The following is a 116,166-nucleotide window of genomic DNA, read 5'->3' as shown; positions in this document are numbered from 1 at the left end:
AGCCTGGTCTACAAAGTGAGATCCAGGACAAGCACCAAAACTACACAGAGAAACCTAGTCTCGAAAAAACAAACAAAAAGTAAGGGTACCCCCCAAAAGTGCCCATAAAACAATACAGACTGTTTAAGAATACAAACAAAAGAAGGTACCTCAAACCCAGACTAGGAAGTCGGTGGGATGAGAGGGGGACAGAATGACCATGAGAGACTGAAGTGAACACAGACGGTGTGGTCTGGACTTGTGCAAAACAATGGTGACAACCTGCTATGAGCCGAGTATGACCGCTCCAACTCTAAATGTGTGGCCAAGCACAAAGAAAAACACCAATGATGAAAGAGACGTCTCGGTCCTCACCCATGACAACCGTCTACACAAAGATGGAATACAAACACGTAAGCTCCGCTGGAGGACACAGCCCAGCTCACTCTGGGCACACACCCACACCCTGTGCGCCGCATAGCACACGCATAACCACAGCACAGACAGACGTGGGGCACTCTCATAACAGGTGCCCACCCTGAGGACCTGTGGGTCAAAGTACACACCCAGAGCCAAAGCCAGCTGAGGCCACTGGGCCCAGCCCAAGGCTGAGTGAAACAGAACCCTTGAGGATGTAGGGGGAACGACTGAGTGGGGTAGCTCTAGGTAGGAAGCCCTGTCCAGAACAGGACTCCTCACACACTCTGGCTCAATGCTCAGCCCTCTGTCCAGAGGGGCCAGAGGGGCAGGGCACTCTCCAGAGGATGGATTGAGGTTCCTCCCCCTCCGCCTCCCCTCCTTGCACCCACCTGGCCTCTGGCTCAGTACACGTATCCTCATCCCACTGGACCCTCTTCTGCACATCAGAGCAGCAGTATTGGCTGGAACAGGAGCCGCAGCAAAAATCAGGACAGGACTCTGGGATCAGGCTGTCTTCGCCAACAAGCCTGCACAGCTCACCTTGGGCTGGAGCAGAGAAACAAGCCTGTTCCCCTGTGTCCCATAGGCCAGGTCTCATCCGTACCCCCGCCAATGACAGTGATTTTCCCAGTGCAGCTACCAGGCACAAGCCTGCGGTAGGCCACCTCAGGGGACCACCCCTCCTACCAAGCCTTTGTCCTCTCCTCGAGGCCACAGCAAGGTGCTCTGAAAGACGCTTCCATCCCTTGGCAGTCTGTCGGTTTCCTGGTAGAAGGCTGACTTTTCTACTTGTGAGTCTGAAGGGCTACTAGATGCTCGACCTCAAGGCAGAGTGTCAACTGCAAAGGCGCTAGGCGATTACCCTTTCCACCTCAACATATACCATTCTTGCCTATCCCTCACCTGCGACTCCACTCCTCCTTCAAGGCCTTATTCCAGGCCACCTCCCAAAAGCTGCCAAGCCCAGAGGTGTACAGTTGTGCAGCTGAACAGAAGCACACACCTGAGCACCTGCAGGCACAGGACTGTCTAATATTTAATCCTTATTAACTCCATAGCAGCCTCACCTGCCAGGCACAAATGCAGGGGGGGAGGGGGAGGAAGAGGGGGGAAAGGAAGAGAGGGGGGAGGGGGGAGAAGGGGGAAGGGAGGGGGGAAAGAGGGGAAAAGAGGGGGGAGGAGAGAGGGGGAGAGAGAGGAGGAGAGAGGGAGGGAGGGAGGGAGGCGCCTGAACCTCATAGAGCACCCACTCCCAGCAGGCTGAATCCTCACCAATGCACAATGCCATCCCCTACACAAGTATCCATAAAGCACTCATCCCTAGGCTAGGCATACAGCAGGTATTAGGGAATTTTTGTGCTCTGGTGGCACCAAGAGACACCCAGGAACCATCACAAAGCTCTCGGCCTAAGGGCAAGTGGTACCCTTGCAAATCTCAACAAACAAGGTCAAGTTGAGAGATACAGAGCAGGGCAAAGGGCTTTGGCTACCCACAAGCTTTATTTACGACACCCCGGGAAGATGCCACACACCATGTCCCTGTGTGTCCTTAGGCTACACTAGCACACCTGGAGCCACACAAAGGAGATCCCCGCCCGCCACAGGAAACACCCAGCCCATGAAGGCTCATCAGACCACATCTGCTGACAAACGCTTAAGCGTCAGCCTGGATGCAGTCCTGGTCCAGCACACAAACCCTGGTCGAACCCTGGTGGGAAGGCCCAGCAAGATCAGTAGAACATGCACCCCAGGGCTGTCAGAATGAGGCTCAAGGCCGAGGCACTGTGAGACTCTGAGAAAAGATAACTTGGAGGTAAGGAGGTAATGCGTTTTTGTTGTTTTGTTTTGGTAACACCAAGAAGAACCTTGCTCTGGGCAAAACTATAGAACGGGTATTTCTGACCACTGCAGGCCCAATTCTGCCAACTGGCCCCCTGAAGTGAGTACAGCCACAGCCACAAGCCAGGCTGTGCCTCCCAGTCAGGATCAACAGCCTGCCCCAGGGAGCTCTTCTTTCTTTTTGGGCAGGGTCTCTCTGTGTAGCCCTGGCTGGCCGGGAAACTCACAACCTTGAGCAGACTGGTCTCAATCTCACAGGAATCCTCCTGCCTCTGCCTCTGGAGTGCTGAGACTAAATCCAAGTATCATCTTCTGGTGACCACCCAGTGGGTCTTTCAGGCTGGTTCCCAGGCACAAATGCTACTCTGAACTCCAGACACAGAACAAGGCTCTCTAGACTGGAGACCCGTCCTCCCCGAGGCTCACTGCAGGGGTAGGCTGATTCAGTGTAGGGCTCTCTCTTCGCATCTCCCCACCCCAGGTCCTCCAAAATTCATGTCAGCCTTCAGGAAACACAGCCCCTTTCCTCTAGGAAGCCACCCATCCCAACCGAATCATTAGCTTCCATGGCTGGGCAGGGGGCTGTTCTAATTCCCACCCCAATAGGCCCCCAGCCTACCCTCCGAAGCCTGTGAGTCATTCCTCTAGGATGACAAGAGAAAGGGAATCTCCTCCACACAAGAAGCCAGCCTCAGGGCCCAGCTTCTCCAAGAACACAAGGGCCCTAGTAGAGGCAGCGGATGGAGGGCTGCCAGCCAGGAAGCAGGCTGTGAGGGACAAGGTTCCAGGAGGGGCCGGGCCGCCTTGAGGCCCCACCTGGAACTAACCCCAGGCGGGGAATCCTGCTCCAGCCCCTGGGACAAGTAGGACCTACCCACCATGAAGGACCCAACAACGGTGGCAGTTTTCTGGGGCAGTATAAGTTCAGGAGGGTAGGGGTAACAGGATGGAGTCAGTGGTGGGGTTCGCAGACGCCCCCACGGTTATCACTCCAGGGCTGGTGCTGTCTGGCTCGGTCCACAGACAGCTAGGGGAAGCGTCTGACCCGACCGGGTCCCTGGGCAGCGCACACCGCCCCCTCCTCCCAGGCTCACCACCCGGAGGCGGCGGCAGCAGCAGCAGCAGCAGCAACAGGGTCCGCGGAGAGGGCGCCGGCGCAGCCATGGCGAGACAGACAGACAGACGGGAGAACAGACGGACCAAGCACAGGGCCGCGGTGCCGCCGCAACCTCAGCGACCCGCGCGGCCCGAGCCTCCTTGCCACGCCCCGGCCTGTTCCCGGAACCCCGCCACAGAGGGGAGGAGGTAGGAGGGAGGGGAAGAGGTGGGAGGGAGGGGAGAGGAGGTGGGAGGGAAGGGAAGCGGCCGCCCCTCCCAGCCTGGCTGCTGCTCTCCCGCCCCCGTCGGCGAAAACTTGCGACAGGTTTCCCAGGATTGGAGGGATTGGTACACCCAAGTTGCCTTCTGCTCACGGGATACTTTGGTGGGGAGACCCCCTTGCAGCTGACTTAGGGGCTGGGAGAGGATCTGAGGGCAACGTTGTCCCAACACTTGAGCGCCGGCTGTATGCAGCTGGTACACCCGTCCCAACGTTGCCCTCAGGGAAGCTGCGATTTTTCTTGCTGGTTCAATGGATCCTCACACAGATGCACCTGAGGACCATGAGGAGTGATGCGGGGGGGGGGGGGGGGGGGGGGGGGAGATAGTGCTCAACAAAGTCAAGTCCCTTCTAGTAGATTTCCAGCCCTGAGATGACACCTCCATCCCCCAGTGACCCAGGTCCCCAGCCCAAGCAGCTGTTCACTCTGGCCCAGGGGGCCTATCCTGAGGCTAAGAACTAAAAGCTCCCAGGGCACATACAGGCCACCTCCTGACAAAGTTCTGAGAGGCTGCCTCTTCCCCTCGGTGTGGGGCAAAGTTCCTAGCATGGCCAGAAAAGGGAGGTGTGGTGTTTGTGTACTGCCCAGCACCAGGAAAAGCTAGTATTTCCTACTCAAGACTGAATCCATGAACCGAACCGTCTGCCAGTGGATGGTTCTCTGCTCTGTGCCTTCACACGTTTCTCATCTGAGACTGGGCCACTACAGAGAATCTGGGAGGTCTCCAGCAGTTATCTGGCCTATAGGATTAGAGGGAGCCAGGAAAGGAAGCCACACCACAGCGATACAAGCCCATAAGGAAAAACTAGTTCCTTCTGGTCACAAAGAACTACGAAAAATGTGAGAGTTAATCAGGTCGGCCAGGCCACAGGATTACTCTGTCAGCAAGGCAGGGCCACCCTTAGGATGACAGGCTCACCTTAAGCTGTGCTAAAGGACAGGTGGACTAAATATCCCTTTAATGAGATACTATACTTTTCCTTCCCAGAATTCCTGGCCACCAGGTTCCTACAAGCTGCCGTGAGGTTCTCTTGAGTCTGCCTTTCTCTTTTTCCTTGTTTTGTACTTTTAGATGCATTTCAGAACATAAGCATGCTTTTGCTAATACTTTGGGCTTCCTCTAAAGCTCTACGCTCTACTGTATGGCTGTGTGCATCTGCCCTCAACGCTGGTTTAACTCAAAGGGAACGGTGGTTTTTCCTGCTCTTCATTCCCTTTCTTCAGATGCAGAAGGAGTTTTGTTTTATTTGTTTTCAATGGGTCTCGCTATGTAGACCTGCCTGGCCTCAGTTTCACAGAGGTCCACCTGCTTCTGCCTCCCCAGTGCTGGGGTCAAACGTGTGTGCCACCACACCCAGCCAGGTTTTACTTTTAAACTATAATAAAATTGTCCACTTTGGATAAACTTGGGCTTTGCTTGATTTTCCAACTTTTCCTGCCTTTTAATTCTTAAATTGGCAGGAAATCTAAGAATCACCAACTCAATTAGAAACGCGGTTCCAGGGCTGGAGGTGACTCAGCAGTGAGAAGCTCTGGTTGTTCTTGTGGAGGATATGGCTTGGTTCCCAGCACCAGCACGGTGGCTCACAACCATCTGTAGCTCCAGTGCTAGGGGATCCCATGCCCTCTTCTGACCTCTGTGGTCACCAGGCGCACACATGGTTCACACACATACATGGAGGCAAACACTCCTACATATAAACCTTTAAAAAATGTACTGTTAGTAGCTACAAACTACATGGCCTGTCAAGCCAGAACAACCCCCAGCGATGCTCAAAAGGCCTGACAGTTTAGGGTGGCTGGGTGGTAAATGCTGTACAGCTAGCCCAAGGAGTTGTTCTTCTCACCCAGCACCGGGGGCCCTTTCATCCATTGTGGATGGTGGTCGGTCAAACACTCCTTCCTCGGCATCCATTGCACCCAGAGCAAGGGCTTTTGCTGCAGACCCAGCCAATGAGCTGTACTTTCTCCAGACACATCAGTGTGATAGGAGAACAGGGCTGGATAGCTAGTCAGACATCAACAGGCTTGGAGGTCTTCAAGGCTAGACCCTTCTTCATTCATCTTTGGACCCCACCTCCGGGTCTCAGATAATCTTGACAAAAGAGGACATATCACACTTGCTCCTCCTTAGCATCTGAAGTCCCAGCGGTTAATCAGCAGTGTGCAAAATGGCTCTGTTGATAATACCCTTCCATGAAAACACAAGAAGTTCCCTTGCCCAGGCCTCCCATGATAAGAAGAAAATCCTGTTTTATAATCTCACGGAAACTGGCAGAAGATGGAAAGAAATGTAATATACCTGAAGCCATATTCCAAGGTTCAGTAAAGACCTGGGTAAAGACACCTGCAGCCAGGCCAAGCCTGGCCACCTGCTCAGTCCCCAGGGCCACATGATGGGTCAAGAACCATTTCTCACAGTGGTCCACTTGAATACCATGACACTGCTGCCCCCTGCCACCCTACAAATGTAGAAAGAAAAAACGTTAAAGATGGGAGGAATAACTGTCCGCTTAGTGAGTTACTTCTGTACCCCCAAAGCCCCTTCCTTGACAGTGTTGTTTACAGGCACCCTCTGTGAAGCCCATTTTCTGCTTCTCGGAAAGCTTCTCTTTCCTCCATGTCCCCTTTTCAGATTCCAGCTAATATCCTAAACCTGCTCGCCCAGACATGTGACAATCTTACTCTTTCTCTTTGGGGACACCCCCCCCCCAGCCCCAACCCTAGCTGCTCCAACACTGCTCTTACTCAACCTGCCTGCTTTCTTGACTCAAAAGAGCATAGCCTTCTCTTCTCTTCCCCATCTCCCTCCTGGCAGCTGCTGAGATTCCCAGCTTGCCTTTTCCTCCACACAAATTAAAAAATAACAACAACAAAAAAAACAACTTACCTTCTCCATTCTTTTTTTTTTTTAAATCTAGGAGGCCAAAGGCTGCAAAAAGATCTTTGCGTTCCCCACTGATGGACTGGGGTGTCCTGTTCTCAAGATAAAATGGTTTGTGATCTACTGCCTTCTTAACGTTTCCCTTGGAGACTGGGATATTGCTTAGTAGAGCTGTGTACAAGGCCTGGGTTCAAGTTTTCCAGAAAGAAAGAAGAGGGTGCAGGTAAAGGCATTTGCCTCGAGGCCTGGTAACTCCTACAGGTTGTCCTCTGACTCCCTCCCCCTCAACACACACAAATAAGTTGGTTTTTTTTGTTTGGTTCAGTTGTTTTTTGTTGTTTTTTTTTAGAAAGAGCATGTGACCAGTTTTTAGAGTTAGGCTAAAAGTAATCATTAAAGTCAGAAAAGATTTACTCTATGTGGCCATGTTGGGAATAGGAAAAAGAAAGAAGGCCAGGATCCCCCACCCCCAAATCCACCAAATCCATCTTCAGGGTATCAAAGAGAGGTTTTGGGTTAAATAGAGGGCAAAAGGAGTGGGGTCCAGTTGTCGTCCTACCCAAGTGTGTCTTGCAAGGTGCTACGACAAGTTACCAGAAAGAACTGAGAGAGAGGCATCTCTTCCTCTGCCAGGACCAGGTTTCCTTCAACTCTTCTCCCTGTAGGAGATTCTTGGGGAACTGCAGCTCTTTGGGGTCCACTGTTTCAGTGTTTGATAGCCAGATGGGAGGGACACAGGGGTCACTTTAGAAGAGCGTTCTTCCTGCCAGTCCCCGGAGGGACAGAGGAAGAAAGGGGGAGAAGGAGGGAGGGGGAGAAGGAGGGAGGGGGAGAAGGAGGGAAGGGGAGAAGGAGGGAAGGGGAGAAGGAGGGAGGGGGAGAAGGAGGGAAGGGGAGAAGGAGGGAGGGGGAGAAGGAGGGAAGGGGAGAAGGAGGGAAGGGGAGAAGGAGGGAGGGGGAGAAGGAGGGAAGGGGAGAAGGAGGGAAGGGGAGAAGGAGGGAAGGGGAGAAGGAGGGAAGGGGAGAAGGAGGGAGGGGGAGAAGGAGGGAGGGGGAGAAGGAGGGAAGGGGAGAAGGAGGGAAGGGGAGAAGGAGGGAGGGGGAGAAGGAGGGAAGGGGAGAAGGAGGGAAGGGGAGAAGGAGGGAGGGGGAGAAGGAGGGAAGGGGAGAAGGAGGGAAGGGGAGAAGGAGGGAGGGGGAGAAGGAGGGAGAGAGGGAAGGAAAGAAGAAACGCATAACAAAACCCCAGACTCTCCTGAATCTCACCCTATGGTGATATTTTATTTGTATTAAAATGTTATTTGTATGTTAATAAATAAAGTTGCCCGGGGGTCAGAGCTATTAGCAAGCCATAGGAAAGCAGGGCAGTGGTGGCGTACGCTTGTAATCCCAGCACTTGGTAGGCAGAGCTGGGTAAGTCTCTGTGTGTTCAGGGATACAGCCATTATTGGATACACATGCCTTTAATCTCAATACCAATCATGGAAAACCTGGAGGCCTATACAGACAGGCTGTGACGAGGCGGTCATGTAGTTGGGTTTACAACCAATGAGAAGGCAGAACAGGAACTCTATATAAAGACTTTAACACAGGGGTAGTGAGTTCGGAGAGGTAGGACCACTGCAGGAGGAAGGGTAAGGTTTTAGCTCTTAGCTCTGACCTCTTGGCTTTCTTCTTTGCATTGGTTCTGTGTTTCTTATTTAATAAGAAGGTTGGTTACATCTACATTACCCTTCATGGCCTTCACAATAAGCCGGTAAATGCTAAGTTCCTGGGTCCTGTGAAACACTCTAATGGCTAGAATCTAATGAATCGGCACCCGTGGAGGGGGTTGTGGGTACCCAAGATTCATAGCCAGCCACTCCTGAGGTGACTGACTTTCCCCTTGAAGCCTGAATTAGGCATAGTCTTGGGGGTCTAAGTCTAACCTCTGGGGTCTGAGTAAGGGTTGAATGACCAGGCACCCAGATGGTGTCAGATTCAGGGCACTGGTCACTAAGTCGCCACCCCCTCCTAGCACAATCTTGAGTTAGAAACAGGACATCACATCTTGGGAGGCCAGGCCAGTGATGAACACAGGAAGACGAGACTTTAGACTCAGAGCGTCTGAGAGGTCTGGGTGTGAGGTCAGGTGGTTGCTTCTCAGTGGAACCAAGGCTTAATGAACAAGGTCAGATTCTCAGCCACAGCATCAAGGCACAAAATGAAAACATGCTCCACTCCTCTTGACAGAATCTGATTTCAGTGAGAGCACTTGCTGCTCTTACAGAGAAGCCTGGTTTGCTTCCCAGTACTCAGATCAAGCAGCTCAAAATTGCCTGGAATTCCAGTTCCAGGGGATCCAGTGACCGCTAGCCTTCGAAGGCACCATGCGTTCACACAGTACACATACCTATACACGAAGGCACTCCCACACACACATAGAAATAAATGAATCTTTCAAACATTATCTTATTTTCAGTTATGTACACCGTGTGTGTGCCATCTGTGCATGGGTGAGCTGGATTTACAGGCAGTTGTAAAACATGTGTGTTGGGAATTGAACTCCGGTCCTCTGCAAGAATAGCATGTGCTCTTGATCACTGAGCCATCTCTCCAGCCCCTCAATAATTATTTAAAAATAATGCCTCTGGCTACAACTCACCCGATAACAGACATTAATGAGGTAAAATTAAAATAAAGCCAGGACACTCCTGTGGAACCCGATGCAATCACGCAGGTGAGACTGCCCAGGATGTGGGCAGTTACGGCATTGACTTTGGCATGTTTGTGGTGTTGGGTATCCATCCAAGGCCTCATGCTAGGCAAGTGCTTTACTTTGCATATATTTAGAAGACAAACCCAAGATTGGCTGACATTTTAGAGGAAGGCCTGTGAAAAAGACAGTGAGTGTCGAGGAGTGGCCATCTCCTGTGTTCATGGCGATGCCCGGATGTGGGAGTGGGGGATAAGGAGCCAGCAATTTAGCTGAAGGTAAGTATGAATGAAATTTGAGGTGGGCAGCGTGATGTAAATAAAAACAATGAAGTCCTGGGAAGAGCCCTGAGCACTCCACATTGAGCTTGATTAAGGGACCCTGGGTTGGAGCCGGGTGACGGTGATGCACGTCTTTAATCCCAGCACTCAAGAGGTAGAGGTAGGTGGATCTCTCTGAGTTCAAGGCCAGGCTGTTCAACAGAGCAAGTTCTAGGACAGCCAGGGCTACACAGTGAAACCATCTCAGAAAACAAAAAAACGAGAGAGAGAGAGAGAGAGAGAGAGAGAGAGAGAGAGAGAGAGAGAGAGAGCGACCCTGGGTTGGAGAGATGGCTCAGTGGTTAAGAGTACTGGCTGCTCTTCCAGAGGACCCAGATTCAATTGCCAGTACCCACACAGCAGCTCACAACTGACTGTAACTCTAGTTCCAGAGAATCCAATGACCTCTTCTGACCTCTGTGGACACCAGGCATGCACATGGTTAACAGACATACAGGCAGGCAAGCACCCATACATACATACATACACATAAAATAAAAATAATTAAATTTAAAAATTAAAAGAGACAGAGATTTGATAGATTGTGGTGGTTTGAATAAGAATGGCCCCCGCTGGGCGGTGGTGGCGCACGCCTTTAATCCCAGCACTCGGGAGGCAGAGGCAGGCGGATCTCTGTGAGTTCGAGGCCAGCCTGGTCTCCAAAGCGAGTTCCAGGAAAGGCGCAAAGCTACACAGAGAAACCCTGTCTCGAAAAACCAAAAAAAAAAAAAAAAAGAATGGCCCCATAGGCTCTTATATTTGAATGCTTGGTCATCAGGGAGTGGCACTGTTTGAGAGGGATTAGGAGGTGTGGCCTTGTTGGAGGAAATGTGGAGGTGTCAAAAGCCCAAGCCAGGTCAGTGGCTCTCTCTCTTCCTGCTGCCTGAGGATCCAGATGTAGAACTCACGGCTACCTCTTCAGCATCATGTCTGCCTGCATTCTACCATGCTCCCTGCCATGATGAGTATTAGGGTACAAGAGAAGTCCCCAAGAAAGATCGTCAGTCATGTATGCAATCAACAAGAGCATTTATTATTTCCAACATGTTGGGGTGGCAAATAGCGACCCCCAAGGGAGGTTGAAAGCTCCTTTTAAGCAGAGTTAGGGGAATTCTAGGGAGGAGGGATTAATCTGGTGCTGATTGGTGGAGGAAAGATTAGTCTGGGGGCTGATTGGTGGGAGGATCTAGTGGTTAGGGACCTTCCAGCTGCAGGGTAGGGAAAACTACCTTTAGCTAGCAGAAGGCTGGGGGGCTCCTGCTGAGCCAGCCGAAGACTGTGGGGCACCTGCTGATTGGTTGCCCTTGAGTTGTGGTCTTCCCGAGAACTGCTTGCTCAGCTCCAGCCAGTTCCAGTAAACTGAAACTAAGGCCTGGTCCCTGGCAGGGCTATCAGAAACCTGTCATGTCTCTGGTCTGGCTCCCTGGCCCTCTCAATGAGAGTGGACTAAACCTCTGAAACTGTAAACAAGCCTCAATTAAATGCTTTCTTTTACAAGAGTTGTCATGGCCATAGTGTCTCTTCACAGCAATAAAACGTTGACTAAGACATAGATTCTCCTGCCTCTGCTCCAGAGTGCTGAGATTACAGATGAGTGCTGAGATTACAGATGTGTGCCACCATACCTGGCTGTAATTTTCAAGGGGGAACACCTGGGCAGAAGTAACTGAAGGATTCCAACACAGAAACACTGTCTTAGTTAGGGTTTCTATTGCTGTGAAGGGACACCATGATCACCATGATCACGACAATTCTTTTAAAGGAAAAACATTTAATTTGGGTGGCTTACATTTTCAGAGTTTTAGTTCATTATCATCATGGTGTGACATGGTGGCATGCAGGCAGACATGGTGCTGGAGACAGAGCTGTGAGTCCTACTGACTTGCAGGCAACAGGAAGTGGTCTGAGACACTGGGTGGTATCTTGAGCATATATGAGACCTCAAAGCCTGCCTCCACAGTGACACACTCCCTCCAACAAGGCTACACCTCCTAATAGTGCCATTCCCTTTGGGGGCCATTTTCTTTCAAACCACATTCCACTCCCTGACCCCCCAAAGGCTTGTAGCCATATCATAATGCAAAAATGTATTCGCTCCAACTTCAAAAGTCCCCATAGTCTATAATAGTCTCAAACATATTTAAAAGGCTAAAGTTCAAAGTCTCTTCTGAGATTCATGCAATCTCCTAACTGTAATCACCTGTAAAATCAAAATAAAAAAGCAGATCATATACTTCCAACATATAAAGGCACAGGATATACATTACGATTCCAAAACACAGGAAAGAAAGTGAGGAAATACTGGACCAAATCTAGTCCAAAAATCCCCTGGGCAAACTCCAAACTCTGCATCTCCAACTCCTTTCAGCTCTGTTGACTGCAACACACTTCGTTCTCTTGGGCTGGTCCCACTCTCTTTTAGCATCTTTCCTCAGCAGGTATCCCACAGCTCTGACATCTCCAACATCTTAAGGTCTCCAAGGTAATCCAGGTTTCAATTTCACAGCTTCAGGAAATGGCCTCCTCAACACATGCCAGGCCTCAGGGGCTTTCCTTAGATGTGGAGGCAAATTCCATAGTCCCTTCCTTCTGTCCTTAACTATGTGGTTGAAGCTGCCAAGTTCTGCTGCTTGCTGGGGCTGGATCATGGCCCCCTGGTTCAATTATATCTTCACCAGCTTCCTGTTTTTGACGATTTCCTTCACTGCCTAAGCCTGGTTGTTCTGGAACTGTATCTGTAGACCAGGCTGGCTGGCCTGAAACTCAGAGATCCGCCAGCCTCTGCCTTCTTAGTGCTAGGATTAAAGGCACACACCACACCTGGCTCTAAACTTTTCTGTAATTCTTTTCATAAGTTGGAAATTTAGCTAGGTGGGATCTTGCCCTGAGGTCACCACTTCCTTTATTCTACATCTTAATCTGTTTCTCTCCTTGAAAACAGAAATTAGCTCCATTCCACTTTCTGGTCTTCCTTTTCTCCTCAAAATATTTGTCCTTGCTCAGCTTGTTCCTTTTTATTACATATCTTCATTAGAGTTAACACTAATAACCACATGACAGAGTCTATACGAGGCTGCTTTGAGATTTCCTTTGTCAAGGAAATCAATCTAAAACTCCTCACTATAGCAAACTTACTGGACAAGGGCAAAAAGCAACCACATTCTTCACCAAAATATCCCAAGAATGATCTCTAGGCTGCATATTAATATTCTTCTCCTCTGAAACCTCTTGAGCCAGGCCCCACAGTTCAAATCACCCTCAGCACCACTGTCTTTCATGCTCCTACCAGTATGGCCCATTAAGTAGCACTTAAAGCATTCCACTGCTTTTCTAATCCACAGTCCCAAGGTCCAAAGTCCTTCAAACAAAAGCATGGTTAGGCCTTATCACAGCTTCTGTCCCTGGTACCAACTTCTGCTTAGTTAGGGTTTCTATTGCTGTGAAGAGACACCATGACCATGGCAACTCTTATAAAAGAAAAACATTTAATTTGAGTGGCTTACATTTTCAGAGGTTTAGTCCATTATTGACATGGTGGTGTGCTGGTAGATATGGTGCTGGAGACAGAGCTGAGAGTCCTACATCTTGACTTGCAGGCAACAGGAAGTGGTCTGAGCTATTGGGTGTTATCTTGAGCATATATGAGACCTCAAAGCCTGCCTTCACAGTGACATATTCCCTCCAACAAGGTTAACACCTCCTAATAATGCTATTCCTTTTGGGGGCCATTTTCTTTCAAATCAACACACACACACACACACACACACACACACACACACACACACACACACACAGAGAGAGAGAGAGAGAGAGAGAGAGAGAGAGAGAAAATTAGCTATAAAATACCACCTCAAATTGCTGTTTTTTAAAAAGTATTTATTGCAAAGAATGCTGGACACAGTGCAATGCACAACTGAAATCCAAAACCACACATTCTAGGGAAAACAGGACAATGTCGGCAATTCTGCCCATAAACCATCTCAGCTAAAAGCTGGTGGCCAGCGTGCGTGCAGCTGCCTTGCAGTGGCCACTTCCAAGTGCTTGAGGGAGGGAATGTTCTAGCACATGCCCTGCTCCACTGACACCCTTCTGCCCCAACCCTACCTAGGCTCTTAGACCTCTGAGTCCAGCAATTCCTGTCTTCCCTGGGCACAGAGGAAAAAGGCTTTGGTGGTCTATGCCTCAGGTAGCATCCAGCTATGTATTCACAGCTGCTGACCACAGGATCAGCTGGGGCTAACGAGTGTGTCGAGATAACAGGACCAACATCACTCAAATTCTGAGACGGGAGCAGAAGTTGCAGACCCCACATCCCAAAGGCAGAGGTATGGTCCTCTAGCTCCAAGCTAGGGCTTGGAGGGCTGATGAGATGAGTCCAGGAGAGTCATGCCTCAGTCCTAGCCCCAGAGGGACAGCAGTCTGTCCACAGCTGCTGAGGAGATACTGGCTGGGGATAATGGCACTGACTTCTCGGAGGCAGATGGCATCTTCAAGCTACAGAGCCCAGGGCTGGCCCAGCTGGCAAAGGCAGACTGCTTTGCCAGATTTGGGCCTGGCTTCCCCATGGCTACTCTGTGGACAGCAGAGCACTGATAACTGCTACAGATAGTTTCTTGCCCTGCTTCATAGCCTGCTTGTCACTCTGCTGATCAGCTAAAACATGGAGCCTGACTTTGCTACCACAAGAACTCAGGGCATGAGAGGCACCAGGCTTCATAAGGCTGTTTTCACTAGGCTTTAGTTGTCTATGAACCAAAACTGGAGTGGGCTGGGGACTTCCCCCTTGGCTGGGGCTGCCTCTGTGTTTTGTCCTCTCCTTCCTCAGTCCTACAGGTGGAGGTCAACAGACAAGACAATCTGACAGGACTACCAGTTCTGAGCCATTTATGACAGAGGCATGTCCCGGTCACCAGTGTTCAGTCCTGTGTAGACAATGACAGCATCAGCCAGGTGGGGGGACCAGCTTCCATGAGCACTTTGGTGGATGCGCCCAGAAGGTACTTCATGTAGCTGCCCTGCCATGACATGGTCCCCCGTGGGAGAGTTTAGGACAAGGCAGCCTGAGTTGCAGCGATCCCATATTTCAGTGTACAACTTGGTAGACATTAGGAAGACACCACACGCGCTGCCCTCCTGCTTATTCAGTGTTAAACGCCAAGGAGAACACGCTGTTCTCACGAACACCCACAAATATGGGTGACAGCTCTTCTGTTCCACTCTTCTGTTCCAGGCAGGGAAGGAAAGGCTTCCCCTCACCTGAGGCAGCATAAAGTCCCACAAAGATCTGGCCTCTGGCTTCAAGAGTGGCTACAGAGAGAGGCCCCTTTCAGGCAGCTGGGCCGCAGTGGGGACGTCCTAGTGAGACTTTTTGTCTCAGTGTCACATTTAAGGTCGCAAAGTTCACGAAGCAGCCAGCCTGGTGAGTGGGCTGCTTGAGGGCTGTACAGAGGGGCCGGCAGCAGGGGACTCAGCAGCAGGTCAGCAGCCACACCCACCCGTCACGGGCTGTCAACAAGGAGGCAGGCGGGCTAGGTTGAGGGTTCTGAGTGTTGCTAGCTGCCCGTGGCTTCAGGAGTGGTGATGATGGTGACATCATCAGTACTGTAAACAGCAAGGAGGCCTGGAGTGACCTCCTCTGCAGAAGTCAGGGCCTGCCCAAGGGGCTTGGAGGAGACGTGGTCATTGGTGAGCAGGGACTGTGACAAGGGCTTCCTCTGAAGGCCTGGATATGTCTACATTCTGCATAACAATAAAGACAAAGAATGTTCACCCTGCTCAGGAATAGATGGGACACCTCACTCCTGCTGTGATCACTGGGGCCAGACAGATACCCATCTCACCTCAGTAGTCCCAGCTGGAAGGCCCTAAGGTGCCTAAGCATGGAGCACCTACTTACTAGGTGTTGAGATGACAGGGCAAGCGTGGGGTGAGGGTGCTACCCACGCCATGCACCATGAAAGCAGGTCGGGTGCTGCCCAAAGCAAGGCCACTGCACCTACCACCTGAGGACTGGTCAGCTGGGGAGGGCAGGGCGGGGAGGAGGCTCAGCTCCTGAGTACCCCTCCTTCCTGGCTCTAACAGCCTATGGATATCTAGTGGGTAACATGGTCTATCTCCTCAGGACGGAGCCACAGGGCCCCATGAAGCCCCTGAAGCTCTCACTGTGAATGACCCCCACAAAGCTATCCCAGTTCCATCTTTGGCCAGCTGAGCTTCGAGCATCTCAGGCCTGAGGAATGGGGGGCTTGAGACTTCCCTCAGCTCCACAAGGCTGTCCGGTGAGCCCTCAACAGCTTCTTTTGATTCCAGAAACTGTAGGAATAGGCAGGAGTGGTACCCTGTGAAGCATGGCATAGCCGTTCCTGCAGGGACAGAGACATGCTCCTCTTGGCCGACACCGAGCTCACAAACCAGCCCCAAGTAGGTCCTTACTTTGAGACAGGGTTGGTTTGTTATGGTTTTGTATTTGAGAGAGGGTCTCATGTAGCCCATGTTGCCCTCGAACTCACTATATAGCTGAGGATGACCTTGAACTTTTGATTCTCCTGCCTCTGTATGCTGTGATTATAGACAAGTGTCACTATGCACTGTTGGGGATCAAATCCAGGGCTTTGTGTGTGCTAGGCAAGCATTCTATCAACTCAGCCACAACTCCAGGCCCACGATACTTTTTTGTTGTTGTTTTCAAGACAGGGTTTCTCTGTGTAGCTTTGGAGCCTATTCTGGAACTCACTCTGTAGACCAGGCTGACCAAGAACTTACAGAGATCTGCCTGCCTTTGCCTCCCGAGTACTAGGATTAAAGGCAGGCACCACCGCCCAGCTACTTTTTAAAGTTCAAAGGTGCCCAGTTAAAAGTTCAAAGGTGCCCAGTTAAAAAGGCACTTGTAATGCCGAGACTAGCAAGGAAGGCCAGAATCACCACCTACCAATGGTGGGCATCTAGCCCCTCCCTCACCCCGGACCAGCTCTGGTCCAGATCCATGGCAGGGCTGCTGAGGAGCTTGTGAGGCCTTAAGAACTGGGAGCCAAACACACCCAGCTCCAGGTGCTTCCTGCTGGTGGCCCAGCTCCAGGTCCTTCCTCAGGGCTGGCCCTGGGAAGCACCTAACCAGGCCTCGGCCCCAGCCTGGCCACAGGAGACAGGCCTAAACAGAAAACAGCCTTGGGAAGAGACTCACCCTCACCCTAGCCTGGCCCCGACCCAGCTGGGAGTCAGGCCACCCCTGGGAACACGTCCACCACCCCAGCAGTGAGCCCAGCTACCTGAGGCCTGTCTCGGTGCGTGTTCACAGCTGCCACATTCAGGAATATGGATTCCACTTTACAACCTGCCAAAGGAAGAGGCCAGTGTAATCCCCACACAGATGGCAGCCAGAGCCACGGGGCAAATCTGAGGAAGAGGAGGCTAGAGCGTACAGAGCTCAGCTTTACCCTGGTCCATCCTTCCCCAGGCAGCTCCAGGGACTACCAGGAGGCAAGGGAGCCTTGTTAGACACCTGCTTATCCATGTGTGACTGCCCATGTGCCACATGGGGACCCAAGCGGCCTACACAGGGACTGGAGGTGGTCGGGGCAGCAACAGGTCAATGAGCAACATGGAATCCCTAACTCTTGGTACCCCCAAACCAGTGGCACGCTCCATCCGGCCATAAAAAGTCCAGTCAGCCCAGGAGGAGGGAAGGATAACTCCAGCTCCCCTGGAGCTTCATTCTCCACAAGCGTGACCTGGGAGAGAGGGCTGTGGCCTGAGCATCTGCCAAGGCAGGGCAGGGACACAAATGTCTTGCATCCAGAATATTCTAAGGTTAAGGAAAGATTGAGGATAACTGAGGAGGCTTCCTATGGTCACAGGAACTTTTGTTTGTTTGAGACAGGGTCTTATTTTGTAGCTCAGGCTGGCTTTGAACTCACTATGTAGCCAAGGCTGGCTTAAACTCTTGGCAATCTTCCTACCTCAGCCTCCTGATTACAAGCATAAACTACCATAATTGAATACACAAAGTTTTTTATAAACTAAAAAGCAAACTAGGCACATGATTAGAATTCCAGCACTGGTCGTGGTGGGGATGGGGTGGGGAGGGCTGAGACAGGAAGTGTCTGAACAAAAACCTGCCTCAAAACAATGAAAGAAGAAAACAGAAGAAGGGAATTGGGAAAGGCAGTGTGTGGTGAAGAGTGGGGGGAATGAGTCCCAGTGGGAAGAAGAGATCTGTGGACCAGCATAGCCCTACAGACGGCCAAGGTCAACCTGTGAGAAGCTCTCTTACCGTAAGCCACGGGTGTGAGCTTCAGGACTGTGTGCAAGGGACATTTGAGGTAGGGCAGCTCCTCTGTGGACAAAGAAGGACAGGGCTCACATGCCGTGCATGCCGGGATGTCCCCCTGTCACGCACACAGCCCACCAGCTCGGACAAGGCCCCTCACCAGCTGCCTTGTCAAGGAAATAGGCCAGAAGGCAGCGCATCACAGCCTGGTGGCAAATGACCAGCACGTTCTCCTGTCTCTCCAGTTCCATGATGACAGGCTCCAGTCTCTGCACCAGGTCTTCATAGGACTGCCAAGGCAAGCAACGAAGGTGACCTTCAGGCCCGGCCCCGGGGTGGGAACGGAGTCAGGTGGTGTTCTAGCTAGACTATGTCAACTTCGCACACAAACTACAGCTGTCTGGAAGGAGCGCTGGTGGTCTGAACGGTCCCCACAGGCTCACAGGGAGTGGCACTATTAGGAGTTGTGGCCTTGCTGGAGCAGGTGTGGTCTTGTAGGAAGAAGTGTGTCACTGGGGGTGGGCTTTGAGGTTTCAAATGCTCAAGCCAGACCCAGTGACTCTCTCTCTTCCTGCTGCCTGTGGGTCCAGGTGTAGAACTCTCAACTACCTCTCTAGGAACATGTCCGCCTGCATGCCGCCATCCTTCCCGCCATACTGATAATGCACTAAACCTCTGAACTGTAAGCCAGCCTCAGTTAAATGTTTTCCTTTATAAGAGTTGCCGTGGTCATGGTGTCTCTTCACAGTATTAGAAACTCAAACTAAGACAAGAGGTTACCCCAATTGAGAAAATCCCTCCATAAAATCCTGCTGTAGGGTATTTTCTTAACTAGTGATTGATGGGATCGCCGGAACCCAGCACACTGTGGGTGGTGCTGGGCTGGTGGTCCTGGGTTCTATAAAAAAGCAGGCTGAGCAAGCCATGAGAAGCAAGCCAGTAAGCAGCACTCCCCCATGGCCACTGCATCAGCTCCTGCCTCCAGGTTCTTGCCCTGTTTGAGTTCCTGTCCTGATTTCCTTTGATGAAAAACTTTAATGTGGAAGTGTGAGTCAAATAAAGCCTTTCCTCCCCAACTTTCTTTTGGTCATGGTGTTTCGTCCCAGCAATAGAAACCCTAACCAAGACAGGTGTGCTGGGCAGTGGGCCACCTGCCGACTCCTGGAGCTGATCACCACACCTGAGGTTGTGTTTAAGCTCCCTCCAGCCTAGTTCCTGAGGGAGTGGGCAGCTGCTCTTGGAAGGCTGCTTTAGTGAGATATATCCGACTTGGGCAGGAGTTGGGGACAACCTGGGAAGGGGGCCACCTTCTCCTTCCAGGGCTATATCCTGGTAGGACCCAGAGAGCTAGGCCTCAGACACATCCCAGGAGGTCACTATCAGGTCCCAAAGAAACCCAGGGTAAATGGCTCTCTGTGGTGCTATTAGCACACCGAAGTGATGCTGGCCTTCAGGCTCCCTCAGTATCAAACACACCCGTGGCTCTTCTCGCCACACCCCACCCTAAACTTCTCCAGCTCATGGGCTTCTCTCCCCCAGTTTCTCATTCCCTTGTAACCCCACTATTTTGGCTATGTGCTCTCTTGGTCCCCTCTCTCTTGCCTGTCTCTCTTGGTGGTCTCTCTCTCCTCTCTCTCCCTCCCTCCCCCAACTCCCTCCCCCACTCTCTTCTCGTGGCCAGGTCCAGGCTGCTGAACGTGTTAGGTCTACGACTTTCTCTCTCTGCTCTGAACTCTTCCAGATGTCTCTGGCTGTACTCTCCCTCATATCTGCAATAAGAACTTTCCTCTCACCCATACCTTGGAGCAGTCGGAGAGGCCAGTGCGAGGGTGTAGTGGGTCAAAGGCCCTAGAACTTCCTGGACTGTGACAACTGTCAGGAACTTGAGGTCCCCAGGAACAACCACCTAGGGGTTGTCTGCCTGCCTGCTCCCTCCCCCAGATGTGGTAATGAAGACCTTGTATCCCTGCTGGCCCCTGGGGCAGCACCTAGCTCCATTTTAACTGGAGAATTAGGCATGCGGGGGTGGGGTGGGGTGGGGGCAGTTCCGTCTTTCTACAGTTATCCATCTTTCAAAATAAATCCCCCGGCAGAGCCTGCCCCACACTGTGACTGGGCAACGGCACTGACCTGGGCTGACCTCTGGCAGCTCTGGGGTGATCCTTTTTTTGTTTCTCTTTTTTATTTTATTATTTTTATGTGTGTGTGGAAGGGTATATGTTCAGTGTTTGTAACTATGCGTGCACATGCATGTGGAGGCTTTGGGGTCAACCACGGGTGTCATTTATCAGGTGCTGCCCACCTTATTTTTTGAGACAGGGTCTCTCATTGGTCTGGAACCTGTTAGGCGAGGCTGACTGGCCAGCAAGCCCCAAGGATCCGCCTGCCTCCACCCCCTCGGGACTGGGATTACAGGCACGCACGCGACACGGGTGTTTCTGATTTGTTTTTAACCTGGGTTCTGTGGATCAAACTTAGGTCCTCCAGTTTACCAGACAGACAACAGACTGCACTGTCTCCTCAACCCTGCACTGTCTCTCCTTACCACTACCTGGGTTGGCCCTGAACTCTGCCTCATAGCACAATGTGAGAATTGTTCATGTCACTCAGAGCTACATGATTCCACACCACACGTGTCTCAGGGCTTATTTAGTCACCATCCTGGGGCACCTCCTTGAAGCAGGAGCTTCCTCAGCCAAAGTGATGCTCCCTTTCTGACCTGGGGCCTGGAATGAACAGGGTCTCTCTGAGGGAAGGTGACAGTGTAGTCACTTTGCCAATCTCTCTAGAGAAGATCTCCATGGATCTGGAAACGGAGTGGGGGCTGGCACATGGAGCTCTGGGGAGGACAGGATCACCTTGTGACAAGGGAAAGCATCCAAAGAAAGGCAAAAAATCCACGGCAGAGGGAAGGGTGGAGAGCACCCTGGAGTGAGGTTTGGCCACTTCGAGCACTCTGGGAAAAGGCTGGTGGTTCCCTGAGAGAGGAGCTCGCCTGGGCATCCCAGGAGACCATGGCTAAGCTACAGAAGTCCCAGAAAAGCCAAACCCAACAGAGCCAGGGGCACACGGCAACAGAGCCAGGAGCACACGGCATAGGCTCTGCTCCTGCCAGGTCTGCACCTTGGGAAGGGGGAACAAAGACAGAGAGGGACCCACCACGGCTAATCCCTGCCCTCTGTAGCACTGTCCCCCACCACCCAAGGAAGAACAAAAGTCCGGGAGACAGAGCTGGGAACTGATGGGGAAGAAACCCACACCCAGGCTGCCAGCCTCAGGGCCAAGCCTCCGAGCCCTGGCCACAAACAGCACCGCCAGGCAGGCACCAGGCACTGTGACTAAGACCCTAGAGCCACCTACCTCGCCCTTCGGGTACCGGTAGCGGTACTTGTCCTGATCTCTCAGGGCAAACTCCAGTGGGTAGTGGTCCTGGATTTCTTCGTAGGTCATTTCCTCACAGACACCCTAGGAAGACAGAGCAGTCGTCACACACCATGGCAGACTGAAAAGACCAGCCTTAGGTTGGAGGAGCACACAGAGGAGACCAGCATTTCCTGGGCCAAGGGGACAGTCCCAGCACAAAGATTATACTCCGTAGAAAAGTAGACCCTCTCTGGACACTGAGTATGCTGGTAGCCACATCTGTAGGAAGCTATCAAAATAGTCCTTACCTATCCATCACGTATCTATCCAGTGGATGATATAGGACTTAGCACTAATGTGTGTCTTTTCCTAAGTTTTTAATTTTTGGTTTATTTTATTTTATTTTATTTTATTTTTTGAGACAGGGTTTCTCTGTGTAGCCCTGACTGCCCTAAATCTCGCTCTGGAGACCAGGCTGGCCTCAAACTCACAGAGATCCGCCTGCCTCTGCCTCCCAAGTGCTGGGATTAAAGGCATGTGCCATGACACCCAGCTTAAAATTTTTTATTACATTTATTTATTTGTTTATCTGTTGGTTTACTGTATGTGTGCCCATGTGCTCATGACATGGCGTGGTTGTGGAGGTCAGAGGACAACTTGCAGGAGTCAGTTCCCACCCCAGGAACAGAACCCAGTTGTCAAGCTTGCCAGCAAATACCCTTACCCACTGAGCCATCTTGCCAGCCCTTCAGTCTTGTCTAGTATGGAAGTGCTAACATGAGTAGAGACTGCTATGTAAACTGTAATTACAAAAACTCGTTTGTGTCCTGGAGGGAGAGAGCAGGCCACAGTGAGCGAGAGAGAGAGAGAGAGAGAGAGAGAGAGAGAGAGAGAGAGAGAGAGAGAGAGAGAGAGAGGACACAAACACACACTATCTCATACAAATGTCAAAACAAGTCATGCTGAGCACACTACGAGGTGAATCATGAGCACAAGGAGCTGAAGGTCAAGGTTGAGGTCAGCCTAATCTTCATGAGACCCTGTCTTAAAACACAATGTGGGGCCAGAGAGATGGCTCAGCAGTTAAGAGAGCATCCTGCTCTTGCAGAGGACCTGGGTTCAATTCCCAGCACCCTCTCCAGGCATTTCCCCACTGTCTGTAACTCAAGCTCTAGGAGATCTGATACCCCAGATCTTCACAGGCACCTGGACTCACTGCCCACACTCACACACCGACACACACTCATAATTAACACCAGAGGAGCTACAGAGACTTGCTCAATGTAAGAATGCTTGCTGCTTTTCCACAGGACCCGAGTTCCTTCCCAGAAACCACGCTGGGTGGGTCACAGTCACCTGTAACTTAAGCTCCAGATCCAGTGCCCTCTCCTGTCTCTGTGGGCACCACACACTCACACAAATAAAATACAGTCAGCCACCAGCGGAGAAGGAAGGTGACGGGAAGTACGGAAGAGTCACTGAAGGCCCAGAGAGGCACTGCAGGGACTCACCCATGAACTACTTCCACCGAGTGAGCTCCCACCACGGGAGCCCTAAGGAACTAACACACGCTTTGAGATCAGGAAGTGAAACAGTGTTGTAGTAAGCCCTAAGAATGTGGAAGTGGTTACAGAGGCAGGAAGCAGGTTTTAGCAGGCCTTGAAGAGCCCGTTGGTAACAATGTAGACATTAAAGGGCATTGTGGGAAGGCTTAGAGGGAAGCAGGGACGGCAAAGAAAGCCCTGGCCCGGCTTCGAAGATGACTCAGTCAGTAAGTGCTCACTGACTCATGAGAACCTGAGTTTGGATCCCACCACACGTAAAAAGCTGATATGGCAGCACACATTTGTCAAGCTAGCACTGTGGAGGCAGAGGCAGGAGGAGAATCCTTGGAGCACCAGGGCCAGCGAGAGACCCTGTCTCAAAAAAGTCAGACGGAGAATGACTGAAGAGCACTGTAGCTGTGTGGGTTCACGCGGTCCGTGGAATGAAGACACAGAGGCATCTTAAGAATGAATCTAGCCTTTCATGGCTGCAGGCGGGGTCCAGCCTTGAAGGACTGAAGCATCTTCCCTTTGCCTAGGGCAGTTTTATTACTCTCCAATACAGTTTAGCCAGTTAATTTCCATATGCCCAAAACAATCTGAAAGGGGCCCCCAACAATACAATGCCAAGTGCACATTTCTCGATTTGTCAGGTACCACAGTTTTCCGGGTTTCCTGAATCAAGTTGTGCATAGGCCTTTGTATCCTTGGGAAACTCCCACACAGGATTCACATAGAGGGCAAGAAGGGAAACAAAAGGTGTCTGCTAACCAAAAGATGGATTAGGGCTAGGTGCTGCTCTCTGGAGCCAGGCCAGGTGCCGCTCAGCAGGAATGCCGCCACAGAACACTTGGCATTAGTGTTGACCTCTGGGTTCATTCACACTCATATGCACAAGTACACAACACCTAGGAACATGGACACAACATGCGCGCGCGCACACACACACACACACACACACACACACACACACACACTTGTTATTAACATCACCATTACCAGGATGTTGATATAACTGTGAGTTTAGCCCATTGTGGCAGCAAACACTTACAATCTCAGTATTCAGGAGGCTGAGGAAGGAGGATCATGAGATCCCAGGCCAGCCAGAGCGACAGAGCAAGATCCTGCTTCAACAGGAAAAAAAAAAAGAAGAAATATGGACGTTGGGGTGCTTCTGTGAAGCCTCAGAAGAAATCAAGCCGGTCATGAAAAACTAGAGAAATCATGATCACTGTTCTGAAGTGGCAGAGAACTTGGCTGAACTAATCGACGCCCTCTTCTGGCCTCTGCGGGCACCTACACCTGAACATGGTACACATACAGACCAGCAGGTGCACACATACACATGTAAAGAAAAATACATAAAATGATGGCTCAGTGAGAAAAGCACTCACGGGACAGGGGTGAGGACTGGAGTTGAGATCCCAGATCCCACTTAATGTCAGGTGGGCATGGAGGCCTGCCTATAATCCCAGCACAGGGAGGCGAACACAGGACGCCCGGAACAAACTGGTTGTTTAGACTCGCAAATTGGCAAGCTTTGGATTCAGTGAGAGACTCTGCTTCAAAATATAAAGTGGAGAGTAGCTAAGAAAACACTCAGTGTCGACCTCTGGCCTCCCCAGGCACATGCAAACAAGCAAACACACATGAATGCGTACTACACATACAATAGAGTACAAGGCATGTAGAAAAGCATTTCAAATATACTTAAAAAAAAGAACGACCAACAGCTGCAACCGTGAGAGGAAGTGGGTGAGCCTGGGACCGTGCTAGCTCACCACTCAGAGGCACTGCCCGAACTGCAGAGCATAAGAGTGAAGAGAAAGAAAACAGAAAAGAGAGAAAAGTTCAAATCCCTGGAGCTTCAAAGGGCACCCTCTGAAATAAAGGGCTCACTGCCGCCGCCTCCTGCCTGCCTTGCAGTCTGGAGAGGCCATCCTATCCGCATTTCTGCAATGGATGGAGACCCCAGCGACTTTCCTGATCAAGGGGACAAACTGCCCCAGACCACTGAGCCCAGTGACTTGAAGGTTGCAGCACCCCCACCCCAAGGAGATTCACAGGACTATGGCCTGAGGCTGGGCAAAGGAGTCACCAGAAGCCTGGGGTAACGAAGGGAAAAACACCAGTCTGAGGGCTCCAGCCACAAAGCAATAGTCAGTTGGACTTTCCAAACCAGAAAGAAAAAGCGGAAGTACAAGTGAACTTAAAAACACAAACGGCAATAGAAACTATCCCCACAAAAGCTCAGTAAAAACAAAGCAGAAACCTCACCACACCCTAAAACCAACCAGCCAGGGGCAGGCACAGGGAGATGGTCAGTGGGTAAGAGGAGGAAGGCCTGAGTTCGAATCCTCAGCACCCGTGTACAAAGCTAGGCAAGGCCACACACATCTGCAATCTCAGTGCTGTGCTGTGGGGCAGAGACTGGAGGATCACTGGGCTTGCTGACTGCCAGCTTAGTGAATACTGTCTCAAGGGAAGAAGGCGGAGAGTGATGGAGGAGGATACCCAAATTCCGCCTCTAGCCTCTGGGTGCACCCATGTACACACAAATATACATATGCCCCACACAAACACATTTACGCACATATACACAACCCATACATCTCATAGACACACACACACACATATACACACATCATACACACACACAACACATAAACACATGCACACACATATATATACCCCATACATCTCACAGACACACACACATATACACACACCATACACACACACACTCCACACCTCAAACACAAAACACACACCCTACAAGAACATATACACACACCACTACACACACACACACACACACACACACACACACACCTCACAGACACCCACACTGAACTCATGTACAGACGAAAGATTAAAAAAAAAAAAAACAAATGCCAGGTGTAGTGGTGCACATCTTAATTCCTGCACTTGGGAGGCAGAGGCAGGTGGATTGCTGTAAACTCCAGACCAGCCTGGTCTATATAGAGAGCTCCAAGCCAGCTAAGGCTATATAGAGAGAACCTGCCTCAAAAAACAAAACAACAACAGCAAAAAAAAAAAAAAAAAAAAAAAAAACCCTTGAAGTTAGGTGAGCTGTGGGATAATATCAAGTCTAACATATTATTGGATTCCAAGATGGGAAAAAGTGTAGCAGAAAATATATTAGAAGAAACAGAAAACAATAGGGAAAACTTTTTTTTTTTTTTTTTTTGGTTTTTCGAGACAGGGTTTCTCTGTGTAGCTTTGCGCCTTTCCTGGAACTCACTTGGTAGTCCAGGCTGGCCTCGAACTCACAGAGATCCGCCTGGCTCTGCCTCCCGAGTGCTGGGATTAAAGGCGTGCGCCACCACCGCCCGGCTAGGGAAAACATTTTTAAGAGCCAGGTACATGCCTATAATGCCAGCTTACAAGTTCTAGACCAGCCAGGGCTACATAGCAAGAAAGCACTTATTAAAACAAAAGTTTTTGCCAGGTAGTGGTGGCAGTGCACACCTTTAATCCCAGCACTCGGGAGGCAGAGGCAGGCGGAACTCTGTGAGTTAGAGGCCAGCCTGGTCTACAGAGTGAGTTCCAGGACAGGCACCAAAACTACACAGAGAAACCCTGTCTCAAAAAAACAAAAAAGTTTTCAAATTTTCTATTTAGAAACCCTTAAGTAAAAAAAAAAAATCTCACTTTTCCACTTTGGAAAGCCTCTATGACACTCTGAGCCTACTCAGATAATGAAATATACTGTCTCTGAGGGGACCGGCACACGGCGGAGTGCCCACACCCAAACACTCGTTTTCACAGAGATCCTTTATTAAGCGGGGAAGAAAAGTAAACTGGCTGACTTCTGACTGAAGCAGAAAAACAGCAGCAAATGACCTGACGTGTGACTTTCAGGAGGAGAAGGGGAGGTCTGTGTTAGAATGGGCGAGGATGAGGTGGGATGTTTCCCTTGGGCATGTCACTTAGGGTAGCCAAAAGGGGGCTTTTGATTGCTGGACTTCAATACTTTGACAGATGGACTTTGGTGATCGGTCTTAGGAATGAATCTGACATAAGAAAGTGTCCAAATAAAGAAATACACCTTGGTGGCTAGCTTTAGGGATATAACCTATGGTTTACCAGGGAGAGGGAACGGGGGAAGGGCAAAGCCTGCCAGCGCCATGTTCGCCCTGCTCAGGCCTGCTGGAGCCTTCAATCTCTGCTATGGTCAGTTGATTAACCACTTGAATTCTACCTGTAAACTGAGTTCTCTTTGTCCACGGAATCTAACGTGTGTGTGTGTGTGTGTGTGTGTGTGTGTGTGAGAGAGAGAGAGAGAGAGAGAGAGAGAGAGAGAGAGAGACAGAGGCAGAGGCAGAGGCAGAGAGACAAAGACATTATCCTGTCTACTACTTCTGCCCTAAGGCCTCACTTGAGAGTTTGCAATAGGTGGTAGGGTGTGTGACAAGTGGAGGGAAGGCTCTTTGAAATTATAAAAATTCAGGCTGAAGAGATGATTCAGCTGTTAAGAGCACTGGCTGTTTTTCCAGAGATCCTGAGTTCAATTCCCAGCAACCACATGGTGGCTCACAACCATCTATAATGGGGTCTGATGCCTTCTTCTGGCCTGCAGATGTACATACAGACGAGTGCTGTGGGATGTATGGCAAATGTGTTGGTAATTAATCAATAAAACACTGATTGGCCGTTGGCTAGGCAGGAAGTATAGGCGGGGCAAGGAGGAGAATAAAGCTGGGAAGTGGAAGGCTGAGTCAGAGAGACACTGCCAGCCGCCACAATGACAAACAGCATGGGAAGATACCGGTAAGCCACGAGCCATGTGGCAAGGTATAGATTAAAGGAAATGGATTAATTTAAGCTATAAGAACAGTTAGCAAAAAGCCTGCCACGGCCATACAGTTTGAAAGCAACATAAGTCTCTGTGTTTACTTGGTCGGGTCTGAGAGGCTGTGGGACTGGCAGGTGAAAGAGATTTGTCCTGACTGTGGGCCAGGCAGGAAAACTCAAGCAACAGACGAGCACTCACATACATAAAATACATAAATTTACAACAAAAAGAATAATAAAAATTTCCTGCTCACCCCTAAGCAGGATAGCAGTAAGTCCTGGGCCAGCCTGGGCTACATAGTGATTTCAGTGCTGTTTTGGGTTTCAGAGGAGAAAAGAGATCGCCTTAAACAACAACAGGAAAAAACAACAAAAATATCAATGACTGTTGTGTAATTGTTTAAAACAAGATTGAAGCATTTCATCCTACAGGGAACAGGAAGGTAAACAACCCAAAATAGCTTCAGGAAGTCCCTGAAACTGACCAGAATTACTAGGCCACTCTCCTTGCCAAAGAAAGCAATAAAAGCTGCAAAAGAAGCCGCTCAGCAAGCCAAGATGCAAAGAAGACTAAGACCAGACCAAAGCAGAAACCACCTGAGCTGCCTGAAGAGGTTTAGCCCAGTTACTTGGAAAGGAGACTTGGAATATTAAAGATGTGTTACATTCTTTTACACTGTGGAATATTTGTTTCATGATGCAAAATGTGCCTTCTTTTATGTTGCATTTAACTCTGTAAAGCTGTGTTACTTTGCCTGTCTAAAATATCTGATTGGTTTAAGAAAGAGCTGAACAGCCAATAGCTAGGCAGGAGAGAGAAATAGGCGGGGCTGGCGGGCAGAGAGAATAAAAGGAAAAAAAAAAGAGAAGAGCTAGGAGCAAGAAAGGAGAAGGAGAGGAGGACGCCAGGGGCCAGCCACCCAGCCACCCAGCCACACAGCCAGCCGTGGAGTAAGAAGGAAAGAAAGGAATAGAGAATAGAGAAAGGTAAAAGCCCAGAGACAAAAGGAAGGTGGAACAATTTAAGTTAAGAAAATCTGGCTAGGAGTAAGCCAAGCTAAAGCCAGGCATTTATAAGTAAGAATAAGTCTCTGTGTGTTTATTTGGGAACTTGGTGGCGTGCCCCCCTTCCCCCCAAAGAGCAAAGAGTTAAAAAAAAATCAAAAACAAAAAACCAACAACAGACACTCTTCAGCCTGCTGAGTGGCCTGCGGGCTGTGCAGGGGGCTCCAGGTTCCCAGCTTTTGTAGATGTCACCCATGCTGGGGTGGGCCTTGGTGATGCCGCTGTCTGTGAGTCTTTTCTGCTCCTGTAAGTGACCCTCACCCACATTCCTATAGGTAACCTCAATAAAACTCATGGTTCACCAAGTTGGGCTTTGGTCTGTTGAGGGCTCCATACCTCAGTGAGTAGGGGTGTGTGTGTGTGTGTGTGTGTGTGTGTGTGTGTGTGTGTGCGCAGCATCTTCCCAGGAAAAGTTTCGTTACACAGTGACTTACAAGCAAGTTAAGTCATAAACAAGGCAGATCATAATCAAATGCTGAAAACCGTGATCAATGAGAATTCTGACAGCAGAGAAGGGAGACGCTGTGCACAGAGGGACCAGTGCATGACCACGGGCTGCTTCTCAAGCAAACGTAACCAGGGCAGTAAAAGAGCAACAAAACAACCATTTATTACTTTTATTTTGTGTGTGTGTGTGTGTGTGTGTGTGTGTGTGTGTATATATATATATATATATATATTTTTTTTTTTTTTTTTTTTTAAGACAGAGTTTATCTGGTAGCCCTGGTTGTCCTGGAACTCACTACGCAGACCAGGCTGGTCTCGAACTCAGAGACCCTTGCTTCTGCCTCCCAAGTAATAGGATTAAAGGCATGTGCCAGCACACTCAGCTGAAACAACAACTTTAAAGAGGTGCTGGAGGCTGACAAGATGACTCAGTAGATAAAGACACTTGCCTTCAAGTCTGGGGACATGAGTTCGATCCCCAGGACCCACAAGGTGGAGAGAACCAACTCTAGCAAGTTGTCTCTGACCTCTGCACACACTGTGTCACGTGTCACAGATACCCAATAAAAAACATAAATAAATAAATGTCACTTAAAAACAGACAAACAAAAGCGTTAAAGGAGATGCTGGGCAGTGTGGGGGTACACGTCTTTAATCCCAGCACTCGGGAGACTGAGGCAGGTGAACCTCTTTGAGGACAGCCTGGTTTATATAGAGAATTCCAGGACAGCCAGGGTGGGGGTAGGGTGCTGATCTCATGTGCACCTCCAGATCCCTCTCCCCTTTCCACTGCTCTAACTGCACGGAGCTGACCATTATGAACTGTACCTATCAGGCCACAGGAAGGGAAGTGAGCTGGTCACTCCCAGGCTGGGTCTTCATGCGGGCCATCCCACCTCACAAGCTGACCTTTCTTTCTGCTCTCCTCTGAACAGTGACAGCAATCGTCCTGACTGTTAGGAGGTCGGCTCAACACAATGTGCTTCACGACTTCCATATCCATTTCTTTGTGAACAGTCCCTTTCTTTTTTTTTTTTTTTTTGGTTTTTTCGAGACAGGGTTTCTCTGTGTAGCTTTGCGCCTTTCCTGGAATTCACTTGGTAGCCCAGGCTGGCCTCGAACTCACATAGATCCGCCTGGCTCTGCCTCCCGAGTGCTGGGATTAAAGGCGTGCGCCACCACCGCCTGGCCCTTTCTAAGCCCTCGGGTTCCGTCACCGTGAAGACAGGACCAGCTGTCAGCCTAACTACCTGTATCTTGTCCCTCTCTGGTCCTATTTTGCTTCCTTGATATTTTCCCCCCTCTCCTCTGCCCCTCTCCTCTGCCCCTCTCCTCTGCCCCTCTCCTCTGCCCCTCTCCTCTGCCCCTCTGCTCTGCCCCTCTCCTCTGCCCCTCTCCTCTGCCCCTCTCCTCTGAAAGTTATTTTGGTTTCCGGAGACAACAAGACTGACTCTGAACATCCTTATGATAAGGAATTAACAACTCCCTAGGCTTTGCATACAGATCATCCCACAGCGAGCTCACTCATGCAGGTGAGGCTGCACCCCAGACTGTCCCCCTCCAGTGGTGACAGGGTAACTGCTTCTCCTGAACCCCTTTCAGAGCTAGAGAGGAACCAGTGACCAGACCACTAGCCTGACCAACGAAGACTTCCTGTTCCGGCAGCTGTGCAAACCCCAAACCCTTCTTTCCTTTGTTCCCCTTTAAAAGAAATCTCAGAGTTCCCCTCAGTCTCTTGGGGATGGAGGGGGGTGTGTGTGGGGTGTGGGGTGTGGGGTGTGTGTGTGGGTCACTGAACTCTGTATCTACCTGCCCTTCTGAGTGCATCTCCTTTCTCTGTCTATGGCCTTGTCTCTGTCCTACTGCAGTGGAGAAACCCAATCTGCCGAGGCTCCTAGAGCCAGGGCTTTTGCCCTAAAACTCCAGGGACAAGTAGAAACAATCTGTTTCTTTTTGTGGACCACAAATTCATATCACTAAGTTTTGTTTTGTTGTTTTTTTTTTGTTTTGTTTTGTTTTTGTTTTTTGTTTTTTTTTTTTTTTTTTTGGTTTTTCGAGACAGGGTTTCTCTGTGTAGCTTTGCGCCTTTCCTGGAACTCACTTGGTAGCCCAGGCTGGCCTCGAACTCACAGAGATCCGCCTGGCTCTGCCTCCCGAGTGCTGGGATTAAAGGCGTGCGCCACCACCGCCCGGCCAGTTTTGTTTTTTTTTAAGTACATGTCATGTAGCCCAAGATGGCCTCAAACTGTAGCCAAGGTTGACCTTGAACTTCTGTCCCTTCAGCCTCTACCTTCCAAGTGCAGAAATTCCAGGTGCATGCCCCCAAGACCAGTTGATGCACTGCTATGGATTCCACCCAGGGTCTTCTGCATGCTAGCAAGCACTCTACTAACCCACAAGTTATGACTTAAATTATTTTATATTAAAATCAAAATAGGCACAGCAAACAGTAAAATATATAGAGCAAAAAAGAAATGTGAAAAAAACAAACAGAATTGTAATTATAGTCTAACAACACTCAACTATTACTTTATGATGACCAAGTTCACAAAAAAAACCAAAAACCAAAACAAAACAAAAAACAAAAAAAAACCCCAAGGGTGCAGAGAATTTGAAGGATCTAATTACAGATGCTGAAATGGATGCATCATACATACAAACTTTCCTTATGGGAACTTCAGCCACACAGGAAATCCCAGACAACAGTAAACAGCGCCTTGCCTGTACCTCTTAGCCACACTAGTAACAACACAGTGTGTTTCAGCCAAGTTGTAACTGCTTCCTTCCCCACTGCCCAGCCAACTGGACGACTGTGGTCTGACTCCAGGGAGGCAGAAAAGTGGACACTTAGTAAAGGCGTGGTGGCAGGACCCTGCAGCGACCCCTGTGAGTGAGTCAGGCCTTCTCTCAGATCCTTGTGAGCAGGGTCCAGACCTGCTTCTAAGCCAACAGATTATGGCAAAGGCAACGAGCTGTCAACCGCATGGTCACACTGTACTGTAAGACTCCATTTTATCAACCGGAGAGACAGGCTCTTTCTTACTGACTGGAGAAATAAGTTGTCAGATTCTAAGAGGTCCATATGGCAAGGAACTATGGCTGCCCTGTAGCTTAGATACTGGTAAGTAGCAGCCAGGAAGACAGCGGGCCCTCACTCTATAGCCTTGAAGAGATGAATCCTGGTAACACTCGTGGGGGCTTGAAGGAGACCTCAAGCCTCAGCAGAGACACATTTCCCACTGACGCTGTAATTGCAGAGAAGCCAGCCACACCTGCCAGGCTGTGAACCACAGCAGCAGTGAGGTCATAAGTCTGTGCTTGAAATGACTTGTGTGAGATTCCTCTAGAAGCCTCTCTTCTGGCCTCCATGGACAACCACACACACATGAATAAAAATAAAAATTCTTAAAAATGCACAAAAGAACACAGAGCCCCTAGCCTAAGCTCAGAAAACATGGGAAATCCATCACACACTCCTACTCTAGTGTCAGATAACTGAGGTTTCTTCACTCTGCTGTCAGATTCAGGAAACTGCCCCTCCCCATCTCCGGGGCCCTCCACTCCTCTTTCCTTTGTTTGTTTTGTTTCGTTTTGCTTTATCAAGACAGGGTTTCTCTGTGTAGCTCTGGTTGTCCTGGAACTTGCTCTGTAGACCATTCTGGCCTCAAAGTCACAGAGATCCGCCTGCCTCTGTCTCCTGAGTTCTAGGATTAAAGACGTGGCCACCATGCTTATTTCTTTTTTCGTTGTTGTTTGTTGTTTGAAATTGGTTTTGTGGTTTGAAACAGTTCTCACTCTATAGCCCAGGTGGGTCTTAAACACATTACACCCTCCTGCTCGGCTTCAGTGTGGAGAGTTCACCAGCATAAATTATCATGCCTGGTGCTAATGACTATTTTTTTAAAGTTTCTTAACGAAGACATGGTTCTATTAGTGAGAACAAGGAGTCATTAGTTTATTTCAGCAATACAGAGAGAAATGAAATATGATGGCTGAATTTGCTTTAAATAACCCAGTAGAAAGGGGATGGTGGAGTTCAAACACGACCTATGCAAGCTGAGTGTGCCGAGCTGACTCGTGGGTGCTCTGAGCATCCGATGTGATGATGGTGAGCACTGAGACTCAATCTGTCTGCCCCTACAGCTTACCCTTTGACTTCTGCCTTGCTACACATTTAAGAAGCTCATTCGTTTAAAACTGGAAGTAGGGCCCGTGAGGTGGCTCAGCAGGCAAAGGTGCCTGCCACCAAGGCCCCACATAGGTGAGAAAATAACCAGTTCCCCTAGGTGGTCCTCTGACCTCCGGAACAGCAACTGGCATCAACGTGTGCAGACGCACACAAACACAAAATAAATCAACGACTATTTTAAACACCAGAAGTATGACTATCATGGATTACTCTCCAGACCATACTGAGCACAAATTCAGGAAGGAGGTTTTCCCTGAGCCAGAGGACAGTGGCCAAGAGGCAGGCAGGGGCGGAGGGACAGTAATTACCGCGTCGATCTCATTGAGCACCTTCCACTGCTCATAAGGTACACTCAGCGCCTCTGCCGTCTGGATCGTCCTCTTCATCTGGCTCGTCCAGACCTTCAGGTCCTTGATGTTCTGGTCACTGATGAACTCAGCCAGATGTTTGGCAAACTGAAACACATCACAGCATAGTCAGCCCCACAGGTCCTGGGCTGCCTCAAAGGACACCAAAGCATGGGGTCAGTGGGGTTCTGTGAACCTCAGGAAAAAGTAGGTTTAGTCAAAAATCACCTAACCTCCCAGTGGTCCCCACACCCAAGTGCTGCTCTGTGTGTTCTCCCCAGGCCCCAAGAGCAATCCCATATTTGTCAGGTTTCCCCATCTTGATCCACTGCCCCAAGGCCATGTGACCTCTTCTGTGAGTCCTCAGTGCCTCCCCGAACTGTGTCAAGGCCTTTAGGGGCACAGCTGGGACTCAGGCCTCTCTAACAGTAGTATAACCCTGCCAGGAAAGGGCTCAGCTGGTATCTGCTCAAGTGCATTTGATTAGTGCCACATCACCGTCCCTCCATCCTAGACCAAGTAAAGACTGTCTACCTCAAGTGTACACTGGCTACAGAAGCCCCCCTACATATTCATGTATCCATCCTACCACCCAGTGCACAAAGTACCAATGCACATATGAGCATCACACACACACACACACACACACACACACACACACACACACACTGACCTCTCTGCCCCGCGGAGACAGTCCAGGATCCCCACCAATCCGACCCTTGAGGTTGAGTTCGCTCTCCCCATGCCGGCAGAGGTAGATGGAACGGGGTGTCACATGGATGTTCATGAGGTAATAAACGATGCGGCTCTGGATGTGGTCAGCTACACGGTTCACCACGTAGCTCTGGCCCACGTCCATGATCTTGATGTAGGACAGATCCCTTGCCAGAGAGAAGGTAGAGAGACGCTGTGAGGGTGGCCGGGCCCTTGGAAGCACATCGGCAGCCACAGGAACCAGTTATAAAGCCTGCAACTCTCACACTGGATTTGAGACCACAACACACAGTCCTGTGAGCTGGTGTGCAAGTGACGGGGTGAGGCAGCAGTGGCACACCACAGTGACACACGGACAAGCACTGTGAGGGGTTCGACACTCGTGCTTCCAAGGTGACATCTAGAGAAGCGGTCAGTTAAGTCACGTGATGACTTACTGCCGCCGCCGGTGTGATCCCAGGCCCCTTCCTGCCTCCCTCCGAGCTCTGTAAGCTGAACCGAGACAGCTTTCCCTAGGGTTGACCTGGGAGCTGGTGAACACTCCACTCCCCAAGGTTCCTGGTCGGCTTTCCTTCTCCAGTCAAGGTCATCTATGTGCCAGGGAGCTGCCCCTCCACACCAGGTAACAACGGGTTGAGCAGCACAGAAGGACGGTGCTGGCGACAGCCGCTGACAAACCCACCTTGGCCACTTTCCCCACCTGGCACGTTTATGACGCTTCTGCTTGGAGAGCGCACTCGTGTTGGCAGTGGTGGGGATGAGCTGTGACTTAGCCAACAGCCCCCTGGATATTCTCACTGTCTCCATGTGTTTGCTGCCTTGATACTACCAATAAAAGCAGGGGCAGCCGTTGCTGTCAGGCCTAACTGGGGCTCTGGAGAAGCCCACTGCACAGTGGTACTGCGGAATGACAAGAAGCATCACTGGGAAGACCCGGGGAAACAGCACAGCCATACACGGAGAGAGCCAAGTGCCATTCGCTCCAGCCCGGCTGCAGAGCCCAGCAGAGGAAGAAGGATGTGTCACCATGGCCGACACAGGCACCTGTTCTCTAAGCAGCCCAGAAGCCATCCATCTAGCAGCTGCTTGTGTTCCTTGGCTCACACGCATTACATATTCGTATGTAATTATAAACACTCAAACGTATGTTTACGCTCCAGCCTTTCACTGAATGCAGTGCAATCTACACTCCCACATCTTTCCATAATTATGATTTATGGTGACGGTAAGATTTCACCAAGGTTCCACTGCTATTTATTTAACTACTGCTGATTACACTTATGCCAAGAGTCCAGAGCGGGCAAACCACTGCCAACAACTCAAATGATGCCCACAAGCTGTTTTCTATAAAGTTTAGTGGAACACACCCATCATTTATTTACACAGCTTCTCTTGCAGTACAATGGCACAGACAGTTCACTGCAGCAGAGACAGAAGCCTCCAAAGCCTGAATAAACTCACTGTCTGGCCTTTGGCTGAAGAGGGTGCTGATCCAGCTGCAGGACCCCCAGCTGGGCACCCGCTACGGCCCCTGGCCACTCAACACTTCCGCTTGCTCTTCTATCCCAGAGGGAGGCAGATGGACCTGACAAGCACTGGCCACTGACTGCTGTTCGTAGGCAAGATCGGGCTTGGCCCCCTCCCCCTCCCCAACTGCACATCGAAAGCAGCACACGAGATGTTTGCCAATGCCTTTTGGAAAGACCCTCTGCATAGAAATTAGGCTTTATGGAGGGACAGGAGAAAGTCCTGACTTGTAGAGCTCCAGATGAGGCAACAGCTGTTCTGTAAATCACCTCTGGCCCAGATTTCTGCCCCAAGGAAAGAAACAAGAAATCAGACCACTTCCGCCTTTTGGTGTACTTCCCCCAGCCGCCACCAGAGGGAGCCACAATGAGCTGGCCAAGTAGACCCCCACCACCCACTCACTGCAGCCGCAGGCTGCGCGCTTTCTCGCCCACCTGTCCAGGTCTTCATCCAGCGACTCATATGAGTTCTCATAGCATTCAATGCGTCTCATGAAGTCCTCAGTGGCCTCATCGCTGTCCCGGTTGACATAGTCAGGACTGCCCAGCTTCACTTGCTGCCAGGGCCAGGCACAGAGCAAGGACACATCAGGGCTGGAGTCCCGGCAGAGCCGGAAGCAAGGATACAGCTAGGCGGGATCAGGGAGGTGGGGCCGGGCCAGGCTGGGGACTGCTCCCATCAGGAATGGTTCTGAAGCTCCCGGGTCTCACCCGCCGCCCAGTGGGAAGCCCGAGGCTCTTCCTCTACCCTGAACTATCTTTCAAACCAATGTGGCTTTTGTGTAGCTCTGGTTGTCCTGGAACTCACTCTGTAGACCAGGCTGGCCTGGAACTCAGAGATCCGCCTGCCTCTGCCTCCTGGGTGCTGGGATTGCAGGCGTGAGCCGCCCCCCCCCCCCCCCAGCTGACATAGCCATTCTTTAGATAACCAAGGAGCACAGAATAAGAGCGGGAAACCAGTCCGAGTCTTAAATAGAAACACCCAGCCACCCCTGGCTGAAGCTCCTCTCCTGCTGTCCAGGGATTACGGGAGAGGATGCAAAAGGAGCAAGAATGGAGGCCCACGCAGCACACGATCCTCCCACAACTGGTCCTCAGGACTCCAGGCTCACCTGCCTCGACCTCACTGCCACTGTCACTCGGCACCTGTCTCAATGCCATCCCAAGGAGATCAGGTGCACCACTCACCACGATGTTGGCCGCTATGACCTCAGGATCCACACAGATAGATTCAACAAAGAAGGTCTACAGCAAGGGCAGAGGACCAGGGAGAGGAGGCAGAACCAGAGACATGGTTAGTGACCTGTGTTCCTTCCAGGGTCTCTCCCTTCCACCTACAGCCTTGCTGACCAGGCCTGAGCATCCTCTAGCTAAGGGGTGTGTCACTGCATCCTGGATTCCCCACTACTGCCTTGGAAAGCAAGCTCCAGGAGGAGAGGAAACCACACCTCCATCTCAAATTACACTTGGCCACCCTAATGCCCAGCTCCTAATGCCCAGCTCCTAATGCCCAGCACCAGGAGGTTGTGAAAGGAGCCGCTGAGGGCCCAGATAGGCAACAGCTCTGCTCTGAAGGGCGCCCAGGAGACCTCACCTTGTAGCCATTCTGTTCCCCAAAGTTAAGGACCATCGCTCTCCGTTCTCGGGTGGTATTGGTTGCATCAAAAACCTAGGACCAAATGGGGGTGAGTCAGGACTCTGGTCCTGGGGAAGCAGAAGGCCACCCAAGGCTGCAGTACAGGCATCTCTGTGGACGGGGGCTTCCTGCCAGGGTACCTGCTGCCCAGGCCAGCAGCCTGGCTTATCTCTGGTGATGCACACTGCAGTGCTCTGGACACAGCGGGTGCTCAGCTCATGTGTGGCCAGCTGGGTTCTAGCAAAACCGGTAAGCCTGGTACTATGGTTTGGTTGTGGTTTGTCTCCTAAGGTTCATGTTCAGGTTCTCCCAAGAAAGAAGCAAGTCTGGCCTACCCAGCCCTGTGGTGTCCTACCTCCAGATGTGATCTTTTCTTCCCTCAGGGACTCCTGTCATGATGCTATTAGATCCTTAACAAGGGCTTGGGAGTGGGGGGTGGGGGGGGGATGCCCAATTTGGAACTCTCAGCCTCGAAACTGAGCTAAATCTGTTTTTTTGAGGGGCTGAGACAAGGTCTCACTATGTAGTCAGCCTGGCTTCAAACTTGCTGTGTAGAACACACGAGCCTCAAACTTGCAGCAATCCTCCTGCCCATGTTTCTCAAGTGCTGGGATTACAAGTGTGTGCTACCATGCCTAGCAACAAACCTCTTTTTTCTTTTCCTTTTTATTTTATTTTTATTTTTTATTACAGTTGGGGAGAGAGAGAGAGAGAGAGAGAGAGAGAGAGAGAGAGAGAGAGAGAGAGTGTGTGTGTGTGTGTGTGTGTGTGTGTGTGTAGCCAGGCCAGGTGACCTGAGACAGACATGGTAGAAGGAAGACCAGCTCCTGTGAGTTGCCCTCTGACCCCGATACTTGCGCTGTAGCACACTCCCACACACATGCACAGAAAAAAGAAATGTTCAAAAAATATATTTAAAAACATTGAGAATGTTTCCCTCAAGTTAAAAAAAAAAAAAATGGAGCCACAGGGGCTGGAGAGGTGGTTCAGTGGTTAAGAGCACTGGCTGCTCTCCCAGAGGTCCTGAGTTCAATTCCCAGCAACCACATGGTGGCTCACAACTATCTGTAGTGGGATCTGGTGTCCTCTTCTGGCATGCGGGCATACATGCAGAACACTCACATATATATAAAATAAACAAGTAAATCTTAAAAAGAAAAAAAAATGGAGCCACATTAAAGGCATGGTGGCCTATATCGGGAAGCAGAGGCAGGTGGGTCTCTGAGTTTGAGGCCAGCCTGGTCTACAGAGTGAGTTCCAGGGCTACACAGAGAAACCTGGGGGGTGGGGGATTGGTGCCACTAAGATTTCTAGGAAAGGCAGCTAGAAAAATGGGAAGAAGAGGGAAGGAGGTTGAGTTGCCAGAAAGTGGTAGAGGCAGTTTATTAAAGAAATAAGTTTTGAAGCTGGATGGTGGTGGTGCACACTTTTAATCCCAGCACTCAGAAGACAGAGGCAGGCAGATCTCTGTGAGTTAGAGGTCAGCCTGATCTACATAGAGTTCCAGGACAGCTGGAGCTACATCATGAGACCATGTTTTTTTTAAAAACAAAAAAACAAGAAACAAAAACACAAACAAACAAAAAAAGATACTTCTGCCAGGCAAGGCCTCATTCCAAGTATTTCCCAAGCACTTTTTTGTTGTTGTTTGGAAATGGGGTCTCAGGCATTCCAGGCTGGGCTATAACTCCCTAGACAGCCAAGGGTGTTCTGATCCTCCTGTCTCTACCACCGTAGCTTTGGAACTACAGGCTCGCACCACCACACCCCATAGTGTTGGAAGTACAGGTTCACACCACCACACCCCATAGTGTTGGAAGTACAGGTTCACACCACCACACCCCATAGTGTTGGAACTACAGGTTCACACCACCACACTCAGTTTATCCCACACTGGAGGCCCAATCCTAGGCTTCACGCCTGCTAGGCCAGCACACCACTCACTGAGCTACATCCCCAGCCACTTTACCACAGAAAACATATCTGTGGGGTTCACGTCAATAAAACAGGTCGGCAAAGCAAAGTGAAGGGGTGTGGGTTACGGGACCAGAACAGGTGCTCCTCCCAGGAGCGGGGAGTCCTCGGAGTGCTGGCAGTGCCAGAGCCATGAGGACAGGCTAGAGCTGGCGTCAGAGAGCTCCAGGAGGCACGACTCCAAGAGGAACGTGGTAGGGAGGACGTGTGCTTGCGTGTGCAGGGCTGGGCCCTTCCTCACAGATTCTCCGGTTCTGCCTGGCCACACACTTCCTATGACTGCAGGGGTCCCCACTCTGGTAGAACTTCCTCACCTGGCCTCAGCTGCTTTCTGGAATAGTAAACTATGGCCAGGGCAGGGCTCCTTGCGCCAGGAGGTCAGTCATATGTGTGAAAGACTGAGGTAAGCTGCTGGTCCTAACTTCTAGAAGGAAGAACTGTGGCATTAAATGTAAATACACGTCCGGGAAAGGGCTGGCCCACACACTTCCTTCTGCACAGCTTCTGCATGCTTCTCCCTCTGGCTGGCACCCTCGGGCGTCCAGGGGCACACCCACCCCACCCTGCTTCCTTCCAGGTGCCTGAGGAGAAAATGGCAGACAGGGTGGAGGCGAGGAATCCTGTGTCTCACTCGCAGCTGTTTCTAGGGTATCACACTCACCGCCACATGTCCCCCCTCCTCACTGAGGAACTTCCGGACGTCAGAGAGAGCTGCCAGGGCACACTGCCTTCGGGAGAGAAGACACAGAGTCAGCCTGGCACGCAGCCTCTAACCCACCGGTCAGGATGGGGCAGCCCTCGGGTCTCCTCCTTGTTCAAGGTCTCCCTCCTGCTTTCGGCTAACCGTCAGCATCTGGCTCTCTGTGTTCCTGGGTATCAGGTCTTCTGAACGCTACTTTCTGCTTTTCCCTCATCGTCTCATCTTGGCCCCGCTGTCCCTTTGCCGTGTTCATGACTCTAAATGTCAGGCGTGTTCTGTGATTAACAAGATAAGTGCTTTTCTTTAATTAATTAATTTATTTTTGGTTTATTTCTTTTATTTTGTGTATATGTTGTAGAATATTATTTTAAGATGTGTTACACATGTTTATGCTGTGGAACATTTGTTTAATGATGCAAAGATGTGTTGCATTCTTTTATGCTGTATTTGTTTAACTCGGTGAAGCTCTGTTACTTTGCCTGTCTAAACACCTGACTGGTCTAATAAAGAGCTGAACAGCCAATAGCTAGGCAGGAGGAAGGATAGGCGGGGCTGGCAGTTAGAGAGTATATACAGAAGGAGAAAGGAGAGATCAAGCAGGGAGAGGAGGAGAGGACTCCAGGACTATATTGTAGGGATGTCACTGTGGAGCCAAGTGACACAGCTAAGCAGCTGTGCCCCGCACCTCACAGTGATCCTCTGTGCCCTCTAGGTCTTCCAATGAAAGCTTCAAAGAACTGTCTTCTGGGAGTTGGAGAGACGGCTCAGTGGTTAAAAGCAATTACTGTGCTTTTAGAGGACCCGAGTTCAGTTCCCAGCGCCCATCAGATAATGCAAAACTACCTGCAACTCCAACTCCAGGGGATCTGATGCCTCTTCTAGCCTCTGTGGGCAGTGTATGTACACGGCATACACACACACACACACACACACACACACACACACACACACACAAATACGCGCTGCCACACAGACATATAGATACATTTAAAATTAAAACAAATCTTTAGGGAATGGCTCATCGATTAAGAACACTGGCTTCTCTTCCAGAGGACCAAGTTCATCCCAGCACCCACATCCAGTTCTAGGGAATCTTTCGCCCTCTTCTGGTTTCTGTGGGTATTGCATGCACACACATACATGCAGGCAAAACACTCAGACACATAGAAAAAAAATAAAATTTTCTTTTTTTATTTTTTATTTGAGACAGGTTTCTCTGTGTAGCCCTTGCTGTCTTGGAACTCACTCTGTAGACCAGGCTGACCTCAAATTCATAGAGATCTGCCTGCCTTTGCCTCCTGAGTGCTGGGATTAAAGGTGGGTACCACTAAGTTGAGTATGGTGAAACTCTGTCTCAAATCACCCCCCCTCAAAATAATGTTTTTTTAAGAGGCTAGAGAGATGGTTCAGTGGTTAAGACCACTTGCCGCTCTTGCAGAAGAATAAAGTTCAATTCCAGCACCCACATGGCAGCTCACAATCATCCAGAACTCCAGTTCCAGGGGATCCAACACCCTCTTCTGACCTCAGAGGACACCAGGCATGCATGTAGTGCACAGACATACATGTGATCAAAATACTCATAAGTTGTTTTTTAAAAGTGTTTTTAGAGCCAGGCGGTGGTGGCGCCTTTAATCCCAGCACTCGGGAGGCAGAGGCAGGCGGGTCTCTGTGAGTTCTAGGCCAGCCTGGGCTACCAAGTGAGTCCCAGGAAAGGCGCAAAGCTACACAGAGAAACCCTGTCTCGAAAAACCAAAAAAAAAAAGTGTTTTTAAAGTGTTCCTTTTGCCAAAAACTCTGAATTCTGAGTCTAGAAAACTAGTATTATTGGGTCATTTCTTTCTACCCGCCTGTAGATCAGCGTGTTTGGGGCTAAGATCTTTTGTGGGCAGTTCTGATTATGAATCTACTGTGTAGGAGGAATCTCAGGGCCCCAAAGGAAACAGGAGAACATCCTGGGAGCCTGTGTGCACACTCATACATGAGTGTGCAAATACACTTGTGCTTGCGGGTCTGTGTGTGAGTAGGTCTGTATGACTGCACTTACCCATGTATGGGCATGTGAATCTCTCAGTGTGTGTGTGAGAATCCTCTGGACCCATGCTGGAGGAACTGAGGACATCCGGTGGGACTCCAAGGAGCTGGCTCAGATGTTGGTTCCTACTGTCCTCAGGACTTCATGTCACATGCCTTTCCCTTGCTTTCTATCACTCTGTTGTAATAAACTTTAGCCATGAGTCCTGGGAGTCACCCTCCCAATCACCAAACCGGAAGGCAGCCTTAGAGACCCAAGTGCACTTGGTATTGTAGATGTATACAAAGGGTGAGTGTGTGTGTGTGTGTGTGTGTGTGTGTGTGTGTGTGACTGAGTAATGCACACGAAAGAATGAGCCCAAGTGAAGATGCCACATGTGCACACATACTCTCACAGACAGTGTGACTATATGTGTCCAGGGATTGTGTATGTATGTGAACACACCCATGAATACTTATGGTATGTAGGTTTATGTGTATGTAGGTGTGTGCATATAAGGTATACATGTGAGGTTATGTGTCCATGGTAGACATAGAGAGCTCATGTATGGTAAGAAAACAATGCGAATGTGCCTGATGGGATGTGTCCATATGCATATCTGACTGTCACATGCTTGTTCATGCCTTCCTCTCATGTCGTCTGGTTTCATGTATATGAATACTGTACAGCTTTTGAGACCTCAACGATGTGTGTGTGTAGCTAGGCCTCTCGGAAGTGCAGGCCTTGCTTCCCAGGCTTCTCATTTTTAAGATCTGGTCCCATCACACATCGTGGCCCATATGTAATCCCAGCATGGAAGTTCAAGTCATTCTTGGCTAGGCAGCAAGTTCATGGCCAGCCTGAGCTATATCATGCTATCTATCTCGAAACGAAACAGACAAACAAAAATTCCTTCTGCTCCTGGGCCGGGGGTGCAGCCCAGTTTATCATGAACAAGGCCCTGGGTCAATCCCAGTACTACAAACAGTAACAGTAACAAACAAAAACAACAAAACTGAACTAAATAGACACGACTTCTGGTCCTTTAATTTTTCAATTACTTCAAAAAAATCTGAGATGGTCAATGGAAAATGGCCCTGTGGCCCAGTAACAACAGGAATGTCCCATCTTCCACCACAGGTTCCTCTGTTCCAGTGGGGTGGTGACCTTGGGCTAGTTCCTCCAATCTCTCTGTGTCTGGGTTTCTCCATTTAAATTGTTCCCCAGATTCTGACCTTTCGGGGTAGCCTGAGGGAAATGGCTGGCAGATTGGGAATGCCAGTGCCCCACAACTACATCCACACACGCCTGCCTCCAATTCAGACTGAATGGCTCAAACAATGATCACTTTCTAAGCTCAGACTCCAGGACTGTGAAAGCAAGGCACTACCACTGATCAACGGGGGCGTCCACCAGTGCCCACACCTTGGCATGGCTCTAGATTTTGCACCTGAGACGTTCTTTGACTTGCTAGCCACGAGATGTTTGAGTGAGTGAATGACGGACACTTTGTTGTTGTTTTGTTTGTTTAATTGATTGGTTTTTGGTCTTCTGAGGCATGGGCTCGTGCTGCCCAGGCTGGCTTTGCACTGTGATGGCTGATGACCTTGAACTGTTCCTCCTGCCTTCACCTCCTAAGCACTGGGGCTGTAGGCCTGGACTGCCAGACTCAGCTGTGATGGGCAGTCTTTAGTGGTAAAAAGACTTAGGTTCAAAATTACTCAGCTACTTCAAATGTGAAGTAACCTGCACAGAAGTGTATGAGACTCCTGGACTTTTGAGCCTCAGTTTCTTTACCTATAAAATGGGGACAATGGATATCAGACACCAAACGCCCAGTAGATTCAAGTATCAGTACATCTCCTAGCTGCTAGTTTTACCTAAATGCCAGACTCACTTTCCGGGTGCCTCAGCCTGGTCCCACCCCTATGATGACGCAGTTTAAGCACACAGTTGGGTTGCTCCTGTCCCCTCGTGGCCATACAGGGAAGAGGCAGCCTAGAGCCTCTGGTGGTAGCTCCAGATCAGTACTGTGGCCTCTACCCCAGGCTGGCTTAGTTTGAGGAAGTCAGGAAAGCTAGAGCAGCCTCTGGTGCTGTCCTCCCAAGATGGCTGAGGCCAGAGCAAGTCTGTGCCACCAAGAGGCATGTGGCAGTTAGTTTTAATTGTCAACTTGACACAGTCTTAGAATCACCTGGAAAGAGGCTTAGTGACAGACAGCCCAAGGGGTCAGGTGGCCTGTGGGCATGCGTGTAAAGGATTTTTTTTTAAAAAAAGAGTTATTTATTTTCATGTGTTTCGTGCATTTGTGTGTGTTAAGGTACCAAGTCTCCTAGAACTGGAGTTACAGACAGTTGTGAGCTGCCATGTGGGTGCCAGGAAGAGCATCCAGTGCCCTTAACCAGTAAGCCATCGCTTCAGCCTCTGGGGTTTTTGTTGTTGTTTGTTTGTTTGTTTGTTTGTTTGTTTTTTCGAGACAGGGTTTCACTGTGTAGCTTTGCGCCTGTCCTGAAACTCGCTTTGGAGACCAGGCTGGCCTCGAACTCACAGAGATCCGCCTGCCTCTGCCTCCCAAGTGCTGGGATTAAAGGCATGCGCCTCCACCGCCCGGCTTTTTTTTTTTTTTAAATTAGGTTAATTGAAGTGGTGAGGCCCACCTTGAACACACGGGTGACACACTTTCATGGCCTGGTCCCCGAACTGCATACTAGAGTGGAAAGGCAAGCTGGGCAGGTTGGCATGCACATACTTAATTTCTCTCTGTTCTGCACTGTGGATGTGACTACGCTTCAAGTTCCTGCCTTGACCTCCCTCGATGGACTATAATCTGGCCCAACAAACTAAGCTTTGTCGGGTGTTGGTGTCTGGTGTTTTATCACAGCGAGAACAGGAGAAGGCTTATTTTTGTCATTGCTGTGAGACAGGGTCTCACACGTAACCCTGGCTGTCCTGGAACTCACTATGCAGACCAGGCTGGCCTTGGACTCACAGAGGCCTGTCTGCTTCTCAGTTGATGAGATTAAAGATGTTCACCACCAGGCCTGACAGGACAGGGCTTCTTGACCACCCCACCAACCCTTTCTCAAAAAGTTCAAGTCTGAATTGGGAGGGGGACTGAGGTCATATGAAAATTTCTACCTCATGAGTGTCAACTACTCACGCCACAGCATCCAAGCCATGTTAAACTAAAACTAAGTAAGGTACATGCCAAGAACATGCCAAGCACATAGCAAACATATTCCAATACTCATGAGAGTGCCTATCCTGGGGCAGAAGAGGAAATAACATGCATCCTCTATAGTAGCCCGGAGTAGACAAAAGCAAGGCCTCCAAGTCATACAATGGCCCTGGCATGCCCTGGCTAAACCTCTCTCCCTGAAGCTCCACCTCCCTTCCTCATCAAAGGTCCTTAATACTAGGGCAGGGATAAGACAGCCATCAAGAGGCTACACACAACTTCTCCCTAAACTCATCATATGCCAACCTTTTCACAACCTGAGAGGGTATGAAGCCAGACCTAGAGCTGGATGTGGTGGCACAGGCCTTTAATCCCAGCACTCCAGAGACAGAGGCAAGCTGATCTCTGTGAGTTCGAGGACAGCCTAGGCAACATGGTGAGATCCTGTCTCAAAAAACCAAAGAAAAGAAAAAGAAGAAACAAAGATGGCAGCCCCCTCAGTCACACAGCATGGAGCCAGCCCTGTCAGTCACACAGCATGGAGCCAGCCCTGTCAGTCACACAGCATGGAGCCAGCCCCCTCAGTCACACAGCATGGAGCCAGCCCTGTCAGTCAGTCACACAGCATGGAGCCAGCCCTGTCAGTCACACAGCATGGAGCCAGCCCTGTCAGTCACACAGCATGGAGCCAGCCCCCTCAGTCAGTCACACAGCATGGAGCCAGCCCCCTCAGTCAGTCACACAGCATGGAGCCAGCCCCCTCAGTCAGTCACACAGCATGGAGCCAGCCCCCTCAGTCACACAGCATGGAACCAGCCCCATCAGTCAGTCAGTCACACAGCATGGAGCCAGCCCCCTCAGTCACACAGCATGGAGCCAGCCCCCTCAGTCAGTCACACAGCATGGAGCCAGCCCTGTCAGTCACACAGCATGGAGCCAGCCCCATCAGTCAGTCACACAGCATGGAGCCAGCCCCCTCAGTCAGTCACACAGCATGGAGCCAGCCCCATCAGTCAGTCACACAGCATGGAGCCAGCCCCCTCAGTCACACAGCATGGAGCCAGCCCCCTCAGTCACACAGCATCAGGTGTGCTGCTGGAGTTCAGCAGCAGCTCAAGCATTCACAAGTAACTAGGCTCCAGGAGTTGGGAGAAGGGGTGTTTCCTAGCAAACAGGTAGTAACCTCTCAAGCTCTCTCTACCGCAATGCTCCACCCCAACCCTAGCCACACTTACTTCCTGATTTTCAGACCTTCTTCATTGTCTGGGAGGAAAAACTCGAAAGATTTGTACGTCTTGACCATGTCCCGGCGATACTGGCCAACGTTGAATTCTAGAGGGAGAAGAGGCTTAGCTTTCACAGGACAGCAGCTACCATCCCTGCCCAGGACCCCTCCCCCGGCCCTGCCTCCACCCAGCCTTCTCTCTTCCCCTCCCCTAACAGTCCTCCCACGATCCTTGTAGCCTCACCCCGAGTCGGCACACCAATCCAGTTGAGGTACCGGGTCAGCTTCTTAGAAATGTAGGTCTTGCCCCTGGCTGGCAGGCCCACCATGACGATGAGTGTCGGGCAGTTGGTCATGCACACTGGAAGGCAAGCGGCGCCGGGATGGTTAATCTGGATTGTCACCTTGATGGGTCTAGAATCACCATGGAAACAAATCTCCGTCTATGAGGGGGTTCCCAATTGGTTAACTGAGGCAGGAAGACAATCTTAAATGTGAGTGGCACTGTTCCCTGGGCTAGGGTCCTGGACTGAAGGAAAAAAAGGGAGAAGGGGCAAGCGGAGCATCAGCGTCCATTCATCTCTGTTTCCTCACCATGGATGTGAGGTCACCAGCTACCTCAGGCTCCTGCCAACACAACTTCCTTGCCGTGATGGACTGTCCCTTTAAACCATGAGCCAAGAAAAGCATTTCCCTCCTTTGGTGTTCCACCAGGTACTTGTCATAGCAACACGGAGAGTAACTAATTCCAGCACACTGTCCCACGATGCTGGAGCTCTAAGTCTCCCTCTCTCCCAGTGTTTTATCAGCCCGAGGGCACAGGATTGGCCCCAGCTGTGATTCCTGGCATCAGCCAGATCTCTAGTACCCCCAGATCCGGTCTTAGGCTGCCATGTGTCCTGTTCCAGGTCTGTCCGGGCTCTGAAACTTTACCAGCCCTTCTCATTACCAAGCACACAGGTATACAAAGGCAACCAGCCAGGCCAGCAGCTAAACGCTCCATGGAACTGCCCACTGCTGGAGGACAGTGGAGCCAATGCCTGCCTCTCTGACCCAGGAATCCATACCCTAATCTCCACCTATCTCCAATGATGTGCCAGCTCCGCCGTGGTCTCCGGTGAATTTCTTTTTCTCTTCAAAGCTCTGCCTTAAAGTTTTCCCTTCAACAAGGACCCCCTTTCCCAAGGGCACCTCCCTGTGTCCCTGGGGCATTTTCGTCCCCTACTTGGTCACCTCACTAACGACTGTTATCTTTGGACTGATTATTTGGAGTAGCTAATATGCATGACTGTCCTCCAAGCCAAGCAGCCACCGACTGCATGCACACCTTTACAAAAGCGTTATCCTGGATAGGTCCGTTGAATGTTTACAGCCCCTCATGGAGGGGTGAGCAGGGTCTCGAGACCCTCACCTGAGATCCAGCTGCTTTCTACCACCTGTTGTATGCACCCACAGCCATGTAAGGAACCCCTCCCCAATGCTCAATAAGGAGGTCCAGTACACTCAGTGGCTCTTCAGAGCGAACTTCTGTGGAATTGTGCCTCAGTTCATCCTGAGGACCCTGGGAAGAAGGGTAGACTTTGTTTACATCTCCCCAGGGAAGGAATTCAGCCCAGGATCCCTGTAGTGCCTGTGCCGCTCACGGTCCTGTCCTGCACTGATGCTCAGTGATATGAGCACGGAGGTAACCAGAAGCAAGCACATCGGGGTTCAGGGCCACAAGGGACTGAGACCAGATGCCCCAAATTGACAATTTTCTTGATCATCTGCTCATCACCATCTCACATGCTATCAAGTCAGGGTGTCAACCAGAGAATCTGCCAAGGCTGGAGGCAGGAAAAGACCTGTCCACAGCTGCCCTGAGCGTCAGCTGCCTAGGACTGACAGCAAAGCAGCAGGACTGCCTGTGACTCGGCTTCCAATGTGGCCAGATGTGGCCCTACCCTGGAAGTCACCCATAAGATCAGGGCCAGTAACACAGGGGACAGACTGCTGGACGGATGTGGGGAACTGCCCCTCTCCTCTCCTCTGCCCATTAGCTGCCCTCCTTTGCCAGACCATCAGGAGCCCCTCTCCGCTGTCTCTCTTAGGACACAGAGACCTCGGGGACAGCTAGTTCCGCCCGTCAGCAATCAGGCAGGTCTCAGTTCCTATTTTGATTGTGACACCTTCCGGCAACTCAGATCTCGGTGTCCTCACCAACATGATCTTTCACTTTCCCCATGGAAAAGCTGGAGCCCTTCTGGAAAGCTGTGCCCTCTGCCTTGCCCGGGCAGCATCCTGGACTATGGGCACAGGTGTACTTAGCCCCGACTGCACTTAGGACTTGAGATGCAGGCTGCATCATCCTGTGCATGACCCAAACTGTGAACCCGGGGGAGGGGACACTGGCTGAAGGAAGAGTGAGGACGCTTGCAGAATAACCTCAGCATTGGCTAAGGCGAGAGGAAACCGAGTGAAGCAAGGCCCTGCCTCCTCAGGGCCAGCGGACCGCACAATTCCTGCCCAGGCTGACCAGGAGCTCTGAAGAAATTTAAAGAGAGTTCATCAACCATTTACCATGGCAATCCATCTGTCCACCCCTGCCCCTCCTGACGAGCCCCTACACACACACACACATGGACACACACGGACACACGGACACACGGACACACACACACACCATTGTTCCTTCAGTGTTCATGATTTCAAGATCAAGGTACTATACCTACTCTTCACACCATGACTAAAAGCAACTCAGGGAGAAAAGGGTGTACTAGGCTTACACTTGCACATCACTGTTCATCACTGAAGGAAGTCAGGACAGGAACTCAGTGCAGGAACTGCACCTGGAGGCAGAAGTTGGAGCAGAGGCCATGGAGGGGTGCTACTTATTGTCTTGGACATCATAGCTTGTTCAGTCTGCTTTCTTATTCAACCCAGGACCACCAGCCCAGGGGTGGCACCCCCACAATGGACTGGACCCTCCCCCATCAATCACTAATTAAGAAAATGCCAGCTGGGCGCACACCTTTAATCCCAGCACTCGGGAGGCAGAGCCAGGCGGATCTCTGTGAGTTCAAGGCTAGCCTGGTCTACAAAGTGAGTTCCAGGACAGGCTCCAAAGCTACACAGAGAAATCCTGTCTCTAGAAACCAAAAAAAAAAAAAAAAAAGAAAGAAAGAAAGAAAGAAAGAAAGAAAGAAAGAAAGAAAGAAAGAAAGAGAGGAGAAAAAGAAAAGAAAATGCCCTACAGGCTTCTGGAAGCATTTTCTCAATTGAGGATCCGTCTTCTCAGATGACTCTTAGCTTGTGTCAAATTGACCTAAAACTAGTCAGCCAGCACAACATCTATTTTCCCAGAGCAGACCTGGGCCCCCTCTCATAGCCACACCCTCCTCCCACAGTCTTTGGTGACAGCACCCCTCTCCCCCACTGCCATCAATATGCAAGGTGGGCAGTCAGGGGAGCAGACTGGATCTAGGCACAAAACAAGGCAATAAATTAGTGCTCACCTCTGCTCCCCAAGATAAGCTCCCCAGAAATAACCCAAAGCAAACCAAAGTTCAAGAACATTCGTGGCAGCTCTGCTTACCACAGCACGATGTGGAGATAATCCCTAGAGTGGAGAAATTATAAACAGAAGCAGAACAAAGAGGGGTACACTACAGACCTTGAGAGACACGAAACAGAGATGGGGTATGCAGCCAGAACCCCAGCCCTGAGCCCACAAGGACCCCGACATCAGCAGCCAGGACAGCAGAACACCCTGTCCATAACACCGTACACACAGAGAGAAGGAAGTCTGAAGACATGTCAACTAAGTGCTCTCTGGTTCCCTTTTCCATGAATTTGCTGAAGGCCGCAGAGCCCTAGGAGCCCCAAGGCCTGAGACATGTGTACCCGTGGAGACTGCCTGCCAGCCTACCTACCAAGCACTCCCACCAAAGGCACAGCCCAAGTTCCTGGAGTGGACTCCAGGTAGACTCCTGGACTGATTGTACCTGCTCCCTCCATCTTGCCAGACTGAGGAAGGAAGAGGTCTTAAGAATAAAGCAACATGGCATGACGGTCCCACTCGGGGACAGAAGTTGTCTCTCCTGTTGACTTGTGCACACACACAAGTCCTGTCACCCAGGAGGAATCATGCCATCTTGTCACCTTTTGACCAAAAAAAGCCATCAGAAGTCGGATGTAGTGGCACACGCCTTTAATCCTAGCACCTGGGAGGCAGAGGCAGGAGGATCTCTGTGAGTTCAAGGCCAGCCTGGGCTATAAATAGTGAGTTCCAGGACAGTCAGGGCTACACAGAGAAACACTGTCTCATAACAAAACAAAACAAAATACCTAAAAACCCAACAACAAAAAAGCACTTGCTCTTGCAGAGGACCAGGGTTTGGATCCCAGCACCCATACAGAGGCTCACAAGGATCCGTAACTCCAGTTCCGGACTATCTGACACACTCTTCTCACCTCTAAGGACATCAGACACATACAAAAAGCACAGACACACACATGAAAGAAAAATATTCATACACATAAAATGAGTAAATAAATACAAAAAACTTTAAAAAAAGAAAGAAAAATGATATCCTGTCACTCAGGAGGTAGAGGCAGGAGGGCCACCACAAGGTCAACAGTACGCCGACATAGTGGCTTCTCGGCCATCCAGAGCCTGTTCCCAGAGACTACATTCTCAAAAACAAACAAACAAAGGTAAAACAATGTCCTACCTGCCATGGTCCTGGGGCCTCGTCCTTATGCCCTGGACCATCTCCCCAGAGCTCCTAAAGGTTGAATCGGGGATTCTAATGGTAAGGAAGGTTAATAGCTTCCAGACACATAGGTGTGGCTCTGGATTTTATAAATTATCAAATTTTATCAATTGCTTATGGTGTTGGAGGGAGGAGAGCGTGGCTCTGTCATTCAGCCCCAGGACCCTGAGGAGCTGGGGACTAGACACCAGAGGAAACCTACCGCCAGCCCAGACTAGCAGTGGGTACTGCTGCTTCCTTCCCATAAGGCCCTGTGGTCAGGCCCCCCTTCCCCACCCTAGGGTCTTTCCTGTCCTCACAGTCCTGCACCCTGGCCGGAGTCGCTGTGCAAAGGTGGACTGCTGCACACGTGCACACTCCATGTGTGTGCTGTGACCTCTGCCTGGGGCCCAGACTCCCAGGCACACATCTGCAAGCCTCGTCTTTGGCCATGTCACCTCCGACTCCAGGAAAGTATGAATCTGCAACTCAGACTGTTCCAACATTCTCACACTGACAAGCCCCTCCACTTACACAGAGGCACCTTTTTTTTCTTTTTTCTTTCTTTCTTTTTTTAGTTTTTTGAGCCAGGGTTTCCCTGTGTAGCCCTGGCTATCCTGGAACTCCCTCTGTAGACCAGGCTGGGCTTGAACTCACAGAGCCACCTGCCTCTGCCTCCCTAGGATTAAAAGCATGTGCCATGACTGCCTGGCACAAGAGTCACATTTTCATCTATACTTAGAGCTTAGAGAAAGACATACAGGCCCTGACTCAGGAGCAGATAACTGAGCAGGTCCCTCCTCTGTGGGCCTCAGCTACTTTCTGCCTATAATGAGGGGATGGCTCAGGCTGACACCTCAGTCCCCCACTCTGAATAGTGAGGCAAAGAAGGTTGGTGGTGATGAGATCTGCTTCTATTTTTCTTTCTTTCTTCTTCTTTGTTTTGTTTTTGTTTGTTTGTTTTGTAGCCCTGACTGTCCTGGTACTCACTATGTAGACCAGGCTGCCTCAGACTCACAGAGATCCTCCTGCCTCTGCCTCCCGAGTGCTGGGATCAAAAGTTTGCACCACCACGCCCAGCTTGCCTCCACTTTTCAAGTATCAACTCACGAGAGGCGAAGACAACAACCGTCTCTTCCTAGGGCTGGGATCTAAGGGTTAGCTCCCGGCCTAAGGTCACAGAGCTGGTCCAGGGTGTGGCCTGAGTGCTCCTGCCCCCAAAGTCCAGGTTCCTACTCCTCCTGTGACAGGTGCAGACACCCCTGGTCAGGACCACAGTACTAATAAAGGCTGGCAAGGAACTGCCTTAATGCTTCCAAATGATGGCCGGCCAGGCTAACACCGCAGTCCCTGGGGACTCAGAATCTGTCTGGACAGCTACGGCTCCACCAGTACCCACACTGTGGTCAGAGCCACCACCCACAGGAACACAGTCTGCTTATGAACCACAGCCATCCTACCAGGACCCAAGTGTGATCACATACGCCTTCCCACCCCCACTCTACTAAGACTCTCATTATGGTAATGGTCAAAGCCATGGCCTCAGGCCGGCCTTGGCAACAGAAGCCCAAAGGACCCTCCCCTCCCTTATCACACACAGCAGCCTTCAGGAATGCATGGAGACCCTGGCACATCACGCAACAGCCTGATCTCCATTTCCATATCTGTGCCACCAGTTGGACTAGATGTTCTGAGGTCTTTGCCAAGCTGCAAATTCATTACAATATTTGAATTACTCCTAAAACATTTTTTTTCTTTTCCCTGTTAATAAAAAGAAAGTGCAGACTCATTTAAGAGCAAACAGAAGAACCAAGGAAGGAGATGAAAACACCCAGGATCCCAGAAGAGGTGAGTCACTTAGCAGTTCCACAGATTTCAGCACATCTCGCTGTCCCACCCTCCTGTGCAGTCATTTACCTATGAACTCATGTGGGTGCTTCCATGTCCAGGGGCACAGCTAGGTCCACATGGTGTGCTGTTCCCATTGACTCAATCCTGACAACTGTACTCCCCTGAAGTTCCTCCCAAAACTTTGGTTTTAAGACCAAGGAGTACCTGTCTTGCTGAGAACTACTAGCCCATGACTAGGCTTTCAAACGTTCTCGGCTCAGAGACTCCAAGTACCTTGTCTAGAGCTACACAGCTCAGTTTCCACTCTGTGGCCAGGAGAGAGGAACGAGCAGTACCATGACCACGAAGTCCTCTCCTATGTCCAGGCAGTGGAAAGAGCTTGGGTCAGTGCCCTGCCAAGGTAATGGTGACCAGACCCAGTCTCCAACAAACTGAGAGGTTTCCTCACACCTGTCTCCACTCCTGCTCCACCACACTTAGCTTCCGCGGGCCACTGTCACCCTGTCTCCACCGCCTCACCCTGTTCCCAGCCTCTCACCTGTCTCCGACTCCGCCCATCAGTCACAATAGCTCACCTTGCCTGTTTCTCTACTGCCTTTCCCCTGGAGACCCTCGCCAAGGCCGTCTACCCACCCATCCAGGTTCATCTCCCTCCTCCTCTCCCTGCGGACCCCGTCTTACCACCCCGCTGGCTGGCGTGCAGAGCGGGCCGCCCATTGCTGTATGGCATCCAGATCTTCTTCAGGGGATTCTGGGTTAATTCCCGTGGGGACGCCATCCCCGGGCCGGGATGAATCGGACTGCGCTGCTTCGCACCCAGCAACCGGGCCACCTCGGGCCACCCGAGGTCCCGCCCCTCGGGCCCCGCCCCTCCTCTAGCGGCTCCAACTCTTGTCCATCTTCCCGCAGGCCCGCCCCAGTACCATTAGGCTCCACCCAAACTGAAGAGGCACTGGTCTACAACTACGCATGCCCAATTTTTCTACCGCCTCTTTTTGGACTAAGCGCGCCCCGTCCTTCAAACCAATGCTAATAAGGCGCATGCTCCATTCCCAAGGAGTTTGCCATCCAGATTATGCAGGCCCCACCCCGGATGTGAAGTTTACAGCCCTCAAGCAGCTTGTTCTTATTTGCATAGTCCCCTCCCAGGGTCCCCGCTTAGGGCTCTGCAGCCCCGCCTCCAAAGCGTGTGCCGCCTCTGCTCCCTGAGGAACGTGACCTCAGAGTCGCCTGTGGGAAGGGTATGAGGCTGGGCGGGGCCTGCGTGGCCGTCAGAGCCAGGGTAGTCTACACCAGCTTGGCTGGTGTCCCTGAGCGGCTCTAATGACTGGCCTGCTGTCCTGGCAGTCCACCTCCTGGACCTTCCTGGGGCTTTCTCAGCTGCTCCTACCCTGGAAACTTCCCCGATCCACAAGAACAACTTGTTCAACCACGCAGAAAAAGTTCCCTTATCTTAGGGACAGGAACACAGGATACATCTCAAAATCGACCATGTTTTGGCATGGCTCCTGGGAACTTGGGCTAAACCTCTGCCCACCTGGAGCAACTGTTGTTTTTTCTTTCTTTTGGAGGAGGAAGGTCAGGGTCGCTTGTAGCCCAGGCTGGCCTGGAACTCAATTTGTACCTGAGGACAACCTTGAACTTTTTTTTTTTTTTTTGGGGGGGGGGGTTTGAGACAGGGTTTCTCTGTGTAGCTTTGGTGCCTGTCCTGGATCTCACTTAGTAGACCAGGCTGGCCTCAAACTCACAGAGATCCGCCTGTCTCTGCCTCCTGCATGCTGAGATTAAAGGTGAGCGCCACCGCCCGGCCAACCTTGAACTTCTGATCATCCTGCTTTCACCTCCCAAGTTCTGCTGTTGTGCACAGTGTTTAACAGGGCTTGAATCTCCGTCTGGCTGCCCTCTGGTGATGGCCTCCACCACACCCCTGGCAGGTTTTCTGACTCACAGATGCCCAGCCAGAAGCCAGGGACACGAAAAACAAGGTGACCTCATTCACAGTCAGTGCTGTCACATCTCTGCTTTGGGTCAGTCCACCAGGTCCCAACCCAACTCTTGAGAGTCTGGCAAAGACCCTTAGGATGACCGTGTAAACAATATCTTCGCCGGGTGGTGGTGGCGCACGCCTTTAATCCCAGCACTCGGGAGGCAGAGCCAGGCGGATCTCTGTGAGTTCGAGGCCAGCCTGGGCTACCAAGTGAGTTCCAGGAAAGGCGCAAAGCTACACAGAGAAACCCTGTCTTGAAAAACCAAAAAAAAAAAAAAAAAAAAAAAAACAAAAACAATATCTTCACCACTACACAAGGAAATCAAAGTCCAGAAGCCCACCTGGAGCCTCCCCAGGACCAGCTCTAGCTGGCTACACAGGGAAATACCCTGTTCCAGGCAGGTGGTTTATTTCCTTTTCCTTATTCTCCCCTTGCTGTATCCTCCCTGCATCCCCAGAGGGAGGGGGCAGCTTGGAGTACACCCACAGATGGCTCATGAGGAGCAGAGTTCCTCTGTGAACATCAGCAGCACCCACTTCTCCAAAGCCACTCATCCTGTTCCTGTCTATGTCCCAGTCACTGCCAAGGTCACCTTGGGGCCACATTTGGCCTCCGAAACCTCATGGCCGCTCCCTCACACCCAGCACAGTTACCTCTAACATCATGGGTACCCAGTGCCTCTTCAGGCCCATCCATTCTCTTCCCCAGAACTGGATGTTACTCAAGAGCTGGTGGCAGAGAAGGGCAGGGCAAGGGGCCAGAGCCATCTCCACACCCAGTCTGAGCCTGGTTTCAGGAAATGTGGCTCTATACCGCCCACTCTTCTCAGCTCACCCTGGGCTGACCCAGACACACCCTCTCAAGTCCATATCTCCAGCTAGGAAGCCATAGGTCACCATCATGAGCCTAGGCAACCTTCCCAATGCCAGGGTCTCCATCTGTTCTGAGGACTCCTCCCCATCTGCCCTTCCATGGCCTCATTTCTTAGGTCAGAAGCTGAGGATGCAGACGGAGGAGACAAGATCACAGAACCAGCCCACAGTGTGAGGACTCAGCTCATGGCCAGCCTTCAGAGCTTCTCCTCCTACAGCTTTCTTTATCACCTCACTCCTCCCACCTAGGCTCTTTGCTGTTTCCTCCACTGAAATGCCCCCCACGCTTTGTGCTCCCCCAACACCAACACCGGCAGATGTTCACTAGACTAACGAGCCCTCTTCGTGGCTTTTCCCTCTCCACGGCATCTCAAAGTGCACCAATTACCCTGTCCCATGCACAAGAAGTGTTGGGATGCCGTTGTGCACTCATGCATGAACATGGCTAGCTCGGCCCTTCTCTACCATGAATCTTACCAGCCTGACCCTGGTTGGCACCCTGGCACCTCATGTACTGACCAACGGACCTCTTATCCCAGTTATAGAAACCATTTATTCAAAGTCTTCAACCCTCGGTTCTCAAGGCTCACACTCTTCCCACTATGTATCTTCTGCCTAGCCCTGGCTGTACCAACCAGTCACCATTTACAACATAAAGACCCAGGGGCCTGAGCCCTGCCACCCAAACGCACACAAACATGCTCATTGCATACACCCAGAAGCACATTTATTAATTAGCCCTGCTGCCCCGCTCCTCTCTTCCTCTTTATTCCCTGACCAGATGCTGCTTTCCTGGGTGCAGGGAGTTCCCAGGAGTCCTAGCTTCCTCTGGCTATTTCCAAGAACTGTCCCCAGCATCCTTCTGGGCCCAGAGTTCACAGTGTGAGGTTCCAATTTGGGGGTATCCAGCCATGTGAGTGAGCCCTGATCTGTACTTCCTGATTCTAGCCTGGCACAGGGCACACAGTAGGTGCTGCCATTGACTCAGAGCTAGCCAAGGTGCAAAAACAGCTCAGAGAGGCTTAGGGAAAAGACAGAGTACACAGTAGGTGTGTAGAGAAACTCAGGACCAGCACAGAGCGCACAGTGGGTGCCCTAGAGACACAAGCTTAAAGGCTAAGATGGCACTATATGAAAATCTTCCCACTGGGTGACCCTGGTGAACAAGACCCCTTGGAGGCCAGCAAGGGGCATGTTGGAGAGTGCCTCCCACAGCTCCAGCTGGCTGGCCCTCCCCCTTGGCTAAAGGAAGACACTATTTATAGTCATCCCACCTTGGTCCAGGCCCCTCTTCCCAACAAGGCCCCAGTTTTTCTTCCCTTCAGGCCACTGACAGATTGATGCCCTCTCAGAGCGTTCTGAGAGACCCCCAACACCCTCAACTCTCCCTCCAACACCCTCTTCACTACACCCAGGTCTTTTCCCAATCCCCACGGTCCCCATGCTACCCAATGCCTACCCTGTCTGTTGCTCCCCTGCCCAGGGTCGGTGGGAAAGGTGCCTCCTAATGTACCTCTGTCCATCCTGCCACCGAACTGGCCAGGGCTGCCGCCCCCCCACCCCTCCCCACCCACCGCGGCTCGGCAAGGGTGAGGAAACCCCGCCCCCCCACAGAGGAAAATGGCCCCGCCTCTCTAACCATTCTAGACCCGCCCCCCAGGGCTGCCTTGCTCTGCGAGGTTGCCAGGCCCGGGTCCAGGCAGGCAGCTGCACTCTGCGCGCTCAGACCAGTAGCGCTTCTTTCCAGTCAGAGCTGCCGGGTACCGCTCAGGGTCCAGTCTTCCCTCCTACACCACTGGGAGCTCCTGCCTCACCCACAGGCAAATAGGATCACACGCCCCAGAAAGTCCATCTCTCCAGCCCAGCAATGGAATGGGGGATGTAAAGCAGGTGAACCCTACTCTTTTCACAGCAGGTCAGAGGGTAGGGAGGAAAGGTGAATGGAAGGGCAGAGGAGCCAGGTGTGACTCAGCCCTCATGTGTCACGGCCTGGGTGCACATGACTGGGTGACTCGGGTGCATCCTGTCCTTCAATCATCCATTGAGCGCCTCCTGCCACCACAACTTTCATGTACACCATGCCACTCTGCGCCACGAGACGAGAAGCTTGGTGGCATCCTTCTGCTTTACAGTTGAGGAAGTTGAGGCTCAGAAAATGTGAACAGCTTTGCTTAGGATAATTCATCAAGGAAAGCAGAGTTGGCTTGGACCTCCAGCAGTATTCACTCCCTCCCATGAGCCACGTGTGTCCCTCCGCTGGCAGGGCTGCTGGGTGTAGCTAGGACAATGCTTGTGGGTATTGTGTGTAGATTTGGGAGTCAAACACCCTCTTCTTCTAGTCCTTCTCACATGCCTCCAACTCCTGCTCACACACAGCTGCCAGAGATTTATAGCAGGCAGAGACTCAGCATGTACACACACACACACACACACACACACACACACACACACACACACACAGAGCACTGCCAAGGTCAGCTTTCCCACATGTGGTCATCTATGCCTCTGCCCGGAGATATCTCTGATAACCACATCCAACTAAGCAGGTGCTGCCTAACAGAGTACAAAACAAGCATGTCATCAGATGTAGTGGCACATGCTTGGAATCCTAACACTCAGGAGGCAGAGGCAGAAGGATTGCTACAAGTTTGAGAACAGCCTGGTCACATAGCCAGTTCTAGGACATGCAAGGGTCCACTGTGAGACTGTCTTTAAAAATAGAAACACGGGGCTGGAGAGATGGCTCAGAGGTTAAGAGCACTGGCTGTTCTTCCAGAGGTCCTGAGTTCAATTCCCAGCAACCACATAGTGGCTCACAACCATCTGTAGTGAGATCTGGCTCCCTCTTCTGGCCAGAAGGGATATATGCAAGCAGAACACTGTATACATAATATTTAAAAAACAAAAAACAAAAAACAGAAACACAAAACAATCATATGGCCCTCACCAGCACCCTGCTGCAGCGGCGTCAGGTGGGGACCTGGGCCTGTGGGCCTTAGATGGATGTCGGATGTAGCACTGGGGTCCTCTCCTTAACATTTAATGATGGCGCTCACATGGCGGTATCTTGATGCTCTGTGGCTGCCAGGCACAGCCAGGCATGACAAGATTCCATCTAGCAAACATGCATGCCAGTGTTCAAGATACCCAAACATATGGAAGTATGAAGGGTACAGAAGCATGGCAGCACACTACATGGTCAGGCTGTCTAAACATACTGTGGACACTCAGAGGCCATGGCAGCGGCCCGCTGTGGTAAAGCCTGGGCATGTGCTCTGCCTAGATGTAGTACTGTCCAGCTTCGTTGCTGTCCTCCAGAACTTTCCATCCAGGGTCACCCCATCTTTATGACCTCCTCCCTCAGTCTCAGCGGCGGCCAACACGAGCTAGTATTTGGGCGTTAGTGGCAGCCTGATCCCTGGCAGCCTTGGTCCGGGCTTGCTCCAGTAAGATCCGTAAGAGGCCGATGGGGATGTCCAAGGAGAGTGTGACGCGCGTGTCCGGATGAGGGTTAGCTTTGGAGTAGCTCCAGGGAGCCGAGGGCCCTGGGGTGGTAGCTGAGCGGCTCTCCGAGGCCACAGAGTAGGAAACAGTCTCTGGATAGTTCTGAGAGAGGAGCCGGAAGGTGGGGATAGGGGTCCCTGGAACGAGTAGGACCCTACCCAATGTCAGGACCATGAGCAGCACCAGTGCCCACCTGGCCATCGTGCTGTAAGGCTGTAAGGAGAAAACAGGCTGAGTCTGGATCTGCAGCTGCAGCTCACTGGAAGGAGACAGACTACAAGACACAAGAGCCAAAGAGGCTGGAGTGATTACAGAGGCCAGGCCTGGGACAGAGACACAGAGACAAAGAAGAGAAAAACCAGACAGGACTGGACCGAGGAAGAGCCAGACAGAAAGAATGAGAATGTGTCCTGAGGCATGGGGGCATATGTCTATAATCCCAGGCCCTAGGAGGCAGAGGCACGATCCAAATTTGAAGCCAGACTGGGTCACATAATGAGACCCTATCTAAAAATTCCAAAGTGGGGACTAAGGACAGTGCTATCCAGAGGCAGAGAAAGGCAGGCGGAGGGGCAAAGGAGGAAGAGAGGAAGATGAATGGGGTAGAGACAAGGCAAGATGGGGAAGTCAAGAAAGAAGACAAGGCAGAAAGAGACAGAAACCATCCGAGTCGTCTAGATGGGAAGAAAGACTCAGAAACAGAGAGAGCGCCACAGGGACCAGATGGAGACAGGTTCTGAGCAGCATGACTGGTGAGGGAGACCAGTGTTGGGGGCAGAGTAGGGCTAGTGAAGCAGAGAAACCAGAGACCCCAGAGCCTCCCACGTCCAGACATCTCCACTCACCCAAACCCCAGGCCCACTCAACCCCAGACCCTTCTCATCCCAAGCCAGTGCTGGTCGTACCGCTGCCAGCTTCCTCCGGGGAAGGCTGGGGATGCTGCAGCTGCTGGGGCTGGGGCCAGGCAATGCTCTCCTGCGACCTGACACTTTACTCCACTTCAGGACCCATTTATCTCCCCCAGCCTCCTGGGGTAGGAGCTAGGGCATGTTTCCTGGCATGAGGCAGTCCCCCACCCGATGACTCATCCCCTTCTAGGGAACAGTAAGGACACCTCCTTAGCCCCCACCTTATTTCTTTTAGGGGGGACAAGTTAGGGAAAATAACCAGGGCCAGGTATGAGGACTCTATACCATGCAATACAATGCCAACTGCCCCTCCCCCCATCAAGGGAAGTTTGCCTCCTGAGACCCCCACATCTCACCAAACAGTCAACAACAAGGGCCTTTTAAAACAGCAGCTTTAATGCCACCCCCCCCATCAGCACCAACCATGGCATCACATCCTTGGGTCAAGGGGCAGGTTGGACACCAGTCACATCCATTCACTGCCCACAACCACCCCCAACAAGTGAGTCATCTGCCAGGAAAGCAGGCACCACAATGGGCATTTGTCCACAAGGGGGAAGGCTAGACCCACAGGACCGAGTCACTGAAATAGTGGACACGCATACACGCTCATGTGTACACAGAACTCTAGCACCAAATGGAGATCAGCAGGACCCTGCTGAGCCCTGCCACCTCCAGGGACTGCTGACCCTCAAGCACATCATCCAGGCCTCAGTCCTAGGCAGCACCTGTGTGGAACACATCAGAAAACATTCAGCCCTCTGACCTTCTTTCCCAACATGAAATCTGCACAGAAGTATGGCAAAGCATCCATGAGGAATTGAATGTGGGCTCTGACTCAGAGAGGAGACCCTTAGCAAAAGGGAACATAGAGAGGTACCATGCAGGCTCCACAGCTGGGGATATGTAGTCAGTCCTTTGATCTGGGATCTGCCCCAGGTCCCCTAGTCTCAGGGAACCTCCCACTCAGGCACTGATACATGTAGGTGCAGCCTTCACTGAGAGAATCTAGGCCCCTACCTGTTTTCTGGCTGTGGACCACTTGGGGTGGGCAGCGGCGCTCACATGCCTCACGGGTTCCAAAACGGTTGGCATTCCCTCCGCAGCCACCGTAGACAAAGGGGTGACAGGCTGTGCCACCAGGCACAGCCCGATGGTACCAGCGCAGGGTGTAGGCAGTACAGGAGCCCTCATCCAGTGGTAGGGAGCAGGGGTCTATGGTCATTGGTGGTTAGGTTACTGGGGATAGTGGGGATCAGGGGAATCTGAAATCAGCAAAAGATCAACAATAGGATGGGCTCCTTCTGCCGCTACCTGAACCTCTCTGGTCCCAGCCCTTGACATCACCATCGCCATCCCAAGGAACTTCTGGGTCCTGGTAGTCCTCCACAGAATACACCGAGTACTCAGAGAAGTCGTCATCATCTTCAGGGGGTACCCGGCCTGCAGGTAGGGTGGTATGCTGTGAAGAGGCCCCTGCTGGCTCTGGGACAGAGTAGATAGCAATGGTCTCCCCCATATGCAGAAATGTGTGTGTGTGTGTGTGTGTGTGTGTCCTGTGTGTAGACTTTATATCCCTGATACGTGAGTACACACATGCATATCTGCACCCCATCTGTACACGCCCCATGAATTGTCAGCCTCACCTTCCTCCTCTACATGAGAGACCCGGAGCACAGGCACATGGTGGAGCTGGGGGCCAGCTGTATCCGCAGCATAGCTGGGGAGGGGTCCTGGAACAGGGCAGGTGATGACACAGTCGGCCACCCTAGCCACACCCCTGCTGAGAGGACCCAAATGATAGGAAGGGAGTCAGTGCATTAGATGAAGAACATTCTAGATACAGAAAGCTACTCACGTGATCCAGACGCAATAAACTGGCCCTGGCAGGCTGGAAGGGACAGAAAAAGGAAGAATGAGGAATGGAGAACAAGAGACAAAGAAAAAGATGGGAAGGTGGAGAAAGAGAAAGAGACAAAAGCCACATGCAGGGGTGAGATACACAGAGCTGCAGCAGGACAGCCAGTGAGACAGGAAGGAGTGAGAAGAGAAAACAGGAGAGCGGGGAAGGAAGGAGAGAGACAGGAAGAAATGTAGAGATGAACCCGCAGAGAAACCGGGAGTACCAGGGACGCAAGGGACAAAGGAAGTCATGGGCAGGAGGCCCAGAGAGGATAGCAGTCACAACAGGAAGGAACAAGGCCCAGAATCATCACTCCCCAATCTGTGTCACAGCTTCTGGGACAGCTCTGCTCCCCACTCTACCCCTCCAAATACCGCTAGTCACCAGAACTCTACACAGCCACCCACATCCATCTCCCTTCCTCCATTAAGGGAGTCCTGCTGGCCTGTAGCCATCCATCTCCACCTGCCCTCTGTAAGTTCTGGGGACTCACCAGCCCCTACCTAGGTGTCCTAGGATGGGGTAGGGGCAGGAGACTCCACATTAGACCCACTCACCACAATGCTGACTCATCTCCTGACGCACAAAGCCCCGGATGTCATCCTCCTGGGAACACAAGACCACAAGGCCCCTGAAGAACCCATGAATCATGGATCGCATAATGCAGGAATCAAAGACTAGTCATATAAGTCAAGAGCCCTGGGACCAGGAGGTCAGGGTGCTGGGTGACCCCCCCCCCCAAGCCAAACTCACGGTTAGCGCAGCTTCTCCCTTCTCCCCACGAGGGCCAGCAGGTCCTGGGCGCCCCTATGAGCAACAAATGTGACCAAGTTGTGGCAGATCTCACAGAGACCCGAGACCATGCTCATCTCTGACTCCAAGCCCAGGAATCCACACTCACCTGCTCCCCTCTCTCACCGGGGGTGCCAGGAGCACCAGGAGCCCCCACCACACTCTCTCCAGGGGGACCTCGTTCACCCTGTTTACACAAGGACCAAGTAGCAGGGTCAGTGTCAGTGACAGAATCCGGGCAAGTGGAGGACCCGGGTTCAGAGATTGGAATATGGAGATCAGCCCGTGGGTTGTAGGTTCATGGTTTAGAGAGACAAGGATGGTTGGGGGTGCTGGGGGTGTAGCTCAGGAATACAGCCCTTGCTTAGCACGTGTAAGGTCCTGGGTTTAGTCCTCAGTACTGTCAGAAATGAGAAAGCCAGGCTGGAGAGATGGCACAGCAGTTACAGTACTTGAGGTTCTTATAAAAGACCCAGGCCTGGTTCCCAGCACCCATCTGGTGGCTCACAACCATCTGAACTCCAGTTCCAGGGCATCTAATGCCTTCTTCTGGCCTTCTCAGGCACTAGGGACACACATGGTACACAGACATATGTTCAGGCAAAACATTCATACACACAGAATAAAAAATAAAGAATTAAAGACAAAACAGCCAGCATGGTGTACATGTCTTTAATCCTAGCACCTGAGAGGCAGAGGCAAGCAGAGTTCTGAATTTGAGGCTAGCCTGGTCTACATATAGGGTTCCAAGCCACCCAGGGCTCCGTAGTGAGCTCCTGTCTAAAATGAGCAACCAAGCAAACAACAACACAAGCAGGAAGGGTAGGGTCAAGGGTCAAGGGTCAGGGGTCACAGCTGGGGAACCCTACCTTCTGACCCTGAAGTCCTTCAGGGCCTTTGGGACCAACACCACCAGGTGGCCCTGGGGGACCACTAGAGCCATCATTCCCCCTGGGACCTGGGAAGCCCCCAACTCCTGGGGACCCCTGTGGATAGAAAAGGGCTCGTGACTAAAACCCCTTTGGGATGAAACTACTACTGAAGGTCACAAACCCTGACCTCGGCTTACCCGTTCCCCTTTCTCGCCTTGGTCACCTTTGGGACCTGGCTGCCCATCAAAGCCTCTGTCACCCTGGAAACAGAAGAAGCGAGAAACACACTCAGCCCTGACATCCCTCCGCTCTTGTATTTCCTTGAGCTTCGTGCGTGCCTGCCCTGAACCAATGCCCTCTATGTGTAGGATCCAAACATCTGTCATCATCCCAGCTGTGATCCCATGACACCAGCCCCACTCAAGCCCTGGCCTGGTAAAACATGGCCCCTTCCCTCACCTTCTACCCTTTCATCCTAACTCTCTACTGTGACCACAACCTCTCCTGAAATCTCAAAAACAGCCACACATGATCGCCCAAAGCCACAGTCTTCCTTGAGTCTATCATGACTTCCTTTGTCCTCTCTGGCTCCACCCCCATCATGTCCATTATCAAGAGCCCCTGTACCTTGGGACCGATCAGGCCCTCTTTGCCAGGAGCCCCAGACTGACCCGGCATGCCAGGCTCCCCCTAGAGGAAAGAGAATGTGGGATTGGAGCTCTAGCTCATTGCCCCTCTTCATTTAGGGTGGACCCTACCCTGACACTCACTGTGTCTCCTTTCCGTCCCGCCAACCCAGGGCGGCCAGGAAAACCAGCTTCTCCCTGGAGACATCAGATAGAGGAGTAAGCCTTGGGCCACAGCCCCACAGCCCCCACACCAGCCCCCACAGCCCCCACACCAGCCCCTGCATCAGCCCCCACACCCCCCGCATCAGCCCCCACACCAGCCCCCACACCCCCCACATCAGCCCCCACACCAGCCCCCACACCCCCCACACCAGCCCCCACACCCCCCACACCAGCCCCCACATCAGCCCCCACACCAGCCCCCACACCAGCCCCCACACCAGCCCCCACATCCCCCACACCAGCCCCCACATCAGCCCCCACAGCCCCCACACCAGCCCCCACACCAGCCCCCACACCAGCCCCCACACCAGCCCCCACACCAGCCCCCACACCAGCCCCCACATCACCCCCCACACCAGCCCCCACACCAGCCCCCACAACAGCCCCCACATCACCCCCCACACCAGCCCCCACACCAGCCCCCACACCAGCCCCCACATCAGCCCCCACACCAGCCCCCACAGCCCCCACACCAGCCCCCACACCAGCCCCCACACCAGCCCCCACACCAGCCCCCACACCAGCCCCCACACCCCCCACACCAGCCCCCACACAGCCCCCACACCCCCCACACCAGCCCCCACACCCCCCACACCAGCCCCCACATCAGCCCCCACACCAGCCCCCACACCAGCCCCCACACCAGCCCCCACATCAGCCCCCACACCAGCCCCCACACCAGCCCCCACATCCCCCACACCAGCCCCCACATCAGCCCCCACACCCCCCACATCAGCCCCCACACCCCCCGCATCAGCTCCCACAGCCCCCGCATCTCCGAGTAGATCTAAACCTTGTCTCCTTTGTCTCCATCAAAGCCACAGGCTCCCTTCATCCCTCTTTCACCCTAAGGTAGGAAAGCGAATGAGAAAGTAACTTCTCAGCCAGCTGTGAGGGCACACACCTGTAATCCCAGCACTCGGGAGGTAGAGGCAGGAGAGTCAGGAGTTCAAGTCCAGGCTTGGCTACATAGCAAGTTCAAAGCTAGCCTGGGCTACATGAGAAGCTAGTTCCATAATTTTATAAAAAGAGCCACTTCTACCTTACCCTGACTCTTTGATTCAACTCTTACTACTGGCTTCAGGTATTCCAACCCAGAGCTAACACTATGTAACCTGAGCCCCCAAATCTGACCCTAGGTCCCTTACTCTCCAATACCAGGCCATCTTGGCCAGAAAAGCAAAAGATTCTTTCTCACCTTGAGGCCCCGGGGACCCGTAAAGCCAATATCTCCTTTGTCTCCTCGGAAACCAGGGGCTCCATCCTTTCCTGGGGCTCCCTGGGGACATGGATCAAGAAAGGAAAGTGAGGTATCAAAAGGAATCACCTTAGATTGCAGGCAGGTGACTCCAGTCACCACCCATTGCCATGGGGACAGGGTCAGCATGGGCTAGGGTCACCATCATAGAGTTCACAGCAGAGGTAGGAGCTTCTGGGAAAAGGAAGGCCATAAAAAATTAGGCCCCTAAAAGGTCAAAGGCTACATGGGCAGGGCCATCATGGAAATAGGGTCCTTGTGAAGACAAGGGGTCTCCATGAGATTGGGGGCATCTTACCGGCTCACCAGGGATCCCTGCAGCACCTGGTTCACCCTGTGGGAAACAGATTGGGGCCTTCATCTAACCATGCCTCATTGGCTTCTCTATGCACATGCGGTCCCTTGGCAGCCCAGTTAGTGAGGACGTGGGCCGCACATAGATCCAGTGTGAACACACACGTGACCAAGGAAACCAGGCTCCCTCTAACGTAAGAAACCCCCAAGGTAGGTGTGAGTGATACATGATTAAACCTGGGGTGGAACTTGCCTTGGGTCCTGTGAGTCCTCGAACCCCAATTGATCCAGCTGAACCTTTGTCCCCTGGCTCCCCTTTGGAGCCCTTTAGGAGTCACCAGAAGAAAGGACAGAGTCAGGACACCATCTGTAGTACCCCTAACATCCAAAGAGCTCCCTGGCTGTTTCTAGACTCTCATAGTCACAGCCCAGAGCTCCTCATCTATTCCCACCTTGAGGTCCTGGAGTCCTCCCTAGGGTCCCCATACTTCCTAGGGTCCCCATCCTCTCTGCCACCCTTAGAGTCACTTCTGTCTCGCCCACAACAAGCTCCCCCCTCCCTGACTCTGTGGAGCACACACAACGCCCACAGGACCCCCCAGGAGAACCCATCCTCTTCCTTGTACCTTGTCACCAGGATTCCCACTGTCTCCCCGAGGTCCTTTGTCACCGTCTATGCCTCGAGGCCCTCGTTCGCCCTAGGTCAGAGGTCAGAAATCAGGGTCAGGAGCTGGAGGCCCCTCATGTTCTGGAAAGCTAAGCTTTTGGATCACCTGGGCCAGCCCCACAGAACTCTTTATTACAGCCAAGAGAAACCCGGTTCACATCAGAACCAGACCCACTCACCATGTCCCCTTTGGCACCTCGTGGCCCTGGAGGCCCCTCAATCACAGCTGAGTCACCCTGAGGGGCAGGGAGGAATCAGAAGAGTTGGGAGCACCCCAGTCTCCCTCTCCAGCCCTCCCTGATAACCACACTTACCTTGTCACCCTTTGGTCCTGCGGTCCCAGCGTCACCCTGTTGCGGAGAAGAATGACTGTCACCCAAGCCGGGGAGGCCCCAGACCTCAATATCCATCTTCACCCCCACTCACTGAGGGACCTTTCTCCCACATTCTTACCTTCTCCCCTCGATCTCCCCGGCTGCCAGGAGGCCCCTACGTGAAGAAAAACATCTGATTATGAGCTGTGGGCGTGTGGGAGGAGTGGTGAGGAGACAAGACAGAGGACTAGAGAGGGACTAAGAGAAACGATGAGGACCAGAGCCAACAATGAAAACCTGAGGGCTGGGACAGACTGCAGTGTCCCAAGGGCACAGATGGGTCAGGCACGAGGAACTGGAGTCACACCAGCAGGACCTACCATGAGTCCTCGAGGTCCTTCCTGGCCAGGGTGGCCGTCTTCACCCTGAATGGTGACATTAGGTTCACTGACTCAGAGGTTGGGGATCTGAGGCAAGAACCGTGATGGAAGGGTGGTGAGCCCCAGCTGTGGTGAGGACATACGTACCCGGACACCTGGCTCACCACGCTCGCCTCGGGGCCCAGGCAGCCCTGCTCCTGGGTCTCCCTAGAGATCAACAGGACACCAGGAATGAGGAAGGGGACTCAGTGGAGGACAGAGGACTCTAGGCACTCGGTGGAAGTTGGGGAGCGACAGTAGCAGAGGAGAGAGCCAGCAGCCTCCACCTACCTTGTCTCCTTTGAGTCCAGAGGTGCCGGGTACTCCCTGTGGGTCAGAGTGAGGTGAGGGACCTGTAGGCTCCAAGTCCCCACATACCCAACCTCGTGGCCTAGTCCCCAACCATACCCCTCACAAGGGCAGACTTGGGTCACTCAGGTAGTTCTACTCACCACTGACCCCGGGGGTCCAGGTGGCCCCAAGGGACCTGGGACACCTTCTCTCCCTGGAGGGCCTGCCAGACCCTATAGGAAATGGGACAAGGAAGATAGGGAATGGTTTGGGGACTCCCTTCTCTTCCTCTTAAGAGAAAGGAACCAAGGAAGGACCTGGGTTCCTTCCTCACCTGCTACCAGAAGGTCTGGGGGTCACCAAGTCCCCACATGCTGTTCCCAGCCCTCTTACCCGTTCCCCGACAGGCCCTGGCTGGCCTATCTCTCCTCGAGGTCCTGGCTGACCAGGGAACCCAACAACACCAGGAACACCAGGGGCACCAGGGGAGCCCGAGTCTCCCTGAAACAGATAAGGGGGGAGTGGTCACAGAAGGACACCTTCCCAGGTCATCCCCAGAATGATCTCCTTCCTCCCACCACTCAGAGCTGTGATGAGACACTGACTTACCTTCATACCTGGAGGACCAGTTGGCCCAGGGGGGCCCTGAACCCCAATTCCTGGCTCACCCTTTAAGGGAAAGAGGGGTCTTATCAGGCTTAAGGAGTCCTAAGGCCATGGCTCCAATAAAGACTCTTCCACACATACCTTGAGACCTTTGAGTCCCGGAGCCCCTTTTTGACCCTAAAAGATCAAAATAAAGAATTCAAACTAGCTGGGCGGTGGTGGCGCACGCCTTTAATCCCAGCACTCGGGAGGCAGAGCCAGGCAGATCTCTGTGAGTTCGAGGCCAGCCTGGTCTACAGAGCAAGATCCAGGAAAGGTGCAAAGCTACACAGAGAAACCCTGTCTCGAAAAACCAAAAAAAAAAAAAAAAAAAAAAAAAAAAAAAAAAAAAAAAAGAGTTCAAGCTAGAGCAATGACTCCATGGTTAAGAGCACTGGCTGCTCTTCCAGAGGTGCTGTGGAATATTATTTTAACTAGGCAAAGATGTGTTATATTTGGTTTGTTTGTTTGTTTGTTTTTGTTTGGTGTTTTTGGTTGTTTGTTTTGTTTTGAGCTGAGGACCGAACCCAGGGCCTTGTGCTTGCTAGGTAAGCACTCTACCACTGAGCTAAATCCCCAACCGTGTTACATTTTTTTTCTGCCGCAGAATATTACTTTAACTGAGTAAAAGAGTGTTACTTTTGTTTATGCTGCATTTGTCTAATTATGTAAAGATGTGTTATATTAGTTTCACTTTGCCTGCATGAGGCACCTGATTGGTCTAATAAAGAGCTGAATGACCAATAGCTGGGCATAAAGAGGGATAGGCGGCCCAAGAGAAAAAGCCTGGTACACAGATGACCCAGGGTCAATTTCCAGGACTCACATGACAGCTCACGACAATCTATAACTCCAGTCCCAAGGGATCCTATGCCCTCTCTGGCCTCCAAGGGCAACAGACAGGTGATGTACAGATAAACATCCAAGCAAAACACTCATACACATTAAAAAAAAAGTGCAGGAACGTGAACACTAAGCTTCTATACAGACCAAAAATATTCCCAGGAGAACTCAGATGATTATGAACCTATGGGAGCTCAGATAGGACCATAGGCTTGTGAGGGCACAGGCCAAGGGAAGCCCAGATGTGGCCACAGACACGTGGGAGTTCAGGCATGACCACAGGCACATAGAGCTCACACATGAGCGTGCAAACACAAGGAACCACAGATGTGGCACTCAATGGAAACTCCCATGAGGAAACTTAGATGTGACCACAGATGTGTACTCAGACAGACGGGGGCGGGAGACAAGATTATAAACACATGACCAAGCAGAGGCCTGCAGGAATTCAGCTGTGTCCCAAGACCTGGGAGATGACGTGGTAATGGACATGCATGGGCTCAGCCATGGTAAGGAACAGGAGATCAAGCATGGACACACAGAAGCCAAGCTTGGGTCCACAAGTATGGAAGCCAAAAGCCTGTAACTGTGTCTTCCAAACAGAAACCTCCTGAGAACACAAGCATGGAGGTTCAGAGACATGAACAAGCCCAACGGTCTTTGTTTTCATGGTCAAGCCCAGACTCCAGACTTACATCTTCCCCAGGGTCTCCAGGCTCTCCTGCACGGCCAGCTTCGCCCTGCACATAGAGGATGGTAAGGGTCCCTGGCCTCCCAGCCTCACCCCTACTCTGCCCAACACTTACACTGGAAGCCCAGAGCCACTCACTTTCTCACCCCGCGGTCCTGGCAATCCTCTGTCGCCTTTGGCTCCCTAGGGACATAAGGGCCATGTGACAACACAGGTGTCATTGTCAGTCACAAACAGATGAATCTGAAGGAGGTAGGCCTGCGGCCAGGGTCCAGTGTGGGGAATATTGTGAAAGCTAAGAGTCATGAGGATGGAGGAACTATAGGTCAAAGGACCCCGACTGTGGGGTGCTACACTCACCGGCTCACCCAGCAGGGCTCCAGCAAGGTCTCCTGGGGCTCCCTGATAAGAGAGGGGGTAGTGGGTTCCTTCACTCGCATCCCTTGGCCCTTCCTTTCAGTACTTCTGCCGACTCACCTTCTCTCCTTTTGCTCCAGGGGGCCCGACCACCGCCTGTGGGGAACGCCTTGTGAGGAGCCTAGTCACCTTTCCCTCCCAGCCCCACCCTGCCATCCCAGATGACAGGTGAAAGCTGAGGCTTAGGGGTGAGCAGAGGGTGGGAAGCAGAGCCAAAGGTCACCTGTCCAGGGGCCCCCACAGGCCCAGGTTCTCCTTTAGGTCCAACAGGGCCAGGCAGACCTGGTAACCCCTGTGAGAGAACAGTGTGAGGAATTTAGTCTCTTCATCACCCTGTCCCCACCACCCCAGCCTCTACCCAGCCAGCTGGGCACGGGACCCCACAACAGGCCCACTACCGGCTTTCCTAAAATACATACTGGCACACCAGGACCTCCCCTGTCTCCATCCTTTCCACTGGTACCATCACGACCTGGGGGTCCTGGCTTCCCCGTCTCCCCCTGAAAAGATGGAGCTCAGTCAAGATCCTACATAATGACTCCTAACCCCTGGAGCCCAACCCAAGACTGGCAGGACTTACCACTTGTCCAGGCAGACCTGGTGACCCTTGTGGCCCCTGGTGGGGAGAGCAGATATGAGGGTCATACTGGAGAATGTGGTACCTGAGGATCTAGACTATGGTTTCTCTATAGCAACTCACTCACCACAAGGCCTGAAGGGCCAGGAGGGCCAGGAAGTCCCACAGCTCCAGTAGGTCCGGGCAGACCCTGGAAGAGGAAGTTCAGAATAACACCAACCCCACAAGTGTCCTAGTTACCCTACCCCGAGAGATACACTACTCACCCGTCCTGGGGGTCCTGTCTCTCCAGGTTCCCCCTGGAAAAGACCCAGAAACCATGTGCTCAACTCCATAATGGGAAAAGACATGCCTGGAATCCCCCGTCTTCACATGTATAGCCCATTCCCCTTCTATGCCTAGACTCACCTTCAGGCCTGAAGGTCCCTGGGGTCCTGCAGGGCCAGCAAGACCCTAGAGGAAAATGTGAAGGCAGGGGACAGGGGTCAGTGTTGTCTACCTGGGCTCCAGGATTCTCATGAATAAAGCCTGCATGTCAACAATGACAGATTCCATCCCCTCCCTCTCCTACCCTCACTAGGCAGTGTTTCTCCATCACTCACCGGGGCACCTGGTGGTCCAGGGTCTCCATGGCCACCCTGTTGGAGACAGTTTGATGAAAGGCCAACCCAGGGAAGTTGGCAATGTTTTTCACTGGGGTTTGACACAGGATGGGAACAGAAGGGAGGGCTCTAACGTACTCACCGCTGGGCCAGGGGTCCCCCTCGGGCCCTGCAGACCCTGCAGAAGAAAGGGGCTCATGAACCTTGGTCCAGGCCTCACTTTGGCCTGTTCCCATCTTTGGAGGGCCTTTGCCTGGTGAACTCCTTACTTCTCAGACACAGATGACCATATATACCTGTGGACTGCCCCTTCACAGACAGACACACAGACATACACAACAGTAAACCTGTTACTCTCCCTACTTCTCAGGCACAGATGACCATATATACCTGTGGACTGCCCCTTTACAGACAGACACACAGACATACACAACAGTAAGCCTGTCAGACATCATGCACCTGAGTTTACAATTTGTACATGGGCATATCCTTGTTCCTCTTGAGTAATAAACACACAGTGAGGATCTCAAATCCTAGGCCAGCTATCCCTGTGGTCACTCACCGGCTTCCCTTCAGGCCCAGCCACACCACGCTCTCCCGGAAGACCCTGTAAAAGAATAGATCTAAGGCCACCTTGCCTTTACGCCCAACACCAGCTTCTTCACTGCCCACCCTGCCCCTAATGGCCAAGGACAGGACTTAGCTCCCAAACAGTGCCGATTCCAGCCCTGCATATGAGACAACACACGTAAGAGCCATATTCTTGCACCTGTGTGACTTCTGGGACAAGAACTCACCGGGCTGCCATCATGACCCCTCTTCCCAGGCTCTCCCTGGTCTCCTTTGATTCCTGGCACACCCTGAAAACAAAATGTCATGCCCTGAGCCCCATTCTCTGCCATGTGTGTACATATATGTGTATACTATTACGGTATGCCCCATAGAGAGGGCACAGTGGGGCAGGAAGCCTCACCTTGTCTCCTTTGGGTCCACGGTCACCATCACTGCCTGGCTCCCCCTGTACAGATGAGATGTCAGATCAGATCAGGCTCTAGTGTTACGGGAAGGCATGGGTCACAAACTGACCCCACACTGACCTTAGCACCCTTGAGTCCAGGGGGTCCTTGTTCTCTAGAGGGTCCAGGACCTGCCTCATCAATGGCCACCTAAAAGTACAAAATAATGGAGGGAAGATGAGCCTGTCACACAGGTGTGAAGGGATCAGTACAGGTCCCAGGATAGCATAAACTACGGGGTTGAAGATACTACATGGAGTTTCTGGGGCCCAGTCTCAGGGTAGCATCATCACCATCGTGCGGCTGGGTGATCACCTTGGGGCCAGGGGGGCCAGGTGGTCCAGGGAGGCCAGGAAGGCCATCTCTGCCCTGCAGAAGAAAAGAAAATGGGAGGTTGTGCAGGCCAGCTCAGGTTCCAGAAAGGCCTGCTTCAGGGTGCCCCCAGCGAGCACCTGTTCTCCACGGTCTCCTTTCTCTCCGCGTTCACCCTGGATACAAAGAGCGGGGTGAGGCCAACATCAGTGGAGAGGCCAGTTTCTCTAACCTTCCCCTGGCCCTCCTGGTCAGCCCCAGGCTCACCCTCTCTCCTGGCCTTCCTGCCTCCCCAGCACCACCAGCCCGGCCCGGGAGTCCAGGAATGCCAGGCTTTCCAGGTTCCCCAGCAAGGCCAGGTGGTCCAGGTGGGCCCCTCTCCCCGAGGGCCAAACCAGGAGGCCCCTGCGGGCCAGGGTCTCCACGATCTCCCTTCAGCCCACGTTCTCCAGGAAAGCCAATGGAGCCCTGTGGGAGGAGACGGTGAATGCTGTGGCTGTAAGAACATGCCCTCCGCAAAGCATACCCTCCGAGCAGCCACCAGCCACTTACCTCCTTGCCCGGAGGGCCTCGCTCACCAGGGTCCCCCTTGGGGCCAGGTCTCCGCTCAGGCACAGGCAGGAAGCCGCCAGAACTCTCACCCCAGGTCTCCACAATGTCCCGCAAGGCCGACACCTGAGGAACAGTGAGGGCACAGGGGAGCAGGGCCTGTGGCTGCCACAGCTCCTCCACAGGGCCCTGGGCCTCTGCTTGTCTCACAGGGCCCCACTTGACCCCACCTCCGTCCCTAAACAACCTACCTTGATGCCAACAGTTTCCAGCAACCTCTCTGCATTCTGAGGACACAAAGACGGTGAACAGCTCTCCATGCAAGAGAAGGCCCCGCCTCCTGCCCTACATTGTCACCTAAGAAAGTCTCTACCCCTCTTGCCCTCTGTGGAGGTCAGGTGTGAGGCCACCGGAAGCCTATCTTTGGCATTTCTCTACCATCGATGCTTCCTTGAATGGAAGCTACAGGAGCCCCAGTGGCCAAGGGACGGAACACAGAGGGCAGAACACAGAGTCCTTCAGCAATGCGAAAGTGAGAGACAAGTGGCCGCTAAGGTATGCGGACAAGGGTCAAGGGCCAGCTCTGGCTCACCGGCAAGCTCCCAGGTTCTCCGCGGAGGCCACGTTCTCCAGGAAGGCCCTAGAGACAAGAAATTGGCGACTGGAACCCAGCCTGTGGGGTGTGTGTACATTTAGGGGAGGGCAGAGCTACATGTGCAGATGAAAAAAGTCAGAGCCTCACCTGTTCCCCTTTGGATCCGGTCTCTCCACGGTCACCCTGGAACAAAGAATGATCAAGGGGGGACATGGCTCCTAACCCTGCATGCCCCTTATCACAGTCTTTACTCAACATAGGTACACATGCTCACCTTGGGACCCACACTTCCTGGGACACCAGGGAAACCCTGAAATATGATTGAACATAAAGGAGTCACATTGGAACCCAGGAAACATAATGGGCTATTGATCCCAAGTCCTAAAATAACCCTAGACACTCACCTGGCCAGGAGGACCGACCTGTCCTGGGAGACCTGGAGGACCCTGGAGTCCAGGATTACCAGGAGCTCCACGTTCACCCTTGGGACCATCAGGACCCTGTGGAGCATACGGTCAGCATCAAGGGCCCCAGGGAAGAGTGGAACCATATCTCTTACAGGGTCATGATCGGGGATCACAGAATATAAAAACTCAAGCACTCACTTCTCTTCCAGGGGCACCAGAATCTCCCTTTTCCCCCTAAGGAAGACAGGGGTTTTTAGACATGATCCAATTTGAGGCCACAGCATTCTCCAAAGGAGGGGCTTACCTTCCTTCCATCTTCTCCAGGGTCTCCAGGCTCTCCCTGTGGGAAGAATATTCCATAAGCCTAAATGGTCTGTCTTTGAGACTGTCTGTATAGATTTCAGATGATTGTAATGGAATCTTCATGGCTATGTGTCTTTGTTTTGTTTTGTTTTTTGTTTTGTTTTTCAAGCCAGGGTTTCTGTGTGTAGCCCTGGCTGTGCTAGATCTCACTCTATAGACCAGGCTGGCCTCAAACTCACAGAGATCCACCTGCCTCTGCCTCCCCAGTGCTGGAATTAAAGGTGTGTACCACCACTACCCGGCGGCTCTGTGTATCTTAAAGTGACTGTGTCCATCCCAGCAAACTGCTGCGTGTCCATGGGTACGCCGAAGTGTGCCTGCATCCATGTACACATGTCCATGGGTACGCCGATGTGTGCCTGCATCCATGTACACATGTCCATGGGTACGCCGATGTGTGCCTGCATCCATGTACACATGTCCATTGGTACGCCGATGTGTGCCTGCATCCATGTACACATGTCCATGGGTACGCCGATGTGTGCCTGCATCCATGTACACATGTCCATGGGTACGCCGGTGTGTGCCTGCATCCATGTACACACTCTTCCTTTAGCTCTCTGTATGTAACTCCACATCCATGCAAACATAGTAAGTGCTCTTGTTTTATGAGTGCACATATCCACATGTGTCCTAGCAGGTATATAGAGGGCTTTGAATGTCCTAGAAGGTGACTGTCTGTCTGCGTATCATGGCCTGCATCTGAGCATGAGTTTATAGACGTACGCTCAGCTCCCCAGTTCCTTAGAAACTGTATGTTTTGGCATGTGTCTGCAAGTCTTACATGTATTTCAATATAAATGGTCAGATGTATGTTGATGACCGTTGCTATAAACCCGTCACCAGCACGTCCTCAGACATGTCACGGCATAGCTGCGGGACCTCATCTCACTGCACCTTTGTCGAAGTGGAGTGTCAAATGTGAACATGTCTCCACACGTCTGTTGCTCTCAACCTGTTTTTGTGACTCTTTGACTGGACAAGTGGCTGTGCCTTATCTTGTCATGAAAAGGCCCTTCTGAGCTGACACACACACACACACACCTAACTCACTGTGTCTGCAAGGCTGCCCACATGTGCTCGAGGACACACTTCAGATGCATGGTCACTTTGGGGTTGTATTTGGTGCTGGTGCATGTCTACACATGTCAGTACATGTTTCATGTATTGTCCGTGTTTCTGGGCTACGTGAACACGCTGGCCTCTCTCGGCAGGTTTGGTAACATTGTCTTAGACACACTCACGTTTTTCCCATTTAGGCCCGGTTTGCCATCCTCGCCTGCCTTTCCCTGTGGGAACAGAGTGTTGGTCAGGTATCAGCGCTCAGGTGACAGCAGGAAAAAGCTGGCGTGAAGCCTGGACTCACCGGTACTCCAGGAGCGCCAGGGGGACCAGGGGGGCCATGTTCTCCTCGAAGGCCTGGAAGCCCCTGGAAAAAAATCATTGCTAGGATTGAGAGGGTCTCTGAGATATCACTTGGGACACCCCATGGTGGTGGACCCCCACACAGAGATTCAGAGGTCTTATGGAAATCCCTTGAGGCCTAGATCCCGTAAGTTAAGGGGATTCCAGCTTGATTCCTAATGAAGAACCCGGAACCTTCAGGTCCTGTTAAAATGTGTAAGGCAGAGGATTCTAGTGACCTGCTGTCTAGGGACTGAGACCTCCTAACAAAGACCCAGTAGGACCCACTGGCCCTCTTCTCATTCATGTGAGGCATGGATGGAGTTTCTGCTGGACCTCCAGCCACCCTCCATCCTGACATCTCCCCGAACTTACATCTCTCCCAGGGTCCCCAGCTTTGCCTGAAGCACCCTAAGAAGAGATTCAAAATTAGGCACATGGATGAGAGTCCCCGGCCACTGGCAGGACAATAGTTCCCATGAACCCAAGGCCTCATAATGGTGATCTGCCCCACACTGGAAAGCTCTGAGAGGAAATACAGAAAACATCTGTGCCAGAGCTCAAGGCCAAGACCAACCAAATGAAGTGAGGGTACAGGAATGGGACAGCCGGTACTCACATGTGGCCCTGGGGGGCCAGCGGCACCTGGTTTCCCATCCACCCCACTCCGGCCATCCAGCCCTGGAGGCCCCCGATCACCCTGAAGGAAACAGAGCGGCAGGAGGCCTTGAAGACCAGGATGGGTCTGTGAGGCAGCTATACCTCCAGAAACTGGTTATATAGTCTTACCTTGTCCCCTGCAGGGCCTCGAACACCTGGGTCTCCCTGGAGGGAACAAGGTCGGGTAAGAGGTGATGCCAAGATGGTGATGCAGGTTAAGGGGCAAAGCACATACTCACCTGTGGGCCGGGGGGTCCCCGAAGCCCATCAATGCCCTGAGGACAAAGGAAAGAACAATCAGAGTGGGCTTTTCTAGGACTGCAGCCCCCACAAGATCCGTCACACTTACCCGCTCTCCAGAGGCTCCAGGGGGGCCAGGATCACCCTTGGGTCCTCGAGGACCTTCCTGCCCGGGCTCTCCCTGTGGCAGAGAGAGGCTTACACTAAGCGCACTTGAGCCAGGCCCTGTTCCCAAGGGCCAGCGGACCATTCCCAGAATTGCAGCCTCACTTTACCCACAGACTCCAGTACCTTGTCTCGGGGTCCAATTCCTGCATCCACCTGTAGGGGAATGGTCGGTTAGAACACCTCAAGAGGAGATCTGAGGCTGGAGGGGGAAATGGGGACAGCGAGGGGCCATGGAGATCAACAGAGGTGTCAGGGACTGTGAGGGGAGTGGATGAGGTGAGAGGCTATGAGAGTCAGCAGAGGCAGGCAGAGGACGGGGCCACGGCCTAGCTCAACACCTACCAGCCGTCCAGGCGGACCCGGGGGGCCCTGGGAAAAGAGATTACAAGTGTCAATAGGAATAATGAGGTTACCCGGATGTCAAAGTTCATAGCTGCCCCAGGTTCAACACTGACCCCCAATTCACTAAAGCACCCCAATGCCCTAGAGGGCAGCTAGGTCTGGAAGTAGCTGTCACTGCTTCCCCCAATAACTTCCAGTCCCCTTGCATGGACAATGGCCACATGGCAGCCCACACGAGCCCAGGACTAGTACCACTCACCGGCTCCCCACGGTCACCCTTGGGTCCAGATGGTCCAGGGCTGCCCTGCAGAAGGCCAGGGAGTCAGTCACTCAGGACAGACAGCAATTGGGGGGACATTTAGAAGTACCCTGAGGGCTCCTGGGGTTCTGCTGGCCTTTGGGAAGTTCTCCCAAGAGACAAAGGAGGTGAGGACTGGAGGTGAGCATGGGAAGGTTGGGGCGAGAACTGGATGGATGGGTTGAGACTGAGGTCAAGGATAAGGGGTCAGAGGCTGTGACTCACATTCCGTCCATCTTCTCCAGGGTCCCCCTGATCGCCTTTCTCACCCACAGGCCCCCGGACCCCGGGTGCCCCCTGAGAAGAGCAGCTGTTTGAGGTGCACTCCTCTGGGGTTTGCAGGTTTCCCCACAAGCTGCACTGCCTATGATCCCCATCACCGCAAAGTCCCTGACAGAGTTTCCCATCACCCCACACCTCCCTGTGGATTCTCCTCTCTCATCTCATCCCTCCCAGAACCTCCTGCCACCTCCATGTCTAAGTTTCTTCCTCCCTCTGGCTTTGACCCCACATTTCTCCGACACTCACCCGAAGGCCACGCTCGCCTGCTTTCCCAGGCAAACCTGGGTCACCCTGGTGATGGAGAGAAATGTCACTCTGTGCGGGTGGGTGAGGATCTAACTGACTTAGTAAGCACGGACAGAGATGGCTTGGACACTGACTGGACAGGAACCATGGGATGGACAAAATGATCTGCTAGGGACCCAAGGTCCTTGTTCACAGTTCAAGGGTCATAGTTCAAGGGTAAAGGATCAGAAGCCACAGAAGGGAGGAGTCTCACCGGGGGACCTTCCTCGCCTTTCTCTCCAACTTCTCCCTGTGAGAGTGAGAGTCAGTCTTGGTACCAAGACCCCAGTGACACATGCCAACACCCATACGCCCTTTTCCCTACAACTCCCGAAACTCCAGCCTCTCACATCTCTTCCTCGGGGGCCAGTAGGTCCTGGGGGGCCAGGTCGCCCAGGATCTCCCTTCTCTCCAGGAGGCCCCGAGTCACCCTGTCAGGAAGACAAGAAAGAAAGGTGATGAAGAACTCAGACAACAGGCAGCCTTTGAGGAGGGAACTCCAGAAACCCTGGGGTCATCCAAGGTTACAGACACTTACTGCAGGTCCTGCTCTGCCAGTGAGGCCTACGGGACCCTGAGAGAGCAGGAAGGGTAACAGGGCTTAGCCAGAGTTCGAGGTACCGTTCCCTCCACCCTCTCTTACACGCCCCCATCCCCACATTTATTCACCCGGTCTCCAGGGTCTCCTTTGGGGCCAGGGTCTCCAGGAAGACCCAACCCGGGTGGGCCCTGTAGATGGAATGATCAGAACTCAGATGTGCATAACCTCCAGCGGTGCCTGCCCCCAAACACTCCCTCACTCACTTGTTCCCCTCTGATTCCAGTTGCTCCTCTGGGCCCAGGGAGCCCAGCATCTCCCTAAAGGTGACAAAGAGGATCAGTGTTAGTACCAGGCTCCAGGTATTCTCACAACCCAGCACTCATGCTGCAAGCCTTGTGATCTCCAGGTGGGACCCAAGACAGACCCTGTGACCTTGACCTCACCCTTTAACAACCTCCAGATGTACCTTTTCTCCTTTGGCTCCAGCACCACCAGGACCCTGAAAAAGGAACAGGACAGGCACAGCTCAGCCTTGTCTAGGGATCTTAGGGTCTGTCTGCATGGGGATGGAGATCTATGGAACTAATGTCACAGAGCTCAGTCACAGGCCCACTGACAAGAACAAGGTAAGGGCTACACGGTGGACTGACACCATGTTCATGACTGCAGAGTGGTCACAGGGTCATAGGGGCACAGCGCGAGGGCTGAAGGCAGATCACAGCATAAGGGGATCACACAGCTGAGTCTTCCCAGGGTTGAGGCTGTGAGTCACAGCCCTGAGCAGCAGCCACCGTGTTACGGCTCCAGGACTGTGCTGGCCTCAGGACCCCATATGTCCCTCACTCACCACTGCAGGATCCCCAGGGCGACCAGGCTCTCCCTGTGGAGAGAGGACAGGGACAGAGACAGGTCAAAGGGTCACCTAGGATCCCAAAGTCCAAGTGTCCCACCTGCCACATCCCTGCTGCCAGGAAGTGTGACATCCAGCCCACAACCTACCTTTTCTCCTCTGCGGCCAGCGGGTCCTGGTGGCCCCTGAACATGGAGAAATTGTAAATCCAAACAGGGAGAGGGACACAGGAAAGCCCCGTTCCTGATCCCCCACCACGGTCACAGACTCACCTCAGGACCTTCCACTCCCGGATGTCCAGCAACTCCGGGGAGCCCCTGGGGAAGAGGAACAGAGGTGCTGCTCCAGGTGTGGTTGGGGCAGGTTAGAAAGAGGTCACAGGGGACTAGGATTGGGATGGGCAAGAGTCGAACTAGGCAAAAGACAGAGATCAGTGCAGCGAAAGTCAAGGGCAGTTTACCCAAGTCAGAAAATTCAAAGCTGGCTGCATCCCTGAGGATTAGGTGTCATGGGCTGATGGATAGAGGGGATCAAGAGCAAGAAATCAGAACTAGAGTCTACAAGTCAGCTGGCACTGACGGAGTCATGGGCTTACCTGGGATCCCACTGGACCAGGTGGTCCCCGTTCACCCTGGCAGAACAGAAGAGGTCAGGACTGAGCATGGACCCAGATCCTCCCAAGCCCCCCAGGTTGCTCATACCTTTTCTCCAGGCTCACCCGGGGTCCCTGTCTGTCCCCGGTCACCCTATGGAGAGAAGAGAGGGACTCTCAGACAATACCAAATAAATTATATTGATCTCCAACTACTAAAACCACAGCCTTTGAGCTCTCCAGACCCATATCTCCTAAGCCTCCCTCCTGCCTCTGTAACACTGTGGGAGGGTCCCAGACTATAACACATTACATCTGAACCCACTTCCTGCCACGGTTGGTACTTACTTTGGGCCCAGTAATTCCAGGAGCTCCCCGTAGGCCCTGAAAAGGACGATGGGGGAGTTCCAGACTTGGGTTAGAGCACAAGGATGAAATGGGAGTTGATGGTTGAGGGCAGAGACCGGCGCTAACTCACCGGTTCACCTGGGGCCCCAGGTTGTCCTGGAAGGCCTGGGGCTCCATCCTCACAGTCACCCTGAAGGAGAAACAAATGACAGGAAGACCCAGGAGAGGCCCTGTCTATGGACCACCAAGAGGTCAGGCTCCTACCTTCTCTCCCTTCTCTCCAGTGCGGCCAGCTGGGCCTTGGGGTCCAGGGCTTCCAGGAAGACCCTACAGGGAAGTAAACAAACACATAAGCCCAAAACTAGGAAGCCCAGCATTCAACCACTACCCCAGCAGAACCCCAAGGCCTCCTCACTGGAAGTCCAGGCTCGCCTTGTCCAGCGCCACCAATACCTGGTCCTGGGGGACCCTGAGGAAGGACAGTAGGTCAAGGGATGGCCATGAGACTCAGACTCCAAGCCATCCCCAGGATACCTGGCCCCTCACTTACCCGTTCCCCACGATCACCTTTGTCACCCTGGAAGACAAACATGACCCCATGATGATAGACCACACCATTCTTCCCCAAGATACAAGGAGAGTTACTGGGTCAAATTTGATTATAAAAATAATGGGGGCCGGGTGTGGTGGCGCATGCCTTTAATCCCAGCACTTGGGAGGCAGGAGGATCTCTGTGCTTTCGAGATCCTGGCACCATGTGCCAGCCTCGTCTACATAGTGAGTTCCAGGCCAGCCAAGGCTACATAGAGAGACCTGTCTCAAAACCTCCCACTCCCCCCAAAAAAGAATAATGGGGAACTGAGGAGTGAGAGTTCAAGGCCAGAAGTGCTAAGGGTGATCTGGGCTCCAGTGGGGTCCCCAAGTCTCTGGATCACATGGCATTCATAAGACTATTTGGGGATCATGCTGTCACCTTCACTGATGTTCCAGGAATCCCTGGGGCACCACGAGGTCCTGGTTCCCCTAAAGGGCCACGAGGTCCAGCGGGGCCCTGATAGAGGAGACAATACATAATACCTCACTGTCACCTCCCATCTGGTTTCCCATTCCCATATCTCTTGCAGTCACATCTCTTGGGACTTACCGAAGGTCCAGGGTCTCCTTTCTTTCCAGGAAGCCCTGGCTCTTTACCTCCAATGATTTTCCCAGGTTCCCCCTGTGTGGAGGGGAGGTGGAAGAACCCCCAGAGGTGACCCAGATCTTCCTTAGCCTGCTTCAGGCCTCGTACGGGGCCCAGCCTGGGGCACCCCTGCTCCTGCATGGAACACCCTGGCCCCTCTCCCTTCCACTTACCGGCTCCCCCTTTGGGCCTCGGGGCCCTCGCTCTCCCTGAGGACAAAGCAGAGGAGAATTTAGATCAGATGAGTCTCAGGGTGGTCCTCACGAGCCTCGGCTGATGGCAGCCTCAGGCTCTCCACCCTTTAGAAAGAACCCTACAAGGCACTAGAAAAGCGGAGAACTTACCGGTTCCCCACGAGGGCCGGGCCACCCCGGGGAGCCCTGGAAATGGAAGTCAAAGACAGACAGTCAAAACCATAGCCCCCATTCAAGGAATCCCCCTGTGGCCAGCCAAGGCCAGACCGGCTTACCTTAGTGCCAGGAGACCCAGGAACACCAGCAAGGCCAGGACTGCCTGGAGGCCCTTCTGGGCCAGGAAAGCCCTAGAAAGGCCAAGAGGTCAGAGCAGGGAAAGGTCCTCCCCAGTGTCCTGGTTTACATCAAGAGCCCTATTCTATCAACCATGGCTCCAACCCTCAGGCTCCCAAGTGTTACCAGAGGTGAGCAGAGGGGCGGAGAAGTGGTGTTACCAAACTGAGTGGAGCCTAATCCTGGGCAGTCAAGAGGCAGAGGCCCAGCCTCCGAGGGGATCTCAAAGCCCCTTTTCCTCTCTCCACTCCAGAACCTCCGCCTGATCTGGCGGTTATAATCTCACTCAGGCTTCGAAGAATATTCTGTGGGTATTTCTTTATTTACTTGCTGTACAGTCTAGATTAGCCTCAGCGTTGTGGCTCCTCTTGCCTCTGCTTCTTGGGTGCTAAGTGCGCATGCCCAGCGCATCCTGTGGCTCTAACTCCGCTTCTTCCTCCTTCTCTGCCCCCTCTGAGAACACTAGCAGGAGCACCCTGGAGACAGTCAATGACCTCCACACTCACCCTCTCGCCTTTTGCCTGGGTACTTCCAGGGGGCCCCTGTGGGCCAGGAGCACCGGTCCTGCCCTGAGTGAGGAGAGCAGGTTAGGAGGCCGTAATCCAGTCAGGGTAGGGGCAGGTGTGGAGAGACACTCACCGGGAGACCAGGGGGACCAGGAGGTCCAGCTTGTCCTTGCAGTCCCTAAAAGGGGCGGCCAGTGAGTCCTGTGCGGTCAGCCAACGCTGCCCCACTGACCCCCGGTCTGCTTGCCTCCACAGGGTTGCTTACCGTCACTCCGGGCTCCCCCTTCTGACCCTGGCAAAGACATGTCAGGGGAGGGTAAGAATACCCAGCCTTAGATGTGGCCTTTGCCCACTCATTCAGCCCTGGCCACTTACCTTCGGACAATGCACAGCGCAGGGCTCCGGTTGTGGCTGTGGACAAAGAGGCTCTTTGAGATCAGGAAGCTCTCCTAGGAGAACCCCTAGGCCCCCTGTCCACCATCAGTCCTCAGAGGCCTTGTCCAAACCTGTGTGGTCACAGCTGCCTGACACAGGGCTATTGCCAGATCACTGATTGCTCGGTCCAAGCTTGGGCCATTATCCATGGCAAAGAAGTTCTGGACGGGGTCCATGCCTGGTGCCAAGCGTCGCAGCTGCTCGGGGTCAGCTCCCGCCAAGCCCAATATCATCACCTTGATCCCTAAGAAGAGATCCAGCAACCGACATGACAATCTCACTGGGGCCACCCCTACTCCCGAGGCCCCATTCCATCAGCCCTACAGCTCACCAGAAGCCTGGACCTCACGAATGGGGCTAAATATGTCCCCTCTGAGTGGCTCATCCACTAATAGGACCATTATCCCTGGCACTTGATGACGGCGACCAGGAGCGCTGGGTGCCAAGAGGTGGCTGTGAGCTGTGATCACAGCTGTGCCTGGGAAGAAGGGTGTGTCCGAACCCTGAGATGCTGAGCTCCTGATGGGGAAGCCCCAGGAGTCCATGCCATTTGCAGCCCTTACCTAGGTTGTTTCCACTTGGGTCTACATATGGGATGTCCCGGATCTTTTGCAAGATGATGCCAAGATCGTGGGAACTATTCAGTGGGAACAATGGGGAGGGCCGGTGACTGTAGGTCAGCAGGCCAACCTGGGTGGGAGCAGACATAGAAAGAACATGGAGGGAATGATGGAGCAGGACAGGGGTACTCAGAGTCTGGAGAAAAAGACATGGGGGTATAACCAATCCAGAATCGCTAATGAGGGGGTCCATAATGATGGTAGGATAGGGAGTCATCCAGCGGGTGAGGTGATCTGGAGCCTGGGGGAAGAGCCTGAACCCCCAGGGGGATGGAGAATTGTTGACTGGTGAGGAACCTGCAAAGGGGAGGGAAGAGGGACAGGGATGGGTGGAGTCTGGCTGTCTTTAGAGTCAAACCTGAGCAGCGTGTGGACCAAGAGGCCCGAGTGCAGACACCAGCCTCTCCAGGACCCTCCTTACAGCCTCTGCATTGTGAGCATTGTCTCGAGTGGTATGCAACAGGAACACCACATCCATCTGGCCGTGGGGACACACTGAACAAAAGAACTGAGGGACTTGCATCATTAGCCATGACATGATCCCCTCAGGCTTCTCCCACTGTTCCTTCCATACCTGGCTTTTGTGTGACAGAGACCTCAGGACCTCGTACACCCCTCTGGATAGGTGCCAGAGAGAAGACATAGGAAATACCAGGTTCTAGCCCTGTCACCCTGTGGGAGCTTGAGATCCCTGGCAGTGTCCGTGGAGCCCCAGGCACTTCTGCAGAGGTAAATTTGGTTGAACAGGGGCTTCTCTCTGTGGCCCGATCACCACCCACCAACGCTGGCCTTCCCTCACCCTGGCCAGTTCCTCCCAGTGGCCTCCAGGACAAGATGTAGCTGGATGCCTCAGGCACTGGGGTCCAGGCCAAAGTCACTGAATCAATAGAGGTGTCCACCACACGTAGTTCAGTGCTCAGGACACGAGAGGGCTCTGAAAGGGGCATCAGAGACAAAAGGATCAGAGGCTGGATGAAAAGGGCAAGAGAGAGAGATGAGATCCTGGAGCCAGCTCACTCTAGTGAAGCATTATGGGAGATCATGCTGGAATCTCCCCCAGGGCCTTGGGGGAGGGGCTACAGGAGTCTAGAGTGCAGGAAATTAGGATAAATCATCAATGAGGGTGTAAGAGGCCAGCTCCCACCTTTTAAAGGGTTTCTATGAGGAGGAGAGAGGACTAAGAAACTTTTAGATAGAAAGATAGCGGAGAGGAGACAGACAGAAACACTGGATAGCTTCGGGAGGACCTGGATCAAAATCCACCGTCCCCTTCTGTTTCTTCAAGGGGCTTTTTATAACAAGGCCAAGGCCAAGGAGTGGGGCAAAAGACCTCCCCCTTGCTAGATCAAAGCACACTGCACAGTCAAGTGCAGACCCTTCCAAACACCTGGTAACCACACTGGTGATCCAATCATCCCCTTCTGCAGCCCCGCTGGGTAAAGCAAGTTCAGATCTCACTAGGAAACCTCTGTGGGTCTCCACATGAGGGGAAGTGCACACCAGAGGCCAGTGAGAGCTCTGGGAAGGCTCACCAGTGTGTGCAGACACCTTCCTAGGGGGTCCTTCTCCAGTCTGCCCCAGGACACTCAGCCATACATGGTACAGTGTTGCTGGTGCCAGTCCATCCAGGTTGTAGCTGTCAGACTCAGGTCTCAAGATTAGGGACTGCTCCTGGCCACCTGAGACAAGTACGAGAGTAAAGACCAGGAATATGAGGAGGATGGAGGCCAACAGTGGTAGATGCATCCACCTCACTGACTCCCACCAACCACACCGACCATTGCTAATCAGCTTCACCCTCCTGGTGGACCTTCCTCACTCATCTTTATCCTGTCCTCTTCATTGACCCTACCAGATGCATGCCCTCAAGACTGATTAGTCCCACCCACCTTGTGGACTAAGCCCCTTGCTGTTTTTGGTCCTGCAGACCTGGCCCCTGCTCCTGCCACCAACGTTGATGACTCCGCCAATTGGCCTCTCCCTTTTTTTTTTTTTTTTTTTTTTTCGAGACAGAGTTTCTCTGTGTAGCTTTGCGCCTTTTCCTGGAACTCACTTGGTAGCCCAGGCTGGCCTCGAACTCACAGAGATCCGCCTGCCTCTGCCTCCCGAGTGCTGGGATTAAAGGCGTGCGCCACCACCGCCCAGCTGGCCTCTCCCTTTATTGGTCCCAATCTATTGGTCCCACTAGGGCACCTCTCACCCTCAGGTTGCCAATGCAGATGGTAGCCCAGTGCTCCCGGTACCCGCTCCCAGTGCAGCCTCAAGGAGTGTTCTCCACGCTGCACTACTTGAAGGGTCTCCAGAGATGTTGGAGCCTCAGGTGCTTAAGGAAAAGCACAGCGGTCAGGGAAGCTTTGCCCCATAGGCCGCACCAATCCCAAGTACTACATTTTTTTCCCCAAGACTTTACCCACCCAGGTTCACTATAAATCCTTGATCCCTTCTCCAATCCCGGCACAAGTCCAGCCTCATAAGCCCCATCCCTTGGACATGAGCCCCAGTCCGAGACTCCAGCCCCAAGTCCTCCTACGTGTGGTGACGACAATGGAAACCGGTGCGCCCTCTCGGTCCCCAACCAGCGCTGTCACTCTCACTGAGTAGCTGACTCCACCTTCCAGACCTCGTATCTCTGCAGAGTCCTTGTTTCCTGGGAGTATCTGGTGTCTCGTAGGGCCACCTGGCCGGCCAGTGAAGAGTAAGGGTTAGGGGAGATAACCAGAGAGGGCAGTTAGAGCCAGGAAGGACAAGGATGGGGCCATGGAGCCATACCTTCACTCCGTCCCCACGCCAGTCTATAGGCTGTGGCTCCAGGGACTCCTACCCAAGTGACCCGTAGAACATCACTGGAAGCATTGAGGATTTGCAGTTTTGACACACTGCCCACAGGCTCGGGGGCTAGGGACAAAGGCAAGGTAAAAGTCAGGGGCCACAGGGACAGGAGTGGTAAGGCAGACGTGGGTAATGGAGGCTAGGCGAGGGTAGTTAGTGTAGCCGGGTCAGTGTTTCAAAGCGGGAAGCGTGGTGTGGCCGAGGTCACCGCCATGGGTAGACACTCAGTCGCTGTGAGTGATTCAGCACAGACAGGAAAGTCAGTGAGCAGCAATGGAATGGGCAGTTAGAGCAGTCAGAAATGCATATCGGGGTGGGTCAGCCAATGAGGCGTGAGAACAGCTGGCCAGGGTCCACTTACCAGTCCTCACAACCACAGAGGCAGGGGCCCCATCCACACCAGCTACATGGGTTCTCACACGCACGGTATACTCCGTGTCTGGCTCCAGCCCATCGATTTCAGCCACTGTGGCTTCCCCAGAAACCAACTGAGATTTCTCTGGGCCTGGGATCAGGGATAGAGGCAACACTAGGACTTGCCAGGCTACCAGTGCTCCACTTGGACCCCAAAAGAATCTCCATCCTCCCTTCTACTCAGAACTGCCTCCCAGGCCCCCCTTAAATCCCTGCGTCCTACCATGGCCTGAGTGCCAGGAAACCCTGTATCCTGTGGCGCCAGGAACCCCGGTCCAGGCAATGCTGATAGACGAGCTGCCGGCCTGAGTCAGGTGGACCCTCCTCACCAGGCCCAGGGGGTCTGGAGAGGGAGACAGTGGGGGGTTTGGTAAAACAGGCGGGAGGTCTGATGGGAGAAGAGGGAGAGCTATCTGGTAAGGGAAGGCTGTGAGTGTTTAAACAGGCAGGAATCTCACAAAAGAGGCAGTGGAGGTTTTGACAAAAAGCACCCTAGGAAGGACGAGCAGGCAGTCTGAGGCCATCTGAAAGACACGGTCTGACAGAGAGGAGTCTGTGGAAGTATTCGGAGTGAAGTCTAAGGAGAGTTGGGTCCAGGAAAAGAGGAGGAGGAGGAAGAGGAGGAGAAATAGGAAGAGGAGGAGGAAGAAGAGGAGGAAGAGGAGGGAGAGAAGGAGGAGAAGGAGAGAGAGAGAGAGAAGGAAGTGGTGGGTTCTGAGGGATGAGCAGCGGGAATAGGAACAAAGACAGTGGGAGCTGGGGTGAGATACAGATGAACATAAAGGAGAAGGCTTGAGGAGGAACAGGGATGGAATGGCACTCTCAGGGCAGAAGCGGTGGAAATGTGAACCGTAAAAGGTCTATAGAAGTCTGAAGAGACACTAGAGGTAAAGAACCAAGGGACTGGGTCAGGCTCTGACCAGTTCGAGCCACGATGACCACAGGGGGGCCCTCTTCTCTCCCTCGAAGTGCTGACACAGCCACATGATAAGAAGTTCCAGGCTGCAGCCCCAGGATGTCTGTGGCAGTGGAGTCTGAGGTCACTGTCTGGCTGGACTCTGGACCTAGGAGCAGACAGAAATGATGACCTGGTTTCTGGCTGTTCTTAGTCCTCCACACGCTGATCACTTCTCTCAGCAATCCACACACTGCACACTGACCACTGCCCGTCCTCCAGCTAATCCGAAATCCACTGGCTCCAGGTACGGGTCCCCAGGCCACTCTGATTCTCGTGGCATCTGATGCCACAACCCGCAGTCCTGGAACAGTAAGTTGGGTTTCTGGATCTGGGGATTAAAGACAAGGGTGAAGAGTCAAGATGGGGATAGGAGCAAGTCAATCACCATTCCCTATAAGTCTCCCAAAGTGCTCACCTCTGCGGATGGTGATGATGCTGGCATCACCCTCACGAGTGCCCACTCGAGCAGACACCCGCACTGTGTAGCTAATCCCGGCTCGAACATCATCTAAGTCAAAGGCTGTCTGACTCCCAGGAAGCAACAGGGTCCGCTCAACCCCTGAGAGAAGGCAGATCGGGCAGGCAGGGGTCAGTACCACACAGGAATATAGAACAGCAGTCAGTGATGGGCAAGGATGCAAGACCAAGAGTCTCATGGGAGATGGATAATTGGATGGTGAGGGCCAGTGAGAGATGAAAACAGAAAGATAAAATGATGTGAGTTAAAGGGACCAGTCGTGGAGGCAACACAGGATAACTGGAGTCACCAATGTGTGGGGACACTGGATGTTGGGGTCAGTGGACAGAGACATGGGATATAGTATGAGGAGAGTCTGAGACAGTGGGACAAGTTGACAAGCCACTGATAGACACTGACATGGGATGACGAGGTGAGTGTTGGATGAAGTCATGGCATGAGAGATTAGTCTTAGAGGACTCTTAGTGGGGAGGCAGTGGGAATGTCAGGGATTTGGGGGGACATGGAAGTCTGAGACACACTAGGCAAAGAATCAAGAGACTGCGACAGAGCCTGTCCAGTTTGAGCCACAACTGGCTCGACCACAGGGGGGCCTCTTCTCCCACTTGAGAAGGACCGCAGAAGGGAGGGTCACAGAGCTTGTGGCAGAGAAGGATGAGCCATGGCAGGGGTATGGGTGGAGTGGAGATAGACAGCTGAAGAGACGGGCTGGGGTAGAAGAGAGGAGAGGCAGACCCTGAGGCAGTTGTGGGGTTGACAGTTCTCAGGATGTAGATGGGCGAAGAGACGGAGGGTCTGTAGGAACCCAGCAGCAGGAGTGCCAGGGTGCTGCAGCCTGGGACTTTGGTGTGAGGGGACTTTTCCGGCTGCTTCGGCCTTACCCTGGGTGCTACGCACAGTGACACGGTATTCAGTGGCACTGGGGACGGGGTTCCAAGACACTCGCACGCGCTGCCCAGGCAGCTGTACGGCTTGTAAATTCATCACCTCACTGGCCGGCCGCTCTGGCCCTGTGCGAGAGGGGACTGTAAGGCTGACTGGAGTTACCAGACTGTCCCACGCACTTAGACCTGCAGAGTCCTTACCAGTAGGAACCACAGTTGCAGGAGTGGCCACCTCCCGGCCCTCCAACAGAGTGTAGAGCGTGAGGCGATACTCAGTGCCTGGCTGCAACCCATCCAGCTGGTGGCGGGTCACATCAGAGGGCAGCAGCACTTTCTGTGGTGGTTCCAAGCCTGCAAGATGGCAGGGTCGGGTTAGCTGAAGCCAAGCCCCAAACCCTGCCTGGCCAGCTCTCCACTTGCACTGACCGCTCTCACGAAGCCACTCCAACCGGTAGCCGCGGGCCTCAGGCACGAAGTTCCAGGAAAGGAGGATGGATGTGGGGCTCAAGATGACAGGGTGCAGGGTCTGCTCAACTGAGGAATCTGCTCAGGGCACATGGGTGTCAATGGCCTCTGCACCCTGCCCTGCCTGCCCAGCCCAGCCTGAAGAAAGGACCCAGACTTCTCACCAGTGCGGGCAGTCAAAGAAGTGGGAGACCCCACGCTGTGGCCAAATAGGGCGCTCACGGTCACCTCATAGTCTGTGCCAGGCTCCAAGTGATATAAAAACACTGACCCCTGTCCAGGGCTCATGTCCTGCTGCTGTGTCACCCCACCTGTATTGGGGCCACAGAGGGTTCAGTGGGCATTACAGATGTAGGACTCTATAATTTTTTCAGACCACACCCCTCACTTACCACGGAGGTCCCGCCATGCTACACGGTAACCAGTGGCACCTGGCACTCTCCTCCAGGCCACCAGGAGGCTGTGCGATGTGATGTTCTGGATGCTCAGCTCCAGCCCTTCCTCGGCAGCTGGGGAAGGCCCCACCAGGGATTAGTAAAGCCAAAAGTAGGAAGGGGTTTGGGGGCCTGGGTGCTTAGGAGAACGGGGTCAGAGGTTGACAGAATTGCTTACTGGTCCGAGCTGTCCCACTCACGGCCTCCCCGATGCTGTTGGCGTAGAGGGCAACCACAGTCACTTGGTACTCAGTTTGTGGCCGGAGACCTTGCAGTCGCATGCTGGTCTCACCAGCTGGGACGTTCACCTGCCCAGGGCCAGAGATCATCTCATATTGTCTGGTCAAGTCCCTAGCAGCCACCAGTCACTGCCGACAATCCTTACCTCCTGTCGCTCACTCGGCAGTGGCTGTCCCAGCCCTGTCAGAGGGGTGTACTGAATCTTGTAGCCAGTCACAGGGCCACTAGCTGCTGTCCACTGTACTCGCAAGGACTGACTACTTGGCTCAGACAGCACCAGGTCCCGGGGCCCAGATGAAGTGTCATCAGCTGTGAATGGGGTTGGGGGCAGTATCAGGTCATCAGGAAAGAGGGTCGGGGGTGAGGAGTACGTAAGTCAGCACTCCTAGGCTGGGGTTAGGATAGGGACCCTGGGCCAGGGTACCCAGAGTGGGCAGGAACTTACGAGGCAGAGTCACAGGCACGCCACCAGCAGTTGTACACACCCTCCGGGAAATGAGGGGCAATAGTGTCCTCAAGATGCTGAAGTCATTGACGAAGAAGAAGAAGTCATTGGTTGGCTGTGACGCAACCCGCTTCAGCTCCTCGGGGTCAGCATTCTTGATTCCTAAAGAGATGCCCAAACAGGGCTCAGTTACTTACACGTTCTCTGACTGGTCCCCACTCCAACTGACCTCTCGCCTCAGCTTGGTTCTCACCCACAGCAAACAGCTTGACTCCCTGTCCCTTCAGTTTCTGGGCAGCTGTGTCCACTAAGTCTTGGGACTTCCCATCTGTGATCAGGATGCAGACCTGGGATAGATGCCGAGACCAGTCAGGGATGCTTTGGACATTTATTTGGGGGTCACACTTGGAGGCATGGTAAGTTTAGGGAACACCTTGGGGATGCCAGGTCGTGTTAGATGGGGCAAGAAGATGTGGTCAGAAACATGGTGGAGAGCGGCCCCTGTACGGGTGTTACCACCCTTGTAGCTGAGTTCACGGATGGCACGGATGGTGTCACCTCCAGAGCCCAATGTATCCAGACCAAATTCTGTTCTGAGGGGAAAAAACGGAAGGATCATGATTTCTTCCAGCCCTGGCCTCTGGGATGAGACTTCTTGAAAGTGCTCTTGGTTCTGAGATCCCAGCCCTCTACCATGGAAGCTTCTACATTAGCAGATCCCTCAGGTGCTGCTCAGTATAGCAATGTTGCTGAACCTCAGCAGACCTTCAACTCTTGAGGTTCCCAGCCTAGAGGGGACAGGATATCTGGTTAGATAATCACAAGAGAAAGGTCCCAGTTGTAGGACAGCAGACACTAGCCAGACAGAAAGCCTTTCTGGTGAGCACGGAGCTGAAGGGGTCAGAGAGGCCCAACATGGAGACTCTGACCTGGATTCCCCATCTCTATCCAGATCAGAAAACAAAGTCATCCTGTCCACCCCCACCCCTGCCCCTCCAGGAAACTGCTTGGAAGTGTTTTAGGGCAGGAACACTCTTCCAAGTTATCCCTACCTCTCTCCAGGGGAGGTCTTGGCTAGGGCATTTCTGGGCTCCCTGAAGCCTGTTTCTAGACTCTCTCCTATCTGAGGAAGGGGTCTTGGAACCCACGGTCCTGGCCCCAAGCCGGCTACTCACTGTGGGTCATCACTGTACTGCACTGTGGCAAATCGGACACCCTGCGCACTGGCTGCCCCTGAGAAAGGCAGTACCAGTCCCTCCAGGAATCCTCGCACTTCGCGGAAGTTGCTGCGGCCAATGGATGAAGAGCCATCGAGTAAGAACACGATGTCAGCGGCGTAAAGGCGTGTGCAGGTCACTGAAGCAGGGAGGAGAGATCATGACCTTTCCTAGGACTCCAGCCGCCCTCCTCTAGGCACTGAAGTCCCCTGGGACTCGGGGACTGCATGGACAACAGGCCTCATCTGCCTATGCAAACAGCCCAGGTAGGCGGGTGCCTGCTAGCCTTGGAGGAAGCCGCAGCGGGGCTCAGAGTAGAGCTTCTCAGGGAGGGCTGAAGCACCGTGGAGAAGGATAAGCTGCAAGCAGGGGTGTAGCTCTGGGGCTGAAGTCAGCTTCGGAGGGACTGTTGCCGGGTGGAAAAGGCCAGGGGATTCAGCATGCATCTAGGGAGCTAGAATTTGGGTGCCAATGGGCTAGGAGGCAATTTGGGGAGCCCAGAGTGGAATTCGGGGAGCCTGGGAAGAGTTAGAGGCATCCATGAAGAGTTTGGAGGAATCCTCGAAGGGAAAGTGTCAGGGATAAAGTTTGAGTGGATGCATGGGTGACAGGGTACAGAGCCCCGGAAGGTGCCCACCTCTGTCTCTGGGCTGGGCCCACACTCCGGGCGCCCCCACCAGGATCTCGGCAGCGCAGAGCGCAGCGACCAGGAGCCGCAGCCTCATCCTGGGTGACAGAAACCGTCAGGCAGGAACCTCACCTCTGTTCCTTGTCTCCTGAGCCTTTGGCGGGTGAAACCCAGTCCCCCTCGCCCCCCGAGACCTAATCTTGCCTGCCCGTCAGCCTGCTCCCGCCGCAGCCGCAGCCAGTCCCAATGCCGCCGGCAAAGAGGAGAAAAGTCCCCGATCCCAGGAGGCGGAGCAGCAGGCGGGAACGGGGCGGCCCGCCCTCACTCCCCTCCCCAGAGGTCGCTTCCCCCACCCCACTTCTACCGGATTTAAGATATGACGCACTTTAGTGCAAGGCCCTCTCCCGTGGCTTCTGGGAATCATCCAGGTTTTTTGACAGACGCTGTGAGAGCACCCCAATCTCACTTAGGGTTATAGGTCTTGGCTGCTTTTTAGTCAGAGTGACCAATGAAGTCATTGCTGCTCTCTGAAATGTGGACAGGTCCCTGCAGACCATAGTGGTAGGAGCCCCATAGTCGGGCATATTGCAGCTGGAGCTGACTCACCTCCAATCCGTGGGGGTGCCCAGACAAAGCCTCAGGCTATAGGTCCTGACAAACGCAGATCACGTGAATCAGCCATGCTTCTGTCTAGCAGACCTCCTGTGCCCCATCCTAACCTCTACGACAGGCAGAGCAGCCCCCAGCAAAGGAGAGACTCTGGGACTATCTTAGGGACCCCAAATCGCTTTGGGCTGAATCTAAGCAATCCATCCCTGCTTTAGAAGAGAGAACCTGTGTCATGTTTATGCATATCTGTCCATCCCAATGCCCTTCACTCCCTACTATGTCATGATCCAGTTCTAGACAGATGCCATCCAGCTGTGTTTGCAGGGAGGGAGGGTTGTCCATATGTGGAGGGATGGACCACCCATGGTGACAGCTCAGCTCTCAGGAATCCACCTAATGCCCATGTTCCCACTAGCAGGGCCTGTCCGTGATTCAGGCCAGGTTCCCCCATTTACTTGCCTTCATTCTGGCTTATAGGAACCCCCTCCTTCAATATACTCTCGTGGACCCTTTTTACTCAATCCCCTGACCAGACCTGGGGCCACCCTATGACCATTTCCTTTCCTCATTGCCTCTAAAGTATCTAACTTTCCCCTTCCTAATTGAGGCCCTCTTAATCCTTCCCTGTAGACAGTCATTCCCAATCCTAGGTCAAGCCCAACTTAAGAAGGTCTTTGGTTATACATGTATGTTTACTAGGTGGGTAGCATCAAGACAGAGAGACATGCCTAAGAAAACTAGCCCCCATTTCTTTGTTTAGCCAGTCCTGAATGGTTGGTTCAGCACAACCCAGCAAGTGTATCTTCATTCACCATTGCTGCTGGACAGCTTCCAGGATGCTTGGCCCCGCAACCATGCCCCCTTCAGATCCTCAGGTTAAATGGGGAGATGGGGATGGATGGAAGTTCTGTTGTTTCTCCTGGGTCTGGCCAGGACTGAGTTTTCTAGCATGGGCAAACCTCAGGGTACAGAGGACCATCCACTCCTATTTCCATTGTCAGGAAAGCTGGAGCTTCTGTTATCACTGAAGACCCCCACTCCCCGAACTATCCCAGGACAGTCTTTACAGGTCCCAGAAATGGTTTCCAACGTCAGGGTCTCTCCTGAGCAGTGTCCCAGGGCCTCCCAACCCTAAAAGGTATGCTCCAGATGAGGGCAGTAGAGAACCAGGCCTGTTCTCATAGAGTCAATCCCCGCCCTTAAGACCATTGCCTCCTCTGGCACAGCCAAGGGTGGGTGAGAACAGGATAGAGATGACATGTACAGTATGGACACACATGTATGTGGGCCTGACCTTTATGGAAAACAGGAGGCCCAACTTAAGAGTATTAGCATCAAGGCAAACCTCACTAGATCTGAAGTGCCCCTCTATTAAAGGCTCAGTGTGGGGTCAAAGGAGGCTACTGAGCAGGCAGAAGGCTAGGGACGACTAGGTCTACAGCAAGAATAGGGCTGTGGCCCTCCAAGGCCTCTGGCTGAGCATCTTGGCAGGCTTGCAGCTTTAGGACAGCACTGGAGACCTGTACCTACCTGCAGCTCTTCCATCAGGGCAGTGGAGCCCCAGTGTGTGAACTTTCCTCTCATGCTTCCCTGGACACTCTCTTTGGCTTGTCAGGTTTTGCAAGATGGCACCATGTCTCCAACCAGGGCCCACATCCCACTGTATCCCCAATACCTCAACATTCCTCCCAAAGTTGGGCAGGTGTCGTCTCCCAGGACTACTGGGAACACCGCCCTGCTTGTACCTCCATCTCACTTTACCTCTCCCTATGGCCCTGATCATAACCAGGCTCACCTGGATGGCCACAGAAACGTGGCCCAAATCCCCTAACTCACAGCTCTTACCAAGTTACTTTTCTTCACAATCACCTGTAGATACCTGCCTGACATGTTTCTAGAGGAAAGATGAAACGCCCTGGCTCAGAATGCAAGGTGTCCAGAAACTCCCAGCAGCTCCCTCTCATGTCCAGCATGTCTGTAGCCTTTCAGGTCAGACATTAGCTTAAGAGACATCAAATCTCATTTCATGAGCACAACAGACACGGCCCTCGTTCCTGGCCCTGGGTGCTCTGTATCCATACACAGCCAGGGCTGGGCCCATCTAAGTTGTGTGCTACCCAACGGTTTCCTTCCAGACGGTCACACAGGATGACCTGTGCCCTGACACCTGAGGGAAAGGCACTGGACAGCCTAAGAGTCAGAGCTTGTCTGGCTACATTCAGAAGAGGGTGCTGGGGAGACTTGGAATGGCCCCTCTCGACAAACTGCCCCAGAACCCTGCTCACACTCACAGCAGCCAAGTTCAGAGGCTCGGGCCGCCTTACGGATCTTACAGAAGCCTGGGGAGGGCAGGAAGAGAGCTCAAAGGGGTAGCAGAGAGATAAAGCATTTGAGCTTTATTAGGTGAGGGTTAGGTCCTGGCTGCCTCTAGAAAATGGGGAGGGGGCCTCTAGGCCAACAGCTCAGGACTTGCCTAGGACAGACCTAGAAGAGGGAGGGGGCTTGGGCCCCACTGAGCTCAGGGCTATTCTTGGAGCCTGAGTCAGCGGCAAATAGAGGCAAAGGATTCCTGCCTTGCCTGTCCAGACAGCAGTTAGAAACCAAGTCAGAACACTGTGCCCCGGGCTATCCTCTCTATAACCCACAGTACACACTCTGAAGCGGCTTCTTCTGGGACACTAGTGGCCCCTCCTAGTCCATCCCAGCAAAGAACAGAGGCCACCAGAGGATGACTCTGTACAGTGTCTTCAGTGAGGAGTTTCTCACATAAGCTCCCAGTTTCCACACTGGGACCTCAATAGGGTACAGGCTGGGCTGTAGTTTCCACAACTCCCACATCCCACTCCTGGGACAAGCTGGCTAAGGAATGTCCCCCATGTAGCTGAGTGGAAACATCTGGGCGAACTCCCTGCAAGCATCAAAGGCTTCCGGCCTCTGCACTGCAGCCTCCACATTTGCCCCTGGCTAAGGACACATCAGACAAGGGGAAGACAGGCAGGACTCAGAGGATGTAGAACACGAGGAAGTCTTTGCTCCCCAGTGGACTCCATGCCAATACTAAAGAAAGGACGACACAGTTCTCAATAGGACTTTATTGGTGGTAATTGGCTGCATACGTCTGAGCAGCAGGAGTGGTATGTTTGTGGCAGAGGACCCCGAGTCCCTGGCCCCACCCTCTTGCCTGCCGGCACAGACTTCCTGCCTAGAAGCGCAGCCAGAACATGCCGCTACGGATCCGGTTGTAGTCTGGGAGCTGCTCAATGGGGCCTGTGGGGATAGGGTGGGGAGTCAGGGTGGAGTGCCTGGCCTGCACAGGGACACCTGGCCCTGTGCCACACCCAGCTCAGAGTGGCTGCCCAGAGCAGCACAAGACAGGCTTTGAGTGGAAGAGGGAAGAGCGCATTCCCCAGGGTGCCGGGCCTGTCCTCTCACGCTCTGGCCTGGCAGCCCCACCCCACATGCAGGGTACCTGTTACCTGGTGGGCCGGGGGGTGGGTGGGGTATTAATGGAAGCAGCTTGGCAAGGAGTCAGGGAACTGTTGGGACAGGCTTTCTGAAAAAGAACTCCCTGGCACTAGGTTACTGGAGAGAACCTCAACTTCCTTCTCAGAGAAAAGTGTAAGCTGGGAATGGGGGACCGGAGCAGGAGGGGAGACAAGACAACAGCCCGAGGAAACAGCAAGAGCGACCTTCTAGACTACTCACCAAATCCAGCCACTGCTGGACACTGGTCATAAAAGTACTTGGAGCAAACCTCACGCAGCATACCGGCATCCACCTTCTGTAGGGGGAAGCAGAGAGAACACTGAATGACAGACCCTGGGCACCCCTTAGCCAGGATTTTCTTGAGTCAACCCACACTTCCTACTTGTCCTTTGGAGCTGTTCCTCTGCCCAAAGGGTGAAGGTACAGGGTTCTCCCTGCCTAGTCCACAGCCATTAGTACCCTCTGATTACGCCCACCCCTGCAAGTAGCAGCTGCCTTGATAACAGAGATGTTCCCAACGCCGCAGAGGTCCATCAGCCTAAGGCTCCAGATCCTCTTCCAGGGGTCCAATTACCGCAATCCGGCTCTCCCACTCGGTCAGAGGGATGCGGCGGCCATAAGTCAGGAGGCTGCGACCAATGTCTTCACACACAGGGGTGGTGCCTTCAAGGAAAGGGAAAAAGCTTAGAGGTCTGCCCAGTCCACTTTTGGACCCACGAATGCCTCTAGGACCGTGCTCTGACCCCACTTCCGTAACAACCTGCGACAACAGTAGTGGGTTACCTCCACTGCACCTGAAGCTCCAATCTCTGCATCGGGGTGACAGGGGAGGTGTGGCTTTAAAGTCGTCTTTCCCCACCTCACTCCTTTTCTTCTGTTTTCTTTTGAGACAAGGTCTTGCTATGGCCCTTTGCTGGGAGGCCAGGCCAGCTTCTAACTCAAAAGATCTGCCTGCCTCTGCCTCCAGAGTGCAGATAAAGGCATGGGCAGCCTTGCCCAGCACGGTTTTTCTTTTTTAAAGAATTATTTATATATTTAATGTATGAGTGCTCTATCTGCATGTACAACTTTATGCCAGAAGAGGGCATCAGATCCCACTATAGATGATTTTGAGACACCATGTAGTTGCTGGGAATTGAACTCAGGTCCCCTGGAATAACAGCCAGTGCTCTTAACCGCTGAACCATCTCTCCAGCTCTGTATTTTTTGTTTTTAAAGATAGAGTCTCATGTACTACAGTCTGGCCCTGAACTCACTGTGTAGCTAAGGGTAACCATGAACTCTTGTTCTTCCTGGTTTATCTCCTAAATGCTGGGATTATAAGTGTGAAACCCCACACACGGCCACACTACAGCCCGAGTCACTGATCACTGCTGGGATACACTGTACCCGTCTCTCACTACGGGTGAGGACTCACCGTCCAGATGAGACACCAAGGCGTTCCTGAGGATATTTTTGCCCCGAGTCACCTCACTCTCTGTAGCACTGGTACACAGGCGCATCCTAAGCCGGGTGGGGGTGGGGAGTGGGTTTGAAGCGATGGTCATTCTGGGAGACCAGGTGTTGTCTCCAGCCTCCCACTATTCCGGCCAAACACCCCTCGCTCACATAGCAACACTGAGCTGACACTCACCACTGGCCTTGCAGGAAGAACACCATATCATCAATGCTCATGCCATCACAGACAAAGTGTGCGCCCAGCAGCCCAGTCTCAGAGTAGGAGATGTTGAAGGTCTGGAAACTCTGGCAAAGCTTGTTAGCCACAGCAGCAGAAGCCAGTGGGCTGGACAGGTGCTGCCAAAGGCAAGGATCATAAGCACCCTTTTTTCTGTGGCCCACGGCCTACGCTCCACAACCCAGCCTCCTCTCCTCCCTGAAGGCAAGGTGCCATGCCTGTTCCTAGTACTCACCATTCCACCACCGTACGTGCAGTCATAGTGGCCAATGATGGCATTGGCCACCTGGAGGGCCACATTGTCCGGGTTGGCCCAGCCAGGTCCCTCTACTGCAATGGCCACGTGGGCTAAAGGCAGGGCGTCATCACGATGGCGGATCTGAAACAACACACGTCAAGGCTGACAGGAAACCAGACCTCCTGAGTAAACAGAAAGGATGGGAGATGCTGGACCCTTGCCAATTCCTGAAGAATCTGACATCATGAAGACAACCATGTACCCAAGGATCCTTCCAGAGGTCCCCAGTTCAGAGCACCAACCCCGCCACCAGGCAGCACACCTCACTGCCAGTGAAGCGACACGAAGTTGCACCAGGTATGGCATCCTCTTCATACACTCGAGAGACGCTGCTGAAGTGCTTCTGGGCGAGGTCTAGCAGCTGCTGGTGCTCCACTCCTGTGGGAACAGAGTGGTGCTAGCGGTTGTCCAGAGTCCAAACACAGGTAAAGAGGAATCAGACCAGAGCAGGACCTCTGTGTCCTGAATCGGTGAAAACATCATCAGAACACGATGAGGGAAGAGGATGATCCCTAGGCAGACCCTGTCTCAAAGGCAAGATAGGAATGCAGGACTAAACAGCCCGTGGCCCTAGCCACACTGAACTTAAAAACAGACTTGGAAGGTGGGGACTCTGGAGATGGCTCAGCAGTTAAGAGCTCTTGTTCTTGCAGATCAGGGATTGTTCCTAATACCTACAATTGTGGTTTATAACCATTTAAAACTAGTTCCAGATCTGATGCCCTCTTCTGACCTCTGTAAACACCAGGCACTTGTGGTATGTAGACATACAGGAAAACAAAACACTCATACACATTAAATCTTTTTAATTTATTTATTTTTATTTTATGTGTATTGGTGCTTTGCCTGTATGTATGTCTGTGTGAAGATGTCACATCTTGGAGTTATAGACAGTTGTGAGCTGCCATGCGGGTGCTGGGAATTGAACCCAGGTCCTCTGGAAAAACAGCCAGTGATCTTAACCACTGAGCCATCTCTCCACCCCCCACATTAAATCTTTGAAAAAGTATTATTAAAAAATGGCAGATGGAGCCGGGCAGTGGTGGCGCATGCCTTTAATCCCAGCACTCGGGAGGCAGAGCCAGGCGGATCTCCGTGAGTTCGAGGCCAGCCTGGGCTACAGAGTGAGTTCCAGGAAAGGCGCAAAGCTACACAGAGAAACCCTGTCTCGAAAAACCAAAAGGCAGATGGGAGGATATTGAGTACTCAGAGCTCTTGCCTAGGGTGCACAATGCCTTAGGTTCAATCCCAGTACTATAAATAAAAGTGGGGGCTGGAGAGATGGCTCAGCGGTTAAGAGTACTTCCTGCTCTAGCAGAGGATCTGGGTTCAGTTCCCAGCACCAATGTCAGACAGTTCACAACTGCCTGTAACTCGCTCCAGGGGATCTAACATCCTCTTCTGGCCTCCATGAACACCCACATGCTTGTGGCATACTTACAGTCACAAAAAAAAAAAAAAAAAAAAAAAAAAAAGTAAATAAATAAATCTCTGAAGTAGCTCAGCAAGTAAAAGGGACCTATTTACCAAGTCTGATGACTGGGTTTGGTCCTTGAGATCTACACTGGTAAAAGAGAATCAACTCCCACAAGATGGCCTTGGATGTGTACACATGTATGTACACACGTGTACACACACATACACACCCCAAACACATAAACGCAATTAAAAAAAAAAGTCAGAACAACGGACACAAGGGGCAATGGTCTGTCATGACAGAGGCTCTCCCCCAGAGGCATCGTTACCTTGCCTGCATTGAGGGAACTGCTACACTCCAGCTACAAGACTGTCTCTCAAGCTCCATCTATCACAGACCTGACTGATGGCCCTGAAGGAGGTGGTAAAAAGAGGTGCTCCTGCAGGGCCACGATTTACCGTGGGGTCCTGGGGAGCTGAGGCCAAGTATAAGGAACATCACACACCCAAGCTAGATAGTGACAGGCGCCTTGTCTCCTCAGTTCACAAGACGCCCCGGGGCACCATCACGGGACTACCTGCCCTAAGCCTGCTAAGACTCAAGAAAGTCTGATGGGTTAGTAACTGATGCTGCTCTTGGTCCCCACGTTCCCTGTCATGTTCTTCCTGGGTCTTTTTCTCCCACCTTGGCGGCAAGTTTTAAGCAAGCCTGCATCCCTAGCCACAGCTAGACCTACAGAGGCCCGCATCAAAAGACTGTACGGAGTCCACCCACTTCTCCCCTTGCTTCTGCCATACCCCACAGGGTACCTGTCACACTGTCCCTAGTTAGTCTGCCTTACTCGGACCCCATTCGGCAGCAGAGTAAGTGTTAAAGTAATACCAGGTCAGGGCGGGCACTACCTTTCCCCTTTCTCAGGTCCCCTAACTGACAACTACCACCCTTCCGAAATTTGTTCGAATGACATGTGCTCCCCACCAACCTCTAACTCTAAGCTCCCATTACAACCTCTGCTGTGATTCTGTGCCTCCCTTTTAAGGGGGCCCCAGTCACCATCCAATCTACACGATCACAGTGCCACTGTCAGTGGTTCTCAATGGCAAGGCTGTAAGGAATAAGCCCGCATGGCTTCCACTGGCCCGCAAACGGTATTTTAGGACTGGGTGAGGCTAAGAGAGGTCTGAGGCACGGGCAGACGCTGGCAGCCAAACTGGGGCACGTACTAGGAGTGCCCCTGTACGGCCAGCTCCAGTGGTAGCAGCAACGGGATCCGAGCCCATCTCAAAGCACAGAAGGGTCACGTACTTCAGTGACAGGACAGGAACAGAGCTCCCTGGCGTCCTCTGTGGTCAGAACCAGAGACCCAGGCACTGGTGAGCCAGGTCTGGGCCACCTGTCCAGGGCGTCAGCAAACCATCACTCACCCCCAGCTGCGGCCAGCACCATTCGAGGAGCTTTGTAGTGCCTGCTGAGGTAATCAGTCAAGTCTGCTCGAGACAGCCTCCTGTAAGACATGCAGCCGAGTCAAGCCCTCTCAATCCCCAGCAAGCTGAGTCACACAAAATGGAGCAGAGGAGGAATGGTGTCCCTCAAGAGCGGGCTTTAACACGCCTCTCAGTCTACGCTGTCACCAGCCCCCTCAGGACCCACAGGCAGCATGTTGAGGAAGGTGTGGCTAACCCTGGGCTCTGAAGGGGCACCAGTTTCTTGGTGCTGTACACTCCCCGTGGCACACTCCCAACACAGGACAAAGCGGTACACAGAAGGGACACCTAGGTGTTCCCTCCCCCAGACTGTCAGAGTCCAAGACTCAAGTGAAGACTCCAGAGTCAACAGGGTCACAGGACCAGACGGGACACAAAAACCGACCATACAGGCAGCTAGACAACCTAACGGGCAGGTGGCTGATGGGGACATGCACTATTCAATCTCAGGCAGCTCGCTCTCACCTGACATTCTCACTGGGGCCCTCCACAGCCTGGCCCAGAGGTGTGCCCTGGAATGCTGTGGCATGCAGGTAATCAAAGATCACATTCTGCATAGACGCATCATTTTCCTGCATCTCCTGCAGGATCACATCTCGTTCCTTCTCGATCTGGGAGTCTTCCAGACTGCAGTTCTGCACAATATCTGCCAGGAGCTCCACAACTGGACACAGAAAGAAAGGATATGTTAACCGGGCATGGTGGTGCACACTCTAATTTCAGCATTTGAGAGACCATAAGAGGATTACCAAGCGTTCAAGGACACCCAGGCTACACAGTTCAAAGCCAACTTGGACTACCTAATGGGAAGTTATATCAAAGAACTTAGAGCCGACTCAGCAAGTAAGGGCATTGGCACCAAACGTGATGACCTGAGTGTGGGTACCAGAACCCACATGATGGAAAGAGAACTGACTCCTGTTAAGCTACCTCTGACCAAGCATACACCAACACACACATATAATTTTAAAAAAAAAGTTTAAAGAATTATATTTCCCACTACTGTACACTCGTCTTAGTTGCTTTTCAACAAGGAGACAGTCCCATGGGTAAGTCCGATTCTGGGGACAGCCTGGGAGCTCTTGGGAGCCTGACTTCTGCAGCCCGGAGACCCACCCTTCTGTGCTCACGCCTTCCTCCAGGTGTTACCTTTCGGCAGGTCCTTGGACAGCGCCTTGATGAGGTAAGCAGTGTGCTCCCGAGTGCTGTAGGCATTAAGATGAGCTCCCATACTCTCTACCTCCTTCTCTAAGGCATTGCCAGGCCGATTCTTTGTTCCCTGGAATCCGACACCAAGAGGACCAATCAGGGGGCTGAAGCAATGGCTCAGAAGTTGAGAGCATTTGCTGCTCTTGCAGAGGATGCAGATTCGATTCGCAGCACCCATATATACACTCACAACCATCCATAACCCCAGTTTCAAGAGATGCTATAGGCAAATACATGGTTATACATTAAAAAAAAAAATCCAAACCAGGAGCCAGAGTACAGGAACCTGCCTTCAGAGGTTGAAATCCCAGCACATCCCTCCCTCAACAGTCTGTATTCATTGTATTAGGTAGGCCCTCAGCTGAGCAGACAGCATCATGGGCCAAAGGACGGAGACAGTCAGGGACACAACAGCATGGCTGCAGCAAGTGTTATCTAATAATCAGAGTTCCCATAACAGCCTAACCTCTCTGCTCTTGACTGTGGATATAATGTGATTAGCTGTTCCAAGTTCCAGCCACTATACTTCCCTGTTATGATGGACTGCAATCTGGAAGGGGGACCTCAGGCAGGGACTCATCTGATAAACACTCACTCAGAAAAAAACTAAGCCCATACGGCTCCTTCCAGAAAGCATAAGCAGCGATTATGCCCCAAAGTTCCCCAATCAGGAGACTCATTTTTTGGATTATGGTCTTTTGAGACAGGCAGCCCTAACTGAGGGGACATGGACTTCATTAGACTTACCTTGAAAGCCAGATGCTCCAAAAAGTAACCTGCCCCATTGTTCTTCTCAGTCTCATGGCGGCTGCCAACATCAATCCACACTCCCACCTGGACAAGAAACCACCAACAAAAGGAACCAACAAATCAGTCTAGTTCCCAGTCACAGATGCCAGAGTAACTAACTGGGCACAGGTTCACAAAGTCCTCAGGGCAGCAATGTGGAGAGATGCTCCACTGGGACCCCTAGAGTCAGAGAGAGGCAGGCAAGCACACAGCACAGGGAAAGGTCCAAATGACTAAGCACACTGTCTCATCTCTGCTACCTGAAACAGGTTTCCTCATGGGTTACCAAAGACACCCGGGAGCATTTTCGGTGTTTATTTTTGGTGTTTGAGGCACTGTCATGCTTTGAAGCCTAATCTGGCCTTGAACTCACAGAAACTCCTCCCACCCACCCACCCCCCATTCTCTCAACTGTGCCCATTTACCTGGCCCCACAACTACAATTTTTAGTTAATTCTGTTTTCTTCTATGCATGAAGCCCATCATTTGCAGACAATAGTCTATTTTCTATATTCTAAGAATCATATGCAAGTTAGGTATGGTGTCACACACCTGTAATCCCAGCACTCTGGAAGGCAGAAGCAGGATTATGAGTTCAAGGCTGGCCTGTGCAACACAGCAAGACCCTGTCTCAAAAAAGAACAAAATAGTATCCCTTGCCTTTGTTCTGATGGTTTTATTCTTTCATCAGGGAAGAAGCTATTAACTTAGATACTTGGCATTTCGTCATTTTAAAATGGTACCGAAACGGTGGCACACACTTTCAATCCTAGCAGAGATAGGTTTGAGGCCAGCCTGGTCTACACAGTGAGACCCTGTATCAAAAACAAAGAGAAGATAACTTTCTTAGTGAGACCCTCCACTGGCTCAGTGACTTCTCAGCATGGAGTTTCACCATGTTGCTATGCTGGTCCTGAACTCCTGGGTTAAAACAATCCTCATCTTTCAACCTCTCAATATCTGGGACTATAAGCACATGCCATTGTGTCTGGCCTCATTAAGACTTCATCCTATTTCAGTAGTGGGGATCAAACACAAAGCCTCATGAATGCTTAGCAATTACTTTACCACTGACATCTTCAGACCTCAAAGAAGTTGTGTAGGTTTTTTTAATGATTTTATTTTTATTTTCTGTGAATCGGTGTTTGCCTGCATGTATGTCTGTGTGAAGTGTTGGATCCCCCTGGAGCTAGAGTTACAGACAGTTGTAAGCCACCTGAAGCAGGTGCTGGGAATAGAACTTGAGTCTTCTGCAGGAACAGTACAAGCTTTTTACCACTGGGCTGTCTCTCCAGCCACCCTCCCACCCTGAATCTTAATATTCCTTTCAATTTTTTTTTTTTTTTTTTTTTTTTTTGAGACAGGGTTTCTCTGTGTAGTTTTGGTGCCTGTCCTGGATCTCGCTCTGCAGACCAGGCTGACCTCGAACTCAGAGAGATCCGCCTGGCTCTGCCTCCCGAGTGCTAGGATCAAAGGCTTCTTTCGATTCTTAAGACAATGGTTTTCGCAGAGCGTGGTGGCGCACATCTTTAATCCCAGCACTCAGGAGGCAGAGGCAGGTGGATCTCTGTGAGTTTGGGGCCAGCCTGGTCTACAGAGTGAGTTCCAGGATAGGCTCCAAAGCTACACAGAAAAAACCTATGGGGGGGGGGGGGGGGATTTTCACTACGTACCCATGGCTGGATTTGAACTCAGAGATCCGCCTGCTTCTACCTACTGAGTGTGCATCTTATATTCTTTTCATGTTTTTGTTTTTTTGAGAGAGGGTGTCATATAGATCAGACTGGCCTTGAATTTCTTCTGTAGTTAAGACAGCCTTGAACTCCCAATCCTCCTGTCCCCACCTCCCAAGTATTGGGATTACTGGTATGCAAGAATCATCAACAGTCTCCCAGTGTGCTATGAAACATACTACTTACCCACATGATCGAGTTTTTTTTTATTATTTGTTCATTGCTGCCTGAAGTTTTGCATATGTTTTGCAAACATATGTTGATACTCAGACTACCGTGTAGTATAATTTTAGATAAACAGGCATTTAACTTTTCGTGTGAACGTATGTGCTCCTGTGTGTAGGTGCAGGGGCCTGTGTGTACATGGGGGCAGAAGGTAGATACCATATCTGTCAAAACTGGAGCTGCAGGCATTCAAAGGACTCCCAGCTTGTTATCTGGGTGGTGGGACATGCACTCCTGTTCTCGTGGTCGCACAGCCAACACCTTTAACCACGGAGCATTCTCTCTAGCCCCAAACATTCACCTTAAGTCTATCATCTTAGAATACAATCCACAGCATCCTTTCATTTTTAACTGGCACCATTCTTTCTTTGGAACTCCTCACAATCACAGTATCTTAGAGTCTGTGGAGTACAGCATGACTTACTAAGCTTTCTTGGAGTCTGTTTATATAGGTTCCTTGTAGCAAGGAGGTTGCCTACCACCGTGACCTGTGTTTGGTAACAATTCATATCACAGACATTATTTTTGTCCCTGGAAAACTGAATCAGCCAACAAAAACGTATAGCCCAAGCCAGGTAGTTGGCAGAGGTAGATGGATCTCCAAGTTCGAGGCCAGCCTGGTCTACAGAGTGAGTTCCAGGACAGCCAGGGCTACACAGAAAAGCCAGACAGGAAAAAAAACTATTTTTAAATATGTGAATATGTGTATGTGGCATGGTGAGATGGTGTAGAGGTTAAGAGCACTGGCTGCTCTTCCACAGGACCCAGGTTCAATTCCCAGCACCCACATGATAACTCTCAACCACCTGTTAACTCCAGTACCGGGGGACCTGAAGTCTCTTTGGGCCTCCCTGGGCATCATGCACACATGGTACACATACATACATGTGGGTAAACCACCAAACACATGAAAGAAAAATAAGCCCACACACACTAGTCTCCCCCCAAACTCAGTACTGGTGTTAGACACAAATCGCTACCTTGGGGATCCAAATTCAGGTCCTCACTTTACCCACTGGGCCATCTTCCCAACCCTTCAGAGGCACTTCTGGAAGTTCTTTCCTGGTCTAGCCTACAGATTATATAGCCTAGCTCACCTAAAGTCTCTGAAACCTCATTTTTCTCTTCATTGTAAGACAATCATCACTTCTCTCTTGCCAATGGGACAAAAAGCTGGAAAAGAATTGGGCCCCGTCCTTGGCAAGCATCGTGATGCTGGCTGGAGGGTTGCCGCTAGGGCAGGGCAGGGCTGAAGTCAGGTACAGGGACAAACCCGGCAGGAAGCCAGTCTCCACCCAAAACACAGACACAAGGAGCCCAAGGTCATATCCCACCACAGAAGCACGGCGGGCCCCATCGGAGCGGGCCCGTCGGAGCGCGGGCGACCACTCACCGTGCAGGTGGGATGGGAGGACTGCTCCGAGGCCACACGCAGCCCGTTGTCCAACACGCTGACCTGGGTCTCCGGCACGCTCTGCAGGGCCTGGGCGAAGGTGGCGGCACCCCGCAAGGCGGGAGACCTCAGCAGGGCCGGCTACAGGAAGAAGACGACCCCTGTAAGAACTGCTCTCCCAGCCTCTGACAGTGGGACCCCGGCTCTCACGCCCAAGCCAGCCAAGCTTCCCATCCCCGCCCTCCGCCGTGACCTTCCCACGGCCCTGACCCCGTGACCTCCCCACTCCGACCCGCCACTGCTGACAGCCTGCTCCCCATCGGCGTGCGGAAGCCCTGAGCCCCTGAGCAGGCCACCGTTCTCGCCGACACCTCACCGTGCGGCGGGTGCGAAGCAGCACTTGCGTCCCGGAGCAGGCAGCCCGGCAGACCGCGGACGCCGCCATCTTCTAGTTCCCGTCAGCGTCAAGTCGCGCCACGCATGCGCAGAACCGAGAAGGCGGAGTCCGAGGCGGCGACGCAGGCGCTGTAGGGAATGCTTGGGCCTCTGCCGCCCCCTGGCGGGCACCAGGTCCACTCGCACGAATTAATGCTTGTTTTTCCTTAGGTCCATAAGCCGCTCAGAGTCCCACCTGACTGTCCATCAACCTGCCGCGGGCCCTCCGGCGGGCCCGGTCATCGCCCTCTTCCCCCTGATGGGGGCGCTGTGCACTGTTTCTCTTCAAATGCGGGTGCCTGGGATGCACTGCATGCCAGCAGCAGCAGCACCAGCAGCACCAGCAGCAGCAGCACCAGCAGCAGCAGCACCGAGGCCTGGAGGGCAGGGGGCGCAATACACGGGAATCAGCCCAAGGTCTGAAGCACCAGCCTGGCCCTGATTCCCAGGCAACAAGGTAGCCGCTGAAGTTAGTTTAAAAGAATAAAATATGTCTAAATGGTTGACCTGAAAGACGTTTAATAATATATTGCCCAAGTAGTATTGAATGTCAGCACTTGGGAAATGGAGGCACAGAAGTATCAGGAGTTCAAGGACATCCTCCCCCGTGAAAGGAGGTCGAAATTACCCTGGGTTGTGTAAGACAGTGTCTCCAAAGTGTAAAAAAAAAAGTGTATGAAAAACCGAACAGTGTAGGGATGAATTTGTGAAATAGGATTCTTTGTTTGAAAAAAAAAAAAAAAAACCTAGTTTTTTTTTAATGAAAATGGTTTTTATGTATTTGTGATATTATCAAAACTTTTTTTTAAAAAAACCTATGTGAAATCAGAGAAAAGATAATGTGTATTGACTGAGATTTTATGTACCAAAATTATGAATTAGAAAGGAAAATAAAGTGAAACAGTCTTCTAAGTGGTAAATGCCTTTAATCCCAGTACTCACGAGACAGGGGCAAATAGAGCTTCTGAGTTCCAGGCTAGCCTGGTATACACAGTGAGCCAGGGCTGTACAGTGAGACCCTATCTCAGCAAACAAACAAAACAAACCCGTTACCTGCTTTCTTTGAGAGACAGGGTCTCATGTAGCCCAGCCTGGACTCAAATTTACTTTGTAACCAAGGATGATCTTGAACTTCTGATCCTCCTACTTCCCCCTCCCAAGTACTAAGATTTCTGCGGTGCTAAGAAGTAAAGCCAGTGTTTCATTAACGCTAGGTAGACACTACCAAACATCCTCAGTCCTCTATCAGCTTTTTGTTAATGTTAATTTTTAACTGAAAATTATTTTATTATCTATTATTTGTATATGTGCACATGATGTGTGAGTGGGGGGGCGTGTCCTCACGTGTTCAAAGGTCAGAGGACAACTTTGGGGCCTCAGTTCTCTCCTTCCACCTTCACATAGATTTCCTGGATCAAATTCAGGTCACCAGGCTTGTACAGAAAGCACCTACCTTTACCTGCTGAGCCGTTTTTAGAACAGCTTTATATTTACAGAACTGTTGATGGGTGGTATAGAAGATCCCCATGCAGTCCCACAAGCCCAAGAGAGCAGTTTCCCCTTATTGACATCTTACATTGTATAGCTCATCTATTACTATTAACGGGCCATTATTGGTTCATTATTAACTAAAGTCCATAGTTTGCACAGATTTCCTTAAGTTTTTTTTTTTGTAACCTAATGTCCTTTTTCTGATTCAGGACAGTACCCTTACATTTGTCTATCTTAGGGTTCTCTTGTTTATGACTCCCATGTTTTGTTTTTAACCATCCCAGACTTTAATATGATCTTTTATAAGACTTTCAATTTAATGCTGTAATGAAAAAGGAGTGTACTGTTTGGAAGCCTGCGCAGTGTAACCAAAAACAATGACCAACTTGACCTTCCTCCCCAGGTCTCCGTGAGATCTTAAGCCCTGAAGAGTAAACCAGTTGCCTCCTTCTGCTTAGTTCCGCATGCCTCACAGTACTTCACCCACTCATTTCACAATCATGCCTTACAACCTATTAGAAGTTGCATCATCCAAATGAGAGGTACATCTTAGGTATTTTAATACAAATAGAAAGACATTTAAAAGATCATTTCCCACCAAAATATCTCTTCGTAGTGGTTTAAAATCTAAATATTTGACAATTATTGGATCATTATGACTCATGGGTGTTGTTTTCTTAGAGGTTTGTTTTTTTGTTTTTAATGTATATGAGGGTTTGTCTGCATGTTCAGAGGCCAGCAGATGACTTTGAATCCCCTGGAACTGGAGTTATAGACAATTGTGAACTACCATGTGGGTGCTGGGAACTGAACCTGGGTCCTCTACCAGAGCTGCAAATGCTCTTAACCACTGAGCCATCTCTCCGGCCTCTTGTGGGGTTTTGTTTTTGTTCTTAAAAAGATTTACATTTACTTTATGGGTATTGAGTGTTTTGTCTGCCTGTATGTACATGTACCATGTGTGTGGCTGGTAGTCTCAGAGGCCAGAAGAGGAAATCGGATCCTCTGAGCTGTCAAGTGGGTGCTGGGAATTGGACCCAAGTCTTCTGCAAGAGCAGCAAGAGTTCTTAACTGCTGATCCATCTCTCCAGCCCCAGTTTTATTTATTTTTTAAATAAATTACTGAGCCAATGAGATGGGTAAGGATGCTTCCTGCTGAGCCTGATCACTCAAATTCAGTCCCTGGAATCCACATTGGTGGAAGGAGCAAACGATTCCCCAAAGTTGTCCTCTGACCTCCACATGCACACAGATTCTTAAGTGCACACACAAATAAATAAATAGATAAAAAAACATAATTATTTGCCAGTCTCAGACATGGTTTAATGATAGTTTATACAAGGTCCTATGTTCATTCCCCAGCATCACATAAGAAAACTGGTTTTTGTTTGTTTGTTTGTTTGAGACAGGGTCTCAGCTGGGCATAGTGCTGTATAAATTTAATCCCAGCACTCAGGAGACAGAGGCAGGTGGATCTCTGTGGGTTCAAGGCCAGCCTAGTCTACAGAGTGAGTTCCAGGACACCTAGAACTACATAGTGAGACCCTGTCTCAGAGAGAAGGGATGGGAGGGAGATAGATAGAATATCACTACGTATCTCTAGCCGGCTTGGGACTTGCTATATAGACCAGGCTTATCTCAAACTCTTGAGTGCTGGGATTAAAGGTCTGGGCCACCATGCCTGGCTGAGAAAACTATTTTTTTTTTTATTTTGAGACAGGGTTTCTCTGTGTAGCTTTGGAGCCTGTCCTGGAACTCACTCTGTAGACCAAGCTAGCCTTAAACTCACAGAGATCTGCCTGCCTCTGCCTCCCAAGTGCTGGGATTAAAGGCATGCACCACCATCACCCGGCAGAAAATTATTTTTTTCAATAATTTAACTTTATTTTATGTGTATTGGTATGAAGGTGTCAGATTCTCTGGAACTGGAGTTACAGACAGTTGTGAGCTGCCATTCGAATGCTGGGAATTGAACCCAGGTCCTCTAGAGGAACAGCCAGTGCTCTTAACCGCTGAGCCATCTCTCCAGCCCCAGAAAACTATTTTTAAAGTAAGCAACAATGATAAGTATTTGTCATTATATAAAAACAAACATTCCTTTGTGTTCATTATTTATTTCCCATCTGGATTCCCATACCTATGTGTTCATTATTTATTTCCCATCTGGATTCCCACACCTGTGAATTCATTACCTTGCGACTGGGTCGTGTGTTGAAAGAATAAAAGGAAAGAAAATATTTAAGAGTCAAACATGCTCTTGGCCTTAGGACTGTCCCCCTCATTCAGACTTCTGTACCATGAGAACAGAGTGGAGGATGAAGCCAAGGCACAAAGCCAGAGAGATGAGGCAGAGGCCCAGGTGAGCTGGCTTGTCACCCTAGATGCCTCAGGACAGACACAAGGCATGCTGGAGGCCTGGGATGCTGGTAAAAGCTGTCTCAATGGATCTGGAACTTGTACCACCTCCTTACTGCCAATGTGTGAGAGCCCTGCCTTGCTTGCAAGTGAAAAAAATTCCTGCTGAGCCTCTGCCCTGAACCTGCCGCATTCTGGACTAGTTCAGTTCTTAATTGTGGCCAAGTGCAATGTGAAAAAACCATCTCTTTTGCTGTCTCAGCTGAAAAATTTTTAAAAAACCAAATAGATTTCTTTTTTTTTTTTTTTTTTTTTTTTTTGGTTTTTCGAGACAGGGTTTCTCTGTATAGCTTTGTGCCTTTCCTGGGACTCACTTGGTAGCCCAGGCTGGCCTCGAACTCACAGAGATCCACCTGGCTCTGCCTCCCGAGTGCTGGGATTAAAGGCGTGCGCCACCACCGCCCGGCCCAAATAGATTTCTTGAGTGACCAGTCTGTGGACTATCATAAGGATGATAAGAGCTTTCCAGAAATATGAAAATAGAACATTACTCAGATCCCAGTGAGGAAGGAATATCTGAAGTGGTAGACATCAGACTCCTTGGGAGGACTATGAAACACCCAAGTCCAGAGGGCGTAAGCAGGTTCTCCCAGAGGTGGAGTATGAACTTGACTATGAAAATGGATCAGTAGCAAATTGGTCCTGCTTCAGATTGTCTTTGGAGAAAACAGGCTTAAGCAAGACTCTCCCTCACAGACTTTACCTTTCTTCTCTTCTTTGGCTATGCTGGCCGTCAGCTTGCTGGAGGGATTCCTACCTCCTGCCCCTGTCTGCTGGGGTTACAGATGGCCTTCCATGCCCACCCAGCTGTTATGCAGATGCTGGAACCCGAACTCTGACCAGAACTCCTGTTCCAGGAACTTTGTCACTTGTACCAAGGCAAAGAGACAGTGGTACAAGTTCCAGATCCACTGAGACAACACTTACCATCATTTCGGGTCTCTCAGAATTCCTTGTGTCTGCCCTGAAGCATCTGGGTGACAAGCCAGCTTACTTGGGGCTCTGCCTCACCTCTCTTACTTTGTGCCCTTCTTTCTTTACCTCCCATCTGTTTTCTTTCCTATAATTTGGTTTAATTCATTTTTGATTTATTTTTAATTACATTACAAGCATTGCATGTAGGTTTGTGCACAGGTGTGCGGGTGCCCTTAGGGTAATGGAGCCCCCTGACGTTGTAGTTAGCAGTTGTGAACCACCCAATATGAGTGCCGGGAACCAAACTCAGGTTCTTTGTAAGGACACACACACACACACACACACACACACACACACACACACACATTTGTTTCACACAGGATCTTTTGGTTTTGTTTTGTTTTGTTTTTCGAGACAGGGTTTCTCAGTGTAGCCCCTGGCTGTCCTGGAACTCATTATGTGACTCAGACTCACAGAGATCTGCCTGCCTCTGCCTCCTGAGTGCTGGGATTAAAGGTGTGTGCCACCACCGACCAGCTATACAGGACCTTGATAAGCAGCACAGGTTATCCCCAAACTCAGGATCCTGCTGCTTCAGCCTCCGAAAGGCAGGTTACAGGTGTGAGCCACCAGCTCATTTGTACAAGAATATATCCAAGCATCTGCTGCAGTCTGGACTATATGAGTTCCTGATGAAAGGAGAGAGAGAGAGAGAGAGAGAGAGAGAGAGAGAGAGAGAGAGAGAGAGGGAAAGAGGGAGGCTGAGGTCACAGCTCAGCTGGAGAGTGCTTACCAAGCAGATGAGAGACTAGGTTTGTTCTCTCACACAAGAGAAAAGAAGCCTGGTAGTGATGGTGCAGAGGCAGGTGGATCTCTGAGTTCAAGGCCAGCCTGGTCTACAGAGCTAGTTCCAGGACAGCCAGGGCTACACAGAGAAACCCTGCCTAGGGAAAACAAAAAACAAAAAACAAAATAAAGGAGAAGAGGAGAAGAAGAAGAAAAAAATGGAAAGAGATTGGAAAATAACGGAGGCACCTCCAAGGTGCTCAAAGAAAGCATAGATTTACAGGTGAGGGGTTTGGGGAGAAGAGGGGGTGACGATGGAAAGGTCTGTGGACAGGAGCTTCTTGGCCCAGGTAATAGTCGCCCAAGAACTGTGTCTGTATTCTGAAAACTCGTCAAGCTAGAGCTTGTAAATGACATCAATGCTCTTTTGTATTACATTCTGTTTAACAAAATCTTTGTGCATAACGTGGCGGAGGAGACAGATCAGCAGCTGCACACGTGGGGGCTGGGAGCAGGAGTTCAGGTCAGAGTTCGGGTCCCTAGCACTTGAGCAAAAGCTGCGTGGGCATGGAGGGCCATCTGTAACCCCAGCTCACAGGGGTAGGAGACAAGGAATTCCCCAGCAAGCTGTCAGCCAGATTAGTTGAAAAGGTGAGCTCCACATTCACCAAGAGATCCTGCCTTCATGTTATGTAAGAACGCGAGTGGTCAAAAAGGTCACCTAAACCCCCTCCTCTGGCCTCAAAAATTCAGGTACATATATGTGCATGCATGTGCACACGCACACACACAAATCTGCACAGACACATGTAAACATACATGCACACACGCTGAGGGAGGAGGGTATATGTTTGGGCCCAGCCCTTGTGAGGCAGAAACAGCCAAATCAATGCAAGTTCAAGGCCAGCCAGGGCTACATAGCAAGATCTTGTCTTCAAAAAGCAAAGCAAAGCAAAACTAGGAGGCATCCTTGGTTCCTCACTTTCATAATCTACACCTAGTCCTTCAGCAAATCCTCTTCCAATCTTTTGATTTGATTTACTTTTTTTTTTTGTTTGTTTGTTTGTTTGTTTGACAAGGTTTCAAAACAGAGTTACCTTAATGCCTGTAACTGGGGTCCCACAGGACCTGACCACCTCCTCTGACTTTCTGGGCACCAGGCATGAAAACAGCACATAGACAATAATAATAAATATAAAAGAAAAACTCATTTACAAAAAAAAATGTGGTGTAATAGAGCTTATTGCTTTGCTTTGAGGGTAATTAACCACTTTCGAATGGATTTGAGGCCAGGAATTGATGTCTGATTCTGTTACCTGCTCAGAACTCTGTGGGGCTGGAGGGTTGGCTCAGGTGTGAAGAGCGCTTGTGGCCCTTGCAGAGGACCTGGGTTTGGTTTCTAGCTCACAACCGTCTGTAACTCCAGGCCCAGGGGATCCAATGCCTTCTTCCGGCCTCTCTAAACACCAGGCACACGCGTGGTGCACATATATACATATAGATGAGACACACATACATATAAAACAAAATAAATACAGCTTTTTAAAAAAAGCTCATGGCTAAACTGGTCAAGATAGCACACACCTTTAATCTCAGCACTCAGGAGGCAGAGACAGGCGGATCTTTGAGTTTGAGGCCAGCCTGGTCTACAGAGTGAGTTCCAGGATATCCAGGGCTACACAGAGAAACCCTGTCCTGAAAATAAACAAACAAATTTTAAAATAAATACATAAAAAGACCATGGCTGAGACAGTTACAGGCCTTAAGGGAAAACTTACTATTTATGTTTTGTTAAATGGGCATGTAGTCAAACTACATTGTAAATATTGATATTTATGCCCCTAGACTAGTGCTATTCTTGGCCCTAGTCAGAGAAACTTCTGTTTGCAGTGGGCGGCAGTTAACACTGAGATTCATAAAGGTCAAAGATACTGAGGAGAAGTGACAGTTGAATGCTTAGCCCTAAATGAGACATCTCTATCACCTCCTCTACTGCCCTAGGAACATCATGGAAAAGGGACAGAAAGAATGTAAGAGCAGGGGGTGGGGCTTTAGCCCAGTGGTAGAGCACTTGCCTAGGAAGTGCAAGGCCTTGGGTTTGGTCCGCAGCTGGGGGGCTGGGAGGTGGAAATAACAAAGCTGGGCTCATGCCTTTATTCCCAGTGCTGGAGAGTCAAGGGCAGGCGGATCTCTGTGAGTTCATGGTCATCCTGGTCTACATAGTGAGTTCTAGGACAGCCAGGGGTATGTAGAGAGACCCTGTCTGGAAACAAAACAAAACAAAACAAAACAAAACAAAACAAAAAATAAGCATGGAAGGATGGGAAGGAGTGTTGTGAACCATTATTCTCTGGATGTGGCATGGCTGTTGCAATCTTGAATCACAGCATCTGTGGCTACCCGAACACACACACATACACACACACACACACATATACACACACTTGTGCACATACACTTATGCAGACACATATACACAC

General features: G+C 51.8%; 5 protein-coding genes across 6 annotated transcripts in view; all 5 read right to left on the bottom strand.

Annotated features, from left to right (window-relative positions):
- The window catches only part of Shisa5 (shisa family member 5), a 17,174-nt gene extending 13,642 nt beyond the window's left edge, over positions 1–3,532 (bottom strand). The window contains exons 1-2 of the mRNA XM_059268718.1: positions 3,333–3,532; positions 789–945 (exon numbers count right to left, since the gene is read on the bottom strand). Of these exons, the coding sequence (XP_059124701.1) occupies positions 789–945; positions 3,333–3,402 (227 nt within the window). The 5' untranslated portion in view covers positions 3,403–3,532. The remainder of the gene's footprint in view (positions 1–788; positions 946–3,332) is intronic.
- Positions 3,533–14,738: 11,206 nt separating this feature from the next.
- Pfkfb4 (6-phosphofructo-2-kinase/fructose-2,6-biphosphatase 4) lies at positions 14,739–57,521 on the bottom strand. 2 transcript variants are annotated; one of them, XM_059268713.1, is made up of 14 exons: positions 57,426–57,521; positions 46,767–46,883; positions 46,533–46,629; positions 40,067–40,133; positions 37,390–37,464; positions 36,984–37,040; positions 36,231–36,352; positions 34,229–34,436; positions 33,517–33,663; positions 21,143–21,247; positions 17,943–18,072; positions 17,786–17,848; positions 16,782–16,846; positions 14,739–15,255 (listed from the first exon to the last, which is right to left on the bottom strand). In XM_059268713.1, exons 1-14 carry the CDS (start codon positions 57,487–57,489, stop codon positions 15,196–15,198), a joined length of 1,377 nt encoding a protein of 458 aa, XP_059124696.1. In that variant the 5' UTR covers positions 57,490–57,521; the 3' UTR covers positions 14,739–15,195. The 2 variants fall into 2 exon arrangements, with proteins under 2 accessions (XP_059124696.1, XP_059124695.1); XM_059268712.1 differs by lacking the exon at positions 57,426–57,521 and adding an exon at positions 53,788–54,051.
- Positions 57,522–59,332: 1,811 nt separating this feature from the next.
- Positions 59,333–59,671, bottom strand: Ucn2 (urocortin 2). Its single transcript, XM_059267118.1, has one exon. The coding sequence runs from the start codon at positions 59,669–59,671 to the stop codon at positions 59,333–59,335; it is 339 nt and encodes a 112-aa protein (XP_059123101.1).
- A 1,134-nt stretch (positions 59,672–60,805) lies between these two features.
- Col7a1 (collagen type VII alpha 1 chain) lies at positions 60,806–93,423 on the bottom strand. Its single transcript, XM_059269089.1, has 118 exons — positions 93,336–93,423; positions 92,657–92,837; positions 91,915–92,074; positions 91,735–91,828; positions 91,482–91,643; positions 91,182–91,345; positions 90,975–91,104; positions 90,755–90,871; positions 90,527–90,673; positions 90,324–90,440; positions 90,099–90,248; positions 89,895–90,023; positions 88,951–89,094; positions 88,738–88,863; positions 88,498–88,641; positions 87,801–87,920; positions 87,525–87,668; positions 87,104–87,229; positions 86,865–87,011; positions 86,535–86,657; positions 85,867–86,013; positions 85,134–85,268; positions 84,909–85,055; positions 84,693–84,829; positions 84,278–84,404; positions 84,046–84,192; positions 83,786–83,958; positions 83,655–83,690; positions 83,545–83,571; positions 83,413–83,457; positions 83,280–83,342; positions 82,716–82,787; positions 82,591–82,626; positions 82,420–82,455; positions 82,211–82,282; positions 82,040–82,117; positions 81,617–81,643; positions 81,482–81,535; positions 81,331–81,393; positions 81,197–81,256; positions 81,067–81,102; positions 80,828–80,872; positions 80,722–80,757; positions 80,399–80,443; positions 80,276–80,311; positions 80,124–80,156; positions 79,743–79,775; positions 79,540–79,593; positions 79,405–79,464; positions 79,274–79,309; positions 79,086–79,166; positions 78,950–78,985; positions 78,697–78,741; positions 78,394–78,465; positions 78,130–78,174; positions 77,871–77,897; positions 77,652–77,681; positions 77,470–77,541; positions 77,360–77,395; positions 77,250–77,285; positions 77,080–77,160; positions 76,836–76,871; positions 76,423–76,485; positions 76,301–76,345; positions 74,998–75,033; positions 74,892–74,927; positions 74,691–74,786; positions 74,561–74,596; positions 74,434–74,469; positions 74,284–74,331; positions 73,943–73,978; positions 73,695–73,817; positions 73,410–73,610; positions 73,283–73,318; positions 73,146–73,199; positions 72,912–72,980; positions 72,788–72,832; positions 72,612–72,674; positions 72,377–72,421; positions 71,957–71,992; positions 71,815–71,850; positions 71,621–71,665; positions 71,479–71,511; positions 71,340–71,402; positions 71,216–71,251; positions 71,055–71,135; positions 70,859–70,927; positions 70,696–70,731; positions 70,579–70,620; positions 70,357–70,401; positions 70,223–70,267; positions 68,787–68,822; positions 68,649–68,708; positions 68,433–68,540; positions 68,201–68,272; positions 68,040–68,075; positions 67,857–67,916; positions 67,710–67,754; positions 67,469–67,504; positions 67,330–67,365; positions 67,195–67,251; positions 66,975–67,046; positions 66,602–66,673; positions 66,353–66,388; positions 65,995–66,075; positions 65,590–65,643; positions 64,716–64,769; positions 64,573–64,635; positions 64,143–64,205; positions 63,943–64,059; positions 63,183–63,260; positions 63,035–63,088; positions 62,839–62,887; positions 62,237–62,269; positions 62,025–62,111; positions 61,693–61,821; positions 61,399–61,593; positions 60,806–61,106 (listed from the first exon to the last, which is right to left on the bottom strand). The coding sequence occupies exons 1-118, from the start codon at positions 93,421–93,423 to the stop codon at positions 61,096–61,098; spliced, it is 8,835 nt and encodes a 2,944-aa protein (XP_059125072.1). The 3' UTR covers positions 60,806–61,095.
- Positions 93,424–97,012: 3,589 nt separating this feature from the next.
- On the bottom strand, positions 97,013–108,127 carry LOC131915438 (cytochrome b-c1 complex subunit 1, mitochondrial). The gene is made up of 13 exons (XM_059268711.1): positions 108,021–108,127; positions 107,645–107,785; positions 104,252–104,338; positions 103,445–103,574; positions 102,761–102,959; positions 102,236–102,315; positions 99,657–99,772; positions 99,332–99,475; positions 99,055–99,215; positions 98,839–98,924; positions 97,996–98,084; positions 97,641–97,716; positions 97,013–97,202 (listed from the first exon to the last, which is right to left on the bottom strand). Exons 1-13 carry the CDS (start codon positions 108,087–108,089, stop codon positions 97,138–97,140), a joined length of 1,443 nt encoding a protein of 480 aa, XP_059124694.1. The 5' UTR covers positions 108,090–108,127; the 3' UTR covers positions 97,013–97,137.
- Between the last annotated feature and the right edge of the window lie 8,039 nt (positions 108,128–116,166).

This window comes from Peromyscus eremicus, chromosome 7 (assembly GCF_949786415.1).
Source record: "Peromyscus eremicus chromosome 7, PerEre_H2_v1, whole genome shotgun sequence".
NCBI classification, from domain to species: Eukaryota; Metazoa; Chordata; class Mammalia; order Rodentia; family Cricetidae; genus Peromyscus; species Peromyscus eremicus.
The sequence above is the reverse complement of the archived record's forward strand: the minus strand, read 5'-3'. Positions and strand labels throughout refer to the sequence as shown.

What these genes read in the sequence shown, in the direction of transcription:
- LOC131915438 (XM_059268711.1), bottom strand. Translation starts at nt 108,089, where the DNA reads ATGGCGGCGTCCGCGGTCTGCCGGGCTGCCTGCTCCGGGACGCAAGTG. An exon ending in TGCTTCGCACCCGCCGCACG is followed by an intron (nt 107,786 to 108,020) that starts GTGAGGTGTCGG and finishes TTCTTCCTGTAG; the next exon opens with CCGGCCCTGCTGAGGTCTCC. An exon ending in GTCCAAGGACCTGCCGAAAG is followed by an intron (nt 102,960 to 103,444) that starts GTAACACCTGGA and finishes TTCTGTGTCCAG; the next exon opens with TTGTGGAGCTCCTGGCAGAT.
- Ucn2 (XM_059267118.1), bottom strand. Translation starts at nt 59,671, where the DNA reads ATGGCCAGGTGGGCACTGGTGCTGCTCATGGTCCTGACATTGGGTAGG.
- Col7a1 (XM_059269089.1), bottom strand. Translation starts at nt 93,423, where the DNA reads ATGAGGCTGCGGCTCCTGGTCGCTGCGCTCTGCGCTGCCGAGATCCTG. An exon ending in GCCCTGGGGATCCTGCAGTG is followed by an intron (nt 79,776 to 80,123) that starts GTGAGTGAGGGA and finishes TTCCTTTTTCAG; the next exon opens with GGTCCTGGTGGTGCTGGAGC. An exon ending in CCGGTGAGAGAGGGGAGCAG is followed by an intron (nt 63,089 to 63,182) that starts GTGAGTGTGGAT and finishes TGTTGCTCATAG; the next exon opens with GGGCGCCCAGGACCTGCTGG.
- Pfkfb4 (XM_059268712.1), bottom strand. Translation starts at nt 53,884, where the DNA reads ATGGCGTCCCCACGGGAATTAACCCAGAATCCCCTGAAGAAGATCTGG. An exon ending in GATTGGTGTGCCGACTCGGG is followed by an intron (nt 46,630 to 46,766) that starts GTGAGGCTACAA and finishes TTCTCCCTCTAG; the next exon opens with AATTCAACGTTGGCCAGTAT. An exon ending in AGGAGGGGGGACATGTGGCG is followed by an intron (nt 37,465 to 40,066) that starts GTGAGTGTGATA and finishes ATTTGGTCCTAG; the next exon opens with GTTTTTGATGCAACCAATAC.